Source organism: Trichomycterus rosablanca, chromosome 3 (genome assembly GCF_030014385.1).
Source record: "Trichomycterus rosablanca isolate fTriRos1 chromosome 3, fTriRos1.hap1, whole genome shotgun sequence".
NCBI lineage: Eukaryota > Metazoa > Chordata > Actinopteri > Siluriformes > Trichomycteridae > Trichomycterus > Trichomycterus rosablanca.
Genome location: NC_085990.1, coordinates 39,940,329 through 40,062,224, shown reverse-complemented (window position 1 = coordinate 40,062,224; position 121,896 = coordinate 39,940,329). Strand labels below are relative to the sequence as shown.

At 38.2% G+C, this 121,896-nt stretch overlaps 5 protein-coding genes and 1 long non-coding RNA gene across 11 annotated transcripts; 3 read left to right on the top strand and 3 right to left on the bottom strand.

Moving 5' to 3' along the window:
- The first annotated feature begins 2,115 nt into the window (after positions 1-2,115).
- Positions 2,116-18,500, top strand: cdcp1a (CUB domain containing protein 1a). The gene is given in 9 exon segments (XM_062992306.1): positions 2,116-2,194; positions 5,673-5,870; positions 7,695-8,036; positions 8,679-9,041; positions 11,713-11,904; positions 12,016-12,396; positions 13,582-13,932; positions 16,916-17,003; positions 17,099-18,500. Coding segments are annotated over 9 exon segments (2,469 nt in total). The 3' UTR covers positions 17,574-18,500.
- A 3,843-nt stretch (positions 18,501-22,343) lies between these two features.
- Positions 22,344-26,908, bottom strand: clec3ba (C-type lectin domain family 3, member Ba). The gene is made up of 3 exons (XM_062992106.1): positions 26,806-26,908; positions 26,495-26,611; positions 22,344-23,094 (listed from the first exon to the last, which is right to left on the bottom strand). The coding sequence occupies exons 1-3, from the start codon at positions 26,900-26,902 to the stop codon at positions 22,694-22,696; spliced, it is 615 nt and encodes a 204-aa protein (XP_062848176.1). The 5' UTR covers positions 26,903-26,908; the 3' UTR covers positions 22,344-22,693.
- A 1,432-nt stretch (positions 26,909-28,340) lies between these two features.
- On the top strand, positions 28,341-44,934 carry decr1 (2,4-dienoyl CoA reductase 1, mitochondrial). 4 transcript variants are annotated; one of them, XM_062991292.1, is made up of 11 exons: positions 28,519-28,536; positions 29,582-29,642; positions 29,743-29,945; positions 30,815-30,872; positions 31,061-31,147; positions 31,242-31,389; positions 33,006-33,105; positions 40,585-40,657; positions 42,231-42,377; positions 42,660-42,722; positions 43,804-44,934. In XM_062991292.1, the coding sequence occupies exons 2-11, from the start codon at positions 29,637-29,639 to the stop codon at positions 43,861-43,863; spliced, it is 945 nt and encodes a 314-aa protein (XP_062847362.1). In that variant the 5' UTR covers positions 28,519-28,536; positions 29,582-29,636; the 3' UTR covers positions 43,864-44,934. The 4 variants fall into 4 exon arrangements, with proteins under 4 accessions (XP_062847365.1, XP_062847361.1, XP_062847362.1 ...); XM_062991291.1 differs by lacking the exon at positions 29,582-29,642 and having other exon boundaries at positions 28,367-28,536; XM_062991296.1 differs by lacking the exon at positions 28,519-28,536 and having other exon boundaries at positions 29,603-29,657.
- Positions 44,935-46,008: 1,074 nt separating this feature from the next.
- Positions 46,009-54,811, top strand: LOC134309882 (uncharacterized). 3 transcript variants are annotated; one of them, XR_010011233.1, is made up of 5 exons: positions 46,009-46,212; positions 48,709-48,804; positions 51,577-51,856; positions 52,043-52,342; positions 52,530-54,811. It is a non-coding gene; the product is annotated as an uncharacterized LOC134309882 (long non-coding RNA). The 3 variants fall into 3 exon arrangements; XR_010011232.1 differs by lacking the exon at positions 46,009-46,212 and adding an exon at positions 51,097-51,390 and having other exon boundaries at positions 47,790-48,804; XR_010011231.1 differs by lacking the exon at positions 46,009-46,212 and having other exon boundaries at positions 47,790-48,804.
- calb1 (calbindin 1) lies at positions 47,085-67,505 on the bottom strand. Its single transcript, XM_062991290.1, has 11 exons — positions 67,379-67,505; positions 67,000-67,076; positions 58,154-58,228; positions 56,890-56,970; positions 56,742-56,798; positions 54,752-54,829; positions 54,610-54,665; positions 53,414-53,453; positions 53,270-53,323; positions 48,688-48,759; positions 47,085-47,199 (listed from the first exon to the last, which is right to left on the bottom strand). Exons 1-11 carry the CDS (start codon positions 67,455-67,457, stop codon positions 47,086-47,088), a joined length of 783 nt encoding a protein of 260 aa, XP_062847360.1. The 5' UTR covers positions 67,458-67,505; the 3' UTR covers position 47,085.
- A 23,525-nt stretch (positions 67,506-91,030) lies between these two features.
- pnp4b (purine nucleoside phosphorylase 4b) lies at positions 91,031-109,506 on the bottom strand. The gene is made up of 6 exons (XM_062991289.1): positions 109,410-109,506; positions 107,740-107,912; positions 105,217-105,320; positions 95,164-95,339; positions 93,841-94,031; positions 91,031-91,460 (listed from the first exon to the last, which is right to left on the bottom strand). Exons 1-6 carry the CDS (start codon positions 109,430-109,432, stop codon positions 91,237-91,239), a joined length of 891 nt encoding a protein of 296 aa, XP_062847359.1. The 5' UTR covers positions 109,433-109,506; the 3' UTR covers positions 91,031-91,236.
- Between the last annotated feature and the right edge of the window lie 12,390 nt (positions 109,507-121,896).

Sequence of the window (121,896 nt, the reverse complement as noted above, 5' to 3'; positions counted from 1 at the left end):
TATAAGCTGTTTCACAATAATAAGGGTCTGTAATTTTTAACTGGTGGATTACAATGTCAATCATGGTCTCTTTATGCTACAAGACTTGCAGTAGGAGAACATCTGGTTTACAAAAGTCAGGAAAAGTAATGCTTGCTATGTATCCATCTAAATAAAGTAAGTTAGTAGCCACTCACTCACTTTCTTAACCGCTTATGCAGTTAGGGTCGTGGGGGGGAGGGTCGAGTGTGCTGGAACCTATCCCAGCTTTTCAATGGGCGCAAGGCACACAGTAACACCCTGGATGGGGCGCCAGTCCATTGCAGGGCAGACACACACACACACCCATTCACCTATAGGGCAATTCAATGTCTCTAATTAACCTGACTGCATGTTTTTGGACTGTGGGAGGAAACCATAGCTCCCAGAGGAAACCCACGAAGACATGGGGAGAACATGCAAACTCCACACAGAAAGGACCCAGACCGCCCCGCCTAGGGATCGAACACAGGACCTTCTTGCTGTGAGGCGACAGTGCTACCCACCGAGCCACCATGCCCCCCACCGAGCCACCATGCCCCCCACCGAGCCACCATGCCCCCCAGTTAGTAGTTTCATTAAATTAAAAAGCATTTAGCAGTCTATTATTATGAGCTTGCAGATGAACACAGCCTTCCATAGGATGCATGTCTATTTCTACAGTGCATTTAAAAATCATCATACCCAAAATCCTTGCTTTTTGTCACATTATAGCATAAAAACAAAAAATTAAGTTCAATCTACCAGCCTTATTTACACATTATTACCCTGTTCATCAAAATAGCACTGTCACCTCACAGCAAGAAGGTCCTGGGTTTGATTTCTAGGTGGAGCGTCATGGGTCCTTTCTGTGTGGTGTTTGAGTGTTCTCCTCATGTCAGTGGGTTTTCTCTGGGTGCTCCGGATTCCTTCCACAGTCCAAAGACATGCAGTAAGGTTAATTGGAGATGCAAAATTGCCCTAGTCGTGTCCAGGGTGTTTCCTACCTGTTGCCCGGTGAATTGCCCTGTTGACCCAGGATAAAGCAGTGGTAAAATAGACAGTGAATATGTGAATGTTTAAAGTCTCTAAACCTGAAATTGGCTTCAACTACAGTTTTTTTTGTTTAAAGATAATGACAGGCAGTTACTGCTTTGTTCAGGAGTTCAAGAGTTCTATAGAGACTTTATAGTCAATTCATCTATATACACAGATGAGGCATAACATTATGACCACCTCCTTGTTTCTACACTCACGGTCCATTTTATCAGCTCCACTTACCATATAGAAGCACTTTGTAGTTCTACAATTACTGACTGTAGTCCATCTGTTTCTCTACATACTTTTTAGCCTGCATTCACCCTGTTCGACAATGGTCAGGACCACTACAGAGCAGGTATTATTTGGGTGGTGGATCATTCTCAGCACTGCAGTGACACTGACATGGTGGTGGTGTGTTAGTGTGTGTTGTGCTGGTATGAGCGGATAAAACACAGCAATGCTGATGGAGTCTTGGTGCTTCTATATGGTAAGTGGAGCTGATAAAATGGACAGTGAGTGTAGAAACAAGGAGGTGGTCATAATGTTATGCCTTATCGGTGTACAAGTACATATCGAAGCTAACCAGCGTTCCTCCAGGACCAGGGTGCAACACAATACAAGTGCAAGACAATACAATATACACACATATTACGAAGACTTACAATGAGTACAAAATAAATTTCTGATCTACAGAAATTGAGGGGGACGAGACTAGAGACAAGTGTAGTGTTGGTCAGTACATGGTACTGAGTAAATGATAAGTGAGGTAAAAACATATTCTGATATAGTAGCAGCGTAGGGTTTGTATAGAAGCAGAGATATAAAACGAGTAAGGTTTAAAAATACAATAAAAAATTTGACAAAATGTGGGCCGCGTGAAAACCCCTTTCAATGATCCTAATAAAAGAGGGAGGATCCCTCTGCCTACCTGAGAGATCTATGCTAAACTGGAAGTCATACAGGAAGTCAGCGCTATTCCCGTAGGTGGAAATGTTGTATTTAAAGTAAATGGCTGGACTCTAGAGACACTAGTACTCTAAGGTGCTAAGACCACTTACACTAAAGAGAAAAACAGTAATGGCAAGTTTGGCTTTGTGCGGCGTGTTGCTGTTTTTTGGACTGTTTGCTACTTCAGCGTGGATGATTTCAGCCTCAGGTAAACTAAATTCAGTTCCTGCGTAGATACGTCATCGTCTGTTCTGCTGTATGTCTAATAGAAACTAACTAGAATTGCATTATTTCATTTAATTTTAAGTTTTACTACATAACAGAACACATTTTATGGACAATATAAGTTAAATCCAGGCATGGAGGTTTAGTCCAATAAGAATGAATGAGGTTTTTTCTTTAATAAAACATGCTTAGGTAAGCGAAAAGACATCAGCAGAAAATGAAGCTGGACACAATGTAACCGTTGCATATACACGTATGTGTAAAGGGAAAATCCCATTTACTTAGGATTAAATAAAACAAAAACCTGAGATGTTTTCTAATGGAGCAATCAACATGTAATAATGTTATATTCATGCAACTTTCCCTTTATATTTGTACCACTGATTAACAATAGAACACACAATTTGTCATATTTATGTCATATTTGTTTCCTCACATATTTTGTATACGTAAAAACAATCATATATCATTTTTTTCTGTTAAAGTAAAATTATCATTTACAGTGGTACCTTGAAACTCGACGTCAATTGGTACTATGAGTGGCGTTGAGTTTTAAGGTATTATTTTCCATAAGGATGTATGGGAAACCTGTTAATGCATTCCGTGGTCCTGTGGAACTGCGTATATTTTAGGCTAATGTCAAAAATGTGGTAGTTTTTAACACTTATACACTGAAAATATAAAAAACACTGAAATACGATTAAAAAAGTTTTAAAAAATCTATCAAAAATACAATTAAACCTGCACTTTACCTTTGTCGTTCTTTAATACATTTTTTTTTTTTTTTAATGATAAGCGTTTTGGACTCTTTCAGAAAGCTGATTCTTACAATTTCTCAGAACCCCATACTATAACACAACTTTAAAAGTGAAACAGGAGTACACAATCTAGCTGAACACAGATACATGTGGAGCTTTCAGAGTGGATTTGATGGTTATTCCACACAAATGCAGATTCGTCTCATATTCGCATGAAGTTTTACCACACCGCTCAAGCCGAGCGCTGAACAAAGCAGCAGTCGCACACATGTTGAGTTTAAGGGAAACGCTGAGTTTAAGAATACAAATTTCTCGACGAAGGCTGTTGATTTTCAAAGATTTTGAGTTTAAGGGACGTTGAGTTACAAGGTACCGCTGTATTTATATTCAGTACTTCAATCCTAACTTAAATCCTGATTAGAGTTGCAGTTGGTTGGAAACACTGAGTGTTAGACAGAAATATACCCTGTGCAGGGCATCAGTACATCGTAGGGCATCACTCACTCATCCATTCACTTAGTACAGTATATTACATATAGGGGCAATTTAGAGTAACCAGTCTACTTACACTACTGGCATGTTTTTGGTGGCAAGAGAAAATGAACACTGACATTGTAGGAATATGCCAAACTCTTCACATACAATGACTGGTGGCTAGCATTAAAGGCATTTTGTTGTATTTAAATCAATTTAAATCATACTGATCTGCTGAAATAAATACATTTGTATTAAAGCTATAAGTTTATAAACTAATTAGATAATTGTGTAATTCACTCATATATCTTCAGTTACCGCTTCATCTTCCCATGATTTTGTAATGAAATGTCTAACTAGTACATTTTGAGGTTTCTTCGGTCAAATAATGTTGATTTAATTTGAGTGTTTCCTTTTTGTTGGGACATGGTTTTTTGTTGTTTCGGGAATATAGTAGGCTATGTGTGTTAAAGTTTATAAAAATTTTTTTGCTTTCACCAGTCTTTGTTTTCATCACTGAATGTAAATGCTTTTTAATATTTGTAAATGCTTTTTCAAATTGATTTTTGAATTTGGATTCAACTTTGGTCTTGTTTGTCCACACACTCACATTGAGAAATGAGGCTTAATCTAATCTGTGCCAGTTAGTAAAGAAATTCTCTTATTTACCATATAAAGCTGTTCACACAAATACAATCATACAGATGTAATTAAATCACTGGGACAGACTGGAAATGAAAAATGAATTTAGTAAATCTAAGTGTATGGGTGGGATCTTACTGTATCTCAATAGCTAAACCCCATTTATGGGAATGTGGGGAAAAGTTGTGAACATGGATGCTGTGACTCAAGCCTGGTTTATACTTCAGACGAAATTTGGAAAGCCTATGATGTTTGTTGTTTAACAGAATTGTATGTGTGTGTATACAGTGACACATGTACATACATACTGTAATCTGTGCCAGTTAGTAAAGAAAGAATTTTCTTCCATTTACCCGATAAATCTGTTTATACAAATATAATTGCATTGCTGGGGCAGACTGGAAACAAGAAATTACATCAGTGAATCTCAACTTATGGGTGGGATCTTACTGTAACTCTTGTAACCTACTTATGGGAAAAGTTGTGAACATAGATGCTGTGATTCAAGCCTGGTTTATACTTAAGACAAAAATGGGAATGCCTGTGCTGTTTGTTGTTTAACAGAATTGTATGAGGTTTTTATCAAACAGGGTGTGGTAATAAACATGGAGTAGTAATAATGGAGGGCAGATGAGGTTGTCTTTTTAAACACCACAGTTTGACAGAGGCAGGGCTGTTGCATTTTGTTGTGCAAGCTAGAATCACAATGCTTTTTGTGCATTAAACAAGTCACTATAAAAACAACTGAATGATCCCTGAACAGTGAGTTTACAGAAAAGCCTGGTTTCCTTGGCTTGAAGGAGAAAAGTAACATAAGCTGATGAAGTAAAAATAGTGTGTGTGTGTGTGTGTGTGTGTGTGTGTGTGTGTGTGTGTGTGTGTGTGTGTGTGTGTGTGTGTGTGTGTGTGTGTGAAAATATGGCGGTTATCAACACTGTTCGGCTAACGTATACAAATATTTTAACCTGTGACATTATAATTGATTGATTTAGAAAAAGAAACACTATTACCATGTTATTAGGAAATAAAAATAAACTGGTAAACAAATTTAGAGGTCAAATTGTACAGTATGTCTGAATTGTATGGCTTGCATACTTTAGCATGGTATTTAACTTTTTAAGTACTATTTGGCTTTATCTTTTTGGAATAGGCTTTATCTGCCTTAAAGCATTTAGCTACAATAGTACATCTACACCAATTCACATGTTTACTGTCTTAATACTACCTAATCACTGCAGAAGTGGGAGGCAGGTTTGCATGCTTCTGTTCCAGATAATTACTTAAAAAAAAAAAAAAAAAAAAAAAAAAAAAAAAAAAAAAAAAAAAAAAAAAAAAAAAAAAAAAAAAAAAAAAGCCTTCCTAAGTGCTTATCTAACCAGCTCAAGGCTTTTTTTTTTTTTTTGCCAGTTTTTCCAGTATCCGCTACGTGTGAATAATCTGAAAAATATAATAACGATTTAATAGCTTTATTTAAAACATTCAAATCAATGTTCAGAACAAAATGCATTTAATAAATTAATTTATAAGTGCTTAAAAACTGAACTTCTCAATAGAAATGTACTCACACATTTCTGACTTTTTTCCCAGGTGGTCCAACACTTATTATAAACCCTCATAGTGGTGCAACCATTCATATCAACAGAAGTGAGAATACACAGTTAAAGTGTAATGTTTGTATTGGAACGACATGCCAGCCCTCTGTTACTATCAGAAGCAGCATTGAGGTGGTCTTCACCTGTTCAAAACCAGAGGATATCTTCACAGTGGAGATCGTCAGACACATTGGTAAACCTTGTTTTTCCCGTTAAGTGTAATATTTTATATTTTTATATAGCAAATAATGCCTAAAAATAGCTGGTTGATTTCAGAAGCTCATATAAATGTTAATGGTAAACCTTTGGAGGGTAAAAACTTTGAATATATGTTCAAATGTATATACAAGTAAAGATGTATGTATGTACGTACATACATACATACATACATACATATACACATAAGAGTGAGAAGTTTATAGAGTATTTAAGTTACAGTGTTCCACAAGGCAGGTCAATTGGTAACAGGTGAGGGAATTATAATTTGGTATAAAAGGAGGATCCACCAAAGGCTCATTCTCTGCAAGTAATGATGGGCAGTTACTCACCACTATATACTAAACTTTGTGAGAAAATGATCAACCATTTTCAAAAGATCATTTCTCAATGCAAGATTGCAAATAATGTGGGTCCTTCACAATCACCATCTCAGTCCATGTAGGGTAATTGCATTTGAATGTGTGGGACCTTTAAGCCCTCAGATGGCATTGCATGCAAAACTGTCATACTACTGTGATAAATATAGCCACATGGATTTGGGAGTACCTTGGAAAAACATTTACTACTTAACAGTTTGTTGCTTCATCAAAAAAATGCAACCTAAAAAAAGCAAAGAGAAAGCCATACATTAATACTATGAAAAAACTGCTGAGTTCTCTGTGCCCAAGCTCATCTCAGTGGAAACATGTTCTGTGGTCCACTTTTCAGTTTGTTTTGGGGAAGAACAGACATTTAGCTCTCCAGACGTACAAGTGTAGGGTTCAAAAGTCAACACCCATAATGGCATGATGACCTTTTGAAAATGTATGGTGCAGCAAAAGGAGAATCAGACAAAGAACCACAGACTGTTGAAGTCTTGTATCAAGCAAGAATGGAGAAAAATTCCACTTGCAACAATTAATGTCCTCAGTTCCCAAAACATTAAAAAGTCTCATTAACAGGAAAGCTGATGGAACACTGACTGTGCTTAACATGTTCCTGTCCCAACTATATTTGGAGTGTGTTGCAGGCATCAGATTCTAAATGTGTTCATATATACAAACTACAATAAAGTTGATCAGTGAAAATATTGGAAATCTTTTCTTTTGACTTTTATCAGTTGTTTTACAAATCACAGATTATTTTTTATAGGTAAATGATTTTCAGAAAAGTAGAAAAGTTCATTTCCAGTCTGTCGAGAGCAGAGTTCTCAGTAGTTGTGGGCTAGCATGTTAGTTTGCTGTGCTTTGTGGGTACCCACACAGACTGAGAATTCTCTGGATTCCTTGAACCTTTTTACAATTTTATGTACAGTAGATGGTGAAAGACATGAGTTAAATTGAGAAAAATGAAATCTTGCATTAAGAACTGTTTTTGGAACTGATTGACAATTGACAAGTCTCTCACAAAGTTTTGCACAAGTGGTGAGCCATGAATCATTTAGCTTGCAAATACTTTTTTAATCTGTCCTTTTATATTAAATATTATGCCCTCGTCTGTAAGCAATTTGCCTGCTTATTGTGTTTTTTCCCAAAATGGTTTACCTTAAATGTTTTATAAACTTTTCCCTCTTTTTACTTTTTACAGTTTTTACAATCTAATTTTTTTTCTCTTTCACTGAGTGTGTTCCAAACATCTGCTTCGAAATTATATTTAAATAATACATAAAGTTGGTCAGCCAAAACATTTGACAATAGAATTAACAAATGAGAGATTTTTGCTTTTATTGCATTTTGTACCTTTCTGGAAATATGATTTGTATGCTCGGATATTTAACTAAACATTTGACTACTGTTTCTTTGTTTACCTTTTCTTCCAGTATGTGCTAACACGTGCAACGGTACCATCAGCCCAGAGGAGTACCCCTCTCTTCAAAACTTTAACCGCACTTTTACCTGGAATGTGACTGTCCAAGTCCACAAGGCTTTCTACTTAAACTTTACCAGAGCTGGTTTAAGGCAAATCCAACCAAAAGAAACGTGTCAAGACAAACATGTCTACACAGTGTTCACAGGCACAACTACAGTTGGGATGTTTTGCCATCGGGGAACGATTAAAGGCATGCAGCTGCTTCGGCAAGGGAGTGTGTCTTTGCTGGTGCCTGGTAAACAGCAGCTGGAATCGACAAAATTCGAAGTGTCACTAGCACCGGAAATAACATGTAACTACTTATGCTAATATTCATTTTCATTCATAAAAACAATGTTTTATGTGGCAGTGATGCCATAAAATAACTATTTATCTCTCTATTAAAATGTATAAGTTCATGGTTTGTTGGTTCTACAGTGAACTAGCCAGTTCACACTACAGAACCTCTCTCTATAAACCGTTTTTATCCTGGCAAACTGTAATTCAGTTCTCTTTGGCACCAACAAAACATATTAGGGTGTTGGGGTGTTAAAGTGCTAGCCCACTACCACTGGGATCTAGGGTTCAAATCCTTAGCAGTGTTATTGGCCAGTCAGGCATCCACATACAGATACGACTGACCATATATAAGTGTGTGTGTGTGTGTGTGGTGGGGGGGGTTGTTGAGGCCCATAATGGATTGCCATCCTGTCCAGGGTGCATTACAGAACTGGTTAAAGAACCATGTTTTTTTTGGTGGAAAAGGGGTACAGTGTGACCCAGGTTAAAGTGTTGATAAAACATGAAAATGAAATGAAAACACATGTTAAATGTGATTCAAAGTGTTCTTTAGGAAACCAAATGGGGAAATTCATGTTTTAAATGTAAAGGCTTAGTTAATAATTAATCAGCCGTGTTCTGCAGCGGTATAATCATTGCATTTACTCTCCAACAGCACTCGCGATTATTAACCTCACCCTGCCAGAGGAAGAATCATCTCAGGAATTCCTCTCGCCGAACTACCCAGATGGCTTTCCTGATGATGACCTAATCACATGGGCCTTTCACGTTCCAGCCAAGTTCCACGCAACAGTGCATATACTAAACTACACAGAGCCCAAGTGCTGGAAGAAGGACACACGGCTAGAGTATCAGCTAAATGGCAAAACCTTGGTGAGAAAACTGAATGAGCCACAGCTGTCTGAGCACCCAGGCTCCTTTAATCTTTCTCTGTACAACTGTAAAAAGGAACCAGACTCCAGGTCGTCCAGTCTCTCACTGCACTTTAAAATCTCCTCCATCCGGAGAGGAAGAGAAGGTTAGTGTGGTACACAACTCATTTTTTGTAAATTGTGTGTGTTTGTCTCATTTGATTAAAAAAAATGTGTTTTTAGCTTTATCAGGGCACATGGATTATGCCAATTCTTACAATTAAAATATTTGAAAAGCCTGTTTATGAGCCAGTTAAAGATAAGCACTTATAAACTCCTGGTGGCTCGGTGGGTAGCACTGTCCAGCAGCAAGGAGGTCCTGGGTTCGATTGCCAGGTGGAGTGGTCCGGGTCCTTTCTGTGTGGAGTTTGCATGTTGTGGGTTTCAGTGGCGTAACTAGGAGCTCATGGGCCCCAGTGCCAAAAAAAATGTGGGCCCCCTCAACAAATTTCATATACAGTGTATCACAAAAGTGAGTACACCCCTCACATTTCTGCAAATATTTCATTATATCTTTTCATGGGACAACACTATAGACATGAAACTTGGATATAACTTAGAGTAGTCAGTGTACAACTTGTATAGCAGTGTATATTTACTGTCTTCTAAAAATAACTCAACACACAGCCATTAATGTCTAAATGGCTGGCAACATAAGTGAGTACACCCCACAGTGAACATGTCCAAATTGTGCCCAAAGTGTCAATATTTTGTGTGACCACCATTATTATCCAGCACTGCCTTAACCCTCGTGGGCATGGAATTCACCAGAGCTGCACAGGTTGCTACTGGAATCCTCTTCCACTCCTCCATGATGACATCACGGAGCTGGTGGATGTTAGACACCTTGAACTCCTCCACCATCCACTTGAGGATGCGCCACAGGTGCTCAATTGGGTTTAGTCCATCACCTTTACCTTCAGCTTCCTCAGCAAGGCAGTTGTCATCTTGGAGGTTGTGTTTGGAGTCGTTATCCTGTTGGAAAACTGCCATGAGGCCCAGTTTTCGAAGGGAGGGGATCATGCTCTGTTTCAGAATGTCACAGTACATGTTGGAATTCATGTTTCCCTTTATGAACTGCAGCTCCCCAGTGCCAGCAACACTCATGCAGCCCAAGACCATGATGCTACCACCACCATGCTTGACTGTAGGCAAGATACAGTTGTCTTGGTACTTCTCACCAGGGCGCCGCCACACATGCTGGACACCATCTGAGCCAAACAAGTTTATCTTGGTCTCGTCAGACCACAGGACATTCCAGTAATTCATGTTCTTGGACTGCTTGTCTTCAGCAAACTGTTTGCGGGCTTTCTTGTGCGTCAGCTTCCTTCTGGGATGACGACCATGCAGACCGAGTTGATGCAGTGTGCGGCGTATGGTCTGAGCACTGACAGGCTGACCTCCCACGTCTTCAACCTCTGCAGCAATGCTGGCAGCACTCATGTGTCTATTTTTTAAAGCCAACCTCTGGATATGATGCCGAACACGTGGACTCAACTTCTTTGGTCGACCCTGGCGAAGCCTGTTCCGAGTGGAACCTGTCCTGGAAAACCGCTGTATGACCTTGGCCACCATGCTGTAGCTCAGTTTCAGGGTGTTAGCAATCTTCTTATAGCCCAGGCCATCTTTGTGGAGAGCAACAATTCTATTTCTCACATCCTCAGAGAGTTCTTTGCCATGAGGTGCCATGTTGAATATCCAGTGGCCAGTATGAGAGAATTGTACCCAAAACACCAAATTTAACAGCCCTGCTCCCCATTTACACCTGGGACCTTGACACATGACACCAGGGAGGGACAACGACACATTTGGGCACAATTTGGACATGTTCACTGTGGGGTGTACTCACTTATGTTGCCAGCTATTTAGACATTAATGGCTGTGTGTTGAGTTATTTTCAGAAGACAGTAAATATACACTGCTATACAAGCTGTACACTGACTACTCTAAGTTATATCCAAGTTTCATGTCTATAGTGTTGTCCCATGAAAAGATATAATGAAATATTTGCAGAAATGTGAGGGGTGTACTCACTTTTGTGATACACTGTATATATGAACAGCCAAACCATTAAGCCTCTCCTGTCCCATGCTGCTCCTCAAGTAGGTCTTGATGAGTTTTAGTTTAGAAAAGGATCGCTCATATATTTTGCTTACATGTATTCTGATATTTCATTGTCTTTTAGTTATTTTATTTATTTAACTTAACGAAAATATTGTAATATGATAATAACGACCTGGCGGATGCAATGAGAGGCAGTGTGGTGGGGGGGTTGAGTTCATGTCGTGAAGGGCCCCTTCCCACCATGGGCCCCAGTGCACCTGCCCCCCCCTGGTAGTTACGCCCCTGGTGGGTTTCCTCCGGATACTCCAGTTTCCTTCCACAGTCCAAAGACATGCTGTCAGGTTAACTGGTGATACTAAAATTGCCCCTAGGTATGATTGTGTGTGTGAGTGTTTTTGCCCTGTGATGGACTGGCAACCTGTTCAGGGTGTTTCCCACCTTTCGCCCAGTAAACTGCACCCACCGCGACTTTGAATCGGATAAAGTGGTGGTAAAACATATGAATGATTGTATAAACCCCACCTTTCAGTTCAAATAATTTAACTTCAGAATTACTGTTTACCAAACAGCAGTGGGAGTTAATTTTGCAGCAACTTTTTTAATGCAGTTGCGATTGTTTTATTTTAATGTAAATTAGATTTAGTGTTTTATGTTCTAAGATCTATAAAAATATTACTGACAGTCTCACTGACAGTGTGTTTTATTTTGTTGCAGTTCGCTGCACTGTGGATACAGGGAGAGGGCTACTGATACACATAAGGAAGAAAAAACCCAAACCAACCTGCATTTTAAAATTTAATTCACTTATCCAGGAGACTATCACCATCCCTTCAGCAAAGACATCATATTTATCTTTCATCGACTGCCTGGATGAGGATCTAATCATAACTGTAAATAAAACCATAGGTAAGAGCACAGGATAGCATAGTGTCAATATTTGCTGATGAATTACCATTTAATCTTTTGTTAATACATTTTAATTAAAATAATAAATATTTTCCCATGTTTTATCAACAGCATGTCAGAAGCTTAAAGACTGCCCATACTCCAAAGTGTCACTAGGCATTCCTGCACTAGAGAAATGCCTTGTTGGAGTTCTGCAGCAGGTCACATGGCACATGTATGGCCCACACAATAGAGCAGTGGAAGTGGAATCTCCAGTAGGTAGTCTGCAGCAGTCTCTACCGGGCCACACCTGTAACAGCAGTGTTCTTCTCAATGTATCTGAAAATGAACCTCAAGGCATCACTGTCGGGCAGTTTTGTCCTCACGGAGACATTCAGAAAATACAGATCCATACGGCCAACATTACAGTGAGCGCCAGTCCAGCAGGTGGCAAGAATCTGAGACAGATCTACTATCCTCTTCTAAATGTTTCCTTCATTGGATCTATTAAAGGTAAACAGCCAAAGAGAAGTTAGGGTTATTGCAATTTTCCTCTTAATCTAGTCGTATCCAATTATCCGATTGCTCTACTGATGTTGACCTCCACTCCTGACTGAGAAGAGCCATGACTTACACACTCCCCCTCCGACACGTGCAGTAGCCGACTGCATCTTTTCACCTGCAAGAGGAGGGCTCATATGTGGATCAGCTTTGTGCAGAGAGCAAATTATCCCCTATCTTTTCCCAGATGCCATCAATTAGCCAGCAGAGGTCAAAATTGCATCAGTTATGAGGATTCCCTTCCAACACCCTCCCTGCAAACAAGCCAATCATCATTCGTGTAGGCGCCCAGCCTGCCAGTAGCAGAGCTGAGATTCGAGCCGATGAATTCCAGGTGTAAGCTCTGGTGTGCTAGTGTGTGTTACCGCTGCACCACCTGAGCACCCAGGTTACTGGGTTTTTAAGTACAATGGCAAAAGACCTCTAGATTTTTAGAAACTACACAGCTAGAAACACAATACAAGTTGCATGGTGGGGTGCTCAGATGGTGCAGCGGTAAAACGCACTAGCTCACCACTGCTTAGATCTCGAGTTTGAATCTCGGCTTTGCTATCGGCTGGCCAGGCACCTATACAGACATGAATGACTATGTCTGAGGAAGGGTGGGCCAAAGGGGATAACCCCTGCTGCTGCAATTGCGGCCTCTGCTGGCTGGTTAATTGCACTTGCATATAGATAGGGAATAATGGAGATCAATGTGTGGCTGTCTGTGCGCGATACTGATTCCTGTGTGAACCCACCTCATGCTGATGAAAAGAAGCAGTTGGCTACTACACACGTGTCGGAGGAGGCTTGTGTTTGAAAACGGCCGTCCTCGGTCGGAGTAGGGATCTGCAGCAGTAGAGTAGATAAAACCGGGTAATTGGATATGACTAGTTTGGGACTAGATTTGTTTTCCTCTTTCATGCACAGTGTGTGTTCATTTTCCTCTAGTCTTTAATCAGTTGTCAATTTACAGTCACAGCACGCTGTTGGCTTTATATTTTTGTTGAAGCCCTGTTCTCTTCCTAGTATTGACATAAAAATGTTTAAAAATCCTCACAACTTGACATTTTTCCTACTGTTCCAACTTTTTGGAATTAGGATTGGGGATGATTTTTGTTTAACTAGCCATGTGTATTTTTTTCTTACTCACAGAGAGCTACATTTTCAACATTTTGCCAAAGAAGGACAAACCAGTGTTCCTAGCAACTCCTGCATGGCCGTTTGGAATGAGGCCCCACTCCACTGTGTCCTGGTTCATCTCATTTCCGCCACAGCTTGAGGCTTATGTAAGATTTTCCAACGTCAGCCTGGTCACTTGTAAGAATTGGCACACTAGTATTAAAGTGCAGATGCAGCACTCGGAGGGGAAACTATACAGCTGGAACAATCAAAATCCCAAAGACCTGGTGGTATCAGAGAACTTCTACCTCAACATGTCCAACTGCATGCCAGTGCAAGGAGCCTTCAGTGTGATCAGCCAGATCACCTTGCAGACGCAAAAAAGTATGAAACTGCTTTTTAATCTTGTCTGTTTTAGCTGTTTTCATTGTGTTTAGTTTTACAGTTTTTAAATGTGTTCACAGTTATAGTATTCTGTTAAATGTATTTTTAATCGAATGTGTATACAGTCATGCTGTTAATTTTACTATTTATTTCTTTATTTCTTATGATGATACATACAAATATTTTTATTTAATAACAAACGTAGTCTAACCTCTGCAATGACCATATAGTAGAAGTCAATGTGAGGATTTTGTCCTTTTATTCTCTATGTTGCCTTTATTTATTTATTTTAAATTTTCCAACAAGTTGTCCCAGGTTTTGTGTGACTAAGTTATTGGCTAACCTGGAAACTGCAGTGGAATGGATTGGTGGCTATGAACTCAATGAGACTCTTAGTCATTTATTTATTTATTAGGATTTTAACATCATGTTTTACACACTTGGGTTACATTCATGAAAGGGCAGGTAATTTAATGTCCAACACAGTCATGGACAATTTTGTATCTCCAATTCACCTCACTTGCCACATGCCTTTGGACTGTGGGAGGAAACCAGAGCTCCCAGGGAAAACCCACGCAGACACAGGGAGAACATGCAAACACCACACACCCGAACCCTTCCACCTGGAAATCGAACCCAGCCACTGTGCTGCCTGGACTATCAGTAAAGATAAACGAATGATAGTAGCTTTGTTACCAATTGGTTGTAATTAATTGTTTACATGATGGTGCTGATTTGTAATCTTGTCATAGATTACATTTAAAAACCATTTGATAACTTTTTTTAATAAAATAAATATTCTGGCGCCCAGGTGGTGCAGCGGGATATTCCGCTAGCACACCACCGGCGAGATTCTGAACTCCTCGGCTCATAACTTGGCGTTGCCACCGGTCGGCTGGGCGCCATCTAGTGGGCATAATTGGCAGTGCCTGCAGCAGATACTAATTGGCCACCGTATCTGCAGGGTGGGGGCTGGACTATGTGTGGGTGGGTGGGATCTTCATGCGCTGTGTAAGGACCCTGATTGGTGGAAGAGAAGAGGAGGGCTGTGCACGTGTCGGAAGAGGCATGTACAACGACATGCTCTCCTCGGATGCAATCAGGTATCCCTCAGCAGTGGAAGACAATTTGAGTGTGCTAAATCGGGAGGAAAATGGGGAGAAAATGCACAAAAAGAAAGAATATTCTTTACAAACAAATATTTAAAAACATATACTATATCTTTATAAACATATACAGTATATATACTGTGTGTATATATATACAGTGTATCACAAAAGTGAGTACACCCCTCACATTTCTGCAGATATTTAAGTATATCTTTTCATGGGACAACACTGACAAAATGACACTTTGACACAATGAAAAGTAGTCTGTGTGCAGCTTATATAACAGTTTAAATTTATTCTTCCCTCAAAATAACTCAATATACAGCCATTAATGTCTAAACCACCGGCAACAAAAGTGAGTACACCCCTAAGAGACTACACCCCTAAATGTCCAAATTGAGCACTGCTTGTCATTTTCCCTCCAAAATGTCATGTGACTCGTTAGTGTTACTAGGTCTCAGGTGTGCATAGGGAGCAGGTGTGTTCAATTTAGTAGTACAGCTCTCACACTCTCTCATACTGGTCACTGAAAGTTCCAACATGGCACCTCATGGCAAAGAACTCTCTGAGGATCTTAAAAGACGAATTGTTGCGCTACATGAAGATGGCCAAGGCTACAAGAAGATTGCCAACACCCTGAAACTGAGCTGCAGCACAGTGGCCAAGATCATCCAGCGTTTTAAAAGAGCAGGGTCCACTCAGAACAGACCTCGCGTTGGTCGTCCAAAGAAGCTGAGTGCACGTGCTCAGCGTCACATCCAACTGCTGTCTTTGAAAGATAGGCGCAGGAGTGCTGTCAGCATTGCTGCAGAGATTGAAAAGGTGGGGGGTCAGCCTGTCAGTGCTCAGACCATACGCCGCACACTACATCAAATTGGTCTGCATGGCTGTCACCCCAGAAGGAAGCCTCTTCTGAAGTCTCTACACAAGAAAGCCCGCAAACAGTTTGCTGAAGACATGTCAACAAAGGACATGGATTACTGAAACCATGTCCTATGGTCTGATGAGACCAAGATTAATTTGTTTGGTTCAGATGGTCTCAAGCATGTGTGGCGGCAATCAGGTGAGGAGTACAAAGATAAGTGTGTCATGCCTACAGTCAAGCATGGTGGTGGGAATGCCATGGTCTGGGGCTGCATGAGTGCAGCAGGTGTTGGGGAGTTACATTTCATTGATGGACACATGAACTCCAATATGTACTGTGAAATACTGAAGCAGAGAATGATCCCCTCCCTCCGGAAACTGGGTCGCAGGGCAGTGTTCCAGCATGATAATGACCCCAAACACACCTCTAAGACGACCACTGCTTTATTGAAGAGGCTGAGGGTAAAGGTGATGGACTGGCCAAGCATGTCTCCAGACCTAAACCCAATAGAACATCTTTGGGGCATCCTCAAGCGGAAGGTGGAGGAGCGCAAAGTCTCGAATATCCGCCAGCTCCGTGATGTCGTCATGGAGGAGTGGAAAAGCATTCCAGTGGCAACCTGTGAAGCTCTGGTAAACTCCATGCCCAGGAGAGTTAAGGCAGTTCTGGGAAATAATGGTGGTCACACAAAATATTGACACTTCAGGAACTTTCACTAAGGGGTGTACTCACTTTTGTTGCCGGTGGTTTAGACATTAATGGCTGTATATTGAGTTATTTTGAGGGAAGAATAAATTTACACTGTTATATAAGCTGCACACAGACTACTTTTCATTGTGTCAAAGTGTCATTTTGCCAGTGTTGTCCCATGAAAAGATATACTTAAATATCTGCAGAAATGTGAGGGGTGTACTCACTTTTGTGATACACTGTATATATATAGATGTATTACCATATTGTAAAGGCACATTATCCAAAGTGTAATGAACTGTTTATGTCCCATTTCTAGACGTACTTCTGGCCATCATCCTAAGTGTTGTGGGTGTTGTTTTGCTGTTGATTGGTGTCATTACAGCTGTGGTTTGTGTTAATATAAGGTAAGCCTATCTTTATAATGTATCCTTAGTTCAAAACCTGTATTATACTGCCTATTTTTAAATAAAAAAATAACATCTATGCCACCAATAAACAGGAAAAAGAGGAAGCAGATGGAACCCGCTGTATCGGTCTACAATCCCGACCCGCATGCCATCTTGCCAGGACTTAATGGGATTCCCAGCACAACAGAAAATGAAGACAATCATATTTATCATTACATTGATGACACCTTGGTTTACACACACCTTCTAAAAGATAGTGTAGAAATGAATGGTTTCAGAGAGCCTGCTGTCGGTGTCTACCAGGCTTTTCCCAATCCCACAGAAAGACAGCCATTAACAGATGAGTTGAGAGCTGGAGAGCCACAAATAGGGGTCTACAGACCATTCATAAGCCTCCAAAGTGCCCCACAATTGCCTAATAGACTCTCACAGCAGCCAGAAAGTCTTGCAAATAAAAACGAGCAGACAGGTAATTTGGAAATTAGTCATGATGATTCTGTTCTGGATCAGACCTGAACCATGCCAGACATGCAGAGGGCAGCTATTGCAGAGCAAGAGAAGGATTGACTAGAATAGAGATTACTGAGATTAGAAAGACTTTATTTTAATTGTTTTTACCGTTTGTGTGAATGAATTGTAAATGAGTTGATTAAATTGTGCCTTATGTATTATGACACATGTTAACATGACTAAGGGTAGGTTTCTTTTCAGATTAACAGCTTAAGACACAGATTAAGCCAGATCTTAAGATAAATTGATTATTCAGTGGTCATTTACCATTAAAACCGCTTTTAAGCTAGGATTAGTATTGATCTTGTGCCAAGAAACCAGCCATTAGAGATTATTTACTTTGAAATGTGTGGAAATGATTATTTATTGTATTTTTGTCAATGTTTTAAATATGCGTGATTAGGCTGTGGCAGATAAGAATGCTGCTGTTCCACATGGGTCTTAAGGACCTGGGTTTTATCTTTGTCTTCGGGTACTGTGCGTGAGAAGTTTTAAATGTTATTTTGTTGTCCACATGGGTTTCTTTCAGGTACTCTGTTTTTTTTCCATCTAACGAAACATGTAAAAGGTGGATTGGCTGGTCTTAATTGTACCCGTTTGCCTGAGTAAGTAACTGTGTGTTTGGGTAATGCTCTGGAATGGATTAGAGCCCTATCCAGACCTAAATTCTGCCTTGTGAGTATTTGCAGGTGATGCTGGCTTCACCAGGTCTTTCAGGATAGAGGTTTTGGTAGAATGAATGTATAGGCTGTTTTATATGAAAATGGAAACTATTTATTTTATTTAATAATACTATTGTCATTACCATTTGTACAAAAACAAGCTTTTCACACTGTATGCTAAATTCACTTTTTGTGAAAGTAATCTTACCAAATGAAGAGACATTTCAATTAACTGTGCACTTTGCAAAGGTTGTTAAGTCGTTTACAGTAAACATGAACCAGACTATGTAACATTTAATAAAACCTTTTATTTATTGTGTGATACATGACTCACTCTAGAAGATTGTTTGTGGTGAGGAAAATCCCTTCACATTTTTTAATAAGTGTAATTTTTAAGTAATATACAAGTTATACAGTAATCAAAAGCAAATATGAAAAACATGCAAAACTAGACTATGTCTAATCATTGTTTACTATACAGTGTATCAGACCATTTTCTGTTATTTCAATCTTTGGTTCAATCTGTCATCACCCTGTTTATTCAGAGTGCCTTGGTTGTGACCAATTTGTCAATTAAAAAATCAGTTTAACAGTTTTACCTCAACTTTAGTTCTGTGAACTTTATTGCAAGCACATGTCAGTGTTATGACACTGAAGCTGGACCAACAGTGTTTATTTAGTTGAGTTGTACACTTTTCTGTACATTAACAGAAAAGCTTAAAGTGGCGCCCCTTCTGCCATCTATTATTCACTCATAGATGTCACTTCGGAATATATTTAAATTACATACAGCAAAATACAATGGGGAACAAAAGAATCACAGTTGCAGTTTGCTTATATTTATTTGTATGTATTTATTGTTATTTAAATTATTAATTCAAATCTTAATATTTTAACTGTGTGAAAAACTCAAATTCAAGTCAATTTAACTTGTATAGCAGATATCGGAAATCCAGGTCCAAAAATGTGTAATGAACTTTCATATTATTTCTGTAGCTTTACCAGTTAGAAACTAGCTTTTATTGTGTCCTTGTGACACAGCAGACAACAGTGTGATTCTTATGATGGCGTATTAGGGCCACTTAAAAGAAAAATATTTTTTTAAGTTTCGATTTTGAAAATAAAGTCGTATAAGTTTTGATTTCGAGATTAAAGTAAAAATATTACGAGATTAAAGTCAAAATAATTACGAGATTAAAGTCAAAATAATTACTAGATTAAAGTTGAAATATTATTGCCATAGCAACCTCCTTGTGTTAAAATGAGGGATGTTCATGATGTTCGAAATAATTACGAGATTAAAGTCAAAATAATTACGAGATTAAAGTTGAAATATTATGGCCATAGCAACCTCCTTGTGTTAAAATGAGGGATGTTCATGATGTTCGAAATAATTACGAGATTAAAGTCAAAATATTATGGCCATAGCAACCTCCTTGTGTTAAAATGAGGGATGTTCATGATGTTCGAAATAATTACGAGATTAAAGTCAAAATAATTACGAGATTAAAGTTGAAATATTATTGCCATAGCAACCTCCTTGTGTTAAAATGAGGGATGTTCATGATGTTCGAAATAATTACGAGATTAAAGTCAAAATAATTAAGAGATTAAAGTTGAAATATTATGGCCATAGCAACCTCCTTGTGTTAAAATGAGGGATGTTCATGATTTGTTATACTTTTATGTTGGTTTCACAAATAAAGAAATTCCCAATCTCCTGCACATCAGCACCAGCGTGTTATTAGTGTAAGGACGCTGAAATTAAAGATAAACTAAAGTCGTACGGCATCGCTATAAATGATTGCATTGACATGTATAGTTTTCATGTCATGTGGATGGACGCGTACAATACAAACAGCCACCCAAAAATAATCGTGAGCTACTGGATAACCACAATAACACTCATTATAGACTGCCCTCGGTGCATGCATGCCGATCCAGGTCCTGAGACCCGTGCTTCTCTGAACTGACAAGCCTACGACGGCTGCACACTCTTTGGCCATAATATTTCGACTTTATTCTCATAATCATTTCGACTTTAATCTCGAAATAATTTCGATTTTATTCTCATAATATTTCGACTTTATTCTCATAATCATTTCGACTTTAATGAAATAGATGAATTATTCGGTGCTGTAGACCATTCTATAATGTTCTTTAACTTTTTGGCATGCCCTTATAATTTATTGTCAGGGATTATGTTTAGAATGTTTTGGATTTAATAGCCATTTTCACCCATTAATCTATGCCGATGCCTTTTTTTATATAAAATATCTCATTTACATTTTATTTGCTTTTATAACCCCTGAAAAGCAACAAGAAATCCATAGATTGGAAATGCGTCTTGGGCACAACAGAACGCACAATGTTGGGCATTGCACATCACCTGGTTAATACCATGCCTACAGTTAAACATAGTGGTGGCAGCTTTATGCTATGGGGCAAGAAAATGAAGATTGTTAAGAATTGAAGGACAGATAAATATAGCCAAACACACAGAAGTTTTCCTCCAGAGAGCATGCAAACCCAGATTGGAGCGACAGTTCTTTTTAACATAACTATAAATACAAACAATAAGTGGCTTCGGGGTACGTCTCTGAATGTCCTTGAGTTGCCCAATATTAGGCTTGAGAGAGGATCTGTTTGGATTATGGAGTAAATTGCCCAAATCCAGGGGTGCAACACTTGTAGAGAGCCCCAAGATGACCTAAAGCTGTAACCTGTGCCAAAGATGCGTCTACAAAGTATTAAATAAAGGGTAAACAGATTTTTAGATTGATGTGTAAAAATGGCAATTATATTAGTTCAAACTAAAATCTTCAAAACAATAAAGTGTGGAAAATGGCAGGGGATCTAAATACATTCAGAATCCACAGTACAGTATATACAGTTGTGTTCAAAATAATAGCAGTCCAACATCACTAACCAGATCAATCACTGTTTTTGGTAGAAATTATCTTACTAGTAGGTGTAGTAGAGTAATAAAAAACCAACAGATCCAACCATCATGACATGCATGAAAGAAAATTATAGGCTGCTCAGCTAAAATGATTTCAAATGCTTTAAAATGGCAACCAAAACCAGAAAGACGTGGAAGAAAATGGAAAACTACCATTCGGATGGATTGAAGAATAGCCAAAATGTCAAAGACTCAGCCAATGATCAGCTCCAGGGAGATCAAAGAAGGTCTAAAGTTACCTAAGAGTACTGTGACAGTTAGAATACGCCTGTGTGAAGCCAAGCTATCGGCAAGAAGCCCCCGCAAAGTCCCATTGTTGCAAAAACGACATGTGCTGAAGAGGTTACAATTTGCCAAAGAACACATTCACTGGCCTAAAGAGAAATGGCGCAACATTTTGTGGACTGATGAAAGCAAGATTGTTCTTTTTGGGTCTAGTGGCCGCAGACAGTTTGTCAGACGACCCCCGAACACTGAATTCAAGCCACAGTACACTGTGAAGACAGTGAAGCATGGTGGCGCAAGCATCATGATATGGGGATGTTTCTCATACTATGGTGTCGGGCCTATTTATCGCATACCAGGGATCATGGATCAGTTTGAATACATCCAAATACTTGAAGAGGTCATGTTGCCTCATGCCAAAGAGGAAATGCCCTTGAAATGGATGTTTCAACAAGACAATGACCCCAAACACACCAGTAAGCATGCAACATCTTGGTTTCAGACCAACAAGATTAATGTTATAGACTGTCCAGCCCAATCTCCGGACCTTAAACCAATAGAAAACTTGTGGGGTGACAACAAAAATGCTGTGTCTGAGGCAAAACCAAGAAATGCAGAGGAATTGTGGAATGTGGTCCAATCGTCCTGGGCTGGAATACCTGTTCTCAGGTGCCAGAAGTTGGTTGACTCCATGAAACAGATGTGAAGCAATTCTCAGAAACAGTGGTTATACAACTGATTATTAGTTTAGTGGTTTACAGGAAAGCTAAATATTGAAGCATTTTTCAGTTTAAACAGTAAATGTTTGAGTTTGTAAAGAAAAATGCAGACACTGCTATTTTTTTGAACAGCCTAATATTCCCTTTTCTTCACTTTCTGTAAAGTAATAACACATTTGATCAATTTTAATTCATGTTTTGATTTGGAAAAGAATGTGCAGTGTTGTCAATGCATTTGTGTGTATGAAAATAAAAGCTATTATAAGAATTCTGAGCTTTATTCACTTTTTTAAACACACTGCTATTATTTTGAACACAACTGTAAAACAGTGGGGTTTATATTTTAGCTAACTAATAACCAGACCCCCCCAATCCCCCCATAATTCAAACAATGCTCAAAGAAGCTATGCCCAAGCTTGCCTGACTCTGGCCAGTTGTGTCCCAGAAGCTATTTTATGATGTACCTGTTTCTGATGGTTCTGATCTGACCCTCTGGAAAAAGTCTCCCTTTACATTGTAATATGTCATTTACAGGTAAATGTAAATTTTTGGTTTTACTTTTCATGCAGCACCTCTAGAAATGGTTTTTTTTTATGTTAGCAAGGAATTTTATATAATAATGAATTCACAAACAGAGGCTCTCTCAGAACGGCAGTTTTCATCAAACCATTTACCATTGGTCATTCCAGACATAATAGCACAGTTTAGGGTGCGGCCCCCGATGGGCTGATGGGTGATGTCTCTCTCCCAATTTTGAAAGCTTATGTTGGATCCTGTTTTATCCACCCATTCTCCCTCTTTGGCAAGGTCATTGATTCCCAGCCAAATGTGTTCCCTAGGTCCAACGGTCTGACGCACATAGGAGCGGAGGTGAGTGTTTTCGTCGTCTGTCAGAGGGGTGCTCAGCGTACCACCCTTTGAGATACAATCCTCATTAGCAGTGTGAAAGGTCTTCTTCATTGGATTCGCCAGAAAACATTTTCCTGGAATCTGCAAGCCCTTCAGGCACACTGTAATCAAAAGGTTTACAAATGTCTGTGTCAGGGATTGAAAGACGTAGCTATCCTGCAGGTATGTTGTATAAATGCCAAAGCAAGCTCATCACATTTAGGTCATAACACTGTGCAGGGCAAAAAATATGTAATACTAAGCAGCCTGTGATTAATACACAGTGTATGTAAGTAAATTCCACACATCCTGGATGAATCACTTGTGGTTGGGATTTAAAAGTTGGATAAGTGTTGTTAAGACAAGTAGAGCATTCCCAGACAAACAGATTCTGAAAATGACAAAATGTCAACTCATGCAGATGCAGACGGATGTTATGCAATTTTATAACAGTCACAACAAGCAGGAAACTGGGTCATAATTCAAAATCAAGGCAGTTTTATTGTTGTCACATCCTTATATAAGTTTGGGCTATTATGAAATACAAAAAGCATAATTTGTATTTACTACAAGATTTAGAAAATGCAGTATGTCAAATTTTACTTATTATACAGTGGGGAAAATAAGTATTTGATCCCCTGCTGATTTTGTAAGTTTACCCCCTTACAAAGACTTGAACAGTCTATAATTTTTGTGGAAGGTTTATTTTAACAGAGAGAGACAGAATATCAACAAAAAAATCCAGAAAAAAAACATTAAATAAAAGTTATAAATTAATTTGTATTACACGGGAGGAGCTTGTCAATGATCTCAAGGGAGCTGGGAGCAGAGAAATGCTGGATATGACCCCAAGAACACCATCCCCACTGGGCATTTCTCTGCCTCCAAACACGGCGAGTGGAGTTGATGCCAAAGAGCTCAATTTTGGTCTCATCTGACCATATCACATTCTCCCAAGCTTTCTCTGAATCATTCAGGTGTTCATTGGCAAACTTCAGACGGGCCTGTACATGAGCCTTTCTGAGCAGAGGGACTTTGCGGGCACTGCAGGATCTCAATCCATTACGGCGAAGTGTGTTACTAATGGTTTTCTTGGTGACTGTGCTCCCAGCTCCCTTGAGATCATTGACAAGCTCCTCCCGTGTAATTCTGGGCTGACCTCACCTTTCTCAGAATCATTCTTACCCCACCAGGTGAGATCTTGCATGGAGCTCCAGAGTGAGGGTGATTGACTGTGATCTTGTATTTCTTCAATTTTCGAATTATCGCACCAACAGTGGTCTCTTTCTCACCAAGCTTCTTGCTGATGGTCTTGTAGCCCATTACAGCCTTGTGCAGGTCTACAATCTTGTCCCTGACGTCCTTTGATAGCTCTTTGGTCTTGCCCATGGTGGTCGAGAGATTTGAACGGAAGAAACTGATTCTGTGACAGGAGTCTTTTATACAGGGACAGGACTAATTTGTGTGCCTTTTGTGCACATAACCGGTCTGTGGGGGTCAGAATTCTTGCTGGTTGGTAGGGGATCAAATACTTATTTCCCTTAATTAAATACAAATTAATTTATAACTTTTATTTAATGTTTTTTTTCTGGATTTTTTGTTGATATTCTGTCTCTCTCTGTTAAAATAAACCTTCCATAAAAATTATAGACTGTTCAAATCTTTGTAAGGGGGTAAACTTACAAAATCAGCAGGGGATCAAATACTTATTTTCCCCACTGTATACATGAGGACACTTAAAAAACTCTTAAGAAGTACTGTATATCATTAGTACACACACAGACGATTCTTCTGGAATTGTGATTCTCAATTATGAAGACTGGTATTAACAAAAATGTTTAAAAAAAGATTATTGGCCGCTCAGGTGGCGCAGTGGTAAAATACGCTAGCACACCAGAGCTGGGATTTCGTATACATAGTATTGAATCTCAGCTCTGCTATTCGGGTGGGCTGGACGGCTATATGAACAACGTTTGGCTGTTGTTTATCCAAGAAGGGAGCCGGATAGGGACCTCATAACTGATGCAATTACGACCTCTGCTGGCTGATTGATGGCGTCTGCACAGAGTCGAGGAATAATGCTGATCAGGGTGTGTCTCTCCGTACACAAGGCTGATCGCATATGAATTTGCCTTGTGCAGGTAAAAAGATGCACTCCGCTACTGCTCACGTGTCGAAGGAGGCATGTGTCAGTTTGCTCTACTCAATCAGGGCAGGGGTCAGCACCAGTAAAGAGGAAGCGTAATGCAATTGGGTAAAAAATTGGATGTGCTAAAATCGGGAGAAAATGCATTCTGTTAACAAATTGTCTTTAATTCAACAGGGTTACAAATGTTAGCTTCTGACTAATGTAACATTTTAAAGTCCTCCTTTACCTTTAGGAAACATTTGGCTAAATAATTTGGGTTGTTACTTGACTAAAAAGATTAAAATTTTCCTTAAAATGTTACTAGTATTGTGTGTTTTTAATAATGGTTAATGCCCCAGTGCCAAGTGCCATTTTCATAAACTTTCAATTATTAATACTATTATTATTATTATTATAATCATTATTATTATTATTATTGTTGTTGTTAGTTATAATAACGATACTAATACTTATAATAATATCTCAAGGCACCATATTTATAGTGCTTCTTCATGATTCGATCCAAGTAGACAACCACTTTGTCCAACATGCTGACAACTTCACTAACAGTAAAGTTATTGGTCTTTCCTGCTCTCGTGATTTTTGTCTTGTTCATAATAGGCTGAAATTTGATCTTTTTTCCCTTTTTTTTACTTTTCTTATAAGGGCCTACAAGTTTTCCTGATATTCTACTTGGAGTGTTGTGTCATTCACAAGTTTTTCGACCAATTTTCATGTTCTTTGACCAATCCTCAATCATTTTTCTGCAGTTCTGCTTCTCTCAGTATATATTTAGTGTACATGTTGAATAGGAATGGTGACTGAATGCAGCCTTGTCTAACTCCATTGCCCATGTGGAAGCAGTCTGTTCATTTTCTTTCATGACTGTGGCTTGTTGCTCAGTGTAGGGTTTTCTCATTAGAATAATGAGATGCTCTGGTATTCCTATCTTCCTAAAGACATATCATTATGTGTGGTTGACTCTGTTGAAAACTTTGCTGTATTCAGTGAAGCACATGTTGACTTGCTTCTTGAATTCCTTGGCCTTTTCTATAATCCAGTCTAGATTTGTGATGATATATCTTGTTCATCTGCCCTGCTTTAATTCCGCTTGTATCTGGCAGTTTTTTTTATGTAAGACTCTAGTCTGTGTTGAATCTTTAGCATAGTATTAATTCTAATTGTAAAATTAATATCTAGGATTTCAAGGTTACCTTTACATCTATACATTTTAAGTATAGTGTCTGAATTCTTTCTTTAGTTTTTGAACATACATTTGTTTCTAAATACAATCTGCATTCACTGAAGGGATATTAAATAAAACAGATGTTATTAAACAGTTGTTTTCATTTAGTGTACACTAGTAATACTGTAAATAAAAATATTTTTAGTACCATAATGGAGAGCTTGGACTTCCTTTAACACCGTCAGCTCTTGCACAATCTCATCTATTTTCTTTCTCAACTCCTCAATGGTAGTGCTGTTAACAGCCTCTGATTCAAGCAGCACATCTATTCAACATGCATAATAACAATTAATAGTAACAAACAATTCATAATAACAAACAATTTAGCACATATACATGGTTTTACTATCAGGTGTGGTAAACCTGCATTAGAATCTTAATCAGTAGATGCTCACAGTAAATGCTCACATAATATTGCTTGTAATGACTAAAGAAAACGAAATGTTAGAAACTACTTACCTTTCTGTTTATTCTCATTCTGTAAGATTTGTTCTATTGTGGAGTTTGCAAACCACAGAGAAACACAGAGAAACAATGCCATGCATCTGAAAGCCATATTTACTCTAATCTGTAAGTCAAATTTGTCTTAGCCTGAACTGAGGAAAATGAGGGGTTGGGTTACACAGCTGCATGTTTGCTGGCTCAAGCAGGAAACCTGCCCACCATGTCCAAACACAGATTAATGACAACAGACTAAACTATCTAAAAAGCAGCGCTCACAAACTCTTCTCACTGGATAGCTACATGTTTAGTCTGTTAAAAGTCCCATGTTTGAACGACCCATAAATTAACCAGTATTACTCACCCAAGGCAACTCGTTTTGTCTACAAGTTGAAGCTGACATACAAAGACAAACTTATATCTATACCCAGTCAAAATCCTGACATGAAACCTGAAAAGACCTGAAAAAGCAGATAATGTCCCATAACCCAACAGTGTATCTAATTTGAAGCAGTTTTGAGAAAGAAAAAACAACTGAAAGGGGACAATTACTTATTAGTAAATAAAATAATAAAAAATAATTTTAGACAGTAATAGTTAAAATATGAATAAATACTCAATGAACACAAAGCTATTGACTGTGGACTTCAGTTGTAATTTTCAAATGTTTGAGTTTTATGGGTCTTATGGAATTCTGTATAAACTTCACTAGCAAATTGGTAAAGCAGCTGTAGGGGCAGCTATAGGGGCAGCTGTAGCCTAGTGATTAAGGCACTGGACCAGTAATCAGAAGGTTGCCGATTCAAGCCCCACCACTGCCAGGTTGTCACTGTCGGGCCCTTGAGCAAGGCCCTTAACCCTCAGTTGCTCAGACTGTATACTACTGTCACAGTACTGTAAGTCGCTTTGGATAAAAGTGTCTGCTAAATGCCGAACATGTAAAATGTGAAACTTTCAGAGAAGGTGACCTCTGGTCACTGTCTGTAAATGTGAGGACATTGGGATGTTCACTCCCACCTATGCTAAAATATGCTGAAAGTAGCTTTAACATTGATTTTAGGTGAGAAAGAGCAAATGTATTACTGCGTGATGTACTAAAAAGGATTAGTGTCCTGTCCCCTGTATAAAGCTATTTTGCGGTTTGCATTTTAGGCCCCACCGCGACCCTGACTGGGATAAAGCAACTGGTGAAAATGAACGAATCAAGTTCATTGAATAATCAAGACGCATGAAAACTGCGCCCCCTTGAGAAAGCATTCGCCAACGTCGTCCAATGTCTTGCTACAGTGCTACAGTGTATAGTAATAGATAATGGATTTTGTTCCCTATTTAGTGCACTTCTTATGCCATGGTCAGTGATTTAAAACTTGACCAATTCTGCAGTACTTCCTACTTTTACCGTTGCCACTTTACTAAAAACATTGACACGGTTTATATATTTAGCAAAAACAAACAAACAAACAAACACACAAACAAAACACTATTAATATTTAACATTTATGCTGTGCTGTTAAAGAGTGTTCTAACACATTAAAATAAACTGTAGCAAAATTCTGTTTAACAGAGCTGGTGGACTGTAGTTGTGGTTAGAAGTTCTAATAAAAGTCCTGCATGTGTTGCTAATGTCAGTGTGATTTGACTGTAAGTTAGTTGATAGTTTGGGATTGTTTGGGTTTGAACACAATGGCGCTGTGGGTGAGATTCCTGTTTAAACACAGAGATCCAGCAACATGTTTCTCTTATGCACGGGTAAGCAAAACGTTATTACTAACGGCTTTATTTCTTTATTTGTTATGCAAGCATTTAATTATCAAGTTTCATATAGACATTTAGACATTCCTTCCACGGGATTGATTAAACTGAATAGCTAGTTCAGTAATGACACGTATATAGTTCTTTATTTACACCCTCCATATTTAATTTGTATTAGAAGGCAGTGATAGCTGAAGAGTTAAGGTACTTGGCGAGTGATCGCAATGTTGCTGGTTCAAACCCTACCACGGTTAACATGCCACTGTAGTGCCCCTAATCAGGGACGTTATCCATATATTGCTTGCATTGCAATTGATTACAATTGTAAATCGTTTCGGATGAAATACGTCTGCCAAATACCATCATGTAAATATAAGGAAGGGTAATAGAGGGCAGAGTAGGTGAAAGGTCATTACTTATTGAACCTGCACCTGCTTCTCTCCTTCACAGGCCCATTATTGTTACCATGAGTATTTAAAAGTAATATTATTAGCAAAGGAAAAATTATTACTTCTTAGGTATTTTTAATTTTCTTTTCACTTTGTTTATTCTAAAAGTACTACGTGTAATAATTAAAAAAACATTTACAGTTTATAAATGCAGTGGAACCAATTTTTTTGTTCAAAAGTATATGAAAACCCAGCACTTAGGTCCACAAAAGTGCTAAACATGTTCATATTTCATGCACGTAAACAGTAAAATGAGCAACGTAAATAAATATGTAATGTAAAACCTGTAAATAAATATTAATATTGGTGTACTGTACTACTCAGTGGTGTAACTAGGAGCTCATGGGCCCCAGGGGCCCCCTCAGCAAATATATGTATATAGATACATCTATTATTCTGAGTCTGAAGCACTGCTGGTGGCTACTGGAGTGGTACTGGTGCATAACTAAGCACTAGAGATTGCAAAAATTAAGCATGAAACACAGAGGACAAAAAGGCAAGAACGAAGCGAGCCTTCCGACAGAATAAAGCCTATCACTCATGTAAACATAGAGACGATTACTGAACTACTGGTCTTGGTACTTTTCTTGCAGGAATTTTAAACAATCGGACATCTAGTTTTTGTCTGTTGAATCCGAAATTCGTTAAATGGAGGTCCGTTAAATCAAGGTTCTACTATTCTTCTACCTTTGCTACCTTTTTTTTTAATTGTATTTAACATTCTTTTATTATGACACTGGCATTTTCTGAACAGTCTTTTACAAATGGGACCAAGACGTTATGGCAGAACAGTACTCCTCCCCAGGCAGTTTTCTTCCCTCCATCTGAAGGAGTGATGCTTCCTCCTGGTACTTTTAAAAACAAAGTTGCCTTCATCACAGGAGGAGGAACAGGGCTGGGTAAAGGCATGACCACTGCGCTGTCTGCACTAGGAGCAAAGTGTGCTATAGCCAGCAGGTTAGTGACACACAATCATCCATATATTCACCTTTTCTCTAAAAGCGCAATGGGGTTCAGGCCATGCCTGCTGGTACAGGACTTAATCCCACTATGAGTCATAAATGGCCATGGCTTGTGTGTCTTTTGAAGTGCATCAGTAAATTTGATAATTAAATGTAAAAAACTGGTATACAGGCTATAAAGTGTTATACCCAGCCAATTAATTGTGGTGTTGCCTTTAAGGATGTGAAATCAACTGAACAGTGGGATTTAGATTTTTCATTACTTATATTAAGGACATTAAGGAAAATGGCAAACTGAGTGGGACACGCAAGCAACAAACAAACTACATGAGATAAATCAAATTATTGGCAATAAGCCAAGAATGCATCAAGGAAGACGAGTGGACTAAGTTATACACACAAGATGTAGAACAGGTCATACAAAAATTTACTCACCAGTACTTAATGATAGGAGACAACCCTCAACATGTGAAAGATGCCAAACATGGCTGACAATAAAGCATATTCTGATCAAATGCCCCAAATACACCAGAGAAAGACAACAGCTACACATACCTGGAACTGTTAAAGAAACTAAGAAAACACAAGAACAATCCTAAATGTCCTGAAAGGAACAAAAATGAAAACCAAAAATTTAAATGGACAAATAGAAACAAGGAAAAAATGACTTAAACATAACACCGATCATGCTATAAATAAGACAATCTTGAATAAAGTGGTGTAAAACTCAAATAAATAAATAAATAAATATTTATATTAAGGACATGCACTGAACCTTTTCCATATTCTCTCTGTTTTTTGTATAAGTGGTAAACTGTATGCAATTCTTTTGTACATTTACTACTTTGTAATATCTGCTTTCAGAAAGTTGGATGTTCTGAAACAAACCGCTGAGGAAATCTCAAAACAAACTGGCAATGAGGTAATTTTTAAGGTTATACATCTAACCCAAGAACTGGCCTGGCACAAATAATTACCCCAAATGTGCATTATGACCCATTTGACAATACTGTGCGGGTACACACCAGTTTGTGTGAATGTAGCTTTATTGTATGGATCAGTGTTCCTATTTTAAACCTTTACAGCAGTATATGTTTGAACATGTTCCAGGTTTATGCATTGCAGTGTGATGTAAGAGACCCAGCCTCTGTAAAAGCCGCTGTAGACCAGCTGGTCAGTGATGTTGGACTGCCTGATGTACGTTAATACATTTTTTGCTACCTGGATTGTTAGAAAGTATTTCAAACAAATGCCATTTGCAACATGTGGCCTCTTTTAACCAAACTTTCAGGTGGTGATTAACAACGCTGCAGGGAATTTTATTTCTCCCTCTGAAAAGCTCTCAGCTAATGCCTGGAGGACCATTACAGATATTGTTCTGAATGGCACAGCATACATCACTCTGGACATTGGAAAGCGTCTGATCGCAGCAAAGAAAGGTAAGTTAGATCAATTCTTAACTGTTATGTCCAACCACAAGGTGGCAATGTATACTCAGTTACAGTGTTGTTACAACATGGGTTGAATCGTCACTGTTTAGTCATGCATCTTTTTTGACCATTTTATTCTGGTCAGAGCAACAATAGCTTTAGGACCTAATCAGAAATTATTTAAAATTACATTTTCAGCATTTAGCAGACGCTTTTATCCAAAGTGACTTACAGTACTGTGACAGCATTCTGTCTAAGCAATTGAGGGTTAATTAATTGCCCAGCAGTGACAACCTGGCAGGGCTTGAACCAGCAACCTTTTGATTACTAGTCCAGTACCTTAACCACAAGGCTGTTAACAAAAGGAATGAGGTGGCAAACTCTGCTATCTGGTAAAGGTGCCAAGTGATGGATGGTTTGCGAAGGCATAGAGTTTCTCTCCGTACTTGGTACGGCTATCTGAGAGACTCCACCGCTTGCAGGTTTGTTTGTTTATTAGGATTTTAACGTCACTCTGGTTACATTCATGACAGGAATGGTAGTTACTCATTACACACAAGGTTCATCAGTTCACAAGGTTATATCGAACACAGTCTTGGACAATTTAGCGTCTCCAGTTTACCTCACTTGCATGTCTCCGGAGGAAACCGGAGCACCCAGAGTAAACCCATGCAGACATGGGGAGAACATGCGAACTCCACACAGAAAGGACCCGGACCACCCCACCTGGGGATTGAACCCAGGACCTTCTTGCTGTGAGGCAACAGTGCTACCCACTTAGCTACCGTGCTGCCCACCGCTGGCAGGTGAATAGATGCAGCCTGTATGTGTGTCGGAGAGGTGCGTGATAGTCTTAGCTCTCCTCAGCTAGCGCAATGGTGGTACAAACAGTAAGATCATGGCAATAGGGATATTAGTTTTATTAGAATTAAATAGGACAAATGCATAAATAAATAAATAAAAAACAGCATGTAACTTTTTAATTTGCATGTGGCCCATTTTGTTCGACACAATTGGCTTTTTCAGTTATGGTAAATTACATCTATCATGATTTTGCTCTTTATGCCAGTATCAGCAATCATGAAGATGATCATCAATGGTTCCAATGTCTCTCAAACACTGTTATTTATTTCTTAACATTTTAATCTCATGGTTACAACACTTTGGTTGCATTCATGACAGGACAGGTAGGTTTTGTAATTACAGGTTACACAATATTCATCAGTTCAAGTCTTTAATGTCAAACACAAAATTTAGTAATTTCAATTTACCTCACTTGCATCTCTTTGGACTGTGGGGGGAAACCAGAGCTCCTGAAGAAAACCCATGCAGAAACGGGGAGAACATGCAAACTTCACACAGCTGGACCCCTTGACCTGGGAATTGAACCCAGGACCTTCTTGTTGTGAAGCGACAGTGCCACCCACTGAGCCACCGTGCTGCCCTATTAAACACTGGAAATGGTTTCTAGTAATACATGAACCTCAAGGACACTACCTAATTTTTATTCATTTTACTGTTTTCAGTAAATTCATTTTATTTCTGTAGTCTTCATTTGCTCCTGATTTGTAAGCAAACACAGTCTGTTTTGGAAAGTTTGTTCATTTTTCATGATTGCGTTTCAGGCGCTGCATTTCTGGCAATCACAACAATCTATGCTGAGAGTGGCTCTGGATTTGTCGTGCCAAGTGCTTCTGCCAAGGCTGGAGTGGAGGCACTGTGCAAGTAGGTAAACAAGTTGACATAACTCATTAGATGTCATAACCCTTCTCAAGATGAGCGCATATATTGACAGTTTTTTTGTGAACAGTATGTGAGAGTATGTATATAGAACCAATAACGTGTAATATCTATATGAAAAATAGAGTGAAACACAAGAACACTTGCTTATTCAGTTTCACAAGTTTGTACATGTTTGTTTGTGGATGATGTGTGGAGCCTTTCAAAGCAAACTGACAGAGAATGGATGCTTTTGAATCTCCTGCTCCACCACCGAGCTATTGTGGTGAAATAATATACGGCAGCACGGGCTCAGTTTCTGCAATTATCCTCACAGAGGATTCTTTATGTGGCATGTTGTAATAAGTGTACAAGCACACATTTTTTTTTACATTGTTAACTTTGCTATGATTGGATCTTACCATGCTGCATTATCCCATATAGATTTATTATGTTTACTCACTCTTTATTTAAGATTGGCACCTTAAGGCTTAAGTGAAGTTTGTTGCTGATCACAGACATGGAAATATCAAGCTTGCTTGACTGTGCCTAGTGCATCTAGTGTTTCTTGGCAGGCTTATTCTTGGTGATTGGGCAGCACGGTGGCTCAGTGGGTAGCACTGTCGCCTCACAGCAAGAAGGTCCTGGGTTCGATACCCAGGCGGTCTGGGTCCTTTCTGTGTGGAGTTTGCATGTTCTCCACCTCCGTGAAGCTGGCCCCCCATGTGGTCAGAAATGGAATATAAATATTATTATTCGTTTGTGCTGCGTTTGTGCTGGTTTGTGCCGTAGGAATCATCGTTTGTGCTGGCACCGTTTTAGAGAAATTAAGTATTATATTTTATTACCCGTGACGTCACTCAGCCCCCCATCAGAGCCCAAATTGCACCAAAAGCATCTCATTCGTTTGTGCTACGTTTGTGCTGGTTTGTGCTGCTAAAAGAAACATTTGTGCTCTTTTAATTCTCAAGTTATAGGCTAAATAATATATTTTTTTATAAAGTGAGGGAGGACACCTGGCCCCTAAAAATGTCCAAATTGCACGAAAACCCTTTAATTCGTTTGTGCTACGTTTGTGCTGGTTTGTGCTGCTAAAAGAAACATTTGTGCTCTTTTAATTCTTAAGTTATTACGCTATAAATATTACACCCGTGACGTCACCAGCCCCCCATTAACGTCCAAATTGCACCAAAAGCATCTCATTCGTTTGTGCTACGTTTGTGCTGGTTTGTGCTGCTAAAAGAAACATTTGTGCTCTTTTAATTCTCAAGTTATAGGCTAAATAATATATTTTTTTATAAAGTGAGGGAGGACACCTGGCCCCTAAAAATGTCCAAATTGCACCAAAACCCTTTAATTCGTTTGTGCTACGTTTGTGCTGGTTTGTGCTGCTAAAAGAAACAGTTGAGCTCTTTTAATTCTTAAGTTATTACGCTATAAATATTACACCCGTGACGTCACCAGCCCCCCATTAACGTCCAAATTGCACCAAAAGCATCTCGTTCGTTTGTGCTTCGTTTGTGCTGGTTTGTGCTGCTAAAAGAGTTATAGGCTAAATTCTCTCTCTTTTTTTTTTTATTAAGTGAGGACACTTAGCCCCTAACAATGTTAAAATTGCATCACAGAGTGAAATTTATTATAATCGAATGACCTTTAAAAACCTTTAACATTTAAAATGTTAAAATGTTATCCATAACATTATCCATACACATGTTACACAGCTAATTTGATTTGTGAATTCCAAATGTTAATGTTATTTCAAAGGTTTTAAATGCTTGTGGGCCGTCAACAAGTATATTCTACCTACAGACTCACCAAATAATCAAAATGTAACATAGCTTAAAAAAGTTTAGTCACAGCAAAATTCCATGGTTTGTGTTATAGCTCTGATGTCTTTGTTATTCTATTTATATAGGTCTTCAAACCAGAGTAAGAAGTAAAGGCTTTAACAAGACCACCCAGTAATGCAAGAGAGAAATCAGAAACAACTTCTTTTGGTACAGATGCTCCTCCTCTAAGCCATTCAGAGACCCAGTTTGATATGGCGTTAATGTCATGCCGCTCAGACAGCATTTGCACCACTGGGATGTGAATAGAAGTATCTCCATGTGAGGACAGAACTCCTTGATATGGAAATATACTGTATGTCCTGATGTTTCTGTTTAGTGAGCCTTTTGACTACTGTACCTGTAGCATTAAAACTTACACTTGAGTCTTTACTAGTATTTTGACTAGTAGTTGAGAGGGGGTCCAATAGTGGCATAAAACATTTGTCAAGGCCGATGTCATGATTACTGCCCCTATGAGGCACACTGTATTTTATTAGATGAGGGGGAAAGGATGGGGTGTTTGTGTTCTACCTCCCTATCCCCTCTCTCTTGTTTGGCTTTTCTTAATGTACTCAGGCTTGGTAGGTGGGTAGCTCTGGATTACCGAGTGGCACTATCTTGTAAGCCTCTGTGGCTCGCCACACATGTAGCAGTTTTTTACCCTGCCAGAGTTTTTCAGAGACCGGCAGTCTTTTCTCTCCAGATAGCATGTGCTTTGCCTTTCCAGTATGAAGACTGTCATCAATGTAATCAATTCTGCATTTTAGCACTGCTGGTGTGCTCACCTCTGGTAGACTCTCACTGGAAATTGACAATTTTGCAGTACAGTGGCCAGTGATGTCAATGCACTTAGATGCACTGTGTGGGTACACTTTTGCTCTCTTGAAACTAAGTATGCAGGCTAATCTGGTCATGCTCCAGATCTCTTCATTTAGGACATGAGACCATGTGCCAGAATTAGAGCTGTCACTGTCTTCATCTGCCTTTACCTTCATCTATATTTTTGATGCAATCATTTTCAATTTCAGTTGATTTGTCTTTCACTTGCCTTTTAATGTGTATGTACAGCATATGTTTGTTTTATATTTTTCACAGAACTGTCCAATCTTGTTCTAAATGTCATTAATATGATTAAAATTCTCAGAGGACTATTACAGGGTTTTATTAGAAGCAATAAATTACCTTAAAATGAGAATTATGTGTTTATGCGCTATGAAAGCTCTTTCCTGGAATGTCTCTTCCAACAGTTGCCTGAGGAGAGGACAAAAGAAAAGTATGCTCAGACCTTAGTCAAACGTGACTACCAACTTTTTGTTGCTAGGACAATGGTCTTTCTCATATGTGTTTTTTTTTATTTTTATAAAACTTGCATAAAAATAATTTTTTAATTTTCATGCCATGCCTTGGGTTGTTGAAGCCCGATTTACTGGCCAGTGGGCGTAATTGAAAGGTAACGTGGTAATGTGGTGTATAGTGGAGCAGAATGACATTCTGCCAAGGTTTTGGTGCAGCATGCTATCTAGTGAAAGGGAAAGTACAAACAAAATGAATGAGTGCAGTGTAATTAGACAAGGCAGTGCATCTTAATACAATAAATATGCAGGGCAGCATGATGGAAAGTATAAATGTGTAAAGTATGCAGATTTGTGAAGACCTAACAGAACTGACAGCAAGTTGCACAGGGAGATGGATAAACAAGTATAACCTTAATGACTAATATGACGTTATATGCTGAGGGTTATATATTTGTGTGTTTTGTAAGTGGATGCTGCAGTAGATTCTTGCAAACAATGTTAATGAGCCGAGGAAGCTTTGGGGTTACTTCTTTACAGTGTCATTACAGTGATACACATATGGGAATCCTGATCACCAGTAAACTGCATGTCAAATTAGACATGCATTGCATTCTTCATAAAATACTTGTATTCATACAACAAACACTCCAACTCTGCCTCAGTATTTTATTACTGATGTTGAGTCTACTGAGACACTTTTCTCTTCATAAAGTGACAATAAAGTACAAAATATTGAAAATAAGTCATCTTACTGTTATTTTAGTCACGTTTTTACCTGGAAAAGAAATTTTAGGGGTTTAAGTTTAAGTTGTGCTGTCTGAAAATTACTGCTTACAGTCAAACAGGTCCCCACCCTGTATCTCAGACTTTGGCCCCACCGTTAAGAAGTCACATAAGGACAATTGGTTTATTTATCAAAGGACTTTTGACATTAAAATTATTGATGCGACTAAATAAGAATGAATAGAGAGAATGCCATGTAAAACCTATACTTTTGTAGTGTATATTTCTGTAGTGTTAAGTGATTCACAGTTTACAAACGTGTGGTAAGTTATGTTCTGCCATAAGTTGTGTATATTGCAGGAATATCAATTAAAACATGAAAACCAATTAAAACTGCGTGTTTAGTTTCAAGAGGATATTGAAGAGGATACGCAGTATGGCTGAGTGCTTTGACATATCTGTGCAAAGTGGAATCCACATCCAATGACATCATCCAGATGAGATGACGTCAAACAAAATGATGTCAAACAAAGGAGATGGTTTTGATGCAATTTGAACATTTTATTGGGCTAAATGTCCTCAATTTATAAAAAAAATATTATTTAGCCTATAACTTGAGAATTAAAACAGCTCAAATGTTCCTTTTAGCAGCACAAACCAGCACAAACGTAGCACAAACGAATTAAAGGGTTTTGGTGCAATTTGGACATTTTAGGGGCCAGGTGTCCTCACTTTATAAAAAAATATATTATTTAGCCTATAACTTGAGAATTAAAAGAGCACAAATGTTTCTTTTAGCAGCACAAACCAGCACAAACGTAGCACAAACGAATGAGATGCTTTTGGTGCAATTTGGACGTTAATGGGGGGCTGGTGACGTCACGGGTGTAATATTTATAGCGTAATAACTTAAGAATTAAGACAGCACAAATGTTTCTTTTAGCAGCACAAACCAGCACAAACGTAGCACAAACGAATGAGATGGTTTTGGTGCAATTTGGGCTCTGATGGGGGGCTGAGTGACGTCACGGGTAATAAAATATAATACTTAATTTCTCTAAAACGGTGCCAGCACAAACGATGATTCCTACGGCACAAACCAGCACAAACGCAGCACAAACGAATAATAATATTTATATTCCATTTCTGACCACATGGGGGGCCAGCTTCACGGAGGTATGTTCTCCCCGTCTCTGCGTAGGTTTCCTCCCACAGTCCAAAGACATGCAGTCAGGTTAATTGGAGATACAGTATTGTCCATGACTGTGTTTGATATTGAACTTGTACACTGATGAATCTTGTGTATTCACTTCTGTCATGAATGTAACCAAAGTGTGTAAAACATGACGTTAAAATCCTAATAAATAAATAAACAAATAAATATTCTTGGTGATTCTTATATTAAATCTGTCAATTTAGATACATTTCCACTAAGGAGGTGACAGCTTGGGTTTTCTTAACTGAATTTAAAGATCACTGTGCCATGTACTTTATATTGCATATTTACAGTTCAGTGCAAAAGTTTGTACCCGGCATAGAGCCTCTACAGAGAACAAATTCAAGTATGGAATTTCCTTACAAATTGTACTGCACAGTTTCTGGTCCCAGCTCTAGTTTGCTTAAAACAGAAAATATTAAATGTACTATAACCTTTGCACATGATACAATCAGTCTATTCTTGTTATTCTAATAAATTTAGTTAAGACCGTGTGTTATATCCCTCTTGTGAAGGATGATTCACCTGCTAAACATTAGTGACTGAGAAGGCTTCAGATCAGATCCATGAGGTGCTTTACATCATTAAAAATAAATTGTTAAGTAAGAAAAGACATCAGCAAAAAAATATATAAATATGCATTTTGCTTTAGTTTTCGAACCACTCCTATTTATTCAGAAAAAACTGTCATCAGGGTTGTCCAAACTTTTGCATAGGACTGTATATGGACACTGTATTTAGTGACTTTTTAAACAATCACATGAGAAAATAGACCATGCTACAAAGTTATAGTTATAGAACTTTCTACACCACCATATTACCAATTAAAAATCTTTCGTTGCTGTATATTTTAACCCTTGATGAAAACCCACAATAAACCTATCAAATAACTTTTTGGTGACTAAATAATATTTTAAAACAACATTTTACCCCTAACAAAATTAACAGTTGCCAAATGTTTTTTTTTTTTTTTTTTTTTTTTTTTTTTTTTAAATCCCCAAACTATCATGACAGAAGTTTTCACTTTACCTGCCTAAATGATGCTTTGCTGAGGCATTGATGACGGGTATAAATATATGGCGAGCAGTGTACTGAGATACAATATAATATATACAGTACAATATATACAGAATGAAGGGCTTTGTACCAAAAAAGCAGGATGTCAGATTATAGGTATGAAAAAGGAAGTCAGATTAAACAAAAGAAACAAAAACAGCAAGAAAAAAAGACTAGATAAAACAAGAACATATTCTTGTATTTCTGCCATAAAAAAATCTGAATAAAACTATTGTGTGATCATATTCCTCGAGGTAAACATTATTACACAAAACCATCATGGCATTTCTACACACACCCACAATGTAATTGATGGTCACGGCATTCAGGACTGACAAACAAAAAAGCTTTAATGGACACCTTAATTGAACTGGAAGTCGAAGGAGAAAATTATAAGGTGCCAGAGGATTTGGTGTTGTTTTTTTTCCAACTCATTGGTCAGCTGGTCAGTGTTATAGTCCGACTTGCCAAAGCTCTTCCTGGCTGAGCACGCGATAACTGACAGCTCTCTTTCACTCTTTTTTTGTGTGTGATTCTTAGTGTTTTGATGGATGTGGCACTTTTCCCAGTCTGTGTATGCCAGAGAAGGAAGCATCAGAGTGATGAATGGGGATCTTAATCACAGCATCTGCTGTCTCTGGCTGCCAGTCCGTATAATTCAAAACAAACAAAATTTAAACACTCCTCAATGAATCCTCTTTGATTACAGGAAGCAGTAAAAACATTACACATATTGGACCTATTAGATGAATCCCTTTTTAAAAATGATGTATATTTTTTCATTTTCTAGCTTTCGTAGAGCAGGTAGAAAAGCACAGTCAGGACCGAGTTTGATAAAATATGTTGTAATAAATGTAACTGGTTTAAACCCAGGATCAGTCAGATGCAATCTCAGTGAGTGATGCTAATATGCAACACTGCTGCATATAAACTCTATTATTACTGTATATCATTGTACACAGGGAAATTACCAGACCAGAAAAGATTATTTTATGATCCAGGTGCAGTCTTTTATTCTGAAACAAATGTAAAGCAGTTGTGTGATTGTTAAATTTTCAAACACTATGGAGCAAATTTGTAATTCTGACTGAACATCCGGTATATGCAGTATATTGAATCCCCTGGGCTGAGAAAACAAGGTAAACGTGTGGATCAATTTACCTTGGCCTGACCCCCAAAAATCAGCCTGATAACATTTGTTTTCTCTACCAATGTGTCTCTGTATCTATTAGGGTCTAATGGAAATGTGAATGGTGTCCTGCAGATAATGGCATCCAGAGGGGCTAGTGTGTGTGTTTGTGTGTGTGTTTGTATGAGATCAGCTGAACATGATAATAATTTTGTTTTTTTGTGTTTGTGCCTGCAGATCTCTGGCAGCAGAGTGGGGAAGATATGGAATGAGATTCAATGTTATTCAACCTGGGCCAATTAAAACCAAGGTATGGTATTTGCACTTTGTGTGTTTCATTGTATAAAATGATGTACTTTGCAGAAAAGCCTTTAAGTGCAAAATACATTAAAGAAAAACAATGTAATGCATATTTACAAGTATTGCTTTGAATTTGTGCCCCTTAGGTTCTGTGTAGGGATGTTTACAGCCATAGTGTTCACAGTAGTGTTGGAAGTAAAAAGGAAGGTAGTTTATCAAGGTATATGAGGCTGATGAAATGTGTGATTAAGGGCAATGTTTGGTTCAGATTTCACCCTACTAATATCACATTCTTCAGAGTCTGACCAGAGTACAAGCTGTAGGTTAAGTGAGTTATATTGATTAAACCAAACATTCATTTTTAGTTTGTTTTTCTATTTTATTTATGCATTTTCTCCCATTTTCTTCCAATTTAGCGTAGTCAGTTTGTGTTCCGCAGCTGGGGGATCCCTGATTGCAGTCGAGGTGGGTATATTGCTGCTCACGCCTCCGACGACCCACGTGCAGCCCTTTGAGGAACCTTTTTTCACCCATGCATTCTGCACAGGCGCCTCTCTATCTGTCAATCAGGGTCCTTACACATAGTCCGGTCATCCCGCCCTAGCAGAAACGTGTCTGCTGCAGGCACTGCCAATTATGCCCGCTAGATGTTGCCCAGCTGACCGGTGGCAATGGCAAGTTTCGAACCGAGGAGTTCAGAATTTCGGCACTGGTGTGCTAGCAGAATACCCCAGGTGGTCCAGCAGGGTAATCCGCTAGCACACCAGCGCTGGGATTCTGAACTCCTGAGTTCGAACCTCAGCTCTGCTACCGGTCGGCTGGGCGCCCTCTAGCAAGCATAATTAGTAATGCCTGCAGCAGACAAAATTGGCTATTAAAGTCTGCTGGGTGGGTAAAAGGCCGGACTGAAAAGTGGGTGAGGTCTTCGACACTGTGTAAGGACCTTGGTTTGTAGCTCGATGTGCCTGTACAGACGGTGGAAGAGCATGGAGATCAGTGTGTGGCTCTCCGTTCATGAATACTTGCCTCACACATGAATTCACAGAATGTGTAGGCAAATAAGAAGGGGTCGGTGGACTGCTCACGCGTCAGAGGGAGCATAAAAATACCCTCCTCGGACATGACCGGAGTCTCCAGCAGCGGACGACGAATTGACTACATTAAATTGAGAGAAACAAAATAGCAAAAAAAGCAAAAAAACTAAAAACCTTGCATTGATGTCATCACATGGGTGGAATGGTGACTTGATGGGTAGCACTGTTGCCTCACAGCAAGAAGGTTCTGGTTTTGATTTCCAAGTGGAGTGGTCAGGGTCCTTTCTGTGTGGAGTTTGCACATTCTTTCTGTGTCTGCATGTGTTTCCTCTGGGAGCTCTGGTTTTCTCCCACAGTCCAAAGACATGATAGTGTTTGACATTGAGCTTAAACCATCATGTGTAACCTGTAAGTACTTGTCCTGTCATTAATGTAACCAAAGTGTAAAACATGATGTTAAATCCTAATAAAACAAAACAAATAAAACAAAACCATCATTGTACGGAACCGGCATCATATACACACCTTTTTTATCTGTGCATTTTAAAGGGTGCTTTCAGCCGCTTAGATCCTGCAGGTCAGTTCGAGCAGTCGATGATTGGGAGGATTCCTGTGGGGAGGCTTGGTACACCGGGTGAGATTGCCAACCTGGCTGCTTACCTCTGCAGCGACTATGCCAGCTGGGTGTCGGGTGCGGTAAGTGTTCTCTGACCTTGTGGGAGAGAAATGCTGTCTTTTTAGACTGCAGCTAGTATATTGGCATCCCTAAGGATGGCTCATCTTTCAGTAACAATGAAAGAATGAGCCAAGTACACACCAGTGCTACCTCCCTCTGCTCTCTCTGTCAGGAGACACTGAGGTCACAGGACAGAGAAAAAGGATGCACTTTAAATAGACTATATTTTTAAATGCCACTTTGTTACTATTAAAGTCCCTTTTTGCTTGTCTGACTTATTAATTTTATGTTCCTTTTAACAGATCATCAGGATGGATGGGGGGGAGTATGTGTTCATGTCTGGTGAATTTAATCCACTTAGTAAGGTATGGTTTTCAGCATACATACATGAATAGCGATGACACCCTTTACCAATATTGCACCAGTGTCATCTGATAACAAACAGTTTATTAAAAAAGAAAAAAGAGTAAATTATTATCATGTATTTTATGATTAACTATCTTATTCAATGACAGTGATGTCATGTTGGTCAAATATGTTATGTATTTTCTTATGTATATCCCCCACTCTGTGACACCTGCAAAATACCTCTTTCCATTAAACACATACTAACTAAATGTACTAAATACTCACAGGAACGTCAATCTCTTGCAATACTAAAGACTATGCTGATAAATCTTTATCCAAAAATGAAGACAATCCTTTAAAAAATTGGTATAAAAGAGCACATTTAAAGAACAACACAAGAACAGCACTTGGCAAGAATGGCAGACTGCTGTAAGAATTATGTACCCTTCCTGCCGTGAATATAACCATGGTGTAAGCACGGTGTAAAACAACTAAATATAAAAAAATTCAGGCTTCTTACTTCCTCAATAATTATTCCTCTTATTGTATATATCCATCTGGTTGCTGGCCATTCTTTTCCTCTTTTACCTTCAACTTCTCCAAGCATAATTGTCCTTTCCAATGAATTGGCTCTTCTCATAATGTTTTCAAAAAGTGAGCTTCAGGTTGGTTGTCTGGGCTTTAAGTGAGAGGTAAGGTTTGATATAATTAAGGGTTAAAAGGTACTAATATTTCTCTGTCATCTATGGAGCAGCAGGTAGTGCTATTGCTGCACATTACCAGGGTTCCTGGTTTAATCGTCTGGTTATGAAAAAAATTAAACTTGCAGTCTAGATTATTAACATTTTGGTAGCAGGTTTGCATTTAGATTTGCAGCATTTAGCTGATGCTTTAATCCAAAGCGATGTACGATTATTACTATATACAGTTCGAGCAATCGAGGGTTGAGGCTTTGCTCAGGGGCTTAACAGTGACAACTTAGCGATGGTGGGACTTGAACCAGCAACCTAATGATTACTATTAAGAAAGAATAATTTGACCTCTGGTATATAAAAGTCATACAGTATTTATTTTTTGCCTGTTGTATTTATCTGCTAGGTCACAAAAGAGCAGTGGGACGTAATGGAGGCCTTGATTAGAAGCACAAAGGAATCGTAGTATGGAGAACTGCTGTATGTCTCAGCTAGGGTCTTTTTCATTAATCAGTGGACATTACACAGCAAATAAACAGCAAGATTAGTTGTCAGTTAATGTAGATAGAATTAACTGGTCACCCACAACATTCAAGTGCAAAACATGAGTAGAATCAGGACTGTGATGTGTTTACTGTGCTGCAGTAAAGCCACATCCAAAATAATCCAATAATAACTTCATGCATTTTCACAATAGATTAATGTGATTATTTTATTTGCATTTATATCTAATTAAAAAACAGTTGATGCATTTTTTCTCCTGTTGTATATTCTTAATAGCCACCAAATGTCCTTTGAATGAATTAAAAGTATTAAAATGATTATACATTTTTGAAATCATGATGTCCCTGGAGAAACATACAATAAAAAAGATAAATTATTGATTCGGATGAGGTATTATATCTATTTAATGGGTAAATTCACTAATAATACACACTCTTGCTTAGTCATACATGATGCTATGTTTTGCTTCTTCAGTACTAGAGAATGGCTGATTATAATAACCTCACTTTAATAGTGTAAACAAGTATGTTTTGGATGGCACAGTGGCTTGGTTGGTAGCACAGTCACCTCACAGCAATAATGTACTGGGTTCGATTTCCAGGTGAACTGGTCTGGGTTCATTCTGAGTTTGCATCTCCAGTTCACCTAACTTACACATGTCTTTGGATTGTGGGAGGAAAACAGAGCTCCCCTAGGAAGGTAGGTGGGTAGCACTGTCGCCTCACAGCAAGAAGGTACTGGGTTCTATTCCTAGGTAGACTGGTCTGGGTTCCTTTTGTGTGGAGTTTGCATCTCCAGTTCATCTAACTTTTACATGTCTTTGGATTGTGGGAGGAAACTGGAGCTCCTACAATCCAAAGACGTGTAAGTTAGGTGAACTGGAGATAAAAATTGCACCTTATGGTGTTTGACATTAGGTTTAAACTGATTAATCATGTGTAACCTTTTACTATGTGTCCTGTAATGAATGTAACCAAAGTGTAAAACATGATGTTAAAAATCCTCATAAAAACTACTATGGTTTAACTTTTCATTTCCGTGCAATGCTATTATTGTGTTATTTGTTTAGTAAGTATGAGTCCTGGAGCACGTTTTCAAGCCTGAAGAGGTCAGCAGCTCAATTATAAGATAAGATCTTGACTTATTACACCAACACACACTGATATATTTTGTTAAAAATGAGAAGATCAATATAAAGAATGCAAAGTTTGGGCACCTTTGGTCAAATCTAGACTTTGATGATTGATGAAGTAATAAATGGTTAACCTTTTAATTACAGGAACAAACATATGCACATTGTAATGCGTAGTCACAGTTTATTCATTAAAGTTAACATAAATATGCCATATCCCCCTATTTTATTTAAACAGAAAGGTTTGACCCCTTGACAATGTGGATTTGAAAATAAATAAAATATGGAATTTAGCCAGGAAAGTCAAAACTTTTGCATAAAACTATGTGTGTTCAGAATTGTAATATTTATTAAAAAATTGCATTATATTGTCATAAACTGCAGTATGCTGGCCAGCTGGTCTGGTTCCACCTGGAAACACTGGATGCAAGGCCTAGTGGGTAAGGCTTTGGGCTATCAACTGAAAGGTTGAGAGTTCGCATTCGAGCTGCCATGCAGCCACTGTTGGGCCCTTGAGAAAGGCCCTTAACTCTTTCTGCTCCAGGAGTGCCATACAATAGCTGACACTGCGCTCTGACCACAGCTTCCAAACAAGCTGGGATATGTGAAGAAAGAATTTTGTTGTACTGTACATGTGTATATGTATGTATGACAAATAAAGGCATTCTATACCCTAAACAGGGTACCAATCCATCGCGGGACTTTGGCCAGCCTACCCTCAGACTTGGCTAATCATGTCTGTGTAGATGCCCAACCTGCTGATAGTGTTCTAGACCACTGTGCGACTCAAGCGCCTATTCCTAAAATAGATACTCGAATTACGTATAATAGCCAAAAGTCTGTAGACATTACTTGTTTTGGCTATTTCAAATACACCAACTGGTAACAGATGCTGAAAATTAAGCACCAAGCCATTTAGCTTTTATAGAACAATATTGGCAGTGGATTGGTACATACTGATGCCAAGTCAATTTTTATGCAAGCCAATTCATCAGATCTCTGACCAGTTTGAGCTGCCTAGGGCTGCCTGACTGCAGAAAGCCCTAAACTTAATCCTTTTTAATACCTTCAGATTAAATTCAAACTGTTATGGGTGCAGGTTCCCACCTAGCCAACCTTATCCAGTTTGAACCGAGATCCTACAGCACAGAACATTTTTGACTGGTTATTGTCTCACAGGTATGTAAGTAAAGAAGACACTGTTAAAGATGACACCCCAGTAATCTGTACTTTTTATGTTATGGTTTACCACTGATGGAAAATAACGCTAATCATTATTTTTCTAATGCTTCCATGGCCTGTTATTACAGTAACAATTAATGTATGACAGGTGTCCATAAACTTCTGACTGTTTAGTTAATAATAAAGGTATATTCATGAGAACAAACACCACCACCACAAGTATTTCGGATAGCACTTTATTAAGTATATTCTCATACACAGTGTGTCTGGGGGTTGGCATTGTGGCACATGGCATTCATTACAGTGCAAATATGTAGATAATGTATGAGAATGGGGAGAGGGCGGGGGAAAATGCAGTTTGTATAAATATGTATGTGCTTATAGAGTCTCTATTGCCTCATGGCAAAACGTGCCTTCAGTCGCAAAACATGCACTGCATTCTGTGATCGAGTAAACATCACATATGTATACCTGCCATATTTCATATGTGTTATTGCTTTGTCTATGATATTAAGGTAGGTGATGTGAATTTAACTAATACAAATGGAGCTAGTTCTCTGGGGACATGTTATCTGTTATCTGTTTTGAGTGTGGCAAACATAGTAACCCATGTTCAGGTCATCGTATGTATTGTAGTAATCTCATCTTTACAAAATCTGTACATTTAGAAATGGTATAGAAACTATAGTGTGATCTCCATCTCTGGTCCATGTAGTCAGCCTGTAAATCACATGTTTCTTAAATGAAAGACAGAACAGAAAAACACCCAGTGTTTAGCTATGTTCACATGTGTAACAATGCGCAGAGAGCTTCGCTGGCGGTGGGTTGTGTATAGAGAAAATGAAGGAAGGGTCAGCTGATGGATGAGTCTCAGATCTCTTCAGCACACAACACCAGTGCCAACTCGGTTCTGTAGAGTTTCCCCCCATCCGACAGAGCCATGATAGCCTTCTTATATACAGGGAGTTTGTTGGCCTCAAGAACCTGTAACAATTTAAAGGTCTGTACAAGCACTACTGCACAGCAATCACACGCTACTAAACTGCTGCATCATTCACTTTCTTTGTTTATTTGCTGCATCATTTAACTGATAACTTTTCTAGCTCTGGAGATAATTTACAAATTATGAACCCTTATTTTTTTGGAAGTTAAATATTTCTGATTGCAACTGTATTTATATTTCTCACTTTAGGTGTACATGCTGGGTAACTTTAAATTAAACTTATCCCACTGTATCCGACTAAATGTTCTACTTTTTGGGAATTTATTATTAAGTATAAAAGTATCTATTAAGTATAAAAATATTTATGTCAAAAGAGAGAGATGCTGGTCACTTTGTGGCTAATACATTGAGCAAAACACTTTAAATATAAACCTACAAGTAAAATTACGTAAAAGAAGTGCATCGACTGCATTGTATGATGTCCAAAACCCAGTTCTAGCTGATTTAGACCAGTTTCTATGTTAACTGTGAAATCTTCCACTCTTCATCACGGCACCTGTTAGTGGGTGGGATATATTAGGCAGCAAGTGAACATTTTATCCTCAAAGTTGATGTGTTAGAAGCAAGAAAAATGGGCTAGCGTAAGGATCTGAGTAAGTCTGACAAGGGCTAAATTGCAAATTGTGATGGCTAGACGACTGGGTCAGAGCATCTCCAAAACTGCAGCTCTTGTGGGCTGTTCCCAGTCTGCAGTGGTCAGTATCTATCAAAAGTGGTCCAAGGAAGGAACAGTGGTAAACCGGTGACAGGGTCATGGGCGTCCAAGGCTCATTGATGCACGTGGGGAGCGAAGGCCGGGCCGTGTGGTCCGATCCAACAGACGAGCTACTGTAGCTCAAATTGCTGAAGAAGTTAATGCTGGTTCTGATAGAAAGGTGTCAGAATACACAGTGCATCACAGTTTGTTGTGTATGGAGCAGCAAAACGGGACCAACACACTATTAGGAGGGTGGTCATAATGTTATGCCTAATCGGTGTATAAGGATGTTTATTATTATTGTTATTGCATTCACAGAGCCTCTGTGAGAGACTCTGTCGGTGTGATCCTTCTCTGCAGACAAGATTAAAACTCTTCTCTACTCACAATCCAGTCTTTATTATGGGTTTCTACCACAATAGCAACTATAAAGCACACATTTTTAGCATTAGGCAAATGTAGACTGCTTAAAAAGCCTGCCAAGAAACTAAGACAACACTTTTTCTGTAGTACAATCATTTTGGCAGTGATCCTCATGTTTTTTTTCCCTAAAGCCATGTTTAGCCACCTCCAAAGGGTTGCATCTGCATGCAGGGCACACACACGGAGCAGGAGATTGGATTCTGACTGACTCTAGCATGCTTTCATGAGTCCGCTCCAAGAAATTGTTTCTATAACTCCATCCAGGCACTGCTGACAAAATAATGTTCTAGTGTTTCATTCATCTCCAAAAAAGAAATCTGTCTGAGTGATTGTGGCAGTGAGGTCTCACCTTTTTGTTTTTCTCGCACAGGTCTCTGAGCAGGGCGTCCAGCTCGTTTTCGTCCATATAACCGTTTCTGTCCTAGAAAGGCAGAGGAAGAAGGGATTTGTCAGACACACAGGAAAGGTAATGTCATGTCATTTTACTGCCATTTCATCTTAATTTCTATAAATTAGAAAAGCTTCACTGGGCACTCAAAGACTAAAAAGGAGAGAAAGCAGGCATTGAGGATTGGTTTTGCTCTGTCAGTGTAATGACACGCTGGCTGTTATAGTTTCATTTCACGCTATGAAAAAATGAAGCCCACACCTCACCACTGATGCACCAGTTGTAGCAACCTACAAGAACTGCAAATAAACCCATCCTGAAAGATAATTAAGATAGAAAAATACTGTGGCCACAATAACACAAACAAAATAATGCAAGTGGCCAAACTAACAAAAACAAAGAAACAAAAGACTAAAAAAAAAGAAAGGAAAACTGGTTGTCATGATATCGTAAGTGCTTCAGCTGACCGGCAACGACAAAGTTCCACAAAAACGAGTAAAGAAAGAAAACCCAGAACAAGCCAGGGCAATGAATCAGCAGCACCCAAACAGCTGGCACAGTCTGTGCTCGGGATGGATTTAAACATAGTAAGGGCCGACACCAAAAAAAACTGATTGACCCCAGCATCAAGTTTTAAGAGAAAGCAGGTTGCCAATAGAGGAGCTGGCAACTCTGTGAGGAAGAAACCGGGATGAATAGAAACACTTCCACCTGGAGCTAATTAATGCTCAACAAGGCACAGAAGACTTTGAGGAAAAACCTACAGGTCAAAAATGTGTGCCTCCATTCCCTCTGTTATCCATAAATGGAAGGGCAGATGGGCATGATTCTTCAATTGTGCCCCCTGCCAATCTCCACTTTATTTGTGGCACCAGTTTGGTGAAGGTTTTCTGTTATAGCTTGACTGTGCCCCTGCACACAAAGCAAGGTCCATGAAAATGGTTTGATGAGTTTGGTGTGTAGAAACCAACACTTTTTTAAGCACAAATTTCCACAGACAGAATCAATATTGTGTACAGCCTTCCCAAAACAGTAAAGGCTATTATTAGCTACCTAGTAGGGGAAGGGCGGCACGGTGGCTAAGTGGGTAGCACTGTTGCCTCACAGCAAGAAGGTCCTGGGTTCGATCCTCAACTGGGTTGGTCAGTTTCCTCCCACAGTCCAAAGACATGCAGGTGAGGTGAATTGGAGACACTAAATTGTCCATGACTGTGTTCGATATAACCTTGTGAACTGATGAATCTTGTGTAATGAGTAACTACCGTTCTTGTCATAAATGTAACCAAAAAGTGTAAAACATGACGTTAAAATCCTAAATAAACAAGCAATCATTAAGAAATGGTTCGATTAGTTTGTTGTGTAGAAACAAATACTGTTTTGTATCAATGGGCACAATTTTACACAGACACTCCAAAATAGTGTGTACAGCCTTCCCAAAACAGTAAAGGCTGTTATAGCTATTCAGTAGGGGAAAATACTGTATATTAATGCACATTGGTTTGGATTGGGGTGCCAGGCACGTTTTGTACACTCAGCACCTTAATATTACATAAAAACCTCTGGGATTATGTATACAGGATTTATCTGAGGTGTGCCTGACAATGTTAATGTGATGCAGAAATGCTTAAACAAAAGCAAAAGGTGTATCATTCATCATGTCCTATCAGCCTGAATTCAGTCCCGTTACCCACATCCATCAGACTGATTAGTGGAGCTTAATAGTGGCAAAATTCTATGGCTGAAACAGATGTGTGCAGACCGTGTTAACAGCATGCCAGGCTGCACCGTGATGCCTCACAGCTCTGCTAATGACTGTGTTGTCTTTATTTATGCCAAACCCTCTTTGTGGGTATTTAGATAACCCAGCAGCCTTGTGTTTTTGTGTGGGTGAAAGTGTAACCTGAACCCGCCAGTCAATAACTATCAGATGTGCTGTCATCAGCAGCCCAGTATTTACCCTATTCAGGGACACAGTAATACATTATGGTGAAGCTGGTGCCAGAAACTTCAATAGTGCTGGGGTGATATCCAGACAGGACACACTCTGTATACTAATAACTGCTCCTCTCAGCTCCCAAGAATAGCCTTGACTCTAGCGAATGTTAAACTGATCCATACACGTGTAATACTTCTGAAACCTTAGACATAGGTTATAAGAATAAGGGTTATCCAGGGCAGATGGGATGTCTTTATTTGTCATGTGTATATACTGTATATACGTGTGTGCAGTACAATAAAATTCGTTATTTGCATATAACAGCTTCTTTGGAAGTTAGGGTTAGAGCTCAGACACAGCCACTGTTCTGCGCCACTGGAGTGTCTTGTTTCCTGTGTGTCTCTGTGTCCCAAAGTTGTGTTTGTGTACCTAAGTGCTAGTGCTAGTGCTAGAGAACCCAAGAACAAGCCTGGGACGGTAATGAACAAGCGGCACCCAAAGAACTGGCACTGTCTGCACTTAGGATGGAATCAAACATGGAAAAAACTGACATCCCACCTATGGGGTAGTTTGTCATCCAGGAAAACAGAAACAGATTGACACCAACACCCAGTTCTAAGAGAAAGCAGGTTGCCAACAAAGGAGAAATTGTGATAAATAGAAACCCTTCCACCTGGAGCAAATTAACACTCAACAACGCACAGGAGACTGTTAGGAGAAACCTACAGGTTAATTTGCCTTTATTGTGATGTATACATACACACGTGTACAGTACAGTAAAATTCATTATTTGCATGTCCCAGCTTCTTTGGAAGCTAGGGTCAGAGCTTAGATACAGCCACTGTACAGCGCCCCTGGAGCATCTTGTTTCCTGTATGTCCTTGTTTCCCAAAGTTTTGTTTGTGTACCTACAGTGCTAGAGAATCCAAGAACAAGCCTGGGCCGGCAATGAACAAGCGGCACTCAAACAGCTGGCACAGTCCGCACTCAGGATGGATTTAAACATAGAAAGAACCGACACCCAGTCTGGGGCAGTTCGGCATCCAGGAAAACAGAAACAGATTGACACCAACACCCAGTTCTAAGAGAAAGCAGGTTGCCAACAAAGGAGAAATTGTGATGAATAGAAACCCTTCCACCTGGAGCAAATTAACACTCAACAACGCACAGGAGACTGTTAGGAGAAACCTACAGGTTAATTTGCCTTTATTGTGATGTATACATACACACGTGTACAGTACAGTAAAATTCATTATTTGCATGTCCCAGCTTCTTTGGAAGCTAGGGTCAGAGCTTAGATACAGCCACTGTACAGCGCCCCTGGAGCATCTTGTTTCCTGTATGTCCTTGTTTCCCAAAGTTTTGTTTGTGTACCTACAGTGCTAGAGAATCCAAGAACAAGCCTGGGCCGGCAATGAACAAGCGGCACTCAAACAGCTGGCACAGTCCGCACTCAGGATGGATTTAAACATAGAAAGAACCGACACCCAGTCTGGGGCAGTTCGGCATCCAGGAAAACAGAACCAGATTGACACCAACATCCAGTTCTAAGAGAAAGCAGGTTGCCAACAGAGGAGCTGGCAACTCTGTGAGGAAGAAATCGTGATGAATAGAAACCCTTCCACCTGAAGCAAATTAATACTCAACAACACACATGAGACTTTCAGGAGAAACCTACAGGTCAATTTGCCTTTATTTGTCATGTATACATACACACATGTACAGTACAGTAAAATTCGTTATTTGCATGTCCCAGCTTCTTTGGAAGCTAGGGTCAGAGCTTAGATACAGCCACTGTACGGCGCCCCTGGAGCGTCTTGTTTCCTGTATGTCCCTGTTTCCCAAAGTTGTGTTTGTGTACCTCCAGTGCTAGAGAACCCAAGAACAAGCCGGGCACGGCAATGAAAAGCGGCACCCAAACCGCTGGCACAGTCTGCGCTCAGTATGGTTACAAACATGGAAAGAACTGACACCCCACCTATGGGGCAGTTTGTCATACAGGAAAACAGAACCAGATTCAACCCCACATCAAGTTCTAAGAGTAAGCAGATTACCAACAGAGGAGCTGGCAACTCTGTAAGGAAGAAATTGTGATGAATAGAAACACTTCCACCTGGAGCAAATGAATTCTCAACAACGCGACTGTCAGGAGAAACCTACAGGTCAATTTGCCTTTATTGTCATGTATACATATATAAACTTTCTTACTACTAAAAACAAATCTGTGCATCTGTTAAATAATCAAAACCACACTATATGGCCATTACGCAACAGTATAAGGACACCTGACCATGAGCTTGTTGGATATACCATTACAAAGCTATGGACATTAATATGAAGCACTGTTCTGTGAAGGCTTTTCATAATTATTTTGGAGTGCACCTGTTAGCAATAAAAATTGCTGAAACCTCAGAAATTGGGGGTGTCTACATACTTTTGGCCATATAGTTAGTGTTGTTTGTGGATATTTTTAAGCAGCAGTGACTGACAATATGCTTAGGGTTTATGGAAAAACTAAAGTTACCAAAAGTAAGAAAATTTTTAGCAAAGCCATGCACACGTTGCAACATTATAGTTGTTATAAATAAAATATAGGTATGTACATACCTTATCATATAATTCGAAGATCTTGTTGAACTCTTTTCTAGGCATTTTTACCCCCTATGGAAAGATGAGATAATTGAAATAATTAAAAGCAGTCAGCAAAACAGCGTTGCTTAATTTGTTTTTTATTTGTTTGTAGAGACAAACCTGAAATTTTAGTAGAAAGTTCTCTTGGTCTGGTAGTAGCCTGTTGTGAGATTAGAGATCTAGTGTTAAATATACTGCTCAAAAATTAAGGGAACACTTAAATCACACATTGGATCTCAAAGGTTAAAAATCTTAACTGATATAAAATGTGTCATTTGTTGAGAAGGAAATGATGTAACGACAGTCAGTGGGAATCTAAATAATCAACCCACTAAGGCCTGGTTTCAAAATCACACCAATAATAAAAGTAAAAAAATGTGATCCCATTTGTGTGAATTTGATCATGACAGCTTATAATATGACACATAGTGTGTCCCCATGTGCCTGTATGTACTCCCGATAACATCTGGGCATGCTCGTGATGAGATGGCGGAAGTTGTTCTAGGGAATCTTCTCCTGGATCTGGATCACTGTATTAATGAGCTCCTGGACAATCTTAGCCCTTTTCAACCAATGTGGAATGAGTTCCGTTTCAGTTTTGAACCATTTTGCACATTTCCACCAACAATAAATCATTTTTATGTTCATTGCCAACTGGAACCAAAGAATAGTAAGTTTTTCAGCACAAATCATTACGATATTCATGGCCATGTCAAGTCATAGATAAAAGAGAATGTCTTCTTATAACCAAAATATCCATAATTTATGTTTATGTACAAAACAAACATTTCTAACACCAGCACAACTGTTTGCAGGTAATGGATGTTCTCTGAGAGTATGTTCTCTCAGCTTATTACTATTATCACAACAGTTACTACTGTTTACTTCTGTTGTGCAGCGCCCTCTGTTGATAATGCATCGTTGGTTTCAATAAAAACTAGTGCAAACACAAGCCGGTTCTCTGGTTCTAGAGGTGTGAATGGAACCAGTTCAATCTCAGAGTTATTTTGGTCAAAAAGGGCTCTCTGTCACACTGCATTGGATGCACTAATACAGAATGTCTCAGAGTTTCTCAGTTGTGGGGCTCTGGCAGTGCCCCTCCTGTTCCTTCTTACACAAAGGAGCAAATATTGGTCCAGCTGCTGGGTTGGTGCCTTTCTATAGCCCTGTCCAGCTCTCCAAGTCTCTGTGTCATAATGTGATGATTATGTGTTCCCTTATTTTTGAGCAGTATAGAATGTTAAGATAGATTTATAACTTACAGTTTAAAAAAGAAAAGGCTTGTAAAGGCTTTTAGGAATATAAAAAAGACAAACCTTGCCATTTCTGCCAGACATAATTTCCCATCATTATTTGAATCAAAGATTTTCAGCTGCAGAAAAGAAACATTGCAATTACATTTTTAGCAAATTTTAAAGATATAAAAAAAAGACATGCTAATATTCATGATGCTCTTACTGTGGTTGATGTGTATTCTTCTAATTTCTTGTCATCAAAAGGTTTTTTTGCTCTTTGAAGCAGATCCTTCAAAAAATTCTAAAAGGATAAAAACTGAATTCTTAGAAGGCCTTAAAAATGCTATTAGAATCTATACAAAAACAGCATCAGCACAATTATTATACCTATCTGAATGTGACACTAAGGAGAAAATTGATACAAAGCAGTTTTACAAGAAACTATCATGTAAATGTACAAATGTATAATAATTTTTTCATTCTGATGCTTTATCCTGAAAGCCACTCCAAGGCCGTACAAGCCTTTTGATAGGTCTGATTTCATAAAGTGGTGACAGTCTTTATTTATTTATTTTTTGTTGTTAAAAGCTTCACTTACCCATCTCATGAGGTAAATAATATTGTTTTTTGTCTTCTACACATTATTGTACATAAAAACTAGAAAACTGTTGACGTTATCCTTTCTCCATAAGTTAAAACCCACTAATTGTCATATTTGTATCACCTTCGATCCACTTTGTGAACAAAACATATTATTATTCTAAAAATAGTAATGCACTTTAAATGCAAGTATGCATGTCATTTTATCTTCTGTTTATAATCTTTTGGCCTGTAGTCAAACAATTCTGGTCAAAATTCAGTGTCATGACAAGATTGTATTATTTTCCTATGACACTGCGCTCTTTGCTATTTTCTACCAATTTTTGTTTTGGTTTCCTTGTAGTAGTAGTTTTTTTCCATAGGATATGTTGGTAGGTAAATTGGCCACTCAAAACAAATCTTTGATCTGTTGGTTAGCCTGTAATTTTTTATCAGCATTGTAAATCTTTAGCTGCATTTTATGGCTTCATGAGCAGATCAGCAGGAGTTAAGATGTACCATTTTTTACTTAACTATGTCATTTCTATCTTTAATGTTGTTGTTTTTTTGGTTTTTTTTGGCAGTTTCACTGTAATCTTGGTGTAGCTTCGAACAGACTGTTAAACAACAGTATTTAAGTGTAAGTGTTTAACAGACTTCAAAGCACAAAAGTAGTTAGTAAGTCTGTTTTAGTGTAGTGACTTAAAAGTGTAGATGAAGGAAGTCCAAATATTACAGGTACAAGTACAGTACCAATATATGTATACTTTCTTACTGTTCTATTTGGTTCAGTGCAATAAGCACACTAGCCTCACAGCAAGAAGGTCCTGGGTTCGATTCCCAGATTCTCCACATGTCTGTGTGGATTTCCTCCGTGAGCTCTGGTTTCCTCCCAAAGACATGTAGTCAAGTTAATTGAAGCAACTAAATTTGCCCAAGATGTGAATGTGTGTGTTTGCCCTGTGATGGCAACCTCTCTAGGGAATTTCCTACCTTTTGCCCAGTGAATTAAACCCACCTAAACCCTGACCAGGATAAAGTGGTGATAAACAGATAATGAACGAATAAGCAAATGCCAGATCACTGTACTGAATGTTCTCTGTATTTTTTTAATCCTGTACACATATTCTCATTTTATGATTCATTTGATTTAGAATGTGTATGTACTGTATTTGGGTTAGTGATTAAATCATTTTGCTCTGCTTTGTATTTTAAACCTTGAGGGTTGTGTTAATTAGGATTGTATTGCAACAGCTTTTGACTACTCTTTCGAAAATGCTCAGGTGCAAACAATCATTATATTAATACCATGGGAAAAGGGCAGCACTTCCCAAAGAGCCAATGGTTCACTTGACTGTGACTGACCTAGTCATAATTCATACACCATAAGCTGTCAGGTACTGCCTGTCATATACACTGTAAAAGGTCAGCGTTGTTTCAGAGTGACAGATTAATACAGAATCTGTGGAGTGAAGGTGGACAGGTAATTGTTTGCAGTACTAGCCTATAGGGTTGTATTTTAGTTACAGGAGCTGAGTGAAATATGTGAGCAAAATATTTTGAGTGAAAAGCCCTGCAGACTTTGATATTTGAATTTATACCCTCTAAGTCAATATAGGATGAATTCTTCTTACCTTAAGCTCATCAGCCTCGATGTAACCACTGTGATCTGCATCATAAGTTCTCCAGGCCTGTAGGAGAGTACAGTATTTATATATCAAACAAGTTTCTCCAAAGGCTACAGTCATTAGTATAGTAATGGGCAGATATTTCTAAAAATACCTCCATAAATTCTGTACAGGACTTTAGCTGCTGGCGGAAAAACAGCAAAAAATTTTCCTCTGTTGGTAGTATTTGTACCAACTGAAACAAAAGGAAAAATATGCATTAGTTGTATTAGCTATCGGTAGGGTTCTACTAAATTCACAGGAAAATGTGCTTAATTTCACGTACCTAATTTTTCAAAAATCACATAATTCATGGATTTTTAAAGAAAAGTGCCACATTTCATGGCAATCATTAAAAACCCCTCATAAATTGAACGATAGAATAAATGGAATCTACGATACATATAGGGTGGCCAGCCATCCGGCTTTAGGTCGGACAATCCGGTTTTTCAGCTACCAGTCCTCCGCCTATGCAACGCTAGGACGGACACTTAAAAATCCTCCTTTTGGAGTGAACTGGTTAAATTTTTGATCAATTATATCTGTCATTGGCTCAGGTACATGTCAAAACAAATGATTTGTATTTAATTGATTTAACAACCTCATTTGACTGCTTATAGTGCTACCTATCGTGGGCGCCAATCGCAGAAGGTCCACCCTCTAAATGCTAGTCTGTGATTGGGTGGTTGAATTTCGCCCGCTCGCTCTGTTCTGCATGCATCTTTTTGTGACTATGAATGTGGCCACCCTAGATACATAGCATAGCCTACCTTAATGGTTGAATGTAAACCTATAACATCCAGCGACGGTGTGAAATCAGCAAACTCAGTTACCTGAGTAGTGTTTTTAGCTGCTTTAGACTTTGACATCTTGGACATTTTGACTAAGTGATTGCTAACACAATTGCTAGAACCGCCTCATAGTGCAAATTAACCAGTAAACGTGAGGCACTTTAACACTATGTGAATGAAAAACGTTAAATTGCTAAACACAAACCTTAAAGTTTGAATTTCACAGCAAAATCTAGTTTGTCTAGAGCAGATGTTCTTTGTGGGTAACTGACATTATTTTAAAGGCTCTTTTAAATAATCTAAATAATCTGTGACTACAGCTATGTGACAAAATGTGTGCTACAGCTACGATGCATCCAGGGAGTCTGACTGTTGTTGTTTTTCTTATTCTGTGTTAGTATGACATGCACGCCACCTAATCAATGTCCGCCTGTGACAAATTAGCATCAGAAATTCAAGCTACATCACAAACACCCTTAATACAAATTGGATAAATGCATTGAGGGTGGATTGAAAAACTGCAAATGCATTAGAATGAGTGGGTCTCTTTTATACTACAATTCACATTAAACATCATTCATTCTTTACCTCAATAATGTCAATTTTTCCATCAGCATTTTTCTCATATGCTTCCACAAAAGCCCTCATTTGGTCTGTTAGTTCCTGTAAGATACATATAACAAAAGGAAGGATATTAATTTTATAGTTAAGATTGGAGGTACACCCCTCCTAATTATTTAGGGCACATGTAGGTCATTGCTAATGACTGCTAACAGGTGTGTAAAAGCAATTATAAAATATAAAATAAATTATAGGTCTGTGGAAGGCCTATCCATGTTTCAGATTGTGCACATTGTGACCATCCAGAAAGACATGGTTTGGTGAGTTTGATGTGGAGAAACTCCAGTGACCTGCACAAGTCCTGACCTCAACCCAGCTGACACCTTTAGGTTAAACCGGAATGTCCAACAACAGTGCGATCCCTTAAATGAATGGCCACAAATTCCCACAGACATCAAAATCTTGTGAAAGGTGTTAAAGTCCACAGCATCCATTTCCTCCAAAAAATATCTGGAATACTGATTTGTCTGACCACAATACATGTTTCCACTGTGTGATGATCCATCCCAGATGCCTCTAAGCCCAGAGAACTCAACACAACTTTTGGACATGGTTAACATAAAGCTTCTCATGAAGTTTAAAGTGACATTTGAGAATGCAACTCCATATTGTAGTGCTTGACAAAGATTTGCCAAAGTCATCCCTTGCCCATGTGGTTATATCAGCTATTGACAAAGGACAGTTCTTGATGCAGTACAGTCTGAGGGATCGGAGATCATGGGTGTTCAGTTTAGACTTGCGTCCCTGCCCTTTACACATTGAGATTCCTTCAGATTCCATGAATCATTCAATGATATTCTGCACTGTAGAAAGAGAAATATGCAAATCACTTCTAATCTTTCTTTTAGGAACATTGTGTTTAAACATTTCAGTAATTGTCTCACACATTTGTTGACACACTGAAAATCCTTTGCCTATGTTTGCTTCTCAAAGACTGCTTTAGTTCCAAATCATGCTTACAATCATCTGTTGACATCACCTGTTTGAAATCACATCATTATTTAGACTTTTACCTCATTACTAGCCCGAAATTGCTTTTGTCCCAACATTTTTTCAATAAAGGCCTTAAATCCAGGAATGGATGTAAAGTAACGAATGAAATGAAGTTGACCAGACAAAACATGAGATATCTTAAAAGCAGACGCTTTTATCCAAAGCAACTTACAATTATCACTGAATACAAAATAAGCAATTGAGGGTTAAGGGCCTTGCTCAAGGGCCCAACAGTGGCAACTTGGTGATGGTGAAGCTTAAACCAGCAACCTTATAATTACTAGTCCAGTACCTTAACACTGAGCTACCGCTGTCCTCATACTGTCTGTATTGAAATAAAAGGCACTGTGAAGAAAATATAAGAAACACTGGGTTTTTTTTGCATCTTCTGTACTGTCCCATCATTTTATGATTTGTGGTTGTACTTTTTGGCTATAAGCCAAATAAAGTTTATATGGTTTCTCAATCCTTTATGCACTTTGGGTTTCCACATATTGCTAAACAAAGTGATGGCTTACACTGACTATAAACATGTAATAGTTTGCCAGAAAATAAATGAACATGTCAGGGCAGTGTAATGGGTCACGGAGCACAAATTACACAATGATCACAAAACCACTGGTCCATACCTAATGCATTTACTGAAATCTCAAAGATGTTAATCTGACCTGTACTCTTAATCGATATTTGAACTCTCATCTACTGAAATCCAGTATTGATCAAGAGATGATGAGTCTCGTTTTTTAGTCTTGATTACTCTCATGCCCCATCTTCTGCTTATATGGAGTTTGTCCTTGAGAGTGTTCCTTGGTGTTATTAGAAGTGTGGATTTCTGCAAATTGAAATTGTGTCCATAAGTGTTATTAATAGTGCTGTACAAAACACTATACTTTAGTTATTAACTACACTTACTAGCTCCTGGGGTTCTTGTCATTAGGTGTCTTACAGATTAGAATGCAATGAAAACACCCCCTTTTTCACTTTCCTGAAGATAACAGCATCACTGTATGCTACAAATAATGACGTACTTATTGTGCTGTAAAAACACATCTGATAACTGATGTTATGGCATATTAGTCCAACTGATTGAATTAAAATGACTAGACAAAAAAAGAAATGACAAAACAAAAACTAAGTAAAAATACAACACATCTTGTTTTATTTTAGGAACATAAATATACAATGTCTGTCTGTCTGTCTGTCTGTCTGTCTGTCTGTCTGTCTGTCTGTCTGTCTGTCTTTTTTATTGTATCTATCTCTTCTGAAAAAGTAACTGCCCCAAGCATAAAATATGAAAGTTGACAAATGCAATTGTTCAGTCTGTTTCGCAAATTAAACATCAGGTCTGTCAAATATAAATCAAACTAATTTTAAACCTTCACAGTCAAATCTTGACACAATCTTAAAGTTTCTCCAGATACTCTATGCCAAGATAATAAAAAATAAATAATTGAAATTTATTAGATGGAAATGGTTACAAGGTCAAGATCTAGGATCATAAGCCATTTTAAGATTTATTAGCTTTGAAGGAAAAGAAATTTGGAATAAATTACAATTTCAGTAGGGGCTCAGTGAAAGCCTAAGCTTAGGCATGACTTAATAGTCAGTGTTTGATTGCAACTATTGTTATTATTACATTTATTTTTCCCGATGGGTAACATATGTTTTAGATAACTTTGTTCCTTAAATACAGAAAAGCTTCATTCTAAAAAGTATTTTGTCATTTATCTTATATTTCCATTATGTAATATCATGCTAGTGTGAGTGATATTAACACAAAATGAGGGCAATTGTATATAATGTATGATTTCCTATTCTAAAAAAACTAAAACAAACAAATGTATTAAATAAGGGAGGAATCATTGTATAAAAATGCACTGTAGGCACTGTAGTTAAACATTACACACAGTTCTGTACTACTGAAGACCATCTGCCATCACAAACTGATCATCTTTGTTCATGGTAACTGTGTAAATGCTTTGATTGAACATGTTGCCCTAAATAAGAATTATTTGCTGATTGTAATATTTATTTTCACTTCAGGTCAGTACCATAACAGTATTTATTATTATGACACTATACCTTCCAGTGTTAAATGAAATGTGTTTAACAGTAAAATAAATCAAATCTGTTTCTATGGAATGATGATTTTCAACCATAACTCTTTGCACATTATTAAACTGATTATCTAATAAGAGTTTCTAATCTGGTCTCTAATATAGATGCAATGATCATTAAACTGCATAACTATTGACAGCTTAAACACATTGAGAATGCAGGGTAGAATGCTAACAACTACATTGACTGATAATAAGGAATGACACAGCATGAGGAATGATGAGGGTGGGGTAAACTAAGCAGCATTTAAAAATATTCCAGAAAGAAAATGTGCAAATTTAAGATAAAATTAGCAGGTTTATAAGAACTGTTTCAAATAATAACACATGTAAGGTCTTGGGAAACAGCAAGAATTCAGTTGAGCAAGCTAAGAAAATAACAATGACTTCCTATAATTATCAATAATTTTGAATATTTCATAACATAAATTTTTTTTACTGTAATCTGATCCATCAACATGTTGTCTGACTATAACAGCTGGCAGTTGTAGCCTAGCAGTTAAGGTACTGGGCTAGTAAGCAGAATGTTGCGGGTTCAAACCCCACCACTGCCAGGTTCCCAGAAAGTCCCTTAACCCTGAATTGCTTAGACTGTATACTGTAAGTCGCTTTGGATAAAAGCATCTGCTAAATGCCGAAAATGTAATGTAAATAACACGTGATGCATGTAAACAGCACACAAACACAGACAATATAGTTTATATTATGTAGCAGATATTGACAAGTGAAATGATATAAAGTGGTGAGAGAGAAATCTGTGTAATAGGAGTATGGGCCAGTGACTGTTGATTAAAGCACAAAAGACAAAATATACTGCCCCATTTGACTGCCCATTTCATAATACATCCACTTTAAGACAGCCTTTTATCAGCCCTGGCCAAATTATATACATGTTTTACTTTTGAAGTGAACACAACCTCTCCAGCAAACTACTTTGAAAATGGCACATTTTTTTAAATGTTAATGCTCACTTATTGAAATTAAATTTAAAAGCTTAATATAAAATTATGGTATGTGTGAAAGTCTGGACATCTTATTGTCTAATCTCAGAACTTAATTAACTCAAACTTTTAATTGACTTATAAGATTTATTAGGCAGGACAATAATTGTCATTAGGAATCCTCATCTAATGGTAATTCAGGAGCATATTATATTCTTTAATCCTTTAATCCTTGTGGTAACACTTAACAATCATAGGCTGACTGAGAATATGAAAATTAAGGTAACTTATGTGTGCAAAGGAAGGCGGACTGTAAAAAAAGATATCAAATGTCATTAAGAAATTGCAGTTAATTAAAACTGAAAGTCAGGGCAAGATCTGGAAGACCAAAAAAGTGTCAGCTAGAACTGCTTGTATTCTAGTTGAAAAGGGAAAGCAGAACTTACTATATGACAGCAAATGAGGGATGCTGCATTAAAATCTACATTTAAAAGTCATTAGAACAAACCCTTACACACAACCTCAATGTCAATATGCAAAAACATTCACATAATCAGTAATTTTGGTGCTATGTACTAAAATAAATAAATTAATTAAAGAGAAAGAAATAATTATTTGGCCACAATCACTAAAAGTATTTTTGGAGAAAAAATGAACAGCATTTGAACACCTTGCCAGCTGTTAAGGATCAGCGTCTACTATTATGCTTGGGAGTCGTGTGGCAGCAAGTGACACAGCAAACAATGAAAGATAAATGGAAGAATGGTTTCTACAATAAAATGTTAAATACATAAACCAAAAGACACAGGAGAACATGCAAACACCACACAGAAGGGATCCTGGCTGCCCGACTGGGGAATTAAACCCAAGCCCATCTTGCTATGAGGCAACACTACCCAACATGCCACCCCACACAGGCATCTAAAGAACTAAAGCAATATAGAAGGATGCATTTATTTGTCATATATACATATACACGTGTACCTTTTGATTGCTAGCCCAAAGCTCGACCCACTAGGCTACCACTGTTCCAGTGTACACTGATCAGCCATAACATTAAAACCACCTCCTTGTTTCTACACTCACTGTCCATTTTATCAGCTCCATTTACCATATAGAAGCACTTTGTAGTTCTACAATTACTGACTGTTGTCCAACTGTTGGGGGCCAGTGATAGCTCAGTGGTTAAGGTACTGGACTAGTAAACAGAAGGTTGCTGGTTCAAGCCCCACCACCACCAAGTTGCCACTGTTGGGTCCCTGAGTAAGGCCCTTAACCCTCAATTGCTCATCGTGTTCCGCTCACTGTGTAAGTCGCTTTGGATAAAAGCATCTGCTAAATGCTGAAAATGTAAATGTTTCTCTACATACTTTTTTAGCCTGCTTTCACCATTCTTAAATGGTCAGAAGCCCCACAGAACCACCACAGAGTAGGTATTATTTAGGTGGCGGATCACTCTCAGCACTGCAGTGACTGACATGGTGTGTTAGTCTGTGTTGTGCTGTATGAGTGGATTTAGAGGTTCCATGAACATCTGGCCAAGTCCCCTTTGTATATGGCCATAAGTATGATGACACCTGACCATGATCTTGACAGGGTTAACATACAGCATGTACTTTTCATGATCAAACATTAGCAGTGTATAATGGGTCGTACTGAACAGCTTAGTGAGCACAATGTGCTTGAATACATAGCGCCATCTTTAACGTTTTGTGGATAAGAAATAATGGTATGGTGTGACTTTTTGGTGTTTTGGGGTAAGTCCTTTAGTTTCACTGAAGTATAATCGTTATGCTATAGAATGCAGTGGTATTTTAATAAATGTTAACCTTTTTGGCAATAGTTTAGGGATTTTTTTTTGTTTTACAATGACAGTACCCCCATTGACAAAGTGTCCAGAAAGAAATGGTTTTGCTGAATTCCTGCTGAATTTAACGTTTGCCAATACGTTTAAAATGAATTGGAATACAGACTGTATGCCAGGCACTCCTTTTGATGCTTCATGACTAAATGAAAACCATCTTTCAAAATCTAGTGAACAACCTTTATAACATTTGTAACCTTTGGACATTTGGACATTTGTAACATTTATAACAGCAGAGGTCACCAAACAATTTATTAACATTTGTCTACATACCTTTTACCATGGTGTCAGTCAGCAATGTAGATATGGAAGGTTGGGACATTTTTAAATGCAATAACAATAACAACCTGTGATTTATTAATTCTCTTGAACTTTACCTGATACCAAGCAATAACAAATGACTTCTAATGTATTGGTTGACCAACTTGATTGTATTTTGTAATACACCTATTTTAAATTTGATGCCTAAAACACAGGCAAAATAAAAGTAAACATTTTTAAAACCGTTAATTAATTAATAAGCAGGTGAATTGGTAAAAGGTGATGGTATCTAATGTCTAGTTCACACTACACGACTTTTGCCCAGATTTGCGCTCGGCGACCGGATCGAGATATCTAGCATGTCAGATATCTGAATGGGTGTTTCCCGACTGGCAATGAGTGCTATGTCGAACAGCCAATGAGAACACAAGATACAGCGTGAGGAGAAACGCAGGAGAGGAGTGTGGCTGTACAGGGGCTTAATATAGTTTATATCATAATACACTGGCACACACACACACAAGTTTTACAGTATTTCTGACCTTATCATTCTATACAAAACACCCATGCTGCATTGCTAAAATATTTATTAACCTCCAACTCACTATAGAACAATCCGAGCAAAATCCACTAAGATTCTTTTTTTTTCTCTTTGTTTTTACGTGCACAAACTTTGATCGCTCGCTACTTGTTGATGTGCATGTTTGGACGTGGTATCATTAAACCTTTCGTCACATCTCGCGTGTGTTTTCGTGACAAAAGGTAGTTTGGGAGACCAGATTGGTGATAGATCGTGTAGTGTGAAACCCCCATTACCGAACAGTCGTGTAGTGTGAAATATACACAGACTGAAAAGACTTCCGAGTGCAAGAGATTCAGTCGTGTAGTGTGAACTGTACAGCGACCTGACAAATCAGAAAGTCGTGTAGTGTGAACTTGGCATAAGGAGAATCCACCAAAGACCAAAGATCCAGAGATGCCCATGGCTATTTCAATAAGACAAAGCCAGGCCTCATTCTGCATGTGCTACAACAGGGTGGCTTTGACGAAGCAGAATGCATGTGCTTGACTATCCTGCCTGCAGTCCAAATCTGTCTCCTATTGAAAATGCATGCTAAGGAGAATCAGTCAAAGGTGGCTATGGATTGAGCAGTGTTGTATGAAGAAAGAATGTGCAAAAATACCAATTGCAAAACTGCAACAATTAGTATCCACAATTAAATAAAATTAATAAAACATTTTTGTCAGTTAAATGAAGGTTTGTGAAAATTAACAAATCAGAGACTCTTGTTTTTATTGCATTTTACAAAATGTCCTAACCTTTCAAGAAATAGTTTTTGTAAAATAATGATTTTGATAAATGTTGTTCAGGTTTGTAATTTTAATGTAATTATAACTTCACCCTGCACATTTTACACCTTGTAAAAGGTTATGACTACTTAATCTCACAAGAAATGCATACCAGTTCAAAAGAATGGCTGGCCAGTGTATGAATAGGATGTTAGTGAGTGTTTTTTAAAAAATACTTCAGTACATTAGCATGATTTTAAAACTTTAAATTGTAATTTGATTTATATTTCTGTTTTGTCACTACTGTATCATGATACAGCAACAACTGTCACTGGTATTACATTACTTAAATATACAATATTTAATATTTATTTAGAAGGATTACATTCATGTTTTTAATTTTATTGTAATCATTTAAGCAGAATTTTATTTTTGAAATTTTGATTGTTATTTTAAAAAAATGTTAGTGGTGTCACACTGATGTTTGGTGCTACACCATAAAAATAAAAATGTAAATTTACACTTAAATATTGAAGATTTAAACAGTTTAGTGGGTTTTAAAACAATTCTCGTTCCACATTATGTTGTCACTGGTGTTGCACTGTGTTAAGTGAAAGACACTGGGGCGACGATTGTATGTTTAGAGCCTAATAAACATAAAATTCTTGCAAGATATGTTGTGTTCTACATTCATACTCTTTATTTTTAACTGCTCTGTTAAAATAAGAAATGTTTAGCTATTTTTATATTCTATTTATATTTTAATGCGGTTCAAATCCAGATCTTTTAAAACAAGGCATCATTTGACGTAAACATTTATTTTAAAAATAAAATGATGGTGTCATGCAGATGAAAAACTAAATTCCCATGAATCAATGTGGTGGCATACAGTAGGAGATTGTGATCAGTGAAAAGGCTATCTGGGGAATAAATAACTCTCTTCATACATACACAGTGACATCATTTGTTCAGTTTTCATATTTTGTGATGAATGAATGAGAAAAAATAAACAGATTATGTTTTAAAGCCTCAAAATAACACAGCCTGGTTAACGTCATCATTTCCCTTTATGTAGTATGTTTTTATTTGCTTTATGTGAATTTATTAAGATAAAAAATGTTTCATTTGAAAACAGCTTTTAATGTAATATTATTCTAGTTACATGTGATTTATTACATAAATTGTTAGAAGTGTAAATAGATCATGCTGAAGATGGTTAGATAGATATTAATGATTAATTATTATATATTGCAACATCACCCATGCATAACAATCCACCCATATGTTTCTTTCAATTTGAATAAAAAATAGCAGCAGTAAAATGAGTACATTAAAATAAAAACTTACCAGTCCTGCTTGTTTCCGAGCTTGTTGAAGTTCCTTAATGAAGTTCTGCAACTCTTTCCCCTCGATATAACCATTACCTGAGAATTCATTCACATCAGCATCAGTGATAAACTGCACTGCACACTGTATTTCTATTCACTCAGATCTAATACAGCTTGATAAGAATGATAAAAAAGAGATTTGCTGATAAATTGAAAAATAAATCTCTAGTATAATAGGCTCAGACCGTCTGAGACAAAAACATACTGTTGGATATTAATATGAATTCCAAAAGTCACCAAAAAGTGGAAAAAATAATTCGGAGGAATTTCATTTTAAACTTCACAAAGTCTTTTTTTTTTTTTTTTTTTTTTTTTTTTTTTAAATAAAATTTATTTACCGTCGTTGTCATAATGATGAAAGATATCCAGAAATTGAGAAGCAGAAATCTCCACTCCCTGTAAGTAAGAGTTAGCCATGTTTTCAGTACTGATGCTGGTAGGGATGTTGCTGTACTGACTCTCCGCTCCGCTCTCATCACCAGCCTCCCGCTCTCTATATAAACTGCAATAACCGGATTATGCTGAGTCAAGTGGGACAAAATTTTTCCCCACCCATCTTCCCTCATCCACCCATCAACTCATCAGACCTGCTGTTTAGGGCGGGCAAAGGGAGTCGTTGTCAATTTACCATGTTTCCCCTTGCCCAGTGATGAACTGGTGACCTGTTTGTGACGTTTCCTGTCTTTCGCACAAAGAATCAGACCCATCGTGACCTTGACCAGGATAAAGCAATGGCAAAACAGAAAATGATTGAATAAATAATTCAATTAGCTATCCCTGTTCAACTGATGAATCACTGTCACCTGAGCAGGTCTGGTCCCACCTCCTACCCTTTGATTCTGTCACTATGTAACTCCAAGCCTCAGCTGTTTGGCAGCATGAGCAGATTTAATATAGATGTGTGGTGTACTTTTTCTTTTTGTTTAGTAAGCTCATGTTTCTTTTGTTAAAAAATATTTAATCACTGGAGAATATGTGGTCTGCTTAAATGTTTTATGATATATTTACATTATTTTGCCAATGACATACACAGTGTGAGACATTCTGACTGATTTTTGTGGCCATTAACTGTGTAAATGCATCTAAACCTTGTGAGCCTTTGTAAACCTAAAGCTATCTAGAAGAAAGGAAGACAGGAAGGCTAAACAGTTGTTTATTATATTTTATATTAAGTAATGTTTCCTGATAATGTATAATGTATACATAAAGTTGTGTGCAAGAAGACAAAAACATTTCAATTTTATTGTGCTCTTCTAGGCATTAACCAATTAACTGTAATTAACCAGTGCTGGTAGACATGAAAGGCTAGCTGATTTGTAGGTTTTCTGGATTTCTGGTGAGTCACCATCTTGATACGTTATGGTTTAAAAAGGAATACAAGACTTTATATACAGTATATAACAGAATCATTATTTTATGTCAAGTCTGCTAGCTACCGAAAAGTAAAAACAAAAAGTTCCTACAACCTTAAAGTGTTTTATTTCTACTTTCTTATTACAGTTTACAGTATTGCCAAACACAGAATTGGTGGTTGCAACAAGGCAAAACTATTTATTTATATTTGCTGGGAATCAGACCAAATTTCTCCTCTCAGGTGGCAAAACTACATTTACATTGTCCTGTTCACCCAAGACATCAAAATATAGTCAAAAGAATACACCTTAAATAAAAAAGATGTATTTTTCATTCATAAAAGTGCAGTTGTAGCCTAGTGGTTAAGGTACTTGGCTAATAAGCAAAAGGTAGCTGGTTCAAGCCCCACCACTGCCAGGTTGTCACTGTTAGTGAGCCTTGAGCAAGGCTCTTAACCCTCAAATGCTTAGACAATATACTGTCACAGTACTGTAAATTGCTTTGGATAAAAGCGTCTGCTAAATGCTGAAAATGTAAATGTAATAAAACAATTCCAACTCAACTCAGCTATATTGCCAGAACATTGCTACAAGCACCTTTTTCATTTTCATTTATACATGTAGCTAGGAGATTAAACACACACGTGCACACACACACACATTTAGAGGTCATAACAAAGTCTCTGAGCAATATTATATGATAGCTTCCAGCAACAACAAGATTTAGCAGTTTCTTTCATTACTGAAGTTTCTTGCATTACTGTGACAACCTTTTTTTTTTTTAAATTCATTTGATGATAACTATTAAGGCGCATTTTCGGTTCTGTCCTTCGACAGTCAAGCTAAGAATGAAGCAAAACATTATTTTGCCTTTACAAATTTGCTCATATAAAGAGTGCATGTCCCCATGACCCCTGTCTAAAACTACACAATAGAGATCATGCCAAATTGTCTGAGCACAGACTGACCAGATAGCAGTGTAGAACTATTGTACCTGTATGCAATGTTAAACATCTTTCACATGATGCCTCTTTAATTTTTAATATATTGATAATGTAATAATTAAGAAATGATAACTGTAATGTTTCATTAAATTGCATTCACATTGTAAGTGGACAGCACTTAACTGCCTAACAGTGATGAGACATTGAGTGTATGGTAGATTTAGCCCTTTTGCAGATTTTGTGCTGCATGCATCCTGCAGAGAAATTGACCTTGACAGTCATGGAGAAAAATAACTGATAAGAGCAAATAAACTCCACCTAGCCAGTGATCAGGACCATAAATTGTACCCCTGTGTCAGTTGTGTTATGTCAGTACTAGCTGCACAACCTGCAACCTGCCATTTAAAACAAATAGAAAAAGAATCACATTTCCACGGCAAGGTGCAGGCAAAATTTTGTCTCACTTGACCCTGCATACCAGACTGCTCGGTTCCCAGAGCCGATGCGCTCGTGCAGCAGTGTGGTCTGGACGCAGGTAGAGAGGACGTGTCCACACTGGCGTGAACGAATGTGAGAGGAATACAAATCAGGGTTTGTTCTTCATGCTCTGATTTTAGATGAAAGTACAGGACAAACCCATTTCTCAGCGAAATTTAACATTGTTTATGTGTAACATCTGGTCTCCAAAAATGACGTTGAACAATTTGACATGCTTCACATGTGTCCTACATTCCAGCTGTTACCTCTGCCAGGGAAGTGCAGAGTCATTCACCAACTGTGCCATACACCGCTTGTTCTGGTCTTCATCTGGGACGTTTCTGAATACTACATCTCTCACCTCAGCAAAATATTAATGTCCTGCAGATCTGCACTTAAATAATTACAACATAATTGAATCATTATTGAAATTATATCTGCATCATTAAGTTTGTCCTTATTTGTGATTTATATAGTATACAGTAAGTTTAAGGACAGAGAAATTAAAAGAAATTTGAAACAACTTGGTGACATGGGTGCAGCACAGTACCATGTGTCTAAAGGACCTGGGGTACAATTCTTTCCTCCATCATTTGCCCTTTTTTAACATGGTCCTCTGGTTTGCTCTAACCTTCCCAAAACATGCAAAAGATGTACTGGCTGCTCTTATTTACCTATTGGTGTGACTGAGTGAATGAATACACCGATCAGCCATAACATTAAAACTACCTCTATGTTTCTACACACACTGGTCCATCTGTTTCTCTGCATGCTTTGTTAGCCCCCTTGGTCAGGACTCTCCCAGGACCACTACAGAGCAGGTATTATGTGGGTGGTGGGTCATTCTCATCACTGCAGTGACACTGACATGGTGGTGGTGTGTTAGTGTGTGTTGTGCTGGTATGAGTGGATAAGACACAGCAATGCTGATGGAGTTTTTAAATACCTCACTGTCACTGCTGGAATGAGAATAGTCCACCAACCAAAAATATCCAGCCAACAGTGCCCCGTGGGCAGCGTCCTGTGACCACTGATGAAGATCTCAAAGAAAAAACTTAAACAGCAGCAATAGATGAGCGATCGTCTCTGATCTTACATCTACAAGGTGGACCAACTAGGTAGGAGTGTCTACTAGAGTGGACAGTGAGTGGACATGGTATTTAAAAACTCCAGCAGTGCTGCTGTGTCTGATCCACCCATACCAGCACAACACACACTAACACACTACCACCATGTCAGTGCCACTGCAGTGCTGAGAATCATCTACCACCCAAAAAATACATACTCTGTAGTGGTCCTGTGGGGGTCCTGACCATTGAAGAACAGGGTAAAAGCAGGCTAAAAAGGTATGTAGAGAAATAGATGGACTACAGTCAGTAATTGTAGAACTTTAAAGTGCTTCTATATGGTAGGTGGAGCTGATAAAATGGACAGTGAAGAAACAAGAAGGTGGTTTTAATGTTATGGCTGATTTATTAGTGTATATGAGTATGAAGTGCCCTGTACTGGATTGGTACCTTGTCCATGGTGTGTTCCAGCCTTGCATTCAGTGTTTTAAAGTGGCACTGGATCCACTTCCTCCATGAAAAAATAAAACAAAATAATCTTCTGTTTAATTTTACTTAATGTTCCGCCTGTTTAGTTGTTTATTTCACCCACATATTCTTTTCACTACCAAACAACAGCTCTCAGTCTGGAGAATTAAGAACTAACAAGCTTTTAAGTTTAAGTGCTGCTCATGCAACATAATAGGACAGCTGAATTCACTTTTAGAATAACACCAATTGCCCTGTCCTGCTGATGGAAGCATAAGATTTATGTGATGTAATGGGGAAAGAGGAATGTCATGCTGCACACCCAATCACTGGGGATAACTCAGGACACTAAAGTGCACTGCGCCACCCAGGAGTCCCTATTGTCCTCGTACAAAAGTGATTGTGCTTTTAAAGCTGGTAAATGCAGCATGTTTGCTTTTTATTTCTCTTTGTACAACTCAATAGATTAAATATTCCTTCACTGAAGTTTAGGTAATGCAGAAAATAACATAATTTACACTGGTCAGCCATAACATTAAAACCACCTCCTTGTTTCTACACTCACTGTCCATTTTACCAGCTCCACTTACCATTTAGGAGCACTTTGTAGTTCTACAATTACTGACTGTAGTCCATTTTTAGCCTGCTTTTACCCTGTTCTTCAATGGTCAGGACCGCCACAGGACCACCACAGAGCAGGTATTATTTAGGTGCTGGGTCATTGTCAGCACTGCAGTGACAATGACATGGTGGTGGTGTGTAGTGCTGGTATGAGTGGATTAGTTTTTAAATACCGTGTCCACTCACTGTCCACTCTATTAGACACTCCTACCTGGTTGGTCCAGCTAGTACATGTAAAGTCAGAGACGATCGCTCATCTATTGCTGCTGTTTGAGTTGGTCATCTTCTAGACCATCAGTGCTCACAGGACACTGCCCACATGGCGCTGTTGGCTGGATGTTTTGGTTGGACTATTCTCAGTCCAGCAGTGACAGTGAGGTGTTTGATCCACCCATACCAGCACAACACACACTAACACACCACCACCATGTCAGTGTCACTGCAGTGCTGAGAATGATCATCCACCCAAATAATACCTACTCTGTGGTGGTCCTGTGGGGGTCCTGACCATTGAAGAACAGCATGAAAGGGGGGGTAACAAAGCATGAAGAGAAACAGATGGACTACAGTCAAGTTCTTCTATATGATAAGTGGAGATAAAATGGACAGTGAGTGTAGAAACAAGGAGGTGGTTTTAATGTTATGGCTGATCAGTGTATACTGCATATTATATTTAATCAAGATGAATAAATAATAATGAAATATATAGTAAGTTTTTTAATTGCATATTACGATGCACGGTTCATCTAGATCTTCTTACATTTATGATTAAGAAGCGGTAAAGCTATTGTCTGAATTGTATAGCTAATGCTTTATTTCTTATTGAAGACACCACCAGCTACACAATAAGCCTTTGTGACATAAAGCTTTTCTATTACACGTAAATCTTGCCTTGTGCCCTTGTGCAATCAATTCTTTCAGTTTTTTAATCAATAAGTGAAACACATTTGGAAACACACTGGAAATAAAAAAAACTATTGTGATTTTTCAAGAGGTATCATTAAGAAGAAGAAATGCCTTTATTTTCTGCATATCCCAACTTGTTTGGGTGCCGGGTCAGCCATTGTACGGCGCCCCTGAGCAGACAGGGTTAAGGGCCTTGCTCAAGGGCCCAAAAGTGGCTGCATAGCAGAGTCTGGATTTCAAACGACAATGTTCTGATTGATAGCCCAAAGCTCTACCCACTAGGCTACCACTGTCTCAAATGAAGGCAACGTGGGGCTCGAACCCACTGAGCTCTACTGACTGAGCTATCTTGGCATCGTTTGGCATCAGTAGTTTCCCTACAAACCTTTTATAGGTGCTTTTTACTCATAACATTTTTGCTAATTATCTTTTTATAAGCTGTCCCCCTGTATAGGCCCCTGTATCCCATCATTTGATCACAATATGCACTAAAAAGGAGTGCCTCATTTGCAACAAGAGCACACTGACTACTGATTGTCCTGATGTCTGCTTGACCCAAGTGTGCTTGAGCTTTAGGTCACAAATTGATAGACAGCTCTTCTCCTTTAGGATTTTCTGACAGCAGATTTCAAGGACTCGTCAATTACGACAAGTTGTACAGGTCCCATAGAAGCAAAGCAGCCTTTGCAAAACCTTATTGCAAAACCATGTACTGTATATTGGTATACCATAACTGAGGAAAGTGAGACCTGCAGTTCTTCAGACGTTATCTGGACTCGTTGGTAGGCTGGCCACTCTTGTGTTAGGCTCATCACTGTTTCAAGTTGACTCTATTTGTGGATGATGACTCTCACTGGACTTCGTTGGAGTCCTAGAGCAGTGTTTCTCAACCTTTTTTCAGTCACGGCACCCTTTAAAAGTATGCAAAATCTCAAGTCACCCCAGTCTAAAATGTATTAAAAAAACTTACACTCTGCATCCCTCGGACTGCTAACACACACGGACACACACCTTAAGGTGTCATTTAGGGAGGGAGGGGTAAACGTGACTTACTTTTAATGGGAAACCTGAGCCTGGGATGATGCACACAATCGCCCTATTCTGGCAGGGATGGATGAGAGGCAGACACGGAGCCCCTGGTCCAGAGCCCTCAGTCGCTCCCTGTACTTGTTCTTGATGTAAGTTACGCTCGAAAAGCTCAGTTCGCGCCATGAACAAATCAGATTTACCATAATTAAACAAGTTTGTAGTTTATTTGTCAATTATTTGTCATTATAAGAGCACTGCTTCTTTTCTGCATGTTCTCTCTGTAGCTCGGTTACGGCTCTCTCAACTCAAACTCAAAAGAAGCTTTATTGGCATGACAAATAAAGACATTTATATTGCCAAAGCAAGTTAGAGAGAAATAATAAAAATAACAGTAAGAAAGAACAAATATATACAAAACAGCACTTTGAAAGTAAATGTGCTTTATAAATAAATTACTTACTTACTAAAACAGTTACAAGTGCAAAAAAATTATTATATTAATAAAAACAGTGCAAAATAATAACAAAATTATAATATTTTTGACGGCACCCCTGACGAAGCCAGACGGCACCCCAGGGTGCCGCGGCACCCCGGTTGAGAAAGGCTGTCCTAGAGCCTTAGCAATAGCTTTGCAACCCTTTCCAGACTGGTAAATTTCTGAATATGCATCTGAATCTTTTTAGAATGTGGCACCATCTGCTGCTTTACATGACTTCATAGGTTCTATTTAAGGGATATGCATATTTCCAGTGCTGATGGACACACACCAAGTCCTCTTGGATAAAAATTGCCATATTATTTGATTGTTTGTTTGTTTTACTGGGATTTCAACATCATGTTTTACACCTAGGCTACATTCATGACAGGAACGGCAGCCACTCATCACACAAGGTTCCTCAGGTTACAAGGTTATATTGAACACAGTCCTGGACAATTTTGTATCTCCAGTTCACCTCACTTGCATGCCTTTGGACTGTGGGAGGAAACCAGCGCTCCCGGAGAAAACCCACGCAGACACGGGGAGAACATGATACAGATAGGACCCGGACCGCCCCACCTGGGGATCAAACCCAGGATCTTCTTGCTGTGAGGCGTCAGTGCTACCCACTGAGCCACTGTGCTGCCCCATATTATTTGAAGACTTTAGATTTAAAGAATTAAACAACAAATACATCAAGCAACAAACTGACTAAAACAAATTTAGTTTGAACCCGGAAGATGTCAGCTCTTCATCCTGCATCAGCTCCTAAATAAAGCTAATGAATGTATCATGATTTAGTTTTAATTAAATTACTTATACACTCAAAAAATTTGTTTCATATTTTCATGTACATATTTCTTGATCAAATATTTTGCTTGGTAACAAGTGCAGGGGACAGAATTACATCGTTGTGAACGTGAGGAGCATAGAACCATCACAGCCATTATGTCAGTGACACCACTATTACCGTGCTCCACATTGTGGAGAGAATTGTTTTTGCGTGTCTGAGAGAGTGTTTGTTGGCTTGAATGACTATCAAGCTAGGTCTATAATGTGCTTTACATCTGTGTGTTGCCTCTATCCCACATTACCAAGGAAAATCCAATAAATGATATTAAGGCTGCATTTTATTCTACAGTATTTTGATCCACCAAAGCCACTAGTGGTCAAAGTATTTTAACCACACATGACAGCAAACTAAATACAGGTGCAATCAAAAATCCCCTCACCTAAAAAGGTTTAATGGTGATAAAAAATACAACAAGAAGTCTCAATTAACAAAGAAAGAACATTTGTTAATATAGACAAGCAAATGTGATGTTGAGAATTTTAAGGTTAAATGAAAAACATCTAGCTATCTTGACAAATGTCAATGTGAACTATTTTTTAACCTTCAGTCTTCTAGCTTCTGAAACCTCTCTTGTATAAGCTTGTTTCATTCTTCTCATGCAAAAGCTTCCAGCTCATTGAGGTTTGATGTTTCTATGCTGCAAATTGCTTTTTTAAATCCCACCAAACAATTTTTTCTAAATCTAAATCTAAAGACTGAGAAGGCCACTCCACTGTTAACCAAGTTTTGGTTTTCTAAAAAGTGTGCTTGGGATCATTGTTTTACAAAAAAGTCCAATTATCACCAAGGTTTAATTTTACAACATGAGGCAAACATTCCTTTTTAAAAATATAGTGTTTCTGTCAATTCAAAATGCCAGTCACATAATCAATACTGCCAGTTTCTGCAGCAGAAATAACATCCCCACATTCCCCATGTCCCAGTCTTTATCAGGTCATCCTGTAAGTCTTTTTCAGTAACACAAAGGTTTTTCTTCACTGCCCTGATGAGATTGCTAGGGCCTCTGGATGAAAGTGTCTTTCCTATGTCTAGGCAGGTTCAAAACTCAAAAAGAATACTCTCAGTGTATCCACAGTGTATACTCTCAGTGGTGTCTCTAGGAATGTTTGAGGTCTTGGTAGTCTTCTTGATTTGAAATGATTTCCTCTCTTTAGTTTTCACCATGGTTGCAACACACCTTAAACACACCGTTGGGTGTTTATATAAATTAAGGGTCATTATTGAGTTACCAATGGTTTAATCATGTTGCAACCTAACTTTCGGTCATACAGACTAGAGGGTGGCATGGTGGCTAAGTGGGTAGCACTGTCGCCTCACAGCAAGAAGGTCATGGGTTTGATCCCCAGGTGGGGCGGTCCGGGTCCTTTCTGTGTGCAGTTTGCATGTTCTCCCCTTGTCTGTGTGAGTTTCCTTCGGGAGCTCCGGTTTCCTCCCACAGTCCAAAGACATGCAAGTGAGGTAAATTGGAGACACTAAATTGTCCAAGATGTGTTCGATATAACCATGTGAACTGATGAACCTTGTGTAATGAGTAACTACCGTTCCTGTCATGAATGTAACCAAAGTGTAAAACATGATGTTAAAATCCTAATAAACAAACAAACAAACAAACATACTGACTAGCAATAGATCTTACAATCAGCAATATTATGAAGAGGTTATATAATTTCGACATGGCAATATTAACGAATATCATGCTACATTATACTTTTTTCTGTATTATTTAATGATTAAAGACTTAATTTGAAGCTAAATCTAGCCCTACAGAAACATTTAGAGTTATAAATGTTTATTTTCTCTCTGTGATAAAAATTGGAGTATCTGCTTTGTTGCTTGTCAGTAATAATATCTAACAGAATCTTTGAAGGATGAAGAGCGTGTTCATAAATAGTTTAAATAGTGTTGTTTAAGTCTATTATTAACAAATTTCTTGGCCAGAAATTCCTCATAGCCTGTAGCACAGTCTAATAATAGTGCTGCTTATTTTTCATTATTTTTTATATTTAAACGTCCTGATTGTTTTCATTCTCCCTTATGTGTGTGCATTAGTTCAGCATGAAGTGAGTGACCTCAGTGTTAATTGTGTTCCATGTGTTTATGGTGGTGCTTAGTCCCAGACAAAATAGGCTCTGGCTGACTCATTGCCTAAAGGTATAATGGACATAGATAAGCATGTGAGCTAGACAGACACTTTCACCAGAGCATAATTTTAACACAACATACAGTGTATTAAAAAGTATTCAAAGCCCTTGACTTTTTGCACACTTTATTGTGTTGTGGATTTGATTTTATATAAATATAATTGATATTTTACCTATCAGTCTAGACTTAATCACTTACAGTGAAAAAGTAAAATGTGTTTTGTAGTTTTTTGAAAATTAATCAACAATAAAAACTGGAATCCTTTATCCGTTTCTGCTAGGGTTGGATGACCGGACTATGTGGGTGGGGTCTTTAAAGCCCTACAGAAACATTTAGAGTTATAAATGGCAGATAGAGAGGCGCCTGTGCAGAGTGCATGGGTGGAAAAGGGTTCCACAAAGGGCTGCGCGTGGGTCGGAGGAGGCGTGAGCAGCAATATACCCACCTCGACTGCAATCAGGGATCCCCCAGCAACAAAAGACAAATTGACTACACTAAATTGGGAGAAAATGCATAAATAAAATAGAAAAAAAAAGTATTTAGACATTTAGTGTATGTGTCATATTTGGCTTTGTCTAGCCCACTGAATGACATACTGAGACTTCATTTTGGCTGTTAAAAGGTGTACTTTTTATATAGTTTATAAAATTCCTATATTTATATTTTTATTATATTAATATATAATATGGGATGGAATGGTGACTCTGTGGGTAGCACTGTCCCCTCACACCAAGAAGGTCCTGGGATTGATTCCCAGATGAGAAGTCCAGGTACTTTCTGTGTGGAGTTTGCATGTTCTCTCCGTGTCTGTGTTTTGCAGACTTTTTGCCAAATTCTTGCTAACTTTGCCTACAAGATGGCTAAAAAACAACTTGCAGTGTCTGCAGCTGACACAGCTAAATTCTACTACTTTATGAAATGTAAATGACGGTGTCATCATCTAAACATGATAAGTCAGAGTTGATATAAGTAAAATCTGACAAACCAGGTTTAATTTAAAGAGCTTATATGCAATGGGTAAACTACTTCTACACTTAAGTAAATAAAGTATCTTTAATGGAACTTAAATGTGTTTGGGGGCGGCACGGTGGCTCGACTCACAGCAAGAAGGTCCTGGGTTCGATCACCAGGTGGGGCGGTCCGGGGCCTTTCTGTATGGAGTTTGCATGTTCTCCCTGTGTCTGCGTGGGTTTTCTCAGGGAGCTCCGGTTTCCTCCCACAGTCCAAAAACATGCCAGTAAGGTAAATTGGAGATACAAAATTGTCCAGGACTGTGTTTGACATTAAACTTGTGAACTGATGAACCCTGTGTAATAAGTAACTACCGTTTCTGCCATGAATTTAACCAAAGTGTAAAACATGACATTAAAATCCTAATAAACAAACAAATGTGTCTGGTTTACAGAAAACCTAAATAAGTAAGAAATAAGTAAACATCAGCACAGTACTAACACTTTATAAAATATTCAGCATGTTAGTATGCCAATACTTGTTTAGGCATCTAGTAAGCTACCAAGCTAAGTCACGAATAATGTGGTTAATGCAGCAGCTAGCTCATGTTTGATTACAGCTGGATTACATCTAGTTATCCAGTTTTTATATATCTTTTAAAAAGTCAGTATGAAATTGGTTTCTCTAAGCAGACTGCTATTCTGTTCATACTGCGGAACTCACAATAAGTGTTTTTAGATGTGCTTGGATCCAAAATAACTCAGAATAAAGCATTTTTTAAGGCTGAATGAATAAATAAACTTTGTGGCAACAGTCTGGGAAAGGCCATTTCTTGTTACAGCATGACTCTGCTCCTTAATGGACCTCACAAAAACATGGTTTGACTAGTTTGGTGTGGGGGACATGCACAAAGCCATGACCTTAACATACTAACCACCTTTGGAATAAATGTAAACAACCATTGTGAACCAAGCCTTCTTGTCCAATATCAGTGCCTGATTCCATGACGGGGGGCTGTGGTTGGCTGTGATATTTACCGAAGAGGTTACTGGATACTGAGTTTTGTAGTGCTACTTAATCATGTGTTATCTTTAACCAGTCACAGACTAACTTTATGGAGAATATGTATCACTGTCTGCACTGTTTATCTTCAGGAGTACAGTAAATGTCTTGACCGCATGGGTCACCAACTGGTCTTCCATTTGTTTTTTGAAGTCCCTAGTAAATCATAGCTTATCTTTAACTCACTACTGAGTCCACTGTAAGGAACATGAAGTCTTTTCTGTACAGTTATCTTGTGCTGCACAGAACAATTGTGGTAGCACCCAAGGTCTATTACCAACCAAACCATATATTGATACATTTTATTTTTAAAAGTGCCTGATTGTAAATTGTTTTTAAATAAATGTACATTGTTGTCTAATTTCCTTAACAGTCCACAGCTCTTCACAGTAGTAAGTAGCTTTTGCTCTGAGGGGATGTGGGTACAGGATTTTAGTGCTTAGAGTTTAGATAGATGTTCTGTCAGGAATTTAAGCCAGCCTTTAAATGGAGTAGCTCTCTGTTCCGCATCGCTGCCAAAAGGTCATACAGTGATTGGAAATGACCACGCTCTGCTGCTGACTCAGACTGTCAGCTGTGCAGTTCTTTGCATAAAAGTAAATCTGGATTGACTAAAAAAATCAAATGAGGTCATTTGGGATTATTTCAAGCAAGCTGAGAATCCCAAGGTAATAACCCTGATAGCAATGATGATGATGATAATACTGATAATAACTAAGAGTTGTGCTAACACCTGGTGCAGATTAATCTGATCATTTTAAGTGGTGAGTTAATATACAACTCCAAATCAGAGTTTCATACATTTACTTTGACTTTTATTTGATTGCAGACAGGATAAACCTGAGATATTTTATGTTTTATCTGCTCTACTTAATTTCATTTATTAATAAACATCCATTCCCGCATGTCAGGCCTGCAACACATTCCAAAAAAGTTGGGACAGTAAAGCATTTACCACTTTGTAATGTTACCATTCATTTTCACCACATTTAGAAGACGCTTTGGCACCAAGGAAGTGATTTAGTGGGTGTGTTCGAAAAGCTAGTGTGCTGTCTACATAGGCAGCATTTTACGTCATCCTGTGCGCGCTCCCGAGAAGGAGGCTGTTCGAAATCCTAGATGCCTTAAAATCCACACTACTGAGGCATCTTAATATTTCAATGTTATTTTGGCTCAAGAACGAGTGAGCAACGAACGCTGCCTTAGTGATCGAGACAATCCCAGCTGACGGGGCGGAGAAACAAATGGAGTTATTTTCAAACGTAAATAAAATATTACTGATTTTTAACTTGTATAAACTTGTACCGAGTGTTTTTATTTGCAAGTTCGGGCTTGTCAGGAAATTTAACCGTTATCGGTACATGAAGGGAGATGTTATTGACGTTAGCGTGCTATGCTACCTCAGTTTATTGGTTTTAATGGCGAGATGCTAAATGCTAAACGCGAAATGCTAAACCCGATGGAATCGCTATCTAAGTAGTGCGTTCGAATAACTTGCCTTTTAAGTCACTAACTTATTAGAATCCTCTCTACTAAGTCAGCTGCCTATGTAGACAGTAAGACAGCAAGGCAGCTCCCTAGGTTTTTGAACACACCCCCAGTGTTTCAGCTTTTATTTTGTCTCATTCTTCCTGCAAACACGTTTCAAGATGTGCAACAGTACGGGGTCGCTTTTGTCACATTTTTCATTTTAAAATTCTTCACACATTCTCTATTGGGGACAGGTCAGGACAGGCAGGCCAGTCCCAGTACTCATTACTTGCCCCCTAAATTGCCCCTGTCCCAACTTTTTTTGGAATGTGTTGCAGGAATGGAGGTAAATACTGTCCCAACTTTTTCTGATTTGGGGTTGTACATCCCAGTGGGAAAAGGTTGTGTCTCAAGGCTTGTGCAATACCTTAGATGGTTAACAAAATTGTACCTAAGTTAGCTAAATTTTATTTATTTATTTATTTTTTAATTTGTTAATTTTCACCTAACATTTTGTCCTGGAAAAAACATAGAGGTACCAAAATGTATGCTCAAATGTATGTCTTATATACTTTTAGTATGCATTTCTTTGAAAGTAAAGTAATATGTCATTTCTCGATTTTAGCTGTTCAGTGTGGGACTCACCACCAGAATGATTCTATAATATCTGTGTCTATAACAAAAAGAAAAAAGCTGGATTAAAGTCATTAAGAAAATAGCAACCACCCAAGCTTGTGAATCAAAAGTTCTACAGATTAAGGTACACAGTGATTCAACTCAGTGTTCACTAAAGTGAGAAAAGGACTCACAGAGTCAACTCTTTCCTGCACTGAATTATTTTTGCCTTATTTTCTAGTGCTAAGTGGAACTGTGACCACAGCCAGCCCACCAGCTACTCAGTCCACCAGTCAACTGGCATGCAGTCAAGGCCTCAGTCCTTTTGTCCTGATTCAGCCAAAGAATCAGTGGCTTTAAGATGACTTTCAATAAATAAGGAAGCAGATGAACTCTTTACTGCAGCTTAGAACGGGGTTGGAGGTGGATGGATGAACATCATAGTCATTGTGAGGTGCACTTATAAGGTGCACAGATAAATATAATGGTTGTGCCAGTAAGAGCATCGGGTGGAAAAAAAACTGTGTCAAATCAGGTATGCAGATTACCAGAGTGATTCACTTTGGTGACCTCTAAATACAGGAGCAGCTGAAAGATAAAAAATGGATTTCTACTGTTTCAGTATATAAAATCAATTATATAAAATACATTATATGATTCCAACTATATGGCAACAATTTGTGAAAGGTTCTTTCCTATTCCAGAATGACTGTGCACCTTATATTGTTATCCAAAAGTTTTAACACCCCAGCTAAAATTTCAAGCTTTGCTATTTAAAAATCTTAACTCTTCTACTGGAAACAAACCTTATATGGCAATTCTGTGCAGCTTTTTGTGCACAGCTTGTATTCATTTACAAGATTTCTCATATAGGAAAAATATTAATGTGGCATAACTTTGGTATATGCTATATGTTTTATTTTTTTTAGTACTCTAAATTTAATAAATAACCAAAATTATGTAGAAATGCATCCCCTATTGAGGATGTGCTAACTTTTCACTAAAGAACGCAAGCAAATATGAAACTTGACTAAGGGTGTCTGAACTATTGCAAAAGACTATACAGTATACTGTTTGCATAAAGTAAAAAAATGCAATAATAGAAGAGGAATATAAAAGAGGGTGACGCTGTAATACAGCAACATTAATAATAATTGTCAACGCACATTTGCTTTGCATCATTTACTTTTCTATGAAGGAAAGTGAAAAAAACAATTAGCTTTAGTTCTGGATTTAATCAGTTGTTTTTAATGCATGGCCAAGCAACAGACAAATGAAAACATTTGATTAATTTTGAGTAATTGATCAACTTTCAGCTGCATAGAGCTGCATTCCAAATTAGACTTTAGTCTGGATAAGGTACTTCTAATTAAACTATAAGGACAAAAGAATTGGGACACCCCTTCTAATTTATTGAATTTATGTGTTTCAGCAACAACACCCTAACCGGCTAACCGGCATAATAAATCAATAATATACACTGATCAGCCATAACATTAAAACCACCTCCTTGTTTCTACACTCACTGTCCATTTTATCAGCTCCACTTACCATACAGAAGCACTTTGTAGTTCAATGACATGGTGGTGGTGTGTTAGTGTGTGTTGTGCTGGTATGAGTGGATCAGACGCAGCAGCACTGCCTGAGTTTTTAAATACCGTGCCCACTCACTGTCCACTATATTAGACACTCCTACCTAGTTGGTCCACCTTGTATATGTAAAGTCAGAGACGATTGCTCATCTATTGCTGCTGTTTGAGTTGGTCATCTTCTAGACCTTCATCAGTGGTCACAGGATGCTGCCCATGGGGCGCTGCTGGCTGGATGTTTTTGGTTGGTGGACTATTCTCAGTCCAGCAGTGAGGTGTTTAAACACTCCAGCAGCGCTGCTGTGTCTGATCCACTCATACCAGCACAACCCACACTAACACACCACCACCATGTCAGTGTCACTGCAATGCTGAGAATGATCCACCTCCCAAATAATACCTACTCTGTAGTGGTCCTGGGAGAGTCCTGCCCATTAAAGAACAGCATGAAAGGGGGCTAACAAAGCAGAGAAATGGACTTCAGTAAGTAACTGTAGAACTACAAAGTGCTTCTATATGGTAAGCGAAGCTGATAAAATGGACTATGTGTGTAGAAAAAGCAGGTGGTTTTAATGTTATGGCTGATCGGTGTATTATATAAATATATTATATATAAGACAAATGATATGCTTTCAACTATTCAGCAACAGTCTAGGGAAGGCTCTTTTCTGTTCCAGTATGACTGTGTTGTCTAGACTTGCACAAAGCAAGATCTATAAAGACATAAAGAAAAGCTTATAGAACCTTCAGAGGCCTGCACAGAGCCCTGACCTCAGCCCAACTAAACAGCTTTGAAATGAACTGGAACATTGACCGAAAAGCAGTAATACACCAGACATTTTGGACCAACATTTTAAGATGTGTGAGAAAATCGTTGTACCCAGATAAAACCCACACAGACACAGAGACATTCCAAACTTCTCACAGACATTGACTGGAGCTATGATTTGAATTAATGTCCTGAGGCTGTGCTGCACCAACACTCTTGTGTGAGAAAATTGTTGTACCCATATAAAACCCACACAGACACAGGGAGACATTTCAGACTTCTCACAGACATTGACTGGGGCTATGATTTGAATCCATGTCTTGGGCCTGTGCTGCACCCACACTCTTGCTGTGTACTGTGTAATAAAAATTTATTAGCTTGACCCTTTACGACAGTTTATTTACTCATCTATTCTAGATTATTTCTAGACTATTATTATTATTATTTATTATTATTATTATTATTATTATTATAGTACCATTAAGTCCAACTTTTTTGTCAGTCAATTGACATTTGTCAGTCACTCCATCAGTGAAATTTTGTATTTAGTTTTAGCAACACTCATCAGCCAAAATGTACACACCCCTTTCCAAAAAAGTTGGGACATTGTGTAAAATGAAAACCTGTTTAAAGAATTTGTTAATTCTCTTAAATCCTAATTTAACTGACAAACATAGAAAGAAAAGATGTCCAGTGTTTTTTACTGATCAACTTAATTGTATTTTGTAAACAGAAACATATTTAGGATATATAATGTCTGCAATACACTCCAAAAGTCAAGTCAAGTCAACTTTATTTATATAGCGCTTTTTACAATAGACATTGTCTCAAAGCAACTTTACAAAATCCAGGACCAACAGATACAAAAACCCCTGTTGAGCAAGCCGAGGGCGACTGTGGCAAGGAAAAACTCCCTGAAAATTACAGGAAGAAACCTTGAGAGGAACCAGACTCAGCAGGGCCCATCCTTCATGGGTGGCCTGGAGGATACTTTAAATAAATACACGATTTACACAAATCATACAAACACAGAATTAAATGATCTAAAAGTCATAACTGGTAATAAATAGATAAATAAACAATTAAATAATAATAGAGTTGTTATCCACTCTAGTCTTCAATAAAGTCTGTAGTGATTTCTTGTCGTTGCAATTACTCCAGACCAGTCACATCTGACAGGAGCAGCATCGTTGTCCCGGCAGTCTCGACTTCAATCCTTAACCTCGGCGGGTAAACAGGTTTCCATCAGAATGCCCTCGGGGTAAAACAACAGAGAATGTAGTTAATAATGTACAATGCTAGTTGACAAACAGTTTTACAGAGAGTTTTAGACTCCGGCAGCCCTAATTATTACAGCATAACTAAAAGGGAGAGCAAGCAGGTAACAAGGTCATGAAGGCTTTCACAGGACATCAGCGCCCATCTCCCCACCGTCACCAAACCTGAGTGATCGGACAAGAGGCAGAACGACAGCAACCCAACATCCCTGATCACCACAAGTTTCTATGACCAAGAACCCCCAAGCTCTGCGCCTTTGTCTATACTAATCAAAAGCCTGAGAAAATAAATATGTTTTCAGTCTAGACTTAAACATTGAGACTGTGTCCGAATCCCGAATAGAGGCAGGAAGATTATTCCAGAGTTGTGGAGCTTTGTAGGAAAACGCTCTTCCACCAGCCGTGATCTTTTTAATTTTAGGAACTATAAGTAACCCTGCATCTTGTGAACGAAGTGGACGCGCTGGGCTGTAGTGATTAATAAGTTCACTCAGATACTGTGGAGCCAGACCATGTAGCGCTTTATAAGTTAGTAAAAGTATTTTGTAATCAATGCGAAATTTAACTGGCAGCCAGTGTAGAGATGATAGAACAGGAGTAATATGGTCAAATTTTTTAGTTCTAGTTAGCACTCGAGCTGCTGCATTTTGAACTAACTGGAGTTTGTTTAAGGATCTACCAGAGCATCCAGTTAGAAGAGCATTACAATAATCTAACCGAGAAGTTATAAACGCATGGATCAGTTTTTCGGCGTCATTAACAGATAGTATATTTCTTATTTTAGAAATGTTACGCAAATGATAGAAAGCAACTCTAGTAGTATTATTAACGTGTGTATCAAATGAGAGATCTGAATCTATTGTGACACCTAAGTTTTTTACATCTGGGCTGGGAGTAACAGAGAACGTGTTTAAGTTTAGCACCAGGTTAGACAATTTGTCTCTTGCAGCTTTAGAGCCAACAAGTAAAACCTCTGTTTTATCTGAATTAAGTAAAAGAAAATTACACGACATCCAGTTTTTTATGTCGTTTACACAATCTTCTATCTTACTGATTGTGTCAGTATCATTTGGTTTGGCTGATATATACAGCTGTGTGTCATCTGCATAGCAGTGAAAGTTTATGCCATGTTTATGAATAATTTCACCTAGTGGAAGCATATAGAGTGTAAATAATAGCGGTCCCAGTACCGACCCCTGTGGAACACCATACTTTACTTTTGTAGTTTCCGAGCATTTATTATTTACATAAACGAATTGAGAGCGGTCAGTCAGATATGATTTAAACCAAGAGAGTGCGAGTCCTTTAACACCTACTGTATTTTCTAGCCTCTCCAGTAAAATGTTATGATCGACCGTATCAAACGCTGCACTAAGATCTAATAGAACAAGAAAAGAGACACATCCATTATCAGAAGACATTAACAACTCGTTAACTACTCTAATTAATGCGGTTTCGGTACTATGGTTGGGTCTAAATCCTGATTGAAATTTTTCATGAATACAATTTTCATTCAAATAAGAACATAGCTGTTTGGAAACGACTTTTTCTAATATCTTTGAGACAAAAGGAAGGTTTGAAATTGGCCTATAATTAGCTAGTACATGTGGATCAAGATTAGGTTTTTTAATCAGGGGTTTAATAACAGCACTTTTAAACAATTTAGGTACATATCCAAGGCTAAGGGATGCATTGATTAATGTAAGCAGGGGCTCTACAATAGCTGGGAGTAAATCTTTAAGTAAACGAGTTGGAACAGGATCGAGTATACACGATGATGACTTCGATGATTTAATCAACACAGTTAGTTCATTTTGGGAGATTGGATTAAAGGAATTTAGTTGGATTAACTCGTTACTATTATCACCACTGTTATCACCAATGCTGCTCGGAGTGAGTCCATACTTAACATTGGCAAGTGACACACTCTGACTCTGAAGTCGTATTTTTTCTATCTTGTCATTAAAGAATTTTAAAAAATCATGGCTGGTACAGTCAGGCGGTATATTAGATTCAGTTTCATTAACGTTTTTAGTTAATTTGGACACTGTCTCAAAAAGGAATCTGGGATTGTTTTTATTTTTCTCTATTAGGGATGAATAATATAAAGATTTAGCTTTTATAAGTGCATGTTTATACTCAGTTAGAGCATCTTTCCAAGCAATCTTATACACCTCCAGTGTAGTGTGACGCCACTTGCGTTCTAATTTTCGTGCTGCTTGTTTAAGTGCGCATGTGTGGTCATTGTACCAAGGAGCAAGTTTTTTCTCCCTAATCAGTTTAGTTTTGAGTGGGGCTACGTTATCTAAGGTTGTGCGCAGTACGGTCTCTAGGTTTTGAGTTGCCTGATCTAGTTCTTTAGGTTCTGATGCTGATATATTTGGTAATTCTGGTAGGCAGTTTATGAACGCTGCTGCAGTTGCAGATGTAATAGTGCGCTTATATTTAAAACGATTTGGTTGCTGTATATTATTGGACAGGGACACTTCATAAATTAGTAGAGAGTGATCAGAGATTAAGTCATTCTGTGGTATAATTTCCAGGTTGTCTATGTTTATACCATAAGTAAGTATTAAATCTAAGGTATGTTTACAGCGGTGAGTGGGTCCTGTTACATTTTGGGTGATGCCTAAGGATTCTAAAATAGAGTCAAACGCAATTTTGAGTGGATTACACTTATCCTCATAATGAATATTAAAGTCACCAACAATTAAAGCTTTCTTAGTTGATAAAACTAATTTAGAAAGAAAATCGGCAAATTCGTTAAGAAATTCTGAGTAAGGACCAGGGGGTCGATAAACAGTAACCAGTTTAAACATACTATTTTTATCAGATGAACATTTATTGGTTATGTCAGAGATAAGAACTTCAAACGAGTTTGTTATGGGAGATGATTTTACAGTAAGACCTATGTCTTTATCATAAATTGCGGCTATTCCTCCACCACGACCGCTAAGACGTGGCTTATGTTCATAACTGTAACCCGGAGGAGATGCTTCATTTAAACCTAGATACTCATCAGGTCTAGCCCAGGTCTCGGTTAAACACAGGGCACTAAGACAATTATCTGTAATTATTTCATTTACAATTACTGTTTTGCATGCAAGTGACCTGATGTTTAGAAGTCCTAACTTTAGTTTAACTTTACTAGGGTTTTCATGATGCTCATTTAGATTAATTTTAATTAAGTTATTATGACATACTTTTTGATTTTGTTTTGGCTTACACCTGCCACGGTAAACAGACACAGTCTCAATGGTTTGTGACCTAAGGATTCCAGGTGACGTCCGATGGCGACTCGCAGACAGTCGGTTAGGCCTGTTAGTCTGCTGCCTGGTCTTGGCTCTGGATAGTCATTTAACACTATCTGCCGCTACACTAACGCGGTGGTAAAGCCTGTCACCTATGCTGCAAGAAATGCGAGCAGCACCCTCCCACGTGGGGTGGACACCATCCCGCTTCAAAAGACCAGGCCTTCCCTCAAAGGTGGACCAGTTATCTACAAAATCAATGCAGTTTTCTGAGCACCATTTAGACATCCAGCGGTTCAGCGACAACAACCTGCTGTAGGTTTCGCCACTGGGTCGAATCGGTAAGGGGCCAGAGCACACTACTGCCTCAGACATCGACCTAGCTAACTCACACACCTCTTTAACATTACTCTTAGTAACCTCAGACTGCCGTAAACGAACATCATTAGTGCCGACGTGGATAACAATCTTCGAAAATCTACGATTAGCATTAGCCAGCACTTTTAGATTTGCTCTGATGTCAGGCGCCCTGGCCCCCGGAATACAAGTGACTATGGTTGCTGGTGTCTCTATGGGGGTTGCAATACGCACGTGTCGGAGCTGAGAATCTCCTATAACCAGAGCACTTACATTAACAGGCTTCTCAGCGGGTGGCTCACTGAGTGGGGAAAACCTGTTGGACACGTGCAACTGAGATGGTCGGTGCTTTTCCCTACGACTATGTCGCCGAGACGTCACCCAGTCGCCCCGCTGTGAGGGCTCTAATGCCGGAGTCTGGGGTTCTACACCTGAACTGCTGCCATTCGGGACTGCTACAGCTGAATCTAAGCACTCACTAGTAGTAGTCTGTTCTAAAGCCCGAATGCGCCCTTCTAACACTGAGATCTTCTCCGTCAGACTAACAACTAATCTACACTTATCACATGTAAAGTTATCACTAAACACGGAGAAGGAATAACTGAACATATTACACTCGGAACATGGATATAATGCTCCTGCTGGGGCCATAGTAGCAAAGAAATGTACTTAGCTTTACAAGATGAGTTGGAGATGATGTTAATGTTGGATTCACCGGCGCTTCTGCTGGTAGTCACAGAAGAACGGCTTTAATTCCGGATGAAACAGGCGATGATGAGCTGGAATACAAAAACCACCAACCAAACAACACAAACACGCTTCGTTCGGACAAAAGCGAATGTAATTCTAAAGGAGAACGGTGTTATGCGCTGGTGTACTAAACAAATAAACGCGCTTCCTACGAACAGAAACGGTTATAACTCCCCACAAAACAAAGGTGTTTTAAGAGCTGAAATACAGAACACAACCAAACACAAACGCGCTTCGTGCGGACCGAAAACGGTTTTAATTCTGGATAATTATGATGTTTATGCGCTGAAGTACAAAAACAAACAAAACCGGCTTCGTTCGGATGCCGGTAGCAGAAGTTTCCTAGTTTCCAACACAGCACGAATTTACGTTAGTAAACACAAGCGCTTTTTTTTTACGATAAAAGAGTTGGGACAGAGTCAAAATAAGAAAAAAAAATAGAATATTTAAGTTACAACATTCCACAATATTTCTACTTTGTACAGTTAAATAAAAATTAAAGAGAATTAGCAAATCACTGTTTCTTCTTTTTATTGTTTTATAACACGTCCCAATTTTTCTGAAAATGGGGTTTATAATTAAATTCTAGAAGCACACTTAATTCTGAGATTATGACCCTTAGTGTGCCACATGCCTTGTCCCAGAACACTGTTCACAGTGCTTACACTGTGGCATGCCTTTGTTTCCAATGCAGCTCAGTGCACAAATTGGAGTTGCCATGTGTGTCCAGTGTCCTTGTTCTGCAAAAACAAGTTCACACTTTTTAGCTAATGCTGTTTTACTTGTACATTTAGAGGCGCTGACAGCAAAATATAAAAGCTGAACAGCAGAAAATTGTTCCACTGTATTATGCAGGGCATGCACTGTAGTAACACAACTAAAGATTTCATGACACCCTATGCTGTCAACTCTTTTTTTGAAGATGTTGCTATATTTAAGGGTAATAATGCACCTGTAAATACTGCAAAATATAACCCAGTCACCAGATTTAAACATCATTAAACTTTAACTGGTATTTCTTAAGTACTGATTGTAAAGAAGAGTGGCCATCTGTATATAATCAATTGTTAATATGATTCTGGGTTCCTATCATTTTGCCAAACCCATATAAATGCCACTTAACCATAGTGTTTTGTTAATATTGACTTAACTGCCCTGTTCTTTGGGGCCCTAGAGACCCCAGTGTTTTGTGGGTGAAATAAAATTACATTGACTTCAAAATTACCAAGAGAGTCAGCTGTACCCTGACACCAGACATAAACTAAAAACAGATGAAAATATGTTAAAAATGTATTCTAGCTGGAGACTCTAAAACCCCAGAACCAAAGTGTATAAATTAAGTGATGTTTGGAATACAATATTAATATAAATTATTAGGAATTATTAGAAAAATTCATGAGGCATCAAGCTAATTGAAAAGGCTAAGGGTATTTTGTGAGCTGTTGAAGGGGCTCTGAGGTCTCAGAGACCCCAAACAGAACATAAGAGCTCATATTATGCAAATGTGTAGGATTTAGTTATTAAATATATTATTAAATATATACAAATTAAAACTCTTTGAGTATATTTTCAAGCTTTTTTATTTACAAGAACTGTTTTTATAATGAACATGTCACCATATACAGCAATGGTCAAAACAAGCTGCCTGTGTACAGAACTGTAACAGTAGACTCTACACTAGACATGGTCTATCAGATTTAATAGCCTGTGGTATTTGTCCTTTTAAATGTAGTCTGCCTGAGTTCTGTCCCGGGCTGATGAAGCATACTTATCTGCTGTTAATTGTGTCCACTTGGTGGGAGCGAGCGATAAATGCATTGAGCATATTCTGGAGCATCTCAGCTCTCATTTTACTAATCTGGAGCACCTCCTCATGATTGACCTTCTCCTCACTACTGTAGTCCAAGGACACCTTGTTGGTGATGAGAGAAATGCCCAGCACTCGTAGGCCACAGTGCTTGGCCACTGTCACCTCTGGGATTGTGCTCATACCTGCAAAAGCAACAGGAAGATGTTAGATGAAGACAGTAGAATTAAATTGCAATGACTTAAGTCTAGACAACAAGAACCTGTCAGGCATCCTTAGTATTGGTAAGCACTACTGTTTTACATTTCTTTAAGAGCAGAACTGACCAGCAGAGGTGGCCAGCTTTCAGTACAGAGATAATACTAGTAACTGTATGAAACACTGAAAAAAGGTAGCACAAATATTTGTTGTTCATTTAGTTGGTAGACTTCTGGAATTATGTTATGTTTAAATTATGCTTAATCCGTGACCTTCCAATGTTTACATGCACTTCACCAACTATCCTTTCCATTTAATCTTCATTTTGAGTTATCATTTTAAATCCTACTTTTGGTAGCACACAGGTTTTCTCAAACCACCTTATCTTGAGCCATTTAGCTAGTAACAACAAACTAGTGAACAAAGGCAAACCTCACATGCATAGCTTACAGTGCTCATTCTAAAACTTAGTAAGTTTGTCCTAGCTTCAGTGGATTCAGTGGAGTGAAATATTAGTACAATGGCTAAACATCTTAAGGTTTGGTCAGTAAATTCAAATGGTTATAAAGATTTTAATATTCCATTGTTTGTTAAACTGTGTTTGTAATGGAGTTTTTTTTTTACTTTAAATTATATAAACATTACAAATAATGATTCACTGAAATCTACAAAGTGCAGTGACTTGGATGTCCTCGTTGAACTTCATGAGCTCCTCATAAAGGTTAATCTGATATAGGGTAGATAAGGACTGAAATACAAAGATAAAGAAAGATAAAGATAAAAGAATTTCATTTTTAATCCAGGTTTACTATTTATAAGAAGTTATAATTATAAGAAGTTAATATATATATATATATATATATATATATATATATATATATATATATATATATATATATATATATGTGTGTGTGTGTGTGTGTGTGTGTGTGTGTGTGTGTGTATATATATATACACAAGTCACATCAGATACACATCAGATCTGATACACACATCAGAATTGTATTTTTTTTGCATTTAGTGGAACAATTTAGATTGGGGGTGGTGGGGGTGTATAGGGCTGACCATAGTGGATTGTTCGTCCTCATCTTACCCTATCCTGAACATCCTTCTCTGTCTCACCAACCACCTATGTGTCCTCCCTTACCACATCCATAAACCTCTTTATTGGCCTTCCTCTTCTCTTCAGCGCCTTTCTCCTGACAGATCACATGCCCAAACTATCTCTACACCACCTTACTAACTTTGTCTCCAAGACATACTAACTGCACTGTGCCTGTAGTAAACTAATTTCTAATCTTGACCATTCTTGTCACTCCCAAAGAGAACTGCAGCATCTTCATCTCTGACATCTTCAGCTCCCTCTCCTGTCTCCAACACAGCAGGCCTCAATGCCGTCTTATAAACTTAAACTCTATAATATAAAGTCAATATAATTTACTGTTCCTTTAAATAATTTCACATTACCATACAAGTCAAACAACACATTTAAATGCATTTTCATACAAAGCATTATACAGTACACAAATTACTAACTATAATGCACAGTCCTGTTAGTAAAGCTGTGATAGTGAATTCAGGTGTGTATTTATATGTAACTGCAACTGCATTCTTAACATTAGCAATAACATGATAACTGGTTTTATCTGCATCTTGCTACTGTGTAATGTCTGCTTCTGTACTGTATTATGTTTACTGTAAAATAAAACATGGAAAATAACTTGTTTTGTTTCATATCCATGTTTATAGTACAGTTGAACCACAGTAGTTTTATTAGTTCAGACTGGCTGGATCTTTATAGGACTCAGCCCTTGTGAGCATGCGCTAATATCAAAATGCATAGCATGGCCCCTAGTGTACATTAGTGAAATATGCTAGATTACTAGCTGCTTATATTTAATGGCAACAGTGCAGAAGCGATTAAGACCAGGTACTTTAATTTGAGTTAAACTGACTCAGTTAACGGTGCAGGCTTTATTAGAACTAGTATCTTATTGCTAGAACAAATAGCACACTGTTAGCACAGTGCTCATCTACATACACAATACAGTTGCTCCAAAAGCAAGCAAAAAGCCTATGATATGTCACTTGTAGCTAAACATCTAAAACCCCATTAATACCAGACCTTGTGAAAATAATGGCTGCCTCCTTCTTTCCTGTACAAGTATTAATTATAAAAAAATCCTTCTATGCCCCATTCACCTTACTCTAGCACAATAACTCTGTTCAAGCCCTGACTTAGACTATATTTAAGTGGTGGCTAAGGAACTTTGGTCTTCACTTGGATGTGAGTGTGAGGTTACTTAGACTCAACTTGGACTTAAACCTCGGGTTCAAACTAAGCATAAGTGACTTAGTTTTACTTACCTACTGAATCACTGCCCAGAATATGAAGCATGCGTGCTTCAGCGACAGTCTCAAAGTTCGGTCCACTGACCATGCAGTATACTCCCTCTTTTACAAAGTCGGTGTAGCCCAGCTCAGTGCTAATGTCAAGAGCTAGCTTTCTCAACTCCTTACTGTAGGCATCAGACATGCATGGAAACCTGATCCCAAATCTAAAAACAATCAAGAATAACAACATACAAAATAAATGTAATGGCTGATTAATTTATTTTTAATGATATACGTCATGGCTTTCAGTCACTGTGCAGGGCAAGATTTCTCTGGATTCCCTAAAACCTTTCAAAATATTATGTACAGAAAAGACCTAAGGTTTAAAAAAATTAAACTGGTTTTTTTTTTATACTGATTGACAATTCTCTCAGAGTTTGGCACATATGCCATCTTTGCTTGCAAACACTACGCCCTTTATTGTATCCACCATTTATACCCAATCATCGTAATCCCACCTGTTATCAATTCACCCGTTTATTGTGGAATAAAAGGGTGTAACCCTTACCTTGTTTAATGCATTGGATTCAAATTTGATGTTTATACTTAATAAAGTTTACATTTTACAAAATACAAATAAGTTGACCAGCCAAAACATTAAAAGTTATTTTTTGTACTCACTGATTCTTGTTTTTGACATATTAAAAAAAGAAACTTTACTTAAAATGGGGTTTGTATATTTTGAGGTGGTTGGATGCTCTGTATGATGCACTAAATGATGTATACTAAATAACAAAAACCAAAGTGATTAAATGCTTGTTTCAGGGCAGTGATAGCTTGGTGGTTAAGGTAGTGGACTATTATTTAGAACCACCCATCGTTGCCACTATTGTGCCCGAGCAAGGCCCTTAATCCTCAGTTGCTTGAATTGTGTTCAGTCACACTTAATAGTTCACTTAGGATAAATGTGTGACCTAAATGTAAAATGTTGTTCCCTTTATTGTTTATTCCCTATTAATTCAAACAATCTAATTTCCCAATTTATTTTCTTCTTATTTTAATTATTTTCTACAAATGTTTACTTCCCCATATCGCCTCTACATATCTCCTATGCTTTGCCTTTAGGGATCTTGTCTTCTATCACAAAGCCAACTCATCCAGCACTCCAATTTAACACCCCCCCCCACACACACACACACACATGCCCTCTCAGCCACGTGGTAGAAGAGGTTTGCCCTCATCACCAGTAAACTGGCTCTCTTAATAAAAGTAGGTAAATGTAGTGCACTTCAAAGGACGCTAACTAGACACATTTGTTTCTGTTTGCTAAACTGAAATCTTTCCGCTTGCACTTACCGTTCATCATTAGGTCCACAAAGTGGATGCTGTCCAGCAAACCCAGGCAGGTTAATATGGTCCTTGATGATCATGATGTCTCCCACTTTAAAATCTTGACAAAGCCCTCCTGATGCATTTGTTACTATAATTGTCTCCACTCCCATCAGCTTGAAGATTCGCACAGGAAGCGTGACCTGTTCAGAGTAAATTAAGCACTTTAAATTCAGAATTACTTCTGCTGTGCAAGGGTCAGGTAATGCAAAAGAACATCACTGGATATTAGATTTATAATCCTTTATTGTAATGTAATGCATTTAAATAAGGAGATGACATATAAACACTTGTTTTGCAAGACTTCATGCAAACTATTTCTTGGGTTTACAAGCAAACTGAATTACTAAGAACACTAAATGTATGTGTATTCAAAGCTATCAGAAAGCAAAAATATATACTATCTCTGAGTACATTGCTTATAAAACCTTTTTTTGAAACTTACTTTTAGATTAGGTACCAAACAACGTATGACCTTTCTTATTAGGATTTGATTAAACACAACTAAACTATAAACCTAACAATATAATCAATACATATTTAAATGTAACAATTAAATCACTTCTTTAAAAAATTGATTGTCAATCATTTCAGTGATACAGACATATGCAGTGCAAAGTGGGACTTCAAGTAAAAAGGGACCTAACAAAACAAAATGTGTCACAAAACTTTGAGGCTCAGAATACAATTGCAAGGCATATATTACAAAACATATGCAGTTATTGCTACAAACACCACTAAGTAAGTTACTGTTAAACTCGTTCAGACCAAATTACCAATAGTACCTTGTTTCTGCTGGTAAGTTTATGACTTGTTACTGACTCTTATTTGTGACTGAAGGTGGATCATTATTTTTTTTAAATGTACTCTTAGTAGTCACATGGAAGTCAGGTCACAGACACTGTTTTGAATGCACTGTGTAATTTTATTCTAATTTAGATTAGAAAGATGCCACAATAGACCTAATTAACTAGATAAATTAGCTTACACTAGACATTCACGTGACTGCATGTTCTTTGTAATTAAGATAATCCAGCAGGAAATCAGACTATCCATCAAGCAAATGAAGGATGATGAATATACCGCAGGTAATGAGGAAACACAAGGAAGAGGTTAATGATTGTCGATTATGATTGTAAGGGCCAAGACATACACAAAGGAACAAAACATGAACTAAAACAAAATCTAATTATGTGGGGTAAACAACACTGTACAACACTGTATGCCAAAAAGTATATGAACACCTAACCATGATAACCATAATAACCATGATAAACTAATCAGGAAGGCGAGTTCTGTCCTGAGCTGCACCCTGGACACAGTGAAGGCAGTAAAGAACAGAAGGTTCCAAGCTGTCATCCATAATGGAGAACACCTCTCACTCACTGTATGAGACTGTGGCAGCGACAGGCTTCTCCACCTGCATTGCTTGAATGAGAGATATCACAGCTCCTTTCTTCCAACTGCTGTCAGACTTTACAATCAGCACCACCACAAGCACAGACAATCACCATCAGAATAATTCTATGGTTTTATATCTGCACAAGTGAACCTTAACCATGTGCAATAACTTTTAAAAATAGAGTGGGCGGTACGGTGGCTCAGTGTATAGCACTGTCACCTCACAGCAAAAGGTTCTGGGTTCGATCCCGAGGGGGAGCGGCCCTGGTCCTTTTCGTGTGGAGTTTGCATGTTCTCCCCATGTCTACATGGGTTTCCTCTGGGAGCTACATTTTCTTCCCACAGTCTAAAGACATGCAAGTGAGGTGAATTGAAGATATAAAATTGTTCATGACTGTGTTTGACATTGAACTTGAATTGATGAATCTTGTGTAACCAGTAACTACCTGTTCTGTCATGAGTTTAACCAAGGTGTGTGAAACATGACGTTAAAACCCTAATAAATAAATAAATAAAAATAGTGCAATATTTGTAAAACTTTTTTTTTATTTTTATATATCTTTTTTTATATATCTTTACATTTCTATTTTTTATTATCTGTATAAACACTTTTATACCTTTATATTCTTGAAAGCTGCTGTAATGTTGCAAAGTCCTTATCTTATCATTCCAAAACTGAGAGCATTATTGCAGAATTGCCATCTAAGCCTCCATCCCTATCCCCTTTGCAGCTATACCAATCTTTATTCTCCTGGGAAGGCTTCTCACCATGTTTTGAAGTGTGTCTGTAGAATTTTTTGCCAATTCAGTCACAAAAGCATGTTTAAGATTGTAGGCAGTAATGCTGGAAGAGATAAAAGCTTAACTGGGTTCCTCCACACCAAACTCACCAAACCAAGTCTTTATGAATGACCTTCCCCAAGCTGTTGCCGAAAAGCTGGAAGCAAATAATATATTTTATATAATTGATTTTGGTGGCTAGCACTGTCACCTCACAGCAAGAAGGACCTGGGTTCCATCCCCAGGCAGGGCGGTCTGGGTCCTTTCTGTGCGGAGTTTGCATGTTTTCCCCGTGTCTGCGTGGGTTTCCTCCGAGCGCTCCGGTTTCTTCCCACAGTCCAAAAACATGCAGTCAGGTTAATTGGAGACACTGAATTGCCCTATAGGTGAATGGGTGTGTGTGTCTGCCCTGCGATAGACTGGCGCCCCGTCCAGGGTGTTACTGTGTGCAAACAGTGACTTTAATTGGATAAGCAGTTAAGAAAGAGAGTGAGTGCATTTGGCTGAAACACCTGAACTCAGTGATAAGGTACATATACTTTTAGCCATCAAGTGTAACATTTCCATCTTTAAATATTACAACAAGTTTATAATCATCTGTAGCTTGTACAGTGGCTTTCACTCTATTTACAAAAAATAAAATAAGTCTTTAAAATAGTAATTAGTCTGGTCAGGATTGTGGTGGGTTCAGTTCATGCAGGAAACACTGTGTGCAAAGCAGAAGTACCCAGGGCAACAATCCATCACAAAGCTTCGACCACCCCTTCACAGACATAGCCAGTCATGTCTGTGTAGATGCCCAGCAGGCGATAGCACTTCTGAGATTCGATCCTTGATCTGGCCTAGCGTAATGGACAGCTGCTCAGGGCAGTGCAGCCTAGTGGTTAAGGTACTGGATTGGTAATCGAAAGGTTGCTGGTTCAAGCAACACCACTGCCAGGTTGTCACTGTGGGGCCCTTGAGCAAGGCCCTTAACCCTCAACTGCTTAGACAATATACTGTCACAGAATTGTAAGTCGCTTTGGATAAAATCATCTGCTAAATGCAGAAAATGTAAATCTGTGCCACTCTGATGTGCTTATGTAATTAATGGCATTTAATAAATTGCACAACCTGGTTCCAAGAAGTTCAGTCAAAAATAAGAATATTTTAACATGTCAACACAGTTCATTTGCTTTGTTATTTTCTTTTAATGAGATACAGAAATGTATGATTGTTGATTTCATGTGATTAGGGGTAGTTCCACACAGAAAGGGTGATCATGAGAGACATAGATTGTGAAAAAGAGGTGGAGGTAATGAACTTGCTGGTTGGGTATAAACCAGCTCTACAGGGTTGTGATGATGGCAGGCTGTTCTCTAAAGCTGATCAAGCTGAGAAAGAAAATGCTCTCAACAGTAACTATTCGTTTACAGTTCACCTGCTAACATTAAAAAGTGACCTCTGTATAATTGTTGAACAAATTACCAAACAATTTACAAATTTTTTTTTTGCATTTTCCCCAATTTTCCTCCCAATCTAGTCATATCCAATTACCCGATATAATTACGCTTCCTCCCTACTGATGTTGATCTTTACTCTGACTGAGGAGAGCCGAGACAAACACACGCCCCCTCCGACACGTGTGTAGTAGCCGACTGGATCTTTTCACCTCCACGAGGCGAGTTCATAAGCGGATCTGCTTTGTGTACGCAGAGATACACCCTAATCCTCAGTATCCATCCTTTCTGTGCCATTAATCAGCCAGCAGAGGTCGTTATTGCATCAGTTATGAAGAATCCCCGTCTGGCACCCCCCTTTGAACAACCAATTGTTGTTAATGAAGGCGCCCAGCCTGTCAAACGGCAGAGCTGAGATTAGAACGTGTTTTACCACTGCACCACCTGAGTGCCTCTAATTTTAAATAAAGCTTTTATAAATGTCAATTGCTTAATACCAGTTTTTGTAGGGTAAAATTGATAATGTCAGGTGAGCTTGTGTGGCATAATGGTAAAAGTCATGTGCCTGAGTTCAGGGGGTTTGAATCCTGGGCTGGACTCATGAATACAGAAGGCACATAACATTACATGAACCTAGCCATTGTGGGGACACATCAGTGCTTCTTTAGTGCTGGTTCCAAGGCCGGATGAATAGGAGGCTTGCTTCAGAAAGGGCATCTGGCGTAAAACCTGTTCCAGGCCCCACGATGGATTGGTGTCCTGTCTAGGGTGTGTTACTATTATGCCCAGTGATTCTGGGGAAACCTATGCATAACTTAATGGTGCTACACTGGCAGGGAAACTTCATAAAAATTGATAATCTGTCATTCTAAAATGATGTTGTGCTTTTGAATCCCAATTAGAAGGCCAGCTCCCAACAGCCCCCCTTATTCACTCTCAGATGGTGTGATCAGACAATAACACTACAGTGAAGCTGCCTTACTAAATGCATGCTTAAACAAAGGTCAGTGCAGGGTCAGGTACACTGTTATTCAATTACCCTCAACAAGCACATCTATTTGTGAGAGTTAATTCAATAAAGTTGTGTGCATGCTTGCATGTGTATGATTTTTCCTATTAGAGACCTAAGCTTAAATGTACACAAATAATAGCCTCTAGATAAGACAGTATACATAATCATACACGCGTTGTCATCTGGAACATCACAGATAAACCTCTAATCAGTCAGCCAAGTGAAAAAGTTATGCATCAACATAGGGCGAAACTGCATCTGATAAATTCTTAAGGCTTTAAGATATTTGCTATTTATCATGTATTTTATAATGTATTTATTTGATTTGTTATTAGATAAAAGGGACTGTTGAAGGTGGATAAAGGACAATCAGCTTTTGAACCGTTCTGCTTTGCAAGCTAAAATATATTTAGCACACACAGATTGCAAGTTCTGTTGTACTCAAATATCTCGAGTGGCTGTTCTTTATATTAATTAACTGTTGGTACTCTTTATTTGATGTTATAAATAAATTCGTTAAGCAGAGCATTTGTTTGGGTGACAAATTCTCTTCTATTTGAACTGTTTATTGAAACCTTTGAAAGCCTAAAGCATATATACGCTGCAGATTTTCACTCACAGATTATACAGGGAGGATGGAAACATATAATTAGCCGCTAGTATTTACCTCACAATGTAGTGGAACTCTACCATTTTGATATTCTCAGTGTCTTTTACACAAAGTTCATTTGTTGATAGGTAGATATTTGTGTATCATTATTCAATAAGTTTTTGTGTTTTTTACTAATTAATTCCACAAAGATCAAACTGTTTATTTATATTTTGATCTGTCAGGTGGGTTTTTGGATAATTTGTTTGGCTCATAAATCATGTACTATCATGGATTGACATTTGGCACTTGATTAATCTCTGTGGGTAAACACAGCTGACGGTACAAATGTTCTTATGCAAGTTGCTTAATTACATAAGCTTTAAAGCTTTTAGCATATTAGCATTTCCTGCATATGTCTGGTAGATTCCTGGAAGGCAGAGCAGCAGGCGAGCAAGACTAGCGGCAATTTGCAAGTCCCATTCCAACTAATGTTCCTACGTGACCATGGCCAGTTGGGCAATGAGTGTGCCATTAAAACAGTCCACCTGGCCGTTGCTCTGCGGATGGAGTGGTGTGGTGCGCATTTTTTATGCCCCTACTGCTAGCATTAACATCCACAATAAACCGTCCACATTTTGCAAGTGCCAGGATGGGTGCGGTGTTAAAAACTGTCCATAGCCACTGGAATGCCTCCTCTCGCTCCAGTGTTAGCTTGAAGCGCCAAAAAAATGTAAGCTGGTACAACAGCTGGTCTGCAAAGCTTCTGATGAATCAGAGATAGTCTGACGCAAACCCCAGAAAATTTTGCAGCTGGTTGAGGTTGGTTGCTACACGGTGAAACTCTGCCGAAGCTTTGCCATAATGCTGCCTTCAGAAACACGAGATTGCTGTACTTCACCAGTAGCACTTGAAGCACCTCATTTCTAGTGCTAAGCTGCAATTCCGTCATTTTGTCGGTCCACTCACAGTGCCATGTGAACAGCTGCAGCTGCGCATCCTAGGACTCCCATGCTCCGTGGCGGATTGATCCAGTGGCTCTGGGTATACCGCTCTTTACCCAACCCATCTTTGCCATCTTTGATCTGGTCCCAACGTCATCCTTTTCAAACTTGCTGTCATGCTCCTCCCTCTCACCCCAGCAGTCAATCATCTTCACCAAAAAGCCTCTCTAACTCTGTTGAGCCATCCCACTTCTGACACCAATTAGGTGTCAGTGAAGTCAAGGATAAGACATTAAGAATCATTTTGCACCCTTTTATTGAGAGGAAATTTGCTCTTATTGTGAATCAAGGAAAAAGTAAGCCAGATCTATTTTTTGACTATGCATTTTAAACACACAAGAGGGCTAGGGATACCAAATGTCACCACATGTCACATATGTGACAACATATTTAAATTTTTAATCACTGTTTACAGATGTAAACAAGGTGGCTGCTTGTTTACATCTCAGATTTTAGCAAACTAGTCTCTCGCCACAATATGCCTGCACAACAGGCTTGATATATACAGTGTATCACAAAAGTGAGTACACCCCTCACATTTCTGCAAATATTTTATTATATCTTTTCATGGGACAACACTATAGAAATGAAACTTGGATATAACTTAGAGTAGTCAGTGTACAGCTTGTATAGCAGTGTAGATTTACTGTCTTCTGAAAATAACTCAACACACAGCCATTAATGTCTAAATGGCTGGCAACATAAGTGAGTACACCCCACAGTGAACATGTCCAAATTGTGCCCAAAGTGTCAATATTTTGTGTGACCACCATTATTATCCAGCACTGCCTTAACCCTCCTGGGCAAGGAATTCACCAGAGCTGCACAGGTCGCTACTGGAATCCTCTTCCACTCCTCCATGATGACATCACGGAGCTGGTGGATGTTAGACACCTTGAACTCCTCCACCTTCCACTTGAGGATGCGCCACAGGTGCTCAATTGGGTTTAGTCCATCACCTTTACCTTCAGCTTCCTCAGCAAGGCAGTTGTCATCTTGGAGGTTGTGTTTGGGGTCGTTATCCTGTTGGAAAACTGCCATGAGGCCCAGTTTTCGAAGGGAGGGGATCATGCTCTGTTTCAGAATGTCACAGTACATGTTGGAATTCATGTTTCCCTCAATGAACTGCAGCTCCCCAGTGCCAGCAACACTCATGCAGCCCAAGACCATGATGCTACCACCACCAGGGCGCCGCCACACATGCTGGACATCATCTGAGCCAAAAAAGTTTATCTTGGTCTCGTCAGACCACAGGGCATTCCAGTAATCCATGTTCTTGGACTGCTTGTCTTCAGCAAACTGTTTGCTGGCTTTCTTGTGCGTCAGCTTCCTTCTGGGATGACGACCATGCAGACCGAGTTGATGCAGTGTGCGGCGTATGGTCTGAGCACTGACAGGCTGACCTCCCACATCTTCAACCTCTGCAGCAATGCTGGCAGCACTCATGTGTCTATTTTTTAAAGCCAACCTCTGGATATGACGCCGAACACGTGGACTCGACTTCTTTGGTCGACCCTGGCGAAGCCTGTTCCGAGTGGAACCTGTCCTGGAAAACCGCTGTATGACCTTGGCCACCATGCTGTAGCTCAGTTTCTGGGTGTTAGCAATCTTCTTATAGCCCAGGCCATCTTTGTGGAGAGCAACAATTCTATTTCTCACATCCTCAGAGAGTTCTTTGCCATGAGGTGCCATGTTGAATATCCAGTGGCCAGTATGAGAGAATTGTACCCAAAACACCAAATTTAACAGCCCTGCTCCCCATTTACACCTGGGACCTTGACACATGACACCAGGGAGGGACAACGACACATTTGGGCACAATTTGGACATGTTCACTGTGGGGTGTACTCACTTATGTTGCCAGCTATTTAGACATTAATGGCTGTGTGTTGAGTTATTTTCAGAAGACAGTAAATCTACACTGCTATACAAGTTGTACACTGACTACTCTAAATTATATCCAAGTTTCATGTCTATAGTGTTGTCCCATGAAAAGATATAATGAAATAATTGCAGAAATGTGAGGGGTGTACTCACTTTTGTGATACACTGTATATAACTTAAATAGAATGTTAAACAATTTTGTGTGATAAGGACAGATATGTACAGAGGGATGTTGACTACACAAGGGAGTGTGCAGTCAAATATATTTTTTATTAAAGGAGAAAAGTGGTATTGTTTCTATGCTAATACATTTTATTACATGTGTCAACATCAGTGAACCAATGCATTAAAAAACAGATAAATTTGTAAACAACATTTTTAGCCAAGCAACCAACCAAGTACAACCAGAGGCTTTTGCTAGTTTTACCTCCGGTTTCAAGCAAAAAGCTTTGGTTAAAGAATTTTCACTGAGATGGCCCCTTGAGAAACTGGTACTGAATAAGACAAGTGATAGATTGATTTAATGCCGAAGCCTTGCATTAAGAGTGAAGTGCTCTTGGCCAGCTTTAGAGGCACATGGCGGCAGTGACGTCTGATTGTAATGTATTGTGTCATGTTGTCAGAGGTGCAATTACTCTGGCAGTTCTTTCACAGTTAGGAGGATGTCGATTCCTCTGCAATTTAATGAAAAGCAGGCCCTTGACAGCTTATGCGACAGATAAATGATTTCCTTGGGTGGACGTGTACATTTTAGACCACCTTTCTTAAATGATTCAGACTAAGCAGGTACACAACTTTCTTGAATAAAACCCGGAACACAGTGCTAATAGTCATTAAAACTGATTTTACAATGAGATTGAGGCAAATCTTCTCCAATATACACTATTACACAATTACTGCATGCTCTATTCACTCATGAATTTTAAATAATAATGCAAATAGATTAAACCATGGTTACTGTGAATGAGGACCATTATAGCAAGTAATTAAATGTATTCAAGGACATGAGAGCATGTATACCATCCAATAATGATATTGTTTGTTTGGACTTCTGTTTTACTGTATCAGTAGTGTAATAGTATGGCTATTTAGCAAAGAAGTCTTCATTTGTGAGCAGTAGAGATTGTAGTGTACTGTATAGCTCTTAGGGGAATGTCTATACCACGACAGGAAGAATGTAAACAAGCAAGTAGTCTTTGTGCCTCTAGTCTTACTAGTTTTAGACATCATACAAAGTGTTTTCCAGATGTTTCAGCATTACTTGCAAAATTGAAAACAATGCCCAGTAAGCCTTTAATTTAGAGATGAAATCTTTATTGTACCTCAACCAGTTTATGCTTATGTATATATATATATAGGCAGAGTACAGTTTATGTCTCTTCATTATCAGCCCTAGATTGCAGCCTATAAATTCTTTTTTCTGTTCTATTCTGGTGCCTGATTCTGACAGATAAAGTCAATGAGCCACATAGAAGGTGCCAACTCTATTTTGTTTTGCAGATAGGAGTAGTTTTGCATGAGTTCAACTGTCCTTGAGAAGTCAAGTAGAGTGCCGAGGTTCATTAGCTTATTAGGATGAATGCTTTTAGTAGTCGATCACCAGTATAGGCAAAAGAAATCTCTGTAACTATAAAATCTCTACATCTTTGATATAGATTAAGGATTCATTTGGGACTCTTATTGTAAAACATCAAGTGTAAATGTATTTGCTAATTTCTGTAATGTTCCCTTTGTCTTTTCTTTTTATTACTATCGATAAATTATTATGGATTAAGGTATTCCTTTTGTCTTTAAAACAGCTGTGATTATTCATTGCCTCCATTTATACAGTGGTTTGTGGTAGAATAGCCTCATATTAGAGCTTTTTGCATTAGCAGTCAAAATGTATGTTTCATATGCATATGAACTCACCTTGCACAATGAGTAACCCTCATATAAATGGAATCTCCCCTGCATGAAGACACAAGAATTTTCTTTCATGTTACCAAACACAAGGTGTCCATCATGGCCAGGAACTACACAAACACAGATACACAATATTGAGACATGAGACATTAAAAGTGTTTAAAAGATACTGAAGGTGTGCCTCTTTATATATTTGGTTTGACTTAGTATAGGTATTCTAATTAGTGAAAGACCAAATATTTTCTTTCTCCCAAAACCGTGTCTTTGGTTGCCAGGTCCCAGTTATTCCCCAATAAAATGAGTTATTTTGTTACTGCAGGAACAGGTTGATTGTTAGATTATTATTTTAATAAATAATTTTAAATAATTGGTGTATTTTTGAATGAATATATTTGTCATTTATTCTCATGAATATTAAACTATAAAATAATATTTTCAATATTTTCGTAGCAGTGTTAAAATTAACTATATATTAATATTTAATATTAATAATATATTAAATTATATTGTTGCATTTTTCCCCACTTTTTTTGCATCCAATTCCCTAATTTTAATATTTTCCTATGCTACAGACCCCAGCCAGATTATCATGTGCCTTTTCCAGATAAGTTCCACATTTTCATATTTAAACATGTAGGAAAGAAGGCTATCACTCCTTTGTGACTGTAGTTATTCTAAACTTAAATTATTTCAGACTTTAATTTGTAGCCCCTGGATTAGGACTATTTATTTAACTGTCAAAACATTTTATTGTTACTGTTTTCTACTTTTGATACATTCTTAACAGCTAATGAAACAAACTTTAGAATTGTTAGTATTTAGCTACTGGGCAAATTAGTCACATAATCAGTTTTAACAGTAAGTTATAATTAGTGTATTTAACCATGTCATTATTAACTCCAGCAACTATTCCTCTCAGTCATGTTTTGCATGCTATATTTTTAGAAATGTAATATGTAATAATGTCAGTAAAATGTTGAAACATAAAGAGACATTTTAACAATTGTTGTAAACAAGTGTTGTAAATGTAATTCCTTTTTATTGTAGGTGTAAGAAACAAGTTTATTTACTGTGCTGTTAGTGCTTATCTCTGATCATCTGGAGTCAATTTAAGGCAGCCCATTATTCTTCAAACTTGTATCTGTATCTTGCTGGATCTCACCTGGCATTATTTTGTAATTTAGCCACTACTCTGAACTGACTGGATAGCTCTGCCCCAGACAGTGAGCCCCTAAAATCAAAGACGCTGGACCTGTGTGCCACTAACACTACCTGCTGTATCACTATTTATATTCAGTAAATATTTCTTTGAATAAAAGCCATATTATTATTATTATGGTAGTCAGTTGGCATTCTCACAACTCACAAAAATGTGGCCGAGTCAACCAGACATAATGTAACTAATCTTACTGCAGTCACTTTGCTTTACTTACACGTTGAAAACCTTGTTTAGCAATAATTTATTTTACTATTTTATGAGTGGAGTTCACACACACACACACACACACACACACACACACACACACACACACACACAGTTAGGTGCATTTAAACAGTCATGTTTTAACATTGATTATTCACTCCAGCACATAAATATTTAAATATGTCTAAGTTATCATAATAATAACAACGCCTCTGGCAGATGTTAGGCACTATTTTTAGCCAAATCATGATGTTTTATTCATGGGCAGTCAGTACTTAATAATTCTTATAAATTGATAGCTCATTTTTTCAGGACCTAGGCCTGATCTGTTAACCACAACAAACCACAAATATGGACACAGTCCTCCCCCCAACCTGCCCTGCCCTTGTAAAGTTTCATGGTCTTAGCTTTCCCCAGACCCTGCCTGCTGGATTATTTATAGTAGGTATAAATATACTCTACTGTGACATGGGTAATAACAAAAGCCAGTTCCATTCACATTATCTCTGCACATCTGAGAAATAAGACTAGCAATATATTCAGAATACTTTAAACTGGCAATTCAGAACTCTGGATGTTTGTGTCATCAATACAATATAAAAACACACTGTTTAATCTTTCACTGTCCTTTACTTTCCACATAATTAATCAAGACAAAGAAATTGTATTTATTTAAGGGTGAGTATTGAATGGTTACATTTTTTAGGCTACAAACAGAATTTATATTTCTTTCTATTTTACTTTACAAGCTGTTCTAAACACCCAAGGCTTCTCCAAATAACATATACATTTTTTATTTTATATTTTACTTCTTATTTTCTTTACAAGAAGCACAATTGTCTTGCTTTCCTTTTTTAGCAATTGACCAGCCACTACTATACCAGTTAAAACTCATTAATGCAGTGACAACAAATTCAGCCAGGCAAACACACAGCTAAAGCTACAACTGTAGCTTTTGCTTTGAGTACAAAATATATCCTATAAGATTATAGAAAACACCATATGTCACTTTCTCTTTTTTTCTTTCTCCTCAAAATAGCAGGTTTTAAGGAAGAACAAATCCCCCCTTGATGTCTACTCTCGAAATGTTGAAATGTCACACTCACCTGTGCTTACAGGAAAATTAGGGATATCCTCATAGCGGAAGACCTGCTTGTTAGAGGCACTTTCTGCAAGAAGACCAAGTCCAGAACCACATACTACAGCTATCTTTGGTCTGTGCCGGGTCCTGCTTAAAAGCCATTCTGTGGCTAGCTTGCACTCCTCGAATGAGCAGCAACTAAATCAGAAAAGATATATTAAATGCAGTATTGGTATATTAGTATTAGATTTTGATGGTTGTTTAAAAGTTATCTATTGGGCTTCTCAGAGTATTCTGTCAAAATGGCTGTAAAATGTACATCTTGCATATTCCAGTAAAACATCCAAACTAAATTTAAAATATATGGTCAGATAAACTAAATGTTTCATACATTTTAGTGATACTCTTGTTGTAGTGCAAACCAAAACCTCCTAGTGTCGCCTGTAAGTTATCTATTACAGTAAAAGGATTAACCTGTTTATCCTTGTGGTCTTGGTTCTAAATCTGTCTCGTTACTTATAAATCCTTGTTGTACCTTTTTGTAGCTCTCTTTTATTGGATGCTGACATTTGCAGTGCTGTCTGAGTTGAGATTAAGAGATAATATCACATGCATGTCCATGTATAACCATAAGACATAAAAATTCTCAGCAGGCATCTAATCACCCAGCATCATTCATTCTGGTATATTTTCCCCAGTTATTACATAATGTCTTTAAACAAAAAGTTTATGGTGCATGTAACGCATGGTTGTAGTACAGTCTGAGTAGCTTGGTATTTCTGCTTAACACCAAACAAACTTTAATTTCAGTAAATATATACAAAAACTTTTTATTTCCATTTTACCATGTGTTCTTAAATAACAAATACAAATCTCACAGAAACATTGTTTTTTATACTTTTTATTTTGAAGCATGCCACAAATTTACCAAGGTCATGTGACATACCACCAGTGGTAACTGTATTTCTGTTTAAAGACCACTGTTCTAGTGTGGGGAAAAATAACATTCCTCAATGCAAGATTGCAAATAAAGTTTAACCATCTACTGATCATACATTGTGAAAAGATTTAGAAAATCTGGAGAGATGTCACTTTTTGTAGGGTAAAGCTGGAAACCACTGTGAAATGTGCATGACCTTTGAGCTCTCTGACGACACTGCATGAGAAATTGCACCCATTTCAGTTAAATACAATGTTCAGTTCACATGGATTGAAGTAATTCATTTTTATGTCTTTTACATAAGTAAAAAATAGAAAATGTAGGATTTGACATTTAATTGCTTGTATTTGTTATTTAGTGTTAATTGACATTATTTTCCTCTTTTGTCACAGTATTTATTAAGTGCAGTAACATTTTAATTATTGCACAGAACAAGCCCACTAAATACAGACACAGTCAATTGAGTTGTGCACACAAATTGCTCTTGCAAGTACTCTTTACTTGGTTTCTTAGTATATAAAAGCTTTATTATTATAATAATAATTATTATTATTATCATAAAACAAACCTAACTACTATTAAACCTACACTACTACCTCATTACTAAACAAAACCAAACAAGCCATATATAATAAAAAAATTTTTTTTAAATAATAATAATAATAAAAATAACAAAAAATAATAATTACACTGTAAAGTATAATAACATTGTTGATGACAATAATGCCAAGAAGTATGGAATAAAACGTATTTACCATGAATTTACTTTGTTGTGCATAATTCCAGGTTGTGAAAGAGACAGTCAGACTGTTATTGGGAAGTTGGACCCTGTAAACTGATAAGAAGAGAGAGAGGAGTAAATATTGTATAATCATTATAGCAATAACCTGGTCTTTTCTCATTGACTACACATGTGGTAGAAGAGAAGGATTTGAACAGCGTTGTGTAGCTTTGTACAGGAATTGTAAAGCTCTACTCTTTTTATGCTGTGAAGTGTACAAGCTGCAATGCTTTTATTTTTCAAAAATATACTTCCAGTGCATATATCCAAATTTACACAAATAATGCATTTTGACTGTTTGAATATATGTACTTCTTATTTATCAACACCTGAATTGAAAAAGCTAAAGAAATATAGCAAATTCAAACATATCTGGCAGAACAAATGATTCGATGGTTTTAAAGTTGGGTCTACGGACCCCTGGGGGTCTGCAATTTTTTCTGAACATGAATGAATGGTAAAATAAGACAATAGAAATGTTAAATGACACTAGGCAATGCACACATGACTTTTAAAAGCTTGATTCACTTGTCATTTTAAGTAGCTAGATAAGCAAACAGAAAAATGTCTAAAACAATTTAATCATATTGACATGTTTTTATCAGGGAAATGAAAACACATTGCCATAAGGAATGAATGAATCAATTATGTTAATTTTAGAAGTGTAAGGTAATTTTCAGGCATCTGCATTTATCTATGTTTCCCCACTCATTTATACAGGTGTTTTGGTTTATTTGTTATCTTCTGTATAGATCTGTCCAGCTGAAGGCTAAATATATCTTTATTTGTTATACATCTATATGTTGATAATGGTGCAGTGCTTGGCTCTTCTTTAACAACTGAGTATTCACCTACAACTGAGTCAGCTTTAACTTACAGTTTTAATCAGTTACTAATTATTGATTGACCTTTTTGTGTTTAGCATCTTTCAAGGTGCCTTTACTTTTCTTTAATCAAGCGTCGAAAACGAGCAGTAACAAATAAATCAGAAAATGTTGAAGCAAGTGCATAAATTTTGTGTCTGCTTAAGCTCTAACATTGTGTTATGTAATGTGGAATCACAGAGCATAGCCATGAGCTGTGGACAGGCTAATCACTCCTCTCTCAGACCTATTTGCCTGTAGCTCAGAGCTGGATCAGCAGGACTTACACTGGAGAAGTGTGAATCTGTCTAAATTTGCCTGACTGCACATGCCACACCTGCACCTGAGCTGCATACTGAAGATCACAAGCATACCGTGATAACAGCCAACTTCATAAAAAAAGACATAAATACCTTTCACAGGTCGGAAGACACAAAAAATTTAATATCTACACCGATCAGCCATAACATTAAAACCACCTCCTGGTTTCTACACACACTGTCCATTTTATCAGCTCCAATTACCATAGAGAAGCACTTGGTGGTTCTGCAATTACTGACTGTAGTCCATCAGTTTCTCTACATACCTTTTTAGTCTGCTTTCATTCTGTTCTTCAATGGTCAGGACCCCCACAGGACCACTACAGAGCAGGTATTTTTTAGGTGGTGGATCATTCTCAGCACTGCAGTGACAATGACATGGTGGTGGTGTGTTAGTGTGTGTTGTGCTGGTATGTTGCTGCTGTTTGAGTTGGTCATCTTCTAGACCTTAATCAGTGGTCACAGGACGCTGCCCACGGGGCGCTGTTGGCTGAATGTTTTTAGTTGGTAGACTAGTCTCAGTCCAGCAGTAACAGTGAGGTGTTAAAAACTTCATCAGCATTGCTGTGTCTTATCCACTCATACCAGCACAACACACACTAACACACAACCACCATGTCAGTGTCACCTACTCTGTAGTGGTTGTAGAATTACAAAGTGAACTACAAAGTGCTTCTATATGGTAAGTGGAGCTGATAAAATGGACAGTGAGTGTATATATATATATATGCATATATATATATATATATATATATATATATATATATATATATATATATATATATACATATACAGTATATATATACTGTATATATATATATATATATATATATACAGTGTATCACAAAAGTGAGTACACCCCTCACATTTCTGCAGATATTTAAGTATATCTTTTCATGGGACAACACTGACAAAATGACACTTTGACACAATGAAAAGTAGTCTGTGTGCAGCTTATATAACAGTGTAAATTTATTCTTCCCTCAAAAAAACTCAATATACAGCCATTAATGTCTAAACCACCGGCAACAAAAGTGAGTACACCCCTTAGTGAAAGTTCCTGAAGTGTCAATATTTTGTGTGGCCACCATTATTTCCCAGAACTGCCTTAACTCTCCTGGGCATGGAGTTTACCAGAGCTTCACAGGTTGCCACTGGAATGCTTTTCCACTCCTCCATGACGACATCACGGAGCTGGCGGATATTCGAGACTTTGCGCTCCTCTGCTGGTCGCTTGAGGATGCCCCAAAGATGTTCTATTGGGTTTAGGTCTGGAGACATGCTTGGCCAGTCCATCACCTTTACCCTCAGCCTCTTCAATAAAGCAGTGGTCGTCTTAGAGGTGTGTTTGGGGTCATTATCATGCTGGAACACTGCCCTGCGACCCAGTTTCCGGAGGGAGGGGATCATGCTCTGCTTCAGTATTTCACAGTACATATTGGAGTTCATGTGTCCCTCAATGAAATGTAACTCCCCAACACCTGCTGCACTCATGCAGCCCCAGACCATGGCATTCCCACCACCATGCTTGACTGTAGGCATGACACACTTATCTTTGTACTCCTCACCTGATTGCCGCCACACATGCTTGAGACCATCTGAACCAAACAAATTAATCTTGGTCTCATCAGACCATAGGACATGGTTCCAGTAATCCCTGTCCTTTGTTGACATGTCTTCAGCAAACTGTTTGCGGGATTTCTTGTGTAGAGACTTCAGAAGAGGCTTCCTTCTGGGGTGACAGCCATGCAGACCAATTTGATGTAGTGTGCGGCGTATGGTCTGAGCACTGACAGGCTGACCCCCCACCTTTTCAATCTCTGCAGCAATGCTGACAGCACTCCTGCGCCTATCTTTCAAAGACAGCAGTTGGATGTGACGCTGAGCACGTGCACTCAGCTTCTTTGGACGACCGACGCAAGGTCTTTTCTGAGTGGACCCTGCTCTTTTAAAACGCTGGATGATCTTGGCCACTGTGCTGCAGCTCACTTTCAGGGTGTTGGCAATCTTCTTGTAGCCTTGGCCATCTTCATGTAGCGCAACAATTCGTCTTTTAAGATCCTCAGAGAGTTCTTTGCCATGAGGTGCCATGTTGGAACTTTCAGTGACCAGTATGAGAGAGTGCGAGAGCTGTACTACTAAATTGAACACAGCTGCTCCCTATGCACACCTGAGACCTAGTAACACTAACAAATCACATGACATTTTGGAGGGAAAATGACAAGCAGTGCTCAATTTGGACATTTAGGGGTGTAGTCTCTTAGGGGTGTACTCACTTTTGTTGCCAGTGGTTTAGACATTAATGGCTGTATATTGAGTTATTTTGAGGGAAGAATAAATTTACACTGTTATATAAGCTGCACACAGACTACTTTTCATTGTGTCAAAGTGTCATTTTGTCAGTGTTGTCCCATGAAAAGATATACTTAAATATCTGCAGAAATGTGAGGGGTGTACTCACTTTTGTGATACACTGTATATATATATATATGCCAAAAGACCAAATTTCAGCATGTATGTAGTGTATGTGTATGAGACAAGACAGCTATAGAACAAACATGTTCCAATCAAACCAAAACCAACTTTTGGGTGGGACATTGGAAGCAAACAGTATACATCCTTAGCGTCACCTAGACAAACAGTACACATTTCTATATTCACCCAGGGGGCTTAAAGCATTTGATCAGTAACAGACGTGCAGAGTACGTGCAAGAAAAAGGAGGGTGCATGAGTCAGCACTAATCCAGGAGTTCAAGGTAAAACATGTTAATGAGTAACGCAGCCTGAATAACATGTATGTGCACAAGTAACATGCTGTCCAATATTATTGTCATGACAACAAACTATGAATAAAAGACTGTGTTCAGCAATATTATCCTCAATGCTTTAGCTGAGAGGTTGTAAAGACGGTGGCAGACTTTTAACTGAATGGAAATTTTACAAATGTTTCTTCTGAGTATATGTGTACTTGCAGATGTGTGTGTGTGTGTGTGTGTGTGTGTGTGTGTGTGTGTGTGTGCACTAACATGACTCTACTTACAGACAAGCATGTTTCCCACTGTGGCTTACGTTACTGTAATAATAAAGCAATAATGAAGTATTTTACTAAAAAAACAAACTAAATGGCATTATAATTGTATTATCAGTTTATTAATGTGGTCCTCATGGGCCATTGCCAAGCACAGTCTGATTGCAATTAAAGATTAAAAGTGTAAGATTTGTGTATGTTAAGTCTTGTCTCGCATGAATACATGGTTATAAAACAATTTTTAAAAACCTGATGATGGGCAGCATGGTGGTGCAGCAGGTAGTGTTAGCTCTGCATAGCACCAGCTTCCTGGTTTTAACCTCAGCTGTGTATTCTGTTCTATTCTATTCGGTGTTTGGCATGTTCTACCGAGGTCCACATGGGTTTCTTATAGCTTATCTGGCTAACTTTCAACAATATCCAAAAGTGGAACAAATAATATAAATTGCTCATAAATGCTTTTTAAATAATGTCTTTAATTGGCTTTTACTAACTATAACCTTGCCAAAGAAAATGCACCAGGTGCACTAATTTGTTGGCAGATTGACTTTCATCAGCAGAGTAGCCAACAATTAACATTCGACCTGTGTTATTAACAGTAGAGCAAAGGTTAATTCTGGTTTAAAAGGACAAACGTTCAAAATGCCAGTATGTGACTATGCAAAAAACTTTTTACTACAATAAAATTTAACTAAATGCCAATATTCTTTTATTCTTGTGACATTTTTGGTTTTATATAGGTTAATAAAAACACTTGCAGATTAAAAGACACATTTATACATACAACTATCAGCCATAACATTAAAACCTTGTTTCTACACTCACTATCCATTTTATCGGCTCCACTTACCATATAGAAGGACTTTGTAGTTCTACAATTACTGACTGTAGTCCATCTATTTCTCTACATACTTTTTTTTAACCTCCTTTTACTTCTTCAATGGTCAGGACTCTCCCAGGACCAGTACAGAGCAGGTATTATTTAGGTGGTGGATCATTCTCAGCACTGCACTGACACTGACATGGTGGTGGTGTGTTAGTGTGTGTTGTGCTGTGCTGGTATGAGTGGATAAGACACAGCAGCACTGCTTAAGTTTTTAAACACCTCACTGTCACTGCTGGACTGAGAATAGTCCACCAACCAAAAATATATCCAGCCAACAGTGCCCCGTGGGTAGCGTCCTGTGGCCTCTGATGAAGGTCCCGAAGATGACCAACTCAAACAGCAGCAATAGATGAGCGATCATCTCTGACTTTACATCTACAAGGTGGACCATCTAGGTAGGAGTGTCTAATAGAGTGGACAGTAAGTGGACACAATATTTAAAAACCCCAGCAGCGCTTTCATCTGGCTAGGCTGAGCGCCTACATGAACAATGTTTTGCTGTTGTTTATACAGGGTGGGAGCCGGATAGGGACCTCATAACTGAGGCAATTACAACCTCTGCTGACTAATTGATGGCGCCTGCACAGAGTCGAGGAATAACGCGTTGATAATGCGAATAATGCGTTGATCAGGGTGTGGCTTTTCGTACACAAAGCTGTATGTACACAAAGCTGTATATGAACTCGCCTCATGCAGGTGAAAAGATGCAGTCGGCTACTGCGCACGTGTTGGAGGGGGCATGTGTCAGTCTTGCTCTTCTCAATCAGGGCTGGGATTGGCATCAATAGAGAGGAAGCATAATGCAATTGGGTAATTGGATATGCTAAAAGTTGGGAGAAAAAGGGTAGAAAATGCATAAACAAAATAATAATAAAACACATGCCTTTAGGTCATGTCCTCCTAATGAGTTAGCAGACGAAACACACACATCTAAGGGCAATTTTGGTATTTCCAAATAACCTGACTGCATATCTTTGGACTGTGGGAGGAAACCTGCATAATGTGTCTTAAATCCCTTTGTATTGTATTCAGTGGCTTTAGTGTGTTTTTTTAAAACAAGCTGAACCTGCAGCTGTAAAGTGGCTCCAGCTTTGTTCTATAATTTAAGGCGAAATGTGTTTCTGAGTTTCGAAAACTGAGTAAAATGTCATTCCTTACCCAATATTCCCAAGGTTTAAAATGAATTGAAAACATCACAGCAACATGGTGTTTTGACAGAATGCAATCTTATATCAGTGAAGACGCTCCAATCCAGGGGTGTCTTTTAATTTGTTCTTAAAGTGGTCTTCTTATTTCTACACACACAAACTTGTCAGCAGCCTTAAACTGTAGTCTTGCTCTGCAAATGCATTTTCTGTAACTATTAATATCAAGTGTAATGTTACAGAACAAGGTTTAAATTTTCTTTATAATGCCTAATGATGCTTGAATGTTTCCTTTTTTGGTAAATTACTTTAAAATAAAGGGAGTCGTTTCATGTGCCTTTCAGACATGGAATTCTCAGCTCTCATTAGTCTAACAGTAATGTCTGAAGGGAGGGGTTGGGTTATTCTTCATTTTACTCTCTATACACTTTTTATTACCAAGAGGAAATATATTTGGGTTCTGATAAGCATTTTCTTCATGTGAATGATGCTGAATATTTTACCTTATTTTGTACTGCAAAGACTTGCAGAATGTTATTTATTGCATTTTATCTTTTAGAGTTTGTGGTGCAGTCAGAGCCCAAATGTATATCAAGGTTACACAGTTCTGTTTTGGGGGGTAGGGCGGCACTGTGGCTCAGTGGGTAGCACTGTCGCCTCACAGCAAGAAGGTCCTGAGTTCGATGGCCAGGCGGGGCAGTCCGGGTCCTTTCTGTGCAGAGTTTGCATGTTCTCCCCGTGTCTGTATGGGTTTCCTCCGGGAGCTCCAGTTTCCTCCCACAGTCCAAAAACATGCAGTCAGTTAATTGGAGACACTCAATTGCCCTATAGGTGAATGGGTGTGTGTGTGTGTGAGTGTGTGTCTGCCCTGCGATGGACTGGCGCCCCATCCAGGGTGTTACTGTGTGCTTTGCACCGATTGAAAAGCTGGGATAGGCTCCAGCACCCCCCGCGACCCTAATTAGATAGGCGGTTAAGACAGTGAGTGAGTGTTTTTAAGGGTGTGGGAGTTCTCCCTAATCCTAGGTCAAGTGTTTTTTTATTGAAGTTTTTATTAAAGATGGATGTGAGTCATTGTTTAAATCAAGTTATGATTCTATATTCCCCCTATTTATGAAGAAGTAAGTAAATATGTGATTGTCACACCCTGAAATGAAAAAGTACCTTGTTCAGGGTGTTTTTCTGCCTTAAAAAAAAAATTATATAAATCCTCTTTCTTTTTTGTATATGTCTGGATTATTTTTTTAAAAGAAGGTTCTGTGATGAACTTTGAAATGTAAAACTACTTCTATCACATTCCAAAATGCAGAAGGTTGGCTGACTGCTCTAATTTGCCCCAAGGTGTAGGTCCGTAAGTGCATGGGTGAGTGTATAATACCTTGCAATGCCAGATGCACTATTGAGTGTGTATTACTGCCTTGTGTTGGTGTTTTTGAATGATGCCAGACCCACCATAACCTTAATCAGGATCAAGCATTTACTAAAGATGAATGAATTAATAAATGTACCTATTAAGATAACCCATTAATTATTGGGATTTAGGTCAGTTTTATGAAGTGCAGCAGATGTCACATGAAAGTACATACACACAGATGGTTGACCCATGGCTGCAACACAGGTTTACAAATAGGACATTAGCCCCCCTTCTTCTTAACTCATTAGGAGGACATGACCTAAAAGCATGTGTGTTTTTGCCTGGCACACACTGGTACACAAGTTGGGGTTTACAGAAGTCAGTCAATAGAATATGGATACATTACCAACTTCATGCAAGATAGTGATCTGTTGAACACACAATGGGCTAATGAGAGGGTATTGATGTATATTATAGCGTATTATAGACTATTTTTTATAGTACAAGCTGCCATTGTAAGCAACTAAAGATTATTTCATGTTATGTGTAATTTTAGGGAAAAAACATTATAGCTGTGAATATGTGTTCATTCACCTGAGAATATGATGTATCCATTCATTTGTTTAAATTCATTTCTCCTTTCATGTATATAATTTATTTATTTATTCTTTTGTTTAACTTCAGTTACCACTTGACTCATTTTACAAAATTGCCATTAAAGTGGTTTTGACTTGTAGGTTTGTTTTTATTGGTTAGATCAAATGTCAGGGGTAAAAAACTAATTTATTATTGGCTGGCAGACTGAGGAGGGCCTTGCTTATCGATCATATACGTGTCCCATAAAAAGTGATGCTAAGGTTGATGGATGGGTGACATTATGCTGGTTGCATAGTTTTGACAAAGTGCAGTTGCTAACCTGAAGTGAATTTGTTCCCAAAAACAGCTCTCCATTTGCATTTTGATTGCATTTTGAACCTTTTTTTTCCTTTCGGCTGCTCCTGTATTTAGGGGGTGGCCACAGCGGATCTAGTCCGCATACCAGACTTGGCACAGTTTTTAGGCCAGATGCCCCTACTGATGCAACCTTCCCATTATTTTAATTAACCCTCCTTTTACCTTCAAATTTACTAACACCTTTTATGCTTGGGGTCAATTTGACCCCAGCAATTTAAATCTCCAGAAAATTATTAGAATTAAAATTGTTACCCAAATTTATGTCACATACTTTTTGTTTGTTCATTGACCACCTAAATAGCCTTTTAAAAAACAAACAACCCCCCCACCCACCCCCTTATACATCCAGAATACCTGTTGCACGACTATGGAGAAATATGCAGATCACATCAAATCTCATTGATTGACCTAAAATTGGAAGTAGAGATCTTTTTGGTGTTTTAATGGATTTATATGAGTGACATATTTTTGTTATCTATAACATTTGGAATGAAAAACAATTTCTGTTATAATGAATAGTAACCTGTTTGGGGTCAATTTGACACACACAATTTCAAAAATTTAGAAGGATTTTATTTGTAAAACAGATCATCATTATGGGCATGTATTGTCTGAAAGGACAGAGCCCACAAAATGCAATTAGACATTCATCCACAGTCACGTTGGGGCCTGGATTGTAAAGAAAGGGTAATCGCTGAACCCACTTGTCCCATACATCCCATATTGCTGCAAGTTTGTCACGCTCTCGTCAGCCCTGCCTTGTTTCTCCGTCATCAAAGCGTATGACACAGGAGAAAACATGGAATGTGTTTAGAGACATGGTGGCTGGAAATATTGCCCTTCTTGTGGCAGCAGCCCAAAGACTTGCTGTTGCTTCGCCTTTTGACTTGTGCACTCCCGCCAAAATAAGCAACCCAATGTAGGCTTGCAAGTGGGTCACATCCAAGTCTTTCCAACTGTCCCCATACACGTGCCTCCCCTCTAACTTTGTCATCTCAAGTATATCCTTTTCAATTGATGGTGTCATGAAGAGCTCAAATGCTGATTTTATGTCTTGGACGTGACTGACAGCATATCTGGTGGGGTCTGGAAGCATTTTGTTGACATTAGCAGCACTAAGTCTGCCTTGTTATTCCAGTGGGGAGACAGACCATAATAACTTTTCAGTTTTGGAAGGTAGTGTGTTTGCTGGTGGTTGAGAGACAAAAGAAGGGTCAACACTGAGGGTCTCATTCTTATCAGATGATGATGCTTAATAATCCGGGTCCTCCTTAACATCATCCTCTGTCTCTATTCGCAGAAACCATATTTTCCTGTCCCCACAGCATGGGAAATATGAAAAATCTTGCAAGGATGATGTTTCCCCCTCCCCCAGGTTGTGTGAACTATTAGTGGTTCTCGCACTACTACAGTTATGGTTATGTGAGGTTAGGGCCTTAAAGTTTTTTGAAGATTATAAAATTGCATGTCATAGTGACCTCAATATCTTCCTAAACAACCAAAACAAATGTGTGTAAAATGTTGATATTTTTTATATGTTTTATACAGCTAAAACAGCCTGGGGTCAAATTGACCCCAAAGAACACCGATGCGTACAACATGTGTACAGGACATTGAAAACATAACATCATGTTAATTTTATGTTTACCCAGTTGTCCCCATTAAATTAGGAAAAGTCATCAAATATGAAGCAAAAAAAATAATGTCAATCATTTATTTAAAGACGTTAAACATTGAATGGGGTCAAATTGACCCCAAAGGTAATAGGAGGGTTAAAACATGAACATAGATTACAACCCATACTTAAAACAATCAGATTAGCTGGAGGTGCACCATAAAGCACTCACTAAAAGAATCTCTTGTGTGCATAACTGTTGATGATGCCAATAGCTTAAGCCAAGGTCTGGCTGATCCTGAAGGCTAAAGTGTTCCTGTTTTAAAGCTAGGAGTGGTATGGTGTGAATAATGTGGTGTGAATAATGTAATTTCTTAGAACAATTGCACATGCATAAATGGTTTAATACTGACTCTCACGTTTTAAATACTTTTAGACTCTTTTATCTTAGTGAGTAAAAATGAATAATGAATTATATGTTTATTTACAAAATAAAATAGAGTAAAGTAATCTACTAAACTAATCTTACCAGTCAAATTGATTTGATACTGAGAATGTTGCACTTTCAAACCATATCAAAGGCATTTATTTGTTCATTTATTTTCACTTTTCTTCTAATTAGGGTTACATTGCGTCCAACGCCACTCAAAAACACTGGACCTAAGGTAAGAATTTACCCTAGATGGAACACCAATCCATCTAAGGGTGACATACACACTCACACATTCACTTACGCCTAGGGCAGTTTCAAGACACCAGTCCTTCTGCATTGCTTGGGCGGTGTAAGAAACCCAGAGCACAAAAAAGGAAACAGATGTGGACACAAACAAGCCAAACTGTGCCACCCAGATTCAAATCATTCGTTTTAAAACATAAATGACATGGGTACAACTTCCTAAAACATACAAACAGAAAAGTTGACAATACATAGCCATTATGAGCTTTTTAAAGCTCTATATGTCACAGGCAGTGTTATCCATTATGTAGAAATTACAGTACATTGCCATAAAAATCTATCACTATTTTACACATCTTTTACTCAAACTGCATTATTATGCATACGTTGCATGAACTTATATGCAATATCCACAGCAGAAAGCATGTCATTCTCTCAGATTAGATGAAACATCCAATCAGTGCAGAGTGATTGGCTAACAGAAGGCAATTCATTTGGTCCACATTATCACATGCTGAAAACGTGCTTGAGAATGACTATTGACCTCAGTGCTCGTCATGAAGGTCATTCATCTTTTAAATCAACCTCCTTTGACATGCATTTTAAAGACCACTAAAAGTGTAAGGAAAGCTTTCCATATGAAGTGACTTTAATTCTGTATAACCTGTGGCCTTGTCAATCAGCGTATTTACCTTTGGGGGGGTTGGTGAGAGAGTTGCTGGTATTGCCCTAACCTACAACAATCTGAAATGTTTTACGACACCACAATGCATTAGCATCCCAATAGCTGATTTATATGGATAGGGTTATAAGTTCATCAATAACAAAATGCATTTTTACCAACACCATATGAGGACACCTCTTCTAATTATTGAGTTTATGTGTTTCAGCCACATCCATTGCTTACAGGTGTATAACATCCCTTAATTCATGGTCTGTTAACCACCGCTTTATCATATTCAAGGTCGCGGTGGATACAATTCGGCTAGTGAAAGGTAGGAAACTCTAGACAGGTCGACAGCCTATCACAGAACAAACACACACACACACCTTTACATTCACAATTTTAGTATCTCCAGTGAACCTGACTGCATGTGTGGGAAACCAGAGCTACTGGAGTAAAGTCACATGGACACAGGGAGAACATTCACAGAAAGGACCCGGAATCAAACCCAGGACCTTCTTGCTCTGAGGCAGCAGTGCAACACCAAGCCAATTACATAAAACAATTCATTTACTTCCAATTATTCCAGCAAGACATGGTTTAAGGAGCCAGCACAGAGCCTTGAACTCAAGCCTACTAAACAACTTTGGGATGAATTAGAATTTCAACTGCAAAATTATTTCTTTTTTTTCAACATTAGTGTCTGACCATTTTCTGAATGGGCAAAAAAACAGCTGACTCATCAACTCACCACTACAATCTCAGAAGCATGAAGACTGTTTTAACTGCTTTGTAGTGTCAACTACATATTCATGAATGGTTTTGGGATTGGATGCCCATCAAGATCATGATCATGTGTTCGCTTTTTGCTAGATAATGTATATTGTCAATGAAACATAATGTAAGATGTTTTTGAATGTTTTGTGCATTTTATGCACAGATAAAGTCCCCATGCA

Coding starts and splice junctions, on each gene's coding strand:
- clec3ba (XM_062992106.1), bottom strand. CDS start 26,902: ATGGCTTTCAGATGCATGGCATTGTTTCTCTGTGTTTCTCTGTGGTTT. Junction 26,612..26,805: donor GAATGAGAATAAACAGAAAG/GTAAGTAGTTTC, acceptor CATGTTGAATAG/ATGTGCTGCTTGAATCAGAG. Junction 23,095..26,494: donor AGTCCAAGCTCTCCATTATG/GTACTAAAAATA, acceptor TTTTGATTACAG/TGTGCCTGAAGGGCTTGCAG.
- decr1 (XM_062991291.1), top strand. CDS start 28,471: ATGGCGCTGTGGGTGAGATTCCTGTTTAAACACAGAGATCCAGCAACA. Junction 31,148..31,241: donor GTGATGTTGGACTGCCTGAT/GTACGTTAATAC, acceptor CCAAACTTTCAG/GTGGTGATTAACAACGCTGC. Junction 33,106..40,584: donor GGAGTGGAGGCACTGTGCAA/GTAGGTAAACAA, acceptor TTGTGCCTGCAG/ATCTCTGGCAGCAGAGTGGG.
- calb1 (XM_062991290.1), bottom strand. CDS start 67,457: ATGGCTAACTCTTACTTACAGGGAGTGGAGATTTCTGCTTCTCAATTT. Junction 58,229..66,999: donor CTCGGAAACAAGCAGGACTG/GTAAGTTTTTAT, acceptor TGTATCTTACAG/GAACTAACAGACCAAATGAG. Junction 47,200..48,687: donor TGTGCGAGAAAAACAAAAAG/GTGAGACCTCAC, acceptor AAATTGTTACAG/GTTCTTGAGGCCAACAAACT.
- pnp4b (XM_062991289.1), bottom strand. CDS start 109,432: ATGCACAACAAAGTAAATTCATG. Junction 95,340..105,216: donor AGGGTTACTCATTGTGCAAG/GTGAGTTCATAT, acceptor TACTCTGAACAG/GTCACGCTTCCTGTGCGAAT. Junction 94,032..95,163: donor TGTGGACCTAATGATGAACG/GTAAGTGCAAGC, acceptor GATTGTTTTTAG/ATTTGGGATCAGGTTTCCAT.